The sequence below is a fragment of the Aedes albopictus genome, chromosome 2, assembly GCF_035046485.1.
Source record: "Aedes albopictus strain Foshan chromosome 2, AalbF5, whole genome shotgun sequence".
NCBI classification, from domain to species: domain Eukaryota; kingdom Metazoa; phylum Arthropoda; class Insecta; order Diptera; family Culicidae; genus Aedes; species Aedes albopictus.
Genome location: NC_085137.1, coordinates 481,831,169 through 481,956,827, shown reverse-complemented (window position 1 = coordinate 481,956,827; position 125,659 = coordinate 481,831,169). Strand labels below are relative to the sequence as shown.

The window sequence follows — 125,659 nt, the reverse complement described above, 5'->3', positions numbered from 1 at the left end:
CATCTAGATTTTCCACGGAATGCTTCCAGGATTTCATATAGACATTTCTGTGAGGATTGTTCGGTTTGTGGAATCCTTTATTTAAAACAATTTCAAGATAGGTATTAGTGCATTGAAGATATGATTATTTCTGGAAAGATTCCAGGAAGTATTCCCGAAAGAATCCTCGGAAGAAACATTGGCGAAGTTCGTGTTGGTATCAATATTATCAGAAGACTTACTGCAGGAACCCCCAGAGTAATTTTCGGAAAAATTTCTAGAAAAATCTTCCACTGAATTCCTACATAAGTTTCCGGCGAGCTCTTGTATTAAGAAGTGCTCTTAGAGAATTAGAATTTTTTGAAGGAATCATCAAAAGAATATTCAGGGGAGTAGTCAGAAAAAAATTAAAAAATTTCGGTAGGCTCCCCAGGACAATGCCTGGAAAAAAAATCTTTGGAGGAGCTTTTGGAGAATGTCTTAAAGACATTTCTGGAGGGTTCCTTGGAAGAAGTTTAGGAGAATTATTTGGAGGAAAAAATTAAGACGAAACCGCACAGTAATTTGTTCGTGGATAATATTATTGTTAATTTTTTTTTGTATTGACAACTCAATTTCAACGAAGTAGATTAAGAGTGCCTGATTGGATCTTGGAATGATAATATGTACGACACTCACACGTCACCTTCTTTTGGAGCTTTGTTAGTCACACCACACTGGCGTTAGTTAGAGCCTCAACAATTTTCGCGGATCCCTCGATTTTGTCAAATGTTGGCTCATTTGAACAGTTACAACTCGAAAGTTCCTTATAAAACTTCCTCCAAATGAAAAGTTTTTGAAAAAAATAAAGATAGAGCTACTATTTACAGTTATAAAAAGTTGGGTCGGCCATATTGATTTTGGTCGCCATCTTGGATTTTTATACCAAAACTTTTTTTTCACCATGTTCGCAACCACCGATGTTCAAAATTTTTGCATCAATTGAAAGCTGAGACATTTATACATAACATATCAAATAATTAGAGATGTCTTTTTTTCCTATCAAAAGATATCTGCAGTTTTGTAAATCAAGCCACGTTTTCTCCATACATTTCCATGCGCACCGGCAACGGCATGCACCCACAGGCAGCAAAATCTGGGAAAATCGGAGGTTCGTTTCCGTTTTTGACTGTTTCTCAATGATGCTGACATTGCTTTTATAACTTTTTTAGTGTTTTGAAAAGCCTAAACCTTTAGCTTTCCATTAGTGAGTTCAAAATTTGAATTCATGTTCGTATACCCTGCGAAACAACGCTGCTTTTACGCAAACGACCGGCACATGGCACCTGGCGCAAAAGTGGCATGATTTACAAAACGGCAGATAGCTTTCGAAAGGAAAAAAATCTCTAATATTTTGATATGTTGTGTATAAATATCTCAGCTTTCAATTGAAAATTTTGAAAATCGGTGGTTGCCAACATGTTAAAAAAAATAGTTTTGGTATAAAAATCCAAGATGGCGGCCAAAATCAATATGGCCGACCCAAATTTTTATAAATGAAAATAGTAGCTCTATCTTTCCTCTTTTCAACAACATTTCTTCGTGGTTTTTGGAGAAATTTTCGAGTTATAACACGGAGACAAATTTCGTTCGTTTGAAACAAAAATGTTCATGTTTATTCGGTAAACTGATAAAATGTTTAAAACTAAAATTTTATTTTTTAAAACTATCGCAATTACATATTGATTTTGGCAATACCCATTGAGGAGCCCCCCGTTCCGCCGTCGAGAACATAAACAAAACTCACAAGTTCCAGCTGCAACATCAAACAAGATTTCCTCCTGCAAAAAATAGCAAGGTTCACCAAAAGTCACCACAAAATCCCGTTGTTTTCGGGGTCATATGTTATCTAATAGATGTACACGTGATTGTGGCATTGGAAGTATAACACGGGAGGTACTTTTTCCAGGGAAGGAAATGACTTAATAATTTTAATGGGAAAACAAATATTTCCGTAGGGCCGACCTGCCACAAAAAAAAACAAAAATATTTACATTTGTTTCTAACATAATCTTTCAGAAGATGCATTTTTGTTTCAAACATGGATTGCATTTGCTTCAAATGTGACGTTTGATTTGCTCCAAACAGTTTTATTTTTGTGGCCTGAACAAATTGACAATTTATTTGAATTTACCTCAAATATTTTTGAATTTAACATAGTTTTTTCTGCGTGAACGGTTTAAATGAGCCATAATTTGACCAAAATCGAGGGGTCTGTAAAATTATTGTGACTCTAACTAACGAGGGGTCCATCAGTTTGAGTAACCAAATGCATTTTCCTTACTTTTTTGGCAAGGACTTTCAGAAAATCGTTACCTTAAGCATTTTTAAAGACAAGGTGTAAATAGTGGGCCGGTCTCAGCGAGAATTACTGTTCCAATTATGCAAATATACTATATTAACAATATAGGTCACTCTTAAGTATTTTTGGCGACTTCTTTTTAGCGAATGTGTCGCCACCAAGCGTCAGAAGAGGTACTACTACATGCGCTATCCGAATGACGTTTATACTGTCGAACTGTCATTGCATGGTATGGATGCCCATTTCTTCTTAAATAATCGATTAAACAATGATCGATTTTTTTTCAACTACTCAAATTAGAACAAATTTTATTCTCTCTTCTGAAACATTTTCTGGTGTGATATACCAACTTTATCAGAACCTGAACCTCCTCTTATTCCTGTTCGCATTTGGCCTCTGCCCATTTGACCTTGAAAATCTTTTTTTTTTTACTAAAAGTCAGGTTTCTTACACACTTATATAAGATGAGCTCGGCAAACGACGGCACAGCCATGGCTCAGCAAAATTTATACTGAATCTCGGTAAAAAATCGCGTTTGTTAGCTGAATTTCGGCAAAAATTTTCCTGAAGCTCTTCAAACAAACAATGCAATTGCTGAAATCTCGTTGAAAATCAAGATTACTGAGCGCTTGGTGGTGCCAATCTCGGTAAAAATCAAAGCATCTTTTTAGTCTTTGTTTTATGTGATGTAAACTGTTTTAGAATCGAATTATTACTTATACTTGAATGTGTGCAAACAAACTTTTGTTTACGTTGCATGTCAGATTAACCACAATAAGTTGAACAAAAAGTGGACAAAATAAATATACGATTAAATTGAGGAGCTCTTGCTATGCCTCTGGCTGGTGATCGTCCGGATTTTTAGTAAGGTATCCAATCCGATGTATGTGGGCGTGGGCATCAAGAATGATGATTGTCAAAGGAAAATAGCAACCACCAGGGCAAAATATAAGTTCATTTTGTGGGTGAAAAATTAAAATTTCGATGTTAAACGATTTCGGTGACGTTACAATGTGAGAACATTCAAATTCTTCTATAGATGTATTTGTAGATGTCATCTAATGAAATATTATTTTGTTTGCGTATATTGTAAATCGATTATTTGAGAACAAAAAACTTCGACACCCCTAACATCTTTTTTTGAGAAATGTCGCATTGTACGGTAAACTAAAATTGATGAAAATACAATTATTGACTTTTTCTGACAACAGGTGGTGCTGTAATCATTCGCCAACGGTGTCTCCATGTTGTTGTATGTGAAAACGCAAAGTGACCTATATTGTTAATATAGTATATTTGAATTATGGCTATGGTACCAATTATTCCTCATAGTTGATTTTCACCCTTTAACGATGTAAATCAACAAGAAAAAATGTGTGAACAACAGATCACGTTCACAAAAGATAGTTGCACTCATTTAAATTCCACATTTTGCTCAAATTATGGTAGAAATAAATCATTTTCCTTAAAATGTCGGCTCCTTTGCACCCTTTTTCGCCATAGTGTACCAGTTATGGCTAATCCCATAAAGAATGCATAACTAATCCCATAAGGAATGCATAACTCTACTGCATTTCCTTCGTGTTTTTGAACTGAGAGCATGATTCCACACTAAAAATGATCAGCTTATCGAGTTCAAAAATGCTATAAACTAATGTTATTGGTCGGTGCTAACATAGACGGAAATTAGATTAAAACACTACTAATTGCCCGGATAAAAAATTACCATTTATTACATGGTAAATATTATTAACATATGACTGGTTTTATTGTTCACAATAAAACACACAGTAGATATATTGTTACTTTTTACAATAGAAACCAAGCTCATGTAGTTCGTACAATAAGTGAACATTAGCTTTATTAGTGACCAATTGATTCGATTGTTTTTCAATAGTTCTCTAATCATTCAAAGTTACTATAAGTAAAAATTAATTTAAGTTGTTTTTATACAGTTGGAAAAGTGCCTGTAACGTTCTCATGGACTTTTTATAAAAAAAAGAGTTTATTTCTCAATTACACTTGAAAACAATTCGTGACAAATAAATAACAATAAATATTATTGTTGCTTGGATCATGCTGATTCTGTATAATCAAATACAAAATCACTTGACATATTTTTTTTAGTTTTCGTTTTTAATTTGAGTACAGTAGATGTTTCGGTTTTCGAATGTTATTCGCTAACTGCAACAACTGACAGACGTCAAACCGTGTTGGCAGAGGAAGCTCTCAATTAATAATTGTGGAAGTACTTATAGAAAACTAGCTGAAAAGCAAGTTTTATCCAAGTGAGGACGTTACGACAAGAAAAAGATGAACAATGATTTTTGTATTGTTTTCCAATAAGTTAAAGGAATCTAGTAAATAGTGAACTACCATTGATAACAATACAAATACAATAAGTTTAATGGGGTTAATTGAACCGATGTTAAAATAAACATGCAATAATATTTGTTGTTATGTCAACAGATTTCGCCTTTGAAAAACCATAGCATTCATATTTCTCGGTAACATTTTTCTCCAACATTTACAGGTACTAACGGCCACATGAATTGTGAACGATTTATGGTATGGATCATATGACCTGAGGTCTGACTTATGATATTTGGCAGTTATTTGAAAAGATTGATGATAGATCTTATCAACAGCTGCCAAGCAATACATACCAGACAGACATCAGAGTGTTTGATTCTTATCATATAATGTACATATCATTCTGGCAGCCGTTAGTTCTCGTAAATGCTGGATATAAATATTAACGGGAAATATAAATTCTATGGATTTTCAAAAGCGAAAACTGCTTACAAATAACAACAAATATTATTGTATTTTTATTGTAACAACGATTCTTTTGACGTCATTCAATTAATTGTATTTGTATTGTAAGAACAATAAAAAACATTAGGATATATTGTTTTCTTTTGAAAAATGCCCTAAAAATGTCTCATAAAAACACAATACATTCTATTGTTTTTCGCGACAAAATGTATGAAAATTTTCTCAAAATTTTATGGTTAAGATACATAACGACCACCATTTTTTATTGTAAAAGTGCCATTTACCATTCGCCGAATGGTATAGCACAATAGCGGTGATGGTGAGTGTGCTGTGCAAATTACAAGACGTTTAATGGTAAATAATTTTCGAAAAAATGGTGTTGTAACAATAAAATTTATCGTATTTTTATGATATTTTTTATCAGGGTGTGCTCCAATTACCCTATTTGGTAGAATTTCTGCCAAAGTTCCAGGAAGTCTGGGACTGTGGCTACTAGCTATAGTATCATCAAGCATTTGATTATTGATACCCGGTTTGGTTACATTCTGCACGACAAATCAACGTTTGGTAACGTAACATTAATATATAATGAGTTTTAAAGGTATTTTCACCGGCGTATTTAACAAATTCTTTGGCAGTTTAGGACTTTTAATAATCTTATCATTAGCATTTACCACTGAAATCGAAGAAAGTAAGAATAATAAGAATCATTCAGGTCATCTTCCCAGCTAAAGGTGACTTTGCATCATATCACTTCGTTCCTTATGTATGAATGTATCCTCAGTAGCTGTTCAGAATCATATCGCATGTGCCATGACTAGAGCTAAAATTTCTTGCACTTCAACACTCACACATGCTTACACATCCCATCCTGCCTGCGCAACAGTTTTCCACCCAACACCGTGAAGCACGTGGTTGCTCACCACCCACCACCACCCCAAAATGTGTGTTAGTAAGTGAACGTGAACCTGCCTTCGTGCCACCCATCTGACACGCATCCCTACAGTCACGGCAGTGGCGGCGGCGGACGCGAGCAGCGTTCGCCGTTTGAAGAAGGATGCGAAATGGTGGTCTTGGGAAAGGAGTGGAAAATTCGTTGAAAGCAAAATTATTATGACACAGGCGCGGCCGTTGCTGGTCTGGTTTCTGGTCCTGCCTAGAGTATAGACGACGGGAGGGAAATTCTGAAGGATCAACTTCGGAGCCAGCCAGCATCCGGTGGTGGCCGATGCAGCTATAAAAGCCCGCGCGATTCGTCGATCCGTTGCCAGTTTTCCAAGGAACGTTGCCTAGTGCGGATCTCCAGGACCATTCTAGAGGAAATTACAGAAGTTGTTTGGTGTGTGTGTTTGTGGAAGTGGTACTTAGTCTAGGTTTTTGGAACCATTTAGCCGTTTGGATGTTGTACTCTTTAAAACAGTTTAGGAGTATTTTGCAGTGGATTAGACAAAGCTAGAGCTTCTCACGTGGTGACAGAAACAGTGCACTTCCGGAAGTCGGAAATAGAGCGTTTCCTATTCCCATCCCCTGTCCATGCTTTCGGTTGTTCTTCCCGTTTTCATGTGTTGTGCCAGAAATCAGTGCACTGGCATGCCCCATCGCCATCCAAGTGGATAATTGCGAACATCCGACGGCAAATCCTTTGAACTAGAACTATGGCGGCAATGCCCAGGGCTAATCAAGTGTAAATCCTACGGTTGCGACGTCGACGTCTAAGGCCGCCCAGCACAAAGGAAACCACTGAAGAACAAAATGCAGTTTTGGTGATTGGCTCCGAGTGTTAGAAGCAGAAAAAGATGTCCGTTTGGGTAACTCAGTCAACATTTATTCCTCCTCAACTGTAAAATTGTATTCGTCGGAAGAAAAATCTCGTTATCTGTGGAAGCAACAGGTGGTTTTCCCCCATATTATTTTTTGGAAAGGCGCGCGTTTGGCGACGTAACCGGTGCGGTTGGTAATTCCTTCGGCGTAGAGGTTTGTAACTTTTCGATTGTGTGCAACCGGGAACCGCGTCAACGCCATTTATGTTCGAACTGGATGACCCACGGGAAAAGCTGAGACTACTGGAGACCCCAGTCAAGCTGGTCGACAATCCAGGTTAGTGCGAGAGGTTCTTTGATTTTCTTGATGTGTCACTAGGATGTTGATCACTTAACTAAGCAGTTTCATTTTTCATGGATTGTTACATTGATGTATACTGATATCAGTATAAGCGCAAACTAAATCATTGAAATTAAATATTTTTAAAATAATTATCAATTCAAACAAAATTGAACGAAAATTGAAAAAAAAAATACTATAAAGCAATTTTCATGCCACTTTCCTGGGCTTCACTTGTTTAATTTTCTGTGCTTTTGAATCCAATGAATACAATTCTCAATATATTTTTATTTTTGCAGCTTACTCGTTCTTTCGTGTGAAAAAGTGGAACTGAATGTCCGTATTCGCTGAAATGTTGATCGATTGGTCACCAACCGCGGGTAACCAATCGATCAATATTTCAACGCAAACCGAAATTCGGTTTTCCAGATTTGTGATCTTGAAATTTGGTGATCTATAGGTATAGATCTCCATAAGGACAATTCACGAAAAGCTTCCTGGAGATATTATTGCGGAAATCCTTTGAATTCATTGATGATTTTTTTTCGCTTTTAATTACGTACCATGGAGGAGATAGAAAAATTGATTTTTAGCTCTTTTGTATTTCATATTCTGAAAGCATACTTTAGCTAGACAATACACACTTCGAATTTCATAAAGATTGAGGCACTAGAATAAAAGTTACAGCCCATTGTTGCATACAGCCTCCACGGGGACAAAAATTAGCGTGAAAGTTAAAACGCAACTTTTTTTTGACTGCACAAAGTGCCCATGATCGCATAACTGTCCCATATAAATAGGAAACCCAGCAAATATGGGACGGATATGCGATCATAGGCAGCATATCTATTGCAAATCCGTGATTGACCCGAGCCAATTACAGTTGCACAATGAATCATTACTGAATTGCTGCTTAATTGTTGCTAAATTGTATAGAAACTAGTTACCTTGATGCTAATGTTTACAGTATGCGGCAGGAAAAAATGCGAAAGTGTTTTTCAACTTCAAACCTCATTTTCGTCCATTTGACATTAACCAATCTATGTTTCAACGTTCCATGATCTATAATAGGCTAGTTTTCTGAAAAGTTTATTAAAAAAATTTCCCATTTTGGTCACTAACCTTTACAGGGCGGCGCCTGAAGATGAACACAACCAGAATTTTCAAACCGCAGAAAATCGCACAGGTCGCTAAATTTCGCATCTGATAAAACAAAATTTTTGATTTTCTCTACAATATCATCAAATATATGTACTTATTTCATCTGGTATGTGAAACTACATGGCTCTGGATCAGTGTGGTCTGGTTGTTCATCGAATTTGAGCTAATTTTGTTACTGTTATAGTCATTTTGTTTAATGACCATTGGGCGCGCAGTTTATTGATATCCGCTTATTAGGCCTACATTATCACATGTTAAACATCAAATGTGTTCATTTTTATTTTTCAGTGCTAGAATATAGATATTGACTGATACACTGTCATGAAAAAATAGTCATATATATACCATATTTAGCGTGTAATAGTGCCTTGAACTTTTCGCATTTTTTCCTGCCGCACCCTGTATATCTCATTTTGTTATAATTTTGATCTAACTGTAAAAAATAAGCTCTTTCACGCTAATTTCTCAAGTAGGGTAATTTTCCAATTGTTGCGCGGCTAAAAATTCGCCAATTGTTGCACACCTCATAAGAATAACATGGAGTGTGCAACAATTGGAAAATTACCCTACCGTTGTTGGGTGAGAACTGGTCAAAAATTCATATTTCCACATTCATTGTTGTTCGATAACTTTTGCTTCTTTGCATGAAAATGTCCTTTGAACACTGGAATGTGATCTTCGGTAGTGCATGTACAATTGATGAAAACATATTTGGAGTTCGTCAATTGTCCTTAAAACTACAAGTGTATGAAAATTGACCCATTCTCACCCCTTCGAGTGGGGGAAAACGGGTCAAGGGAACCGAATTTGTTCCGCATCAACAAGTTAAGCAAGCAAAGCAAGTTAAAAAAGTTCTGATCAATATTGATACTACATACTTGTCAATAATATATTACAAGTATCTATCCACCTAAAATAGTGATGTTTCATTAAAAGTGGTATTTGAAAAGGCCTTATTTTCAAGCTCTCAAGTTCCGTTATGCGGGGCTAATTTTGAAATGCGGGGCTACTTACACTTTTGAATATAGATTTTTTGAATTCAAAATATGGTTCAAATCTGTTTGATGTCTTCGGGATTATTATGAAGCAATATTTTCCTCTTCATTTGGTTGAAATTGTTTTTCACACAGACTCTTTATTACTTGTCAGGACGCGAAAAAACATCGAATAAATCAAAAAATCTATTTAACGTATCAGAACATTTGCCCTGTATGCATTGTTTCTACAGTCCATAAATTTCAAAGGGTGGATCAATTCATGCAAAATGTATCAACGTATGTATCAATGAATACTATCATTTCTATCATTTCATTATCCACTTTGATCTCTACTCCCTTATACTCTGAGTAGAAAAAGACCGCTATAGCCACAAAATCATCAAGTTTGATGAGATATTTCAGATAATGTTTCGACCCAATCTTGCCCCTCTGACCCATTGTCACCCCCAACGACGCGACACGGTACCGAAAGTGTGATTATAAAGTGAAAATGCTTTCAAATTCTGCGTCTCAAGTTCACTGCCCATAACCGCATAACAGTAACATTCGACAGAAGTAGGCATTGGAGAAAATGGGACCCAAAGTTGCAAATTTTAATAGTATGGGAATGAACCGAAATTGTAAACATTATTTATTAATTTGTTATAAATTGTTTGGCAATAAGATCTTCTACAGCACTTCTTGTATGCTGGACCTATTGTCAAAAAATAAATTGGACTTAAGTATGATTGATGACACGCATTAAAACCAGTATATTTTTCCAGTGTGACTGTTATGCGGTCACATCGGTTAATGATGGTCAATGAGACAAAACGACTTGGTGTTTATTTCACAAATCCTAGAACAAACTAGAAAATTGTATTCAGGTAGTCGAAAGTACTTGTAATTTGATGATGATCCCCGATATTAAGTCAATAACAGCAAAATATGCAAATGTTACAATTATGCGGTTATAGGCAGTTCAGTGGTGAAAAGTTCAGTGGTTGTCAAGCTGGGTTCACGGGTCATGCTGATTTCGTAAGAACTGACACTCCGAGAAAGTGTGAATGCTTTCTAGAATATAGATCTCATGGAGCAATTATTGTAATAAACTGTTGTGGTGAAGTTCAGAGCTTTCCAATCTAGAGTCACGGGCCATGCCAACCCAACCACATATCGTAAATCATTGTGTGGACAAAATCGTATATTTTCATATATTGAATCAGAATTGTATAATAATATGTATATTTGTTGACAGTGATTGCCTAAAGTCGCATTTTATGCCAAATGAAATTTCAATTACGATTTCGCTTCATATAGTCGTCTCCAATCATAAAAGGTGCTACTATCGGTAGGATCGCACAGAATCGGATAGAATCGTAAAAAATCATACGTTCTGAGTGTCAAGCTACAAGTTTGCTAGCATCCAATATGTGATTTCTATGAATCGTGGAAGTCGTAGCTATAAATCGTATATGAATCTGCTAAGTCGAGCTGCCTTCCTAGAGGTATGACCAAAATCGGTGCAATCGTATACAACTATAAGAATATTGTATATTGATCGTTTGCGTCATACTTGCGTCGTATACGAAATGAACGAAATCGTAGAAATCGTTTATTCATTTTACAGTCGCATATGACTGTTACTGCACTTTTAATAGTCGAATATTAATCTCGAAAATCGTAAATGGTTTTGTTTACATCTTTGAGGATGGAGAAAAGAGAAAAAATGTATTCATCACAAATTTGATTTTTTTTGTTGACACAGCAATATTTTCAACCATATATGTAGGTTTTCATACTACATATTTATATACACAAGATGACTTATGATAAGTGGTGTATATATTCCAACAACTATGTGAATTCCAAGCCTCTTGCACGGCCCCTCTTTTGGAGCAACTCAATGCACAACAACAACGCTCCCACCACAAGTCCCGCACCATCTAATGCTAATTTTTATTTGTTTCATTCCATTCGCTTTAAACTCTCAACTTCCAACTTGGCAATATAGCCAATAGAGATAACGCACAGTTCCCAATCAAAGGACCTAAGTTCGATTCCCACTGAATACCAATTGATTTTTTTTTAATTTGAAAATCTTGAGTTGTATATTGGTACACTCAATCGTAATAAGATCATGCATAATCGTATATTTAGGCGGAGAAAATCGGCGAAATCGTAGAAATTTTTCGAGAAATCGTAAATCATGTTAGATGAAATCCCAGTAATCGGATGTATGTTTCGATATGGCCTCCGCTTTAGTATGTATACATCTGTTTCGTGCATTGAATACGATTTCTTTGATGCTATATACGTGTGACTATTTCAGTTGCAATTTCGATAAAGTATCCAAATTGCTGGCTGGGAATTTCTCAAGAATCTAAAATGCGATGCGAAAGTGATTATGATATTCAAATTCTGCGTCTAAAAAATCAATTACTATTACTACAATAAAATGGCGTTGTATAATTCAGTGGTTCTCAAGCTGTGGTCTGGCCATGCTGATTTTACTACAACCGAAAGTCCAAGGAGAAGGTGTGAATGTTTTTGGATTATGAATTCTCCTGAGCTCTCCTTGAATAAAGTGGCATTTTACAGCTCGGAGGTTTCCAAACTACGGTCACGGGAAATAAAATTTTCTCAAGAATCTTAAGTGCGATGAGGAAGTGATAATGTTTTATTTAGATCATGCAACCAGTGATTCCCAATATGGGGTCACGGGCCATAACAATTTCACAAAACCCGAAAGTCCTAGGAGTCCTCAATGAAAAAGCGAGATTTTTTCGAAGTGTTGTACAAAATACAACAGCGCGATCGTAGGAGGGTTAATAAACCACGTAGACCAAATTTTGGTCATTCAGATGCCCCTCGTCCCCCTGGAACTTCCCATGGAACCCCCTGGAACTTCCCATGGAACCCCCTGAGAATCCCTGAAATGTCACTGTGACTCACCCTCAAATTTATGGTGTTTCAGAAATTCTTGTGGCCCGTGACTTCGTATTGGAAACCACTGGGCTATAATTGAGTAAATTGGTCCAAAGGTGTAGAACCTGAAAAATATTTTCATTTTGTCGTCACACTTTCGGTTCTTGAGATATTCACGTGGACCATGACCATAGATCGGAAACCAGAGATACTGATACTTGGGAGGATCAATCGAAAAAACAATTGCCCTTCTTGCTAGCACTTTTAGTTCTTGAGAAATGCTCTTGGCTCAAATTTTACAATTAGTGGTATGGTGTCTTAAAAAAATTCGCCCTACATACTAACCTATAGACCAACATGTGAAAAGGATGGAACAAGCATAATACGCATAAGGTTCTTTCGTCCCTTCCTTATCCCGTTATTAGATAGAGGGGGTTTGCTCTACCTGTTAGTGTTCAAAGATTACTTAAATGATGGGAAATACGGGAGAAGCTGAAATTCGTAATGGTTGTCACGCTTTTTTCAAATGTTAGTCAAAATTTATTTTTGAATTTTCACCTATGTGATTAATCACAAAGAGGTGACACCTTTTTTTCATAAATGGAGGTAGAGTTACAAAGTTGTAGAACTGTTGTACCTTATTTGCTCATTTTTAGAAGTTCTGTGTTTTTTTTTTGAAATAAGGTTGTGTTTCCCAAATTTGTTTTTTTTTGGTGAAATACACCTCTTTCTGTCTGAAGAAACCAATAGAACAATGCTCAAACTGGAACATTGCCTGCATCTAAAATTGAAAATTCCGGAATAAATGTGGATGAAATGATGAAATTCCTGGAGGAATCACAAAAGGAATCTTGGAGGAATTGCTGGAAGAATCACAGGATTCCTGCAGAAATTATTGGGACACCTCCAAAAGTTCCTGCTATGATTTCTTCAAAATTTGTTGACGCGATTTCTTTAGGGATTTCTTCAATTCAACTTTGAAATTTACCAGTTAGTCAAATACAAATTTCATTTTGACTTTTTGTTTCCCTCATTAATTTTTTTTCACTGCATTTAGGATTTTGAGGGGCAGGTAAAAAAAAAGGTTGTTTTTTTAAACCCGATGAATATTAAAAATATTTTTCAAATCAAATGTTTATTTATTTTTATACCTCACCTCGGCCAGCCAAAGTGAAATAAATATTTGTTACTGCCTAATTTCTGCTGAAAATCCATTTGAGATTACTTGCTGGGATTTATTGAGAAGGTTTTGCTTAGCTTCATTCAGGAATTTCTGGAGGAATCCACCAGGAAATTTTGCTGGCACTCCTCAAACAATTCTTGCTAGGCATTCTTGGATGATTCCAAAAAGTAATAACAAGAGAAATCCCAGAAAGCCCATGCTTAAGACATCGCTGCAAAAATTCTTGATGAAATCCAAGTAGGAATTATTAGAAAAAATCGTAACAAAAGTTTCTGCAGGTATTCCAAGAGAAAATTTCTAAATGAAATCACGGAGAAATCTCTGGAGGATTCCATGGAACAATAGTTAAAAGATTTGTATAGGAACCCTTGGAGAAATCTCTGGAGCAATCCCAGCAAGAATTTCTTGAGGAATCTCATTAGGCATTCCCGGAGAAAATCCAAATAAATTTCTACAAGAAATTCACACAGGGAGTCCCCTTGATATTCTTGCAGAAATTCCTCCTGCAATTCGTCCAGGAATTAATCAAAGTTGTAGAAGTTGCTGTTGGAATTCCTTCAGGGATTTCTGCTAGGATTCTACCAGAAATTGTTCTTGTGACACCTCAAGGGGGCTATCCATGGATTCCTCCAAGAGTTACTCTTGGCATTCCTACGGATTTCTCCAAGAATTCATTCAGGAATTCCTCTAGGAAAGTCTTCAGGAAATCGTCTAGGAATGCCCGTTGGGATTCCTGAAAAAGTTGCTTCTGTGATATCTATAGAGGTTTTTCAAAGAATTTCTCCAGAAATTGGTAGAATACTCCTCTTGGTATTCATCCAAGAATTTCTCTGGGATCACCTTTAGAAATTCTTGCTGGGATTGCTTTATGTATTCGTGATTTGATTCCTGCAGTAATTCCTTGCTGCTCTAGGACTGCTACTGAAATTTGTTCAGATATTCGTGGTAGGAATCCTCCAGGAAGTTTTGTTAGGTTTCCTCAAGGGATTCATGCTGGAAATCTTTCATGAATTTCTGGAAGACTCTCAAAATCAATAACTTTAGAAATACTATCTGAAAATGCTAGAAAAAATCCAGCGAGAATGCCTAGAAAAATCTTTGTAAGAATTCCTGTAGAAATCTCAGCTAATTATTTTGGAGGTACTCGAAGAGGAATTCCTTGAGGAATACTTAATGAAATCCTTAAAAGAATCAAGAGCAATTTCCAATGGAATCCTTTGAGATATCACTGGGGGAATTCCAGCAGAAATTCCTAGAAAAACCACATCAGGCACTTTTGGCGGATTTCCAAGAAGATTTTTCCAAAGATTTCTGCAGGAGGTCCTCTTGGAATTAATCCATAAATACTTGGTGGGATTCCTCCAAAAAATCCTCCTAGGATTCCAGCTTAATTTTCTCCTGGGATTCCAACGGGGAGTTCTAATGATGTTTTTCAGAGATTCCTCTAAGATTTTTTTGAAATACATCCAAAAAATCTACTTCCTGAATTCCTTCAGAAATTTCTACTTAAACATCTTCAGAAACTCTTGCAGAGGTTTCTCATGATTTCCACCAGGAATAGTTATTTTAGTATTTTTGGATGAGGAAATCCAAAACTCAGGAATTCTCTTAAACTCAGAAAAAAATCTTTGAATATTTGTACCAGAAATGTCTGGAGGAACCCCAGTAGCAGTACTGGACCAATCTCAAAAAGATTGCCAATAGGAATACTAAGAAGAATAATTATTTCTGAAAAAGAAACATGGAGAAATTTTAACGCGAATCCAAGAAATTATCTCTGGAAGAAAACTGATTATAATTTCTCGACTCTGGTAGTCTGAGTGGGTAGTAAAGGCTGTTTTGCTCTTACATCCGACGTTTTGGTTAGAGTCAAATCCGAACGGCGATTGATTACACCCGCAGTGTTGTGTTCCACTGATTTCTTGTCTCGAGTGTCTCCCTTTTATACCTCCCACCCAACCTCCTACTAGGGTGCTGGTGATGAACGAGAAAAGTGCCTTTTAGAACAAACATCCGAAAAATCGTGTGCAAAATACGATTATTACAAGTTGATTGAGATCGAAACCTGAGGAAGATCCCAACTCAAGGATCGAAACGTTGGCAATGATAGAGAAGTATCAACGCTTTTTCGGTCACTGAAAGGCGCAAAAAAACCCATAGTTTTGGATATATAACTATCAAGTAATGCACTGAGAAACCACGAATTATGTGGTTTCTGTACTAATTGGATTATGTATTACTGTTTTTACCCATTGCCCGAGTAGAGGAAAAGAGCTCAATAATAGCATAATTTGATATAGAGATCAAAAAGTGATATGGGTTTGATTGACATAAGAGATAAAAGATCTAAAAATAAAATCAAAAATTTACTCCTGGAACATCATCATCAAATCATATTTAGATTTTGTAAGATCTAACCAACAGCAGCGAGCTTGATCTTGAAATATCAAATTTTGATATTGTTCAGATGTTCCAGGAATATTTTTCAGATTTATTTTCAGATCTTTTATCTCTTATATCAATCAAACCAATATCATGTTTTGATCGTCAGTATTTTACCTCTACCCGGGTGGTCATTCTTCCCTGTTAAGAAACAGCAGCAAACCAACCCGTTGTGCTCTTCCAAAAGGGCGAGATAATCGGCGAAACTATTTCAATTGGTTCGGTGGTTTTTGTGTGGATTATCTCCCATTATGCTGCTGCTTTGCCGTTTGCATCAACTCCCACCAAGTTCTCAGCGCCTTGCCACCGAAGACCAAATGAGAACCACTATACTGCATTGCTGTTTGCAAGCAACAACTAACTACTGAAGAGCAAGCCCCTTGCAAGACCTTGTGGTTTGCAGTGTTTATTAGCTGATATAATTTATCGAGTGGACGAGTGGATTACGTGGTTGCCACTGGTTTCGGAATTCAGTTTAATTTGGATGGTTTTGCAGTCGGAAGTAAATTTGACTTTCGTTTTGGAGAATATGCGTGCGACCATCAATTACGATAAGGACCATTGGCATAAGTGGATGAAGTTATTTTTGTGGAACAGTATTGAATCAAAATTTGGTTTCAAATACTATGAGAGACGAACCAGCCAAGGGCTGAAAGTCTCTCTAATAAAGACAAATCAATCAATTCAAATACTATGTTAAACAATGATAAAATCCAAGAAGGATCCAACACATGAGCTGAATCTCTGCTTATGATTTGAAACGAACTAATTTTAAATATTCATTCATTTATATATTTGGTGTTAATGGATTTTGAGTTATTTTCAAGTGAGCAAATCTGAAACAAACTACACACTACTTCTTAGAATTGTGCCTTCGTAATGTATATGCAATTTTGAAATCAGATGCAAAACTCACCAATATTTGCAGCAGTCTAATCCACCATTGATAATAAATTGTTTACTGATCATAGTGATCCTTAACGTCTCGCTTTTACAACAACAACGCGAATATCTGAAAAACTTAAAAAAGAACTGGTTTCTCCGGCTTTTGAAATCAGGTTTATCCCAGAACATAACAGAGTGAATCATTTTTGAATGTTTTTTTTCTTATTTTTACATCTCGTTCTACGTTCTCGCTGACGCTATGACACCTGAACCGATTGAATCTCTTCCAGTCAGTAACAGATATTATGTGGTCAAGCGCCCACTCTACCTCATTCAATCGGTCACCACACAACACACATCTCATAGCGTCCATAACGGCAAGTATAGGCAAGTATGGGGGAAGTTGTTTATGTTTTCACTTTCAGGCAGCAACTAATCCGCTGAATGCCGACCAAAAATGCTGGATTGGGGAAGTTGGGGTAGGGTAGGTTTGTGCGCTTCGTGTCCTACAGCAGCACCAACCACCATCCCACATAGCATTGTATGAGCCATGCGACCATCAATTTTCCTCTTCACCATGGTCGATTGGTTTGTTATGCTCTTGTGACTCTTGAGCGTTGACCGGCCAGCTGCACGTGGTGGCTGTGGTGGTGGACCGCGCGTTTTTCGGGCTCGTCAAATTGTGCTGTAAAGAAAAGCTGGACCATTCGGGCACCTTGGTATGCTACCATCACCATATATACGTTGTGGCCGGGGTGAAGATTCTGTGTGTGTATGAAGGAGGCTCTTCTCGGTTACAAGGGGATTTCAACCGGATTATTTCGCTCCTCGAAGATGACGACGTCGTCGCCATTGCGTCCCGAGCAGAGGAGAATGACGACAAATTAAGGTGGAACATCTTTGTTCCTCTTTTCCAGTAGCTGATCTGTTTTCCAGATCCTGATAATCAGACGGTGCTCACAAAAAGTTTAAATTTCTGTGCCCAACTTGACGAATTCAGGTGCAATATCACTTTTTAGCGCAAGTTTCTTCCGGATTATTGAAACACATACTGAAAGCAGCATATTTCACGGCAGCTTCAATGCTATATTTAAAACAATACATTTCAACACTTTCACAATGTGTTTTAACTAAAAATACTTACATGATAATTGCTTCATCTCTAACGAACTCTTCAACACAACGCACAATAGGGTGGTCCACACTTATATGAAAAACAAAAATTAAAAAAAAAAATGCTAAGTCTTATCTCCTGAATCAGTTGTCTTGGACTTCCAGAATCTACGTTTAAAATTTGAGCAAAATCGATTAAGCCTAAGGGGGCGCTCAAAACGCTAGAAGTTTGTATGGGAAAACTTGGCCATATGTGTGCAACAATTTAAAGATTTCAAATTTTGCCGCTAGGTGGTGCTGTAAGCGTTCAATAAATAAACCCTTTGGTATTTTTGTAGGTGACTATATGCCAAAGAACTTTGTCAAAGATCGCGAAGTGATCCGACGGCTGTGAAAAAAGTTATACCCTAGGCAAAGTGAGGCGAAATACTGGTGTGTTCCGTTTTTGTCACTGTTCAGGACGGTGCCGTAGTACTCTGATTTCTCCCTAAAAGAGCGTTCGATAGATGGGAGAGAAAATATGAGTTTGAAGAACTTGTTTGAAAGCAAACTCAAACATAAAAAACGAGTTTCGCTAATTGGATCGTCCGAAACAACAGTTCCTGGCAAACAGTCACTATCCGTTATTATCACTATCCGTTTTTGATAGTGACAATTTTGTCAATATTTCATTCCTTTTTTGTCAACACTAAAGTTTTTGTCAAATTTGTTCCCTCGAACATGAGTTATTTACAGTTTAACATTAATCTTGAGGCAATGCATCCATGAGTGAATTTGAAGCAATCACCAATGATGACATAGAAGACGTATACGCTACAATAGCTTTGGACACATTTCAAATTCAGCTGTAGATAATGTTAATTCATGCTTTTTTTCATTTGTTTACATTTACATGTACTGGAAAAACAACAAGAATTTTTTGTCTCACTTTACCTAGGGTATATCTTTTTACACAGACCTTGGCTCACTTTGAGGTCTTCGACAAACTTGTTTGACATATAGTCACCAACAATACTAAAAAGAGTTTGATCATTGAACGCTTACAGCGCCACCTAGCGGCAAAATTCCAAAACTTAAAACTTCTGCATATGTACATTTGGCCAAGTTTTCCCATACAAACTTCAAGCGTTTTGAGCGCCCTCTTAGGCTTTATCCATTTTGCTCAAATTTTGAACGTAGCTTCTGGGAGTCAAAAACAACTGATTCGGGAGGTAAGACTTGGTATTTTTCAAAATTTTTGTTTTTCATGTAAGTTTGGGTCACCTTATCGGTTGTGCACTAAATCTTAAACAATCTTAGTACTTATTTTTTATTGGATAATATAGTTACCAGTTTCACCCAAATACATTGAGAGCCGTCGCAACAAGTTGCCTTATTGCTCTTAAGCTGTTGATTGGCATCCTTAACTTTACTGTGCACTACTAGTGCCTTGATCCTCCTCTACGATCTCTGCACCATTCAGGTGTTTGTTGAACTACTGCTTCCACTTTTCGATCATTTCAAGAGGCCCCCGTCCTTATCCTGACAGATTACGGCTCGTAGCACAGCAGAGAATGTAAAACTCCATATTGAAAAAAAAAAATAAAAAAAATTTCATATAGGAAAAAATAACCCCATATTGGAAATATGGCAATATTTTATGCCCACATAAAATATTGGAACAAAATGGCTCTGAAGAGCCAAAGTTAAGCTATTCGTATGGAGATTTTGCTTTTGTGCGCTCCGTCCCGAAATGGATATCTAATACATTGCTTGTCACACTTTCGAGAACCTCCCCCTCTCTTAATTCGCTTGTGTTTTCTTCTCCAGTTTTTTTTTCTCTGTTTTGTCCTCTTTGTGTTACCACTGCGGCTCCAAGTCCCACAACAAGTTGGTACCAACACCACAAGGCACCGAATACGCTAGCAAGATGCGATTCACCCCCGAATGAGCAGCAGTGAAAGCTTTGGCCCAATCCTTACCCTGTATATCCGTCAAAAGTGACCTTCTAACCTCGAGCTGCAACGAGTACCCTGGCTTCCACCCATTACTAACAGATATCATTAAAAAGTTATTACTCTGTATAATGTATACTATTAAGTACAAAGAAAGATCCTCGGCTCCGTAAAGCGTTATACGCGATTGAGCCCCAAATAAATGAACTTGATAAAAAAAACCCTCTCTCCTATGATCGTTATGTACTTTATGCACAGTGTTTGAAATGGAGTGTCTTCGGTGAAGTTTCTTGATATAAAGCGCATATTTTACCAAAATGAGTTTGATGATTAATTTCACCTTAAAATGAGATCGAAAAATTATTTTACCAAAAATTAAAATTAGACACTCAGTTTAGGTATTTGGAAAAGTTGTAGATAATTTTGTTTCAAGAAACCTTTCCAAACACGCCAATGCTTTATATACTCAAAATGTTCGAATCTAGAATGTTTTGCATGAACAACCTCCAAAATTAGTTTTTTTTTTCGAGTATTACTGTTGAATAGTTTTTCTATTTCTTTCATTCCTTCTACAAATATATTAGAAATGCAAAAACACATGTTTTTGCCGACGACGTCAAGTCCCTATCTCTCAGAGGAAAAAAGTTATTGTGAATTTTCTAAATATTGCAACTTTCACCCTAAATTGTTCAGCTCTACGCAAATTTTGGCAGCTGGAACTCACATGCTTCCGCTATCACGTGATGGCAATAACTGTTCACGTTTTTCAAACGGTATGCACATAACATAAGTGGAATTCTGGCTCGAAAAGTTGATGCCTTTCCGATTTCGTACGCTAGTATACAGGGCATCGAAATGTCAAATGTATTAAGGTACCCCGGGGCAAGTGAGAATCCGGGGCAAGTGAGACCTACAGCTATAATGTTTAAATTTTTTAAGTTTTAAGGCAAACATTCTTCACAGAAAACATAGGTATCACAAAAACGGATACTTTGAATTCAATTTTTTTTATTGTTCTCACTATAAAGAGACCATATATGTTATTGTTGATCATATGTAATTTGCAATTCACTAAGTGAGATTAACGCACTCTACTCCATTCGTCGTTTAAAACAGAATAACAAATAAAGTAAAACTTCTTCAGTTTCAGGATAATATTTGGAGTGCTTGCAAATTATTTTAAGCGAAAAAGCTGTAATTTATTTTCATTTATTACCCTTAGGTAACTGCTCTCACTTACCACAGTGCATTTCAGCATTTGGGGCAAGTGAGACCTATGAGAGTGAACAAACACATTTTCATAGTTTGATCTCGCTTTCTTTAGCCTAAGTCGAAATTTACACAAAAGTGAAGTAAAAATCGGCATCTTAAGTGAACAATCGCTGAATTACTTTTAATTACTTTTATTCTGATGATGAAGCTATTGTTTAAGATGGTAAAGTCTTGGATAGAACATTATTTTTTCAAAATCATCTATTTTTCATATTTTCGTTCAAGCAAATTCTATTATTTTTTTTTTCGTTTTTCGCTGCATAATGAGTTTTTTTCTGAATATTAAGGAACCGGCCATAAAGTATGAAAAAAATGAAAAACGACGTATTCAAAGTTCACGATTTAAAAACCTTTATTTAATGATCGTAAAATTATGTAAAGGAAAACATAACATCTGTAGATCTTGAAAAATCTTTTAGCAAGATTCATCAACTACGAAATATGAAAAGCAAGTTTGGAAATCTTTCGGCATTTAACCTTAGGGCCATTTTCGTATAAAAAAATGTTTTGCACGAGCTGCTAGAGTTAAATCTATTTTTCTCAGTGATTCGTTATTATGTGTTACGTAATTTATGGACGATACCACAAATCTTTTCCAACATAAATCGCCAAACATAGTTATTCACATAAGATATCTATAATTTATGCTGCCTAACATATATGCAGCAACTATATTAAGCCATTTGTACAAAAATTCCGAATAGGTCCCACTTGCCCCGTGAAACGGTGTAAATGAAGTTCTGCTCCACTTTTCATCATATGCACTTTCCCCGGGGTACCTTATAACATTTTTGCCCTACCATTTTTCATTGCTGCGAAGTAAAACAAAGACCTCAAAGATCTAGACTGGCAGCACGTGAAGATTTAAAATAGGACACAAATTGTGATGAAACTTTGTAACCTCAAGTCAAAAATACGTTTTCTAGCCCTAAATATAAAGGGAGGATAATATTGATAAGTGAAACATGGATGCGTTATTTCGTGGATTTCAATGAATTTATGACAAAATGAATAGGTGGATTTCCAGCAGTTAGTTTTGCACATGTCTCAGATGCCAATCTTCGTTCATGTATTCTTTGCCAAAACTGGAATACTGGTGTGCGGTATGGTTTTTGTAAAACTAACATCCTATTTTATTCCCCTTTTTACTTTTAATAGCTATTTTCTTCTACTTACCTCAACAACAATCATAAAATAGTCTTCTTATTTACGTAGTATTATTGCGTTCTGACGGTGAACATTGTTTTGTGTGATGTGAAGCTTCACCTACGAATCTCGAGGAGATTCCTCCTGGAGTTTCGTAGAGATTCCCCTTGTAACCTCGTGAAGATTCCTCCTGGAATCTCGTGGGAATTTCCCCTGGAATATCGTGGAATACCCCTGGTATTTCGTGGAGCTCACACTGAATCAGGAATCTCGTGGAGATTCTCCCTAGAATCTCGCCGAGTTGTTACTTGGAATCTCGTGGAGAATTCTCCTGGAACCTCGTGGAGATTCTTCTTAGAATCTTATGCAGAATGCGAAATGTAATGGAGATTTCACCTGGAATTTCGTAGAGATTTGTTCTGGAATCTCGTGGAGATTTTCTCATGAATCATGTAGAGATCCACCGTAAAATCTCATGGAGATTCCTCCTGGAATCTTGTGCAGACTCCTCTTATGAAGATTCCCCTGGAATTTTGTGCAGTTTCTCCTGGAATCTTGTGCAGATTACCCTAGAACCTTGTGGAGATTTTCCTGGAATTTCGCTGAGTTTCCCCCCTGGAATATCGTTTAGTTTTCCCCTGGTATCTCGTGAAATTTCCCTATTGAATCTTTTGGAGATTTCCCTTGTGCTGGTTGTCTTTGGAATCTCGTGAAGATTCCCCTTAATATTGCGTGGAGATGCCCCTTGAAATTTCGTGGAGAATCCCTTTGAAATCTAGTGGAGATTCACTATAAAATCACGTGTAGATTCCCTCTGAAATCTCGTGGGGATTTCTCCTGGAATGTCGTGGAGATTCCCCCTGTAACCTCGTAAAGATTCTCCCTGGAGTCTTGTACAGATTCCCACTGGGATCTAATTGAGATTCCTCCTGGAATCTTGTGGAGATCTACTCTAAAATTACGTGCAGATTCCCTCAAATATCTCGTGGGTATTCCTCCTGGAATGTCGTGGAGATTTTCCCTGGAATCGCGTTGAGGTTCCCACTGGAATCTCGTGAAGATTCTGCCTGAAATTTCATGGAGATCACACTGGAATCGCCAGGAGGTCCCCCCCTGGAATCTCTGGCAGATTCTCCTCCAATGGTGTAAAGATTCCCCTGGAATATCGGGCAGATCCGCTGCCGATGACTGCTACCCTCCACGATGTATATGACGTAAAATTATAACACTATCAATCTAAAGTACCTTGTCAAAGTCTGCCACCCTCTAGGATGCAAATCCAGAACATTATACCGACATGCAAAAAGAAAAAAACAAATGTCTGCGGCAGTTATAGTCCTGATCAAAATCGAAGGCTTGTAAATGTGGTACCAATAAATCCAAAACACTTATTTCAGAAGGATACATATTCAGAACATGAGATAATCATATCGAAAGAAACAATTGATCTAGATTAGTTAAAGCAGGACCAAAATCGAATACGTACGAATGTAATAGCCACCTCAACTAAAGCACTTTGCTGGAGGACTCCGACCCTCTAGGATGCATATCGAGAACACTAGAGTGTCGTATTGTGAGATAAAACATAACTAGATCAGTTTCAGCAGATCTAGATCAAAACTAAATACATTAAAATGTAGTATGTACCAATCAATCTAGATAACTTTTGCTGAAGACCTCAATTACCCAGCCTTAAGGCTCTAGGATGCTTGGCAAGAGCACTGGAGCGCTTGTTCGTCGAGAGCCGTAATGATCGTAGCTAGAGATGTTCATGATAGATTCGTATATTTTGTATTACCTCTGTAATGTGCCTTATTAACATAAATCCTTTTGTTCAGTTATTAAATGTTGTCACGACCTTAACTTTGGCATGCAAATAGAAGATTTGGAAATTTTTAAAAACGTTTCTCATTCACGCTATTTTAGAGGAAAAATGAGTATCCCTAAAAATACGAATTTTGTATAAAATAAAAGTAGAAAAGTTGGGCAAACAATGGGTCGGACATCGTCCCGTAGATGGGCAACTTCGAGCCCGAAACCGGTCGACCAAAAAGGTAATTTTTAAAGTTCCTTTTAATTAGTAAGAACGATAAGTGTTGTGTTCCGTCTCGTGTTCGCGTATTTTGTGATAGAAAAGTTGGGTTTAAGATTCCTGAAAGAAAATTGAAAATCTGTTCACAGGCGACTACGAGCTGCTCAAACACTTAATTCCCACTTGTTTCCAATGACGGTATTTAAGGACAAGGTATTTGGAGTACATAGCTCAAAATTTCTAGAGCACCGTTTTTTAGAACCGTTGAACGAATTTGGATGAAAATGCATCACGCTAATTGTTCAGTGGTTGTCAACAGCGTGATGCATTTTAATCCAAATCCGTTCAACGGTTCTAAAAAACGGTGCTCTTGAAATTTTGAGCAATGTACTCCAAATACCTTGTCCTTAAGTGCTTCACATCCCGGTAGAGGAAAAGAGCTCAATAACAGCATATTTTGATATGGAGACCAAAAAGTGATATTAGTTCGACTGATGTAAGAGATAAAAGATCTAAAAATAATATAAAAAATTACTCCTTGAACAACATTAATCATCATCATATCATATTTAGATTTTGTAAGATCTAACCAATAGCAGCGAGCTATTCGATTAAGCTTAAAATATCAAATTTTGATATTGTCCAGATGTTCCAGATGCATATTTTTGACATTATTTTCAAATCCTTTGTCTCTTATATCAATCAAACCAATATCACGTTTTGATCGTCAGTATTTCACCTCTACCCGTGATCACTTACCAGAGTGAACATTGATCTTACTACTTTTCACCCTTTTTACTAACAAAATCCCTTCCCATGACAATCGTGAGGGAGTAGATGTGATCTCGGTCTCTAGGAGCGAACCCACCCCATACTAACATTCCGTTCTATGACCGCTAGGACGTAGTCAACACCATATTGATTTTATAAAGTTTGAAATTCTCGTAGGTGTATATTGAGAACGGTAAACTAATCCCAAGCTCTTAAGCTCCCTGTATAATTTAGATTGTTCTGGCCAATCACGGAGTAACTACTACGAATTATATGGTCATCTAAGCTCATGCTCATATAACCTTTCCGTACCACCTTGGTGTACGAGAAAGGTAAGACGATGCTCAGGGGACGTGCAGTTGTATCAAAATTTTTTAAATAATACATAGTTGAAGTATATTCTTTGAGAACAATACCCGGGTAGAGGAAAAGAGCTCAATAATAGCCTAATTTGATATTGAGAACAAAATGTGATATTGGTTTGATTGATGTAAGAGATGAAAGATCTAAAAATAGTATCTAAAACTTACTCCTGGAATCATCATCAGATCATATTTAGATCTGGCAAAATCTAACCAATAACAGCAAGCAATTTGTTTGATCTTGAACAGCCAGGGGGTCTCTTAAATAAAGACAAATCAATCAATCAATTGATCTTGAAATATCAAATTTTGATATTGTTCAGATGTTTCAGGAACAATTTTCAGATATTCTATCTCTTATATCAATCAAACCAATATCACGTTTTGATCGTTTACGCCTCGTGTATACAACCAGAGAATTTAAACCAGAACCAGAGAATTTCATGTTTAACATGTTTAAAGTCTAGAACGAAAATGGTCCAGATTTGGGGCCCTCAAGGTGTGTAGCCCCTTATAATGGAGGTACCTAAATAGAATTCACCTAAATAAATTCTTCTTGAAAGGAGGTTCCAGTGTATAAAAGTAGCACATTTCTCCGTGAATTTCTAGAAATCTTAGATTCTACGAGATAGTTTACCAGAATTGATACGAAGCTGCGCGCGTCACACTTGCACATTTTTACTAAAATTGCATTGTTAAATTCCTTAGTAAATATATAGAACTTCTGCATAAGTATTTACATGAATTATTCTGGAATTCTGGAACTTCAGGGAACTCGTCTCCAAAGTCTTGACATCGCTCCAGGATTTCATTTTTTAGTTCGTTCGTGTTATTTCCTTTTACTTGGTATTGGTTGGAGAGAAATGTGCCGGTTGATTGAAGTTGGTCAGTTCGTTGAACATTTTGTTATATAGACAGGCTCAAAATTTTTGTTAGCTCACATTGTTGAATGTAGCGTAAATGTAGGGGTCTTATCAATGATGTTAAGATTATCTCAATTTGTCACACTCATTGATGACAAATCGCTTTTTACGAACAAGTTTGCTTCTAATAGAAGTATCAACACTTTTGTGAGAAATCGAGCATGCTGAAGCTCCTATGCCTGCGCTTGAAGGCGTTATTTGTTGGAATCAGTGAGCTTGCTTCAACCTCTAACCCTCACTTCTCACAACGAGAAAATCATTCACCCGCTCCTATTAAGGTGCCTCAAAACAGAAAAAAGCACATACCAAATCTGAAGAAAACATGAAAAAGCTACTTGGACGGACGACATCGTCGGTCCGATGGCAGTCCATTGGATATGCGAGGCGCACTTAATACCTGCCATCATCCTTGCCGTCGACGACGTCGTCGTCACCGTCTTAATAGTGTTACAATAGCGAGACGAGAGTGAGCCAACAAGGAGGAGGTTCGGTGGAGCTTAACGCCTCGCCGGGCCACTAGTTGAAATTCTGTTCTCGCGCGAATCGGTCGCCGGTCTTGCGGTTCCTCCACGGGCGCCGCGCATAAGTTTAGTTCGGCGGGTCTGCTGCGATCGCGACGAGTTCGCGCGCATATTTCAACGCACACGTTGCGTCTGGGTGGTGATTTTGGAAACGGCTTCAAATTTTGAACGTTGGGGTTGTTGGGTTGTGTATTTTTTTCTGAGGAGAAAAATCGGTGATTCGCAATCGGTTGCACATGGGTGGTTAGTTGACAAATGGTGTTTATGGTGCACTAGTGGCGCGTGTTTCAAACGACAAATGGGCAGATAGTGTGAGCCAAGTGTGGAACTTACTTCAGTTTGGGCACTTGAATGTGAACTGAGATACTTGTGTTACGTGTCGTTGGTTAGAGTATTAGTTTACTATCTTTTGCAGACTAGAAACGCTATTTCATGACAATTTTTACCTTTCATCAATCAAACTCTTTTGAAAACAAAATAATTCGCTCATCTTCATGACCGAGGTGGATTTTAACGATCATAAAATGGAAGCGCCATTTTTCGACAGGGATTTGCTATTTTACCTTCATCATTCTCCTTGGTGATTTATATAAATCATTGTAAATACATGCGATGTTTAAGGTAAATGTGCCCACAAGAAGCAGAAATGCACGAATCAAAATACTGAATATAATTGAGGGGCCCAGATGCAAAGGGGTGTAAGTGACCATTTTGTCGATTTTGAGCTGAGCATATCAAAAAAATCTTCAGATTTCAAGCTTTCAGGAACTTTTTTAAGATTGTTTTTACGATTTTTAGAAAAATTACAATAAATCGGAGAAAATTAGGTCGATTTTGAAACTCCATACATTTTCTATGGGATGAAAAGTTGGTGAAAAACTTTAAACCTCATTTACTCGAAAGTGGATTTTTGTCACTTACACCCCTTTGCTTCTAACACCCTCAAATCAAAAATCGTTTGATGGAGTAAAACCCGATCTGTCTTTGTATTATTCTACTTCTAACTAAGGCGCAATTCAAGACATTTACCCGCTAGTTTTCGAGAGCATACATGGCCATTATGTACTACAAAGGATCAGGAACAATCAAATCTTCTATATGCTCAGGTGTTTTCAATTGTTGACACATGTGTGAATAATTTAATGTGTTTAATTCGATGCTTCTGTTCGAAACAATACTATAGTGGAAAGAATTGTCCTAAAATCTCACAGTATTTAAAAGCGGATCATATGGTGAACGGAATCTTCATGAAGCGATTTGTTGGAAGTTTTGAAATAATTTGAGTAATCACACAGACGTACACTTTGTTTAGTAGGGTAGCGCACACTTATGTGATAAACAAAAATTCAAAAAAAAAAAATGCCGAGTTTATTACCTTCTGAATCAGTTGTTTCGGACTCCCAGAAACTATTTCAAAATACCAACGAGTTTGAAGTTTGTCGAATATTGATAAGCGATCTGACGCCTGTGAGAAAAGTTACCCAAGTAACAGAACTAGCTGAATAGCAGTCTCTTAAGGTAAAGCTTGTTTAAGAGTGGTTTGTTCCACTCTTATACAGCAAAAATGTTTGTTGGGTATACCCTAGGCAAAATGAAGTGAAACATTGGAATTTCATTTTTGATATTATTCCTTTACATGTACTGGAAAAACAACAATAGTGCTTCACCAGTGGCTCTTATAGAGAAGAGCAAAGGGAGGTTGCAGAGGCGTTTCTGGGTATCAAGAGATCTTCAAGGCGTTTCAAGAGGGTCACAAGGGAGTTCCAGGGGGTCCAGGATACTGAAGAGTAAGGGTGCCAAATGATTTTCTATGTCACGAGTTCAAAAATCTGTATCCCATACAAAGTTTGGATGAAAAATTTGAATCCTATACAAACAAAATCTGTATTTCATATAAGTTCAATCTGTACAGATGCTCAAAAAACTGTATAATAAGATAAATCTGTATATATGGCATCCCTGCTCCAGTGAACCCTAGGGGCAGTTCAGGAGGTCTTGGGGGAGTTCCAGAGGCCTCAGGTATGTTATAAAGGGTCTCAGTAACCTTTCAGGGAGCCCTACAGTATCCCATGGGGATTCATAGGAGTACCTGGAAGTCTCAAGGAGGAGCACAACACATGAAAAACCCTGAAAAATACCATCAGACTGAAAAAACTAGCGGATGTTGGGTCAAAGTCGGCTCAAATTTTACCCAATGTGTGGTCCACATCGAATTAGTTTGGGGTCTATATTATGTTTGGTGGCCAAAATAAAAACAGGTCAATGATAGGTTAAACGTCATTAATGACGAAAGCTTTAAACCTGTGAAACAACAATTTCTGCTTGCTCGTTAGAATCTCAAGACGGCCGCCACAATGATCGACTTTTGCAAATACAAATGCGTTTCAGCGCGTTTCAGGACGTTTGAGAGGTGTTTTAGGTAGCATCAAAGACGATTTCATGGGGGTTTGAAAAGCATTTCAAGGCGTTTCAGGGCGTTCCATGAGGTTTCCGGGGTATTTAAGGGGGCTTCAGAGGTTCGCAGATGAATTTCGCAAAAGGTTTCAGATGCGTTTTTAACCGTTTCAATTCGTTTCAGTAAGTTTCAGAAGGGTTTTAGGGGGCACAGGCCAGGTGCATTTCACTGAGGTTTCATTGGGGATTTAGAGGCGTTTCAAAGCGTTTCAAAGCGTTTCAAAGCGTTTCAAAGCATTTCAGGAGGTTTCAGGGGAGTTTAAGGGGGCTTCAGAGAAACGCATGTGAATTTCACGGAGGTTTCATGTGGGTTTTAGAGGCATTTTAAAGCACTTCAAGGCATTTCGAAGCGTTTCAATGCTTTTTATGGTGATTCATGAGGTTTCAGAGGGGTTTTAGGGGACTTCTGAGGTTTTCAAGTGAATATCACGAAGATTTAATGAGGATTTAAGAGGCGTTTCAAAACATTTCAATGGGTTTCACTGCGTTTCAGGGTGTTTTAAGATGTTTCCCGGAGTTTAAGGGGGCTTCAGAGGCTCACAGATGCATTTCACGGAGGTTTCACGGGGGCTTTAGAGGCGTTTAAAAGCGCTTCAAGGCGTTACACTTCGTTTCAGGGCGTTTCAGGAGGTTTCAGAGAAGTTGTATGGCATTTCAGAGGCTCGTAGGTGAATTTCACGGATGATTCATGGGGTTTCAGAGGTGTTTTAGTGCATCAAGGCGTTTCTGGGGGTTTCAGAGGGGTTTAGAGGGCTTTAGAGGCTCTCAGGTGAATTTCACGGAGTTTCATGGGAGTTTGAGAGACGTTCCAAAGCGTTTCAAGGCGTTTCAGTGCGTCTCAGCCTCAGGGCGTTTAATGAGGTTTCTGAGGTTCACAGGTGAACTTCACGGAAGTTTCATAGGGGTTATAAAGGTGTTTCAAAGCATTTTAAGGCGTTTCAAAGCGTTTCAGGGCGTTTTATAAGGTTTCAGATGAGAGTTCTTGGAGGTCCTCAAACAGAAAATAAACTCATCACTTCACAGCACATAAATGCATAGGGCTGTGCAAGCATGGTTTTTATTCATAAACCTCCAATAGATCACTGATTACGCTAGTAGATCAGATGACCTAAGCTCCAGGAAGTTCTCGAATGCTCTTAAACTGTTGAACCTTAAACGTGCTGGAAACGCTCCTTAACTCTTAATTCTGCTTTTTTTTCCATAAACCAACTTTATTCCTAACCTTTAGTATTCCAAATGCTCTGAACATAATCAAATTCCATTTCGGTAACGTTATCTTAATGGAGGGACCTAAACAGATTTTACCTAAATAGAGGTTCCAGTCTCCGGATCGCCAATCCGGTGACGGCGTATCCGATACCCGTTCTGGTCGGGAAAATTTTCTCGACTCCCTGGGCGTAATGTATCATTGTAATGTACTTGCCTCACAATATACAAATTCATGCAATGGCAGGCAAAGACAGCCCTTCAATTAATAACTGTGGAAGTGCTTAAAGAACAATAAGTTGAAGCGAGGCAGGCCAAGTCCCAGTGGGGACGTAGAGCCATAAAGAAGAAGAAGAAGAAGGTTTCAGTGTACAAAGTTTATCAGAAGTGATCCGTGGGGTTCATTAGACGAATTTCTAAACAACTTATTGAACTTAATACAGGTTTCCTATTAGCGCAGTATTAAATAATTGCGGCTCTTATTGGCAGAAATAAACTATAGTTGAAAATGTTGTAAGAATCATTGTAAAACCAATACGAAGTTGAGAACCTCCTTGAAACGATTTGACTAAAAAATGTTGTTTGGGTTCCTATCTGTGTATGTATCTGTATAGTTAGTATCTGTATAGTTAGATCGGCCATGGTGATCATGAAGTAGGAAGTGTGCTAGTCATAATTCACTACCACTGAGCGCTCACCTACAACTTCTTGTAATCTTGTGGATGCTATCGACTGGTAATTTTGTACTTGGGGGTTTTCGGCCTTGCAGTCTCCGGTGCAGTCAAAACGACATATATTTTCGATGCCCGACGTTTCGATGGACTATGCCATCTAACCCTTGAGAAAGATGGCATAGTCCATCGAAACGTCTGGCATCGAAAATATATGTCGTTTTGACTGCACCAGAGACTGCAAGGCCGAAAACACACAACTACAACTTCTTGTTGGCGAAAAGATCACATACAGTAATGCTCAGTGAAAACTAATTCCCATACATAATGTTCAATTTTGTATGGATTTCGGCTTTCAATGCTATTTTTATGAACACAGCTATACATGAAACACTAGTTTCAATTTATAAACACTTCACTATCACTTCACTTTTGCAAAAAAAAACCTAAAAAATGATTTTTTAAAGAAAAACTTGAAAGGACGAGCAAACTACTTTTAATTTCACTACTTTACTTATGTATCTTCGGATAGATAGGCCTATTTCGGCTGCAACTTACACACTTAGTGTCGAGTGCTGAATAAATCTACGCCACAATATGTAAAAGTGCTCACATTTCAAGTGAACGTAGTTCCAACACAACTTGTGCATTCATTCTTTTAAGAAGCAATATCCATGGCAAGATTTAGCAAAATCCATATCTTAATCGCCTACTAGTGTCGCTTACAAAGAAGTCAATGTGCGCCAATATCTTCAGGGTCATGTTCTCGGCTAAACCAGTTCTACCAACTAGAATTCCACAACTGATTGACTCAATATGTTCAGATTGAGAATGGTACAAGAAACCCAACCAGAATAATCCCTCCAAAGTTGATTTCCATTAGTTAGGCATGTGCCAGCAATGAATGCTTAACAAAAACAATCAATCATTTAGCAATAACAAAAGGAAATGCACTGAAACGACCAAGGAAGTTTTCAAAACGATGATTTTTCAAGGTCTTCCAGTGACAGGAACGGCATATTTTTTACGACTGCTCGAAGCAGTCATAATCTTATTTTTGGCAGACATCCACCTCTCCGAACCGGTACTACGCCCACTGAATCCAGTTCCGCCGCAGACAGATCAATAAATCACTGCTCAGTTGAAAAAAAAAAAAAACATCACCGGCAACAAACCAAGATCAAGTGGTGACCGGCCGACGGCGGGCGAAAAGCAAGTGCCACAATTGATCCGTGCGCGAGAAAACGTTAGGCCAAGGATAAGATTCGATGATCATTGCCAATAGCCATCATCCGCAGGAACTTGGTGTTGGAATGCATCGCTGCAGGGGGCGCCCAAACGAACATAATTGACTTCGACACGGTGTGCTGCGCACTGCACTTTATGCCATGCCATGTAGGCAGTCACTAGTCACTAGTGTGAACTGGATATATTTCGCGAATTGTTGTTCGTTACGCTGTTGACCGCGATTCTAATGCCAAATGGTGGTGGCGGTCCAGCGCCGATCGACAGTTGGACGGACAGTTCAAGTTGGCCGCCAAGGTTACATAGGTACCTAGGGTACTTGCAATTACACTTGAGCCCACCGCGCTGCAAGCGCTCAAGCGATCGTTGAAAACTAATCAACTGCTGGCTCTGTCTAGATGTTGGCTAGTGCGTTTCATTGAATGCTATGTGATCTTTCGATACTGGTATGAATGCTAATTCTAAGATAATCCCGTTTACTTGCCATTTGATTCGGAAGCTGAGGTGGGTGCATTAGGGTGGCCTGGGCTCGGTGGTAAAGCGTAGTAACACAGAAAGAGAATGTTTATCATGATTTTGTATCGTCAGAAAAACGCGTGCATAAATTAATTATTGCCTCTAGGATCAGGACAGAAAGAATTTCTAGAGGAATTCTAGGAATATTCCTGTAGTGTTTCTAGACAATTTATACACCCGGTAAAATTCTGTCCCAACCCCTTCCCGAGCAGAAAAAAGCTCAATAAAAGCAAATTTTGATATTTTGATCAGAAAGTGATATTTGTTTGTTTGAGATAAGAGGTAAAAGTACTGAAAATAATATCTCAATTTACTCCTGGAACATCGTTCCCATAGCATAGCATATTTAGCTCTTGGTAAGATCTAACCAATATCAGTGAGCTATTTGATTGATCTTCATATATCTTATTTTGTTAGAGTAAGGTGGGGCAAAAGTTCGACCCTAGTTGAAAATTCTATTTTTTTGAAAAAATCTAAGTAAATAAAAATAAATGAATACCGTGTGGTGATTCTACCATCTATGAGCTAAAATTTTGCTGAACAAAGTCACGTCAAATGTCTTTTTGATTTTGAGTTACAACACCTTTTTTATGTCTGCGTCTTATTCGAATTCTTGCCCCACCACTGGGGCAAAAGTTCGAATCTAGTGTTTGTGGGATTTCGCTAACCGTAGCACACTATTTTGACACTTTGGTAATAGAAATAATTGAAACCAATTAATATTTGATGTTGTAACTGGAATACACTTTAAAGTTCGATCTGGATTTTACCCAAATCACAGATTCACATAAAACAACAAAATAAAAGACCGAGATCGATTGCATCACAATTCCAATCCATGCGTTGGAAGGACCATCGCAAATTACATTTTTTTGATAAAAAATCAACATTTTGTCACAACTTTTCGAAACATTGACCAATTTTCATAATTTTTGGAGTGAAAGACTCTATTTTAAAAAGGTTTCGAACAACCTTGACACCCGAAAGAAATAATTTGAATTGCGCTCAAAAACTTCAAAAGAAACTCTTGCCCCACTCGAACTTTTGCCCCACTTTACTCTATTGATCAGAAGGTTCAAGATCAAATTTTTGATATTATTTTCAATACTTTTTCCTTTTATCTCAATCAAACCAATATCACGTTTTGATCGTCAGTACTTGACCTCTACCCAGGTTGCAAGAGTTTCTAAACAGAAGTTTTTGAGAAAACTCTTAGAGCATTTGCTTTTATAATCTATAGAGATGAACTAGAAACGGAAAAACTATTAGAGTAAGGTGGGGCAAAAGTTCGACCTTAGTTGAAAATTCAACTTTTTTCAAGAAATCGAAGCAGATAAAAATAAATGAATACCGTGTGGTGATTCTACCATCCATGAGCTAAAAATTTGCCGAACAAAGTTACGCCAAATGTCTCTTCAATTTTGAGTTACAACACTTTTTGTATGTGTATGTCTAATTCGAACTCTTGCCCTGGGGCAAAAGTTCGAATCTAGTGTTTGTGGAATTCTACTAACCGTAGCACACTATTTCGACACATTGGTAATCTGAATACCTAAAACCAATTAATATTTTATGTTGGAACTGAAATACACTTTAAAGTTCGATCTGGATTTTACCCAAATCAGGGTTAAATTTACTACACCAAAAATTAATAGTTTTTCGCCAAATTCAGATGAAACAACATTTTCTTTTCAACTTTGATCGAATTTTCTCACTAATTCCATCATTTTTAGAGATAAAATGTACATTTTGCAGAATTTCAGGTTTTTACCTAAAGTTGATACATGACTCGAACTCTTGCCCCACAATTCGAACTTTTGCCCCACTATGTGTAAAATACGATTTCCAAATCTTTTTTGCAAAAAGTTAGCCATGCTAAAGCATCTTCAAAATATACCTAGTTACGCCCCAAAATAAAATATCGAGTTCGATTTCATTACAATTCCATTCCATGCGTTGGAAGGACCATCGCATATTACAATTGTTTGATCAAAAACCAACATTTTGTCATAACTTTTCGAAATGTTGATCAATTTTCATAATTTTTGGAGTGAAAGACTCTTTTTCAAAAAGGCTTCGAACAACCTTGACACCCGAAAGAAATAATTTGAATTGAGCTCAAAAACTTCAAAAGAAACTCTTGCCCCACTCGAACTTTTGCCCCACTTTACTCTATATCCAGAAGATTTTTTTAATCTTCAAATATTTTTTTTGAAAATACTTCACAGAGAATCATTAAGTTGAAGGTTCTGATAAGAAAATAATCTTGTAATGAACTTTTTAGCTGAATCACTAGTGCACTTGCATGAGGAGTTGAGGAATGGACTTCAACGCGCACCACTACAAAGGTCAGAGGAATCAAACCCCACTCCGAAATAATTTCCCAAAAATTAAATTTCTTTGGGGTTGTAACTGTTATACACATTTTTTACAGACTAAAGAATTTGAGAATTATTTTTAAGGTTTTTGACCTGGTGGTCCAACTGTGTGATTGTTATGGTAAAAATAGATCGCATGGTGAAAATGGTGGGTAATGGGCGATAGATGATGGTAAAATGGACTAGTTGTTCAAATCTAATTAATAATAAAACAAAAAGTTCCTGAAAATTCGAAATCTGTAGAATTTTTTGATGTACTTCACATCTGGGCCCCTTATATAAAATACATTAAAATAGAACAATTCCTTTGGTAATTTCTCTGGCATGGTCTTTGGATAATTGTTCTGTAACAGGGATGCGATAAAAGAGTAACATGCACTTGCTACTGTCTCAGATCGGAATCATGCCATCAAGGAACAATTTATGGAGGACTTATACCTTATACTTATACCTAGCTTAAAGTTGTGGGAAAAATGACCGACTAATTGACAAAATTGTCCCTCCTTGGTTGACTTTTCGGTCATGAAAAATTATAATCGGAGTAATACTATTTCATCCGACGTTTCGACCCTTGGCTTGGGCCTTCTTCAGGGAGGTTATCCCGAGCAGAAACGAATAGCAACAGCATAAGAAGCTATGTTATTTGGGAAAAATAACTGAATAATTGAATCGATTATTATTAAGTTATTACCATAACATATTATGTTTTAAACTTGTCTTTAATAAGCGGCAAAATAAAAGATACCATAACAAAAAAATGTTCCTGGAAAACCATTTTAACAACTTGTTTTGTTAGTTTCAATAATAACCTAATAACAGTGAATTCAGAAAATATTTCAATAACACATTTTGATATTAATATGTTATTGATAATAATCGGAGAGCGGAATTTGTTATTTGATCTCAAATTCAGTTTTAAATTCATTCTGAGAGATTTGAAGTTGGTTCACTACCACGCAAGAGAATTGAAATTTAGTAATTTATATATTTTCAAATAATACGAGCTTCGCCTTACAGCTGTAATTTATGAACTGTTCTGCTTTAATTGTTTCGGAGCACGGCTTTGAAATCAACACGTAATTATTCTTGATTAAGTTTGGTCGTCGATAGCAATTTGAGAATACCGCTCGTTCCTCCTGAATACTACAAAGATTCCTTCAAAAAAAAAAAAATGCTCAAATTTCCCCTGAACTTCCTCTGGTGATTTTCAGGGCTTTCACCATCAATTTCTGCAATATTTTTCCTGAAATTCCTCCATCGATTTCTCTAAGGATTCAGTCAGATATTTCTTCTGTGTTTATCAAGGGACTTCTCTGAGATTTTTTTCTGGAATTTGTCCTATAATTCCAGAAATTCGTCGACAGTTTTCGTCATAAACTTTTCCATAAGTAGATCTAAAAAATCTCCCATATTTTTTTTCGGGATTTCTTCTACGGGATCTTTTACGGATTTTCAAACATTTCTCAATAGATTCTTCCAAGAATTCCAATAATTTCTCAGAACAATTACTTTTGGAATTTCTAAGGAAATTTCGCTAGGAGTTCTTTTGAGACTTCTCTAGGGATTCATTGAAGGGTTCCTCCAGAACTTTTAAGTGTTTTCCGAATATTATTTAAGGAATTCTTTAGGGGAGTCGTTCAGAAATCTTCTGAATACAAAAATGAAACAAAACAAAGGGACAGGTCATAATGAACTAATTGTTGTTTTGATTTCAAAACTTGTATAACAGTAACAAGTTTTTGTTACTGCTATTGTTGATAAGTTGATCAATAGAACAACAATAACAAAACATGTACTTCAACAAAACATATTATTGAAATGTAATTTAATGAATGTATATCAATAGCTTGACTATAACAAAATGAGATTGTCCAACAAAATTTGTTATGGAAAAGTTATGCCTTGGTAATTTAATAATAACAAAACAAGATATAAAAACAGGTTATGAGATTTCGTAGTTATTAATTTGATATTCTCCTCTGCTCGGGTATAGAGGTACCGCTATTTGTTTGTCGCCAAGCAGCCTTATGCAATTTCTATGGAAATTTACCTGATGGTAATTCCTTATGAAATTTATTAGGAAACTTTTTGAAATATCTTGGCCTTTTCTTTAAAATTTTGCAAATTGGTTTAAATTTTGCATTTATTACAAATTGGTTCGGTTAATCTATTTTCCAATTTCTTCGGATGTTTTTTCGGAAATCGAAATTTCAATGTGAATTCATTCTGCAAGTCCAATTGAGAATTTCAATTAAGTTTCCAAAATTTTTATTTGAGAAATTTCTAAAAAAAATGGCCGAAAAAATTCACAAAGAAATTGCCAATTGTGGAATTGTGGAATGAATTCCCGAAATGGTTGTTTGAAGCATTCCCTGCATTGCCCAAAAAGCTTCCTAGGAAATTTGCGAGGAAGACTTAAAAGGAACTTATGAGAAATTTTCCAAAAAATCTTCGAAGAAGTTCCCATAGGAAATGCTGAGCTCTGAAATTATTCACAAATGTATCGCCAAAGTAAAATATCGATGTAATAGGTAATGGAAATCTCAAAGAAATTTACGATTATGTTTACCAAAAACGCCGACAAAGTTTTAAACTATTTGTAATCTTTGGGGATCTGGGACTGCAACTTTGGGATTTTTTTTAAATATTTTTATTTATGTATATTTTAACTTTGGGAAATTATTTCACCTGTGATTGCTGATTTTTGGAAGTTTTATGCTCTTTCTTTCTTCTTAGCAGCTAAAAAGACTATTGGTTCGACAGTCCGACGTTTTGACGTGTATTTTGTCTTCTTCAAGTACGGGTATACCTCGATTTAGTGGACCCTTGATATAGAGTGTCTATATAACTGATTGGATATAAAAAAATTTACCATTTAAAAAAGTGTACATAAAACATTTTTTAAATGGTAAAATTTTTAATTTCCAATCAGTTTAAAACTTGCAGTTTGTGTTATAATGACTTAATGTAGGGGTTTTTAGCTTTCGACACGCGGAGCACTTCATACCAATAAATTGTTTTGTAGAGCACCCATGATAGCGCCAAAGCATACCTCATGAGATACATAGTTTTATATATTTACCCTAATCTCATGCTTCCCTATCTGACTTCCTTTTTTTTATAAATATATCTCGCTTTGTTGATGATAACAGTGAGCGGAGTATATGGGGTGATGCACAGGCGATTCTTTTTACAGATCACTTAGCAATGACAACATTTTTGGCAGATGCATGCAAGCTGCTCACTTGCCAGAATTTTTCACAAAGATGGAAAGGTGGATGGCTTTCTCAGTCTTCGAACCAAGAACGATTTTTATCTACATTCCCGACGTTTCGGCCTAGGAATTTGGCCATTTTGCAGGGTCCAAATCCCTAGGCCGAAACGTCGGGAATGTAGACAAAAATCGTTCTTGATTCGAAGACTGAGCAAGCCGTCCCCCTTTCCATGAAGTTTCCAGTCGTGGAACCCCGGGTAGACGTGAATATCATAATCATATCTCAAAACGATCAAATTTTGATGTCTAAGTTGTGACATCAAAATTTGATCGTTTTGAGATATGATTATGATATTCACGTCTACCCGGGGTTCCACGATATATTCCAGTGGATAACTGACACTGAGGAAAATTACAAGTGGTAGTCGAAATACGCGTTTCTGTCAAAGGATAAGCAACATAGGGCGGAATTAAAAGGTACGAAACTGATTACACTCATTCGAAGAGGGTATTCTGCTTAGAGGGTTCGAAAAGTCGGTACAAGATCGCCAAAAGTGGTCAAATATTTGTCATTGGTCAAAGAGTGTCACAGTTTGCAAGGGTCCATGAAAGGATTATCGAAAAATCTGTAGAAGTTTTTCCAAAGTAATCCTTAGAGAATTTGGTAAAGAAATCTCTGAAGGAAAATCTGGAGATATGTATTTCTTAAGAAATTAATAATGGAATTTATAATAAAAGTCATGCAAGATTTTCTGGAAGAATCCATCGAAAAATTTGTTAAGGAGTTCCTAGGGCAGTTTCTATGAAATCCCTGCAGAAAATTCCCGAATGGATCTCACATTTTTCATAGAGTCCCTGGAGGAAATTCTAAATAAATCTTAGGAAGATTGTCTGATAGAAATTCAGATTTTCAAAAAAAAAAAAAAAAATCCCTGCAGCAATTTTTAAAGCGAACACCGGAAAGTTTTGGAATAAATCCTTGAAAGTTCGTTTGAGAGAATGCTTAAAAGAAAAGTCTCGAAAAAATAAGATTTTCTAAAAAAAATCCCTGGAGAAATTTCTGAAGAAACTCTTACACAAATTTTGTACACAACTCTGAAACTTCTGGACGAATCTAAAAAATTCTGGACAAATTGGAAGTTGCTGTGAGAATTTCTGGTAAAATCCTTGGAAGAATTTACAAAGTAACCTTAGTACAAATTTTTGATGGAACATTTGGAAAAAAAATGAAACATTTGAAAAAAAAAAACCCTGGAACAGATTCTGAAGGCATCATTGAAAGTTTTATTTAATTAATCTCTGAAGAAGTTGTAGAATAAATGTCTGAAGAAATTTAGAACAGAATTTCTGAACGATTTAAAAAAAAACCCTTGAAGGAATTTATGCTAAAATTCATAAATTATTTTTTTGAAAAAAATAATAAAAAAAAACAAGTAAATTATGCTAGATGCATTGAAAGAATTCTTTATGGAATTTTTAGAATAGAGTAAAATTCTAAATAAATTCCTGGAGAAATCTTCCAAATAAGTCCAAGGAAGATTTTTTGAAAGAATCCATGAGGGGATTGTGGACTGAATACTTAAACTAATTTCGGAAATATTTCTTTTGAAATATTTTTTGGAAGAATTTCTAAAGACATTTTTGGTAGATTTTCTAAAGGAATCTCCAAAGAATACTACCAACCAATGCCTGAGCGTTTTTGAATAAAAATCCAGAGCAATTTCTGAAGAGACCCTCAAACAATCTGTGTAATGGTTTGTGAAGAATCATAGAAGAATTGGTGAAGCAATTTATGCCAGATTACGTAAAATAATTCTTCATGACACTTCTGGAGAAACACATGGAAGATTTTCTGAAATATTCTGTAAGATGATGATTTGATTTAGGAAGTTTACCGAGCAAATAGCGTAACAATCCAACACTACTCGTACAGAAAGATCGTTCGTCTAATACAGCATAACCAATTACCACGCTCTATAAAGTGCTTGTCTCGAATCTCTAAATTTTCGAAGGAACCCCATGAGGAATTTCAGAAGGGATCTCTAAAGGAATTTCTGAAGCAAGTCGTAAGGAAAAAAATTTGAATCAATTCGTAAATAAATTCCAGGGTAAATTCTCGGAGACATTTTCAATGGAATCCCTGAATGAATTTCTAAAGTTTTTGACACAATTATGCAAATAACGTTAATGTGTTTGCCCATTGGTTGAAAATATTGGCTTCTTAATCAACTAGGGTCTGGGACCATTTGGGCAGGAGCACCTATTTTGGGCACTTGCTGCAATAACTCAGTCAATTTCAAACCGATTGAGTTGAATTTTGAAACATGGCTAGCTACTGTGCCAAGCTGATCGTGCCTCAAAAATCAAGCCAATCGGTTCAAAATTGACTGAGTAATAGCAGCAAGTGCCCAAAATAGGTGCTCCTGCCCAAATGGTCCCATACCCTATACATGTTTTTGGAGAAAAGATTTCGACCGTAGCAAGCTAGCGAGATAGATGGTTTATTCGTCATTTAGAGAGAATTACTAATATTTGTCAAAAACTCCGAGCCTTTTATCGAAAATTCAGTTTAAATTCAGTGTTTATATGTTGTTATACATTTTGGTATACAATAAAAAAAAATGATTCAATTTTATGTAAAGATTGATTTTATAGACTTTTTGAAAATTCAAATTTCCACTAAATCGAGGTATGTATACCTGCCCGAGCAAAGGCGGATAACAAAGTGATATCACGATGATAATAAGCTGTGTTATCGGTGTTATTATTTTGTTATATTTGTTATCATCTGTTTCAATTGACGATACCCAAGTAACCACGGTGCTGAAGCCTTATTGCATGCAGATACATATCGAGTAAAGTGGGGCCCATATAGCCGAGGCGGTAAACGCACGGGTATTCAGCATGACCATGCTGAGGGTGACGGGTTCGATTCCCGGTCGGTCCAGGATCTTTCCGTAAAGGAAATTTCCTTGACTTCCTTGGGCATAGAGTATCTTCGTGCACACGATATACACATGCAAAATGGTCACACGATATACACATGCAAAATGGTCATTGGCAGAGGAAGCTCTCAGTTAAAAACTTTGGAAGTGCTCATTGAACACTAAGCTGAGAAGCAGGCTTTGTCCCAGTGAGGACGTTACGCCAAGAAGAGGAGAGGAGAGAGGAGGAGGGGCAAAAGTTCGAGTGGGGCAAGAGTTTCTTTTGAAGTTTTTGAGCTCAATTCAAATTATTTCTTTCGGGTGTCAAGGTTGTTCGAAGCCTTTTTGAAAAAGAGTCTTTCACTCCAAAAATTATGAAAATTAATCAATAATTCGAAAAGTTATGACAAAAATTATAATATGCGATGGTCCTTCCAACGCATGGAATGGAATTGTAATGAAATCGACTTCGATATTTTATTTTGGGGCGTAACTGGGTATATTTTGAAGATGCTTTAGCATGTATAACTTTTAGCAAAAAATATTTGGAAATCATATTTTACACATAGTGGGGCAAAAATTCGAATTGTGGGGCAAGAGTTCGAGTCATGTAGCAACTTTAGGTAAAAACCTAAAATTCCGCGAAATGTATACATTATCTCTAAAAACGATGGAATTAGTGAGAAAATTCGATCAAAGTTGAAAAAATATGTTGTTTCATCTGAATTTGGCGGGAAACTACTAATTTTTGGTGTAGTAAATTTAACCCTGATTTGGGTAAAATCCAGATCGAACTTTAAAGTGTATTTCAGTTCCAACATCAAATATTAATTGGTTTTCGGTATTCAGATTACCAAAATGTCGAAATAGTGTGCTACGGTTAGTGGAATTCCACAAACACTAGATTCGAACTTCTGCCCCAGTGGTGGGGCAAGAGTTCGAATTAGACACACACATACAAAAAGTGTTGTAACTCAAAATTGAAAAGACATTCGGCGTAACTTTGTTCAGTAAATTTTTAGCTCATGGATGGTAGAATCACCACACGGTATTCATTTATTTTTATCTGCTTCGATTTCTTGAAAAAAATTGAATTTTCAACTAAGGTCGAACTTTTGCCCCACCTTACTCTACGGTATATTTAGAGCTATCATTACTTTGCATGAACACTTACACGACTGAATTAAAATTATACCAGTATAATCGTAAGTTGATTCAATAATTGCCCATTCCCACTTGAAATCAACCTTAAGTAATGATTGCTCTAAATACATCCTATATTAGCATGCAATAAGGCTTCAACAACGTCGTTACTTGGGTAACCAGATGATAACAAATTTAGTATTCGATAATCTTATTCTATCACGATGACATAAACGTACTAAATGATAACAAAATATGTTATCAGCTTCCATCACATATTTCAAAGTTTTCCCGTAACTGAGAGTTCGATGAACCTTGAATCGAAAAATAGATTCCGCTTTCCACCTTCAATGTGACTGCAGTACGAAAGCGTAGCCTGCAACCACTCTCCCTCTCACTAAGTCCCGTTGGTAAAGGCTATCGGCTGCGACCTGCAATCACTCGATCAGGGTTCGAGACCTGCTGGGCGCAATTGTTGAAAACATGGGTTGTAAATTATAAGAAACTATTTTCAACTGCTGACGATGTCGGTAAAGTAGATTTTTACTATTTTGGTCGATAAAATAGCTCTGAATGATAATTATATGATAACAAAAAGCTGTATTTTTTTCTTGTTGATAACTAAATGTAAGTTGAACGAAATTCGTATAACACAATTAGTTATCAACTTGAGCTCAATGATAACTTAAGGCGCTGTCCATAAGCTACGTAGACTCAATTTTGGTCATCTCAGAACCCCCCCACCCCCCTCGTAGGCTTTCGTCTATATAAAATTTCGAAAAATTGTATGGACCGTAGACTTTGGCCAGACCCCCCTGTCCCCCCCTTCGAGTCTACGTAGTTTATGGACAGACCCTAACTACTTATCATTTTAGCCAGGGATGGGAACACTCACTTGCAAAGAGTTACACTCACATGCTTTTTTCTCAGCTCAGAAACGTGCAATCAAGAAACGATGTAGGGGAACTGCGGCCATAACGCTCATAGGGGGCAAGTTGCGCCACCCTTGTTTTAGGCAAACCACGTTATTTTCAGTACTTTTTTCAATTGCAATCGCTAAAATAAGAATAAAAATGCTTTTTTACATTTGAGTTTACATATTTTTACTAAAAAAATGTACAAAAACTTCGAAAAAAGATTTTGGTTACTTTTGATGTAATTTTAGCCTGTCAAATGTTTGCACTTTTTTACATCAACAAAAAAGATTTTTTTCTCGCTATCCCCACAAACTGTTTTGCACACTCCCATTGTTTGTGTACCAAGCGGAAAAAGTATCGAATTTAACCCTTACAACTTTTTTACAAGGGTCCAAACTTCTGAGGTATGTGTGGGGTAAAATGCCCACTCCTAGTTGTTTACATTAAAATAGCCATTTAAATCCAAATTCTGACACAAATTATGTAGAACACAAGTTGGAACCAAGCAACATCACATTTTTAGTATTAATAAGTTCACTAATCACACAGCCATGCGTCATTTTGTTGTAATTATTGATAAAACAACTCACTATGACGTTTTCATGGAATTGACCCATAATTACAGGTGATCCATAAATATGTAATGACTATATACCCATCACGAACAATAACAGTTGACAATAAACCAGGCGCACAAGTATATGTACACAATTTGGCATCCTGGCGTAAGCTGTGGCTAGTGGCGCGTTTTACCCCGCATTAAAACTAAAATACTGAAAATCAAACTTCTGTTCAAATTTGAGTTTTTCTGTAGTAAAACATAAAACTGGTTTATGGCTTCAGGTTAGTGCCAAAAAAATGTCTATTATAAAGTGTTTCGTGATTAAAATTGGACTCTTCCTTAACGTGGGCGACTTACCCCCAGTTCCCCTATGGACGACTTTTGCCTTGTGGTTTTGTCTAAAACTTTGCCGAATAGAGTAAGGGTCGCACACGAATCCCAAAGTCGTGACAGAGCTGTGAAAAGGGCCCGTCCATAAACTACGTAGACTCTTAGTGGGGGAAGGGGGGGGGGGGTTCTGGCCAAAGTCTACGCTCCATACAAATTTCGAAAATTTTGTATGAACAAAAGTCTACGAGGGGGGAGGGGGGGGGGTCTGAGATGACCGAAAAAAAAGTCTACGTAGTTTATGAACAGCGCCATTCACCTCGTGGAGAGTTGCTTTCGCAGCTCCCTCACGACTTCGGTATGCGTGTGCGACCCCTACTCTATTCGGCAAACTTTTAGACAAAATCACAAGGCAAAAGTCGTCCATACATCGTTATTTGATTGCACGCTTCTGAGCTAAGAAAATAGCAAAAGAGTGTAACTCTTTGCAAGTGAGTGTTCCCATCCTTGATTTTAGTATTCGAGGAGTAAATTTGAGTTATCATTTATTTGTTATGTTGGCTCTTAAGGACAAGGTATTTGGTGTACATAGCTCAAATTTTCTCGAAAACAAATCTAGAGAACTGTCAAACGGATCCTGCTGGAAATGTAACTCAATGTTTTCTGTGCGGAAGCAAGCATCAAGTTACATTTTCAGCCAGATACGTTTGATGGATCTCTAGATTTGTGCTCAAGAAAATTGGAGCTATGTACTCTTTATTTCAACCTTAATGATAACAAACTCAATTAACAAACGAATGATAACCAGGTAACAGAACTTGGTATCATTTTGCTATTCGCCTTTGCTCGGGGTACTCTGCCACTCTTGGAATAGCAATAATCTTGTGCGTGATCTTACGTCAAAACGACATTAAATTTCCTTGCCTTCAAAGCACGGTAAAAACTTCTAAAACTGAAGAAAAATGAGAATTACGATTCAGCGTTTATAAATTTTTCATTTCGTCAAATTCATGGTTTTGTTTAATTCTGGTAAAATATTTGTTAATAATATATTAAATAAAAAAAACACTGTATTCGGTTAATTGAATCTGTGTAAAAATGGCTATATTATAATTATGCATTTTACAACAATTAACTTAAAAATTTGAAAATCTTTGATGCAATTTACGGAAAATTACAGCTAATGGATCATTTTTTGAGCTAGTTAAGCCTATTCCCTGTAGTAGCTCTTCCATCCTGAAAGGGACAATTCTGGTCAACCCTAATACATATACATATTTGCTTAACACCTTGACGTATAGCTACAACTCTTGAAACTAGCGGAAATGTGCAAATAGTAACCGATTGCCGAAGCCGGTTAGTTGCTGTGGTGGGCGAAATACTAGGATGTGGAGAACTGAATGAGTGGATTTGTACAAATTTGCATTTCACTAAGTGATTAATAAGTGTCCCGTCTGAAGGGAGTGACTGTATTAAGTATCTTAATGAAGTTACAGGTGTATCGTTGCTAACGCAATAAAAATGATTTATTGACATTCTATTTATATCTGGTTGAAGTATCATTAAAAAACAGATTCGCTGCCTAAAAAATCGGAAAGTCTTGCGTTCAGATTGATCAATTGCACGGTTGATTTACGCACCCAAGAAGTGCAAACGTACAAGATAATTGATATCCATCAAACATTAAATACATATCGATTACGATTACTTTTTCTACTAATAACTCACCAACATCGATCGGCCCGTCTCAATTGAACTTTTATTTGTGCCGTAACAATATTTGATGAATCACTGAAGTAGGCCCTCTGGCCGTTCACCACCGCTCGCGGTTAAGAGACGCAGGCAGGCGGCTTCAGTCAGCCAGTCAGCCAGCCATCCAGCAGCAGTCATGCTTATTGATATTGCCTTATCCGCCGAAGCGTGACTCTAGCAAATTAATCTTTCAACCTCGATTGACAGCTAGAATCGCAGTGGAGGTGCAACACGTTAACCCTTTCCTTCTTTGGGTTGTGATAAGATGGCTGCGAAACTCATACTGTTATAATCTAATCAAAACCTGAGACATTCAAAGGGTTAACCGCTAGCAATCAGGTAAAGCACTGAGATCGATTACCATAAGTACCAATAACTAGATTCAATAATGAATCTTGCCAAAGAAATTACCGATCTTGTTTGCATCTACCTATTTTTACGACCGCATGAGTATCTCACACTTCAAAATGCCGCCAGCCCCCTTAGCAGGCACTTCTAGTGTGCGCGAGCCCTAATGATGCTTTATAACTGAATTGATATCGTATTCAGTGATCTACTCAACCAATCTACGGGAAGAAGACACACTTGGCACACGCAGGTCTTGATTTTCGGTTGACTGACTGACAAGTGACGACGACGACGACGATGATGACCGCTAACTAATCCCCGACGACTGACTAATCTGTGAAGCCGGAAGGAATGAGCTTAATTAGACCGAGCGGCAAGCGTCAGGAGGAGGCGTTGAATTAAGTGATTTCCTTCCACGGTCCACGGTCCCCACATGTGAACTGTGTAGTGTAGGGTTTGGGTCGGTTAGTGCTTAACAAAACCGTCGTCGCCACTTTAGTGAGAGAAGATGCGCATTATTGGCTGATGACGTGTTTTGTGCGGAGTTTGAAAAAGTATATTGTAAACAGGTTTTCGGTCAAGTGGAACAATTTAGTGCGATGATAATTTAGACGGTTGAATCGACGGAATTGGGATTTTTTTGTGAGATACAGTGAAGAAAGGGATTCCCAAGCTTTGTGCATCAGTTGAAAACTCGAATTCGTTGAATTCTCGAAAGCAACTTTCATCAAAATGGGGAAACCGAGCAATGGTAAGTAGTGATATAGAAATAAGTACAATGAAGGGATTTAAGCAAAGGATAAAGCATATAGCCGAGGCGGTAAACGCACGGGTATTCAGCATGACCATGCTGAGGGTGACGGGTTCGATTCCCGGTCGGTCCAGGATCTTTTCGTAAAGGAAATTTCCTTGACTTCCTTGGGCATAGAGTATCTTCCTGCCTGCCACACGATATACACATGCAAAACGGTCATTGGCAGAGGAAGCTCTCAGTTAATAACTGCGGAAGTGCTCATAGAACACTTAGCTGAGAAGCAGACTTTGTCCCAGTGAGGACGTAACGCCAAGAAGAGGAGGATAAAGCATGATTTCGGCAAGAAAGAAGTCATGTGTACTTGTCGAATGAAGCCTAACAATACAAAACATCGTTTGCAACAAAACAGCCATAAGCGGAGTAATCTATAGCAACTGATGTATTGAGTACTTAAGAAAGTTTTAGATCAAGATATTTTTGCAATTTTGACGTTGTGCTTCAGAAATCCGTTAGAAACGCACAAGTTATATTATCTTGTATCGGCTTTTCAAACCCTCTAAGCAGAATACCCTCTTTGAATGAGTGTAATCAGTTTTGTACCTTTTAATTTCGCCCTATTTTGCTTATCCTTTGACAGATACGTGTATTTCGACTACTACTTTTAATCTTCCTCAGTGTCAGTTATCCACTAATTGACTTAAGGACATCCCTCACAACATCCCTGGAAAACATCCTTGAGGAATTTCTTGAGGAGTTCTCGGATGGGTTTGGAAAACTTCTTGAAGCATCGCTTGGAGAAAAAACAAAGAATCTCAGAATATATTCTTGAAAGAATCATATGATGAATTTCCTAGGGAATACTTTTGCATGATCTGCATGTGGAATTCTCGACGAAATTGATGGATAGATTCCTAAATAAATCCGTAGATGAACTCCTAAAGGATCGCTTGGAGGAATTTGGGTAAATATCTCTGGATGGCTTCTTGAAGTATTTCCTGCCTCATGTAAGGATCCCTGTGAAATTGTCTGAGATTATTATAATTCAAATCGCTGGAGTAATTTCTCTACAAATCCTTGAAGTATTTAAAAAAAAAACTACTGGAGTTCTTGGATTCATCCCTGAAGAAATTCTTAGGTTCAGCTCCACAAATAGTTATGGAAATTTCTAATGTAATCCTTGAAAATTTTTTTGAAGAAATCTTGTAATTTCTGAAGCAATTACTGGAGGAATTCCTGGAGTAACCCTCAGAGTAATTTCAGCAGATTTCCCTGGAGGGATTGCTGGATGAATTCCTGGAGGAATTCCCGGAGGAATCCCTTGAGGAATCTCTGGAGGAATTCGCGGAGGAATCCCTGGAGAAATTCTTGGCGTAATCCTTGAAGGAATTCCTGGACGAATACCTGGATGAATCCCTGGCGGAAATTTTGAAAGAATACGTGGTGTAATTCAAAGAGGAATCCATGGAAGAATTCTTGTAGGAAACCTTGAAGGAATTCCTGGAGGAATCTCTGGAAGATTTCCTGGATGAATCCCTGGAGGAATTTCAGAAGGAATTTGTGATGGAATTGCTGAGTAATCCTTGAAGGAATCCATGGAAGAGTTCCTTCAGGAATCCCTAGAGGAATTTTCGATGAGTCCCCAGAGTATTCTGAAGTAATCCGTGGTGGAATTCTAAGAGGATGGATTCCTGGAGGAATTCCTCGAGAAATCCTTGGATATACTTCGGCAAACATCCCTGGAGATATTTCTGAAGGAATCTCTGAAGGAATCCCTGGTGGATTTTTTGCAGGAATATGTGGAAGAATTCCTGGAGGAACTACTGGAAGAGCTACTGCAAGAACTACGGGATAAAATCTTGGAGGAATTCCTGGAGTTATCCCTAGAGAAATTTGTTGGATGAATCCCTGGAGGAATTTCTGCACTCACATGAATACATTTATTTGTTCAACATCACATTTAAGGACAGACTTGTTGGAATCCCAAAATGGCCGCCACAATGGTCGACTCTGGCACCTACTCACGATTTCGAGGGCACAAATCTCTTCGTAAACAAAACCAGCGCACTTGAGCTTTTTATTTTAAGCTTATTACAAGTGAGCAAGAACAGAATAATAAAATGCACTGCTGTTTGAAGCTTGCTTCTTCAGATTTGTGCGTTTGAAGTTCTGATGCACTGTTGAAGCGGGATTTCAAGACGTTTGTCCTTAAGATAAGACATAACCAACACACAATAGTACGCCACAATACTCGGTTTGTGGCTGTCGCTCTCCATCCTCGGTCGCGCCCAATGCTCGCCAGGTCACGCTCTACCTGGGTCCGTCCATCGTGCTCTCTGCGCTCCACGCCTTCTTGTGCCAACCGGATCAGTTGCAAACACCAGCTTTGTAGGGTTGTTGTCCGGCATTCTTGCAACATGCCCTGCCCACCGTATCCTTCCGGCTTTGGCCACCTTCTGGATGCTGGGTTCGCCGTAAAGTGCAGCGAGCTCGTGATTCATCCTTCTCCGCCACACATCGTTCTCCTGCACACCGTCGAAGATCGTCGCTCGAAAACTCCGAGTGCTTACAGGTCCTCCTCGAGCATGGTCCATGTCTCGTGTCCGTAGAGGCGTCCGTTATTAGCGTTTTGTACATGGTGCATTTGGTGCGTGGGTGAATCTTTTTCGACCGCAGTTTTGTTCTGGAGCCCGTAGTAGGCCCGACTTCCACTGATGATGCGCCTCCGAATTTCACGGCTCACGTTGTTGTCAGCCGTCAGTAAGGATCCGAGGTAGACGAATTCCTGCACCACCTCGAAAGTATCCCCGTCTATCGAAACATTACTACCCAGACAGATCCTGTCGTGTTCGGTTCCGCCTACCAGCATGTACTTTGTTTTTGAGGCATTCACCACCAGTCCCGACCTTTGCTGCTTTGCGTTTCAGGCGGGTGTATAGCTCTGCCACCGTTTCAAATGTTCTGGCAATAATGTCCATGTCGTCCGCAAAGCACACAAGGTGGCCGGATTTTGTGAAAATCGTTCCCCGGCTGTTGAGCCCGGCTCGTCGCATCACACCTTCCAGAGCGATGTTGAAGTTCATCACCTTGTCTCAGTCCCCGGCGAGATTCGAATGAACTGGATAGTTCACCCGAAACCCTTACGCAGTTTTGCACACCGTCCATCGTTGCTTTAATCAGTCTAGTCAGCTTCCCAGGAAAGCCGCTTTCGTCCACGGTAAAGGCTGGGTATGCTGAACAATTCAGATCCCACTGTGATCCACTAGCCTCTGCCCAGCAACTCCTATCCCTACCTCCACGTGGTACCGGCCGGAAACTATGAGCAACCTTAGGGAAGATCGGGTAACCAGCCCCGGTGGGAACTTTGGTCGTTGGCTGACAGGGAAGGGGAGGGGGGGGGGGTTTGGTTTGCTTCGGTAAACTTGAGCGTCTGTTCTCCATGAGGAGCGGCTCACAACAGCGTCTGATCTCCATGTTAGGGGCAGCTGATCTACGTCCGAGTGCCAGGGAAGGACTCTAAGCTCAACTGTGCACTATGGTCCTCCGGAAAGTAAGAGGTTGGTGTCAGGCCCTACGAGCCAGCCGTTAAAAAACCATTGTAACGGAAAATCAGCAACAGAATTTCTGCAGAAATCTATGGTAAAATTCCAAGAGGAATCCATGGAAAATTCCGCCGCTTTCAACATAATTCTTCATCGAATTGTAAAATTACAGGTTGCATACAACTTTGCAAGCAAGAAATGTATGTAAAATCGAATGAATGGAAGTTTTGGAACGTTTAAATATTTATGTCACGTGTATCTTTCAAAATTTCATTCTGTGCATTTTTTTGCATAGTTCGTTTTTTATAACTCAGCCAATTTTGAAACAATTGACTTATTTTTATGTTCATGGATAGTACTAATCGTGCCTACATGTGTACAACATTTCATCGGTTCATGATTGACAGAGTTATAGCAAAAATTTGACCCGTGCCAAAAAATAATCTGGTTTACAGCTCATTTATGAACAGGGATGCCATATGTACAAATTTTACTGTATTATACAAAAATTTTTGAACATTCAATCTGTACGGATGCATTTTATATGAAATACAGTTTTTTGAGCTAGTGGGGTTATTTTCTTGTATAGAATACAGATTTTTTACCCTCCTCTCTCTTCTTGGCGTAACGTCCTCACTGGGACAAAGCCTGCTTCTCAGCGATGTTCTATGAGCACTTCCACAGTTATTAACTGAGAGCTTCCTCTGCCAATGACCATTTTGCATGTGTATATCGTGTGGCAGGCACGAAGATACTCTATGCCCAAGGAAGTCAAGGAAATTTCCTTTACGAAAAGATCCTGGACCGACCGGGAATCGAACCCGTCACCGGCGTTTACCGCCTCGGCTATATGGGCCCTATAAGATTTTTTACCCGGATTTTGTATTAAATACAGTTTTTTTTAATAAAAAAAAAGATTTAAAAAAAATCATCTGGCATTCCTTTTTTTGAAGCTGAACTTAAAAAAATGTTATATGAAAAACTTGTGAGGCTCACAGAGGTTTAATTTTGGAAAAAAAAAAAGCTGGCAGGAACTAAATTTTTGAACATGTTTTAATGGGATACAAAATATCGAGCATTCATCTATAATACCAGAAGCACTGACTAGCCTTTAAAAAATCTGGAAAAACTGATTTTGTATCTTGTTGCAGCACTGAATAGCTGCTGATGGAAAATTTACTGATTTTTTGATAAAGAACACAAACAAGTGAAACCACTGCAAAAGTCTGTTGATATAAGTAATTCAATTCCTTCCAAAAGTTTATTTGTAAGTTCTTGTGTATGTCAGACATCGGCAATGGAGCAAGATATCAAAATAACACTTTTGGCTTCAAAATTGACATTACATGTCATTAGTACGAAAAGTTCTTACACTTCGACTTCAAAGTGTCTTACAAAACGCTCCCCGCTACTCCCCGCGGGGATATTCCTTTCAAATGCTCGTTTATGTATGCAGAATTGGTTTGGAAAAAAAAAGCAACTGCCAAGAGCTGCCAAAACCCAAGCAACACACTTTGTTACAACTGAATCACGGTAATTTCTACGCGACAAATTCAAAAATCGATTTAAAATGACTGCAACGTCGATTTCTACAGCTATGTCACCAAAAAGCGCAGGAGGTGGAGCCTTTGTGCAACATGTTGTTCATCGCATAAGAGATTATACATTAGGGTGGGTCATCGGAACATTTTTGTCAGATCAAGGTTTTTTCGACTCCATTTGGGGTCCTTAACAACTGGCCAAAATTTGAGAGCAGTGGCGTAGCCAGAAATTTGCTCTGGGAGGGGTTTTCGATGTTCAATATTAGCTTTTTTCATTTGACAGTCACACTTCATAAAAATATACACTGAATTTAAGCCATAGATTCAAAATTGCGGCGCAGCCGAAAAAATTTTTCATCACAAAGCGTTTTATACTGGAAATTTGTTCCAGAAATTTTGGCTCTGGGGGGGGTTTTAACCCTAAAACCCCCCCCGTGGCTACGCCAGTGTTTGAGAGGGATCGGTTACGCCTACGTTTTGCGCATCGCGATTGAAATTTGTATGGAAATTCGTATGGGAAAACGTGCTTTTTTGTATTTTTCCTATTTCATCTACTAATTTAACTAAAGTAATAATACTAAACCCGTTAAAGTATAGTTCATGATATACCTTACAACTTTGCCGAAGACAGCAGGGTGCTAAAGTGCTCACAAAAAAAGTTATTATGCTCCAAAGTGAGGTATATCGAAATATTTGCTGAAAATGACTTTTTCTGCCATCACTGCCCGCTGGGTCAATTACACTAGTTTACAGCATTTTTGAACTCGGTAAGCTGATGATCATTTTTAGTGTAGAATCATGCCCTGAGTTCGAAAACGCGAAAGAAAAAAATTACAGTAGAGCGGAAATTTTTTCGACTTTCCATACAAGGTTGATGATTTGAAATCGATTTTTGTTCTATTTTTAAGCAAAGTCGCTCACTTCAAACCAATGATGCAAATGATCACCTCACTAGTGCTCATCACAACTCATCAACTGTATATTTATCGCGTGCGATTGAACTGCGCACTGATCAGCGATGACCAGCAGCAAAGAGATGGCAAAACGAACATGATGTAAATCACAAACGATTTTGCACACATCTGACTGGGCCGTCACACGCTCGCCCGAACAGCCGAACCATACCGAATAGGTTGGTTTGCGAAACTACGGCATGAACGCTCGACACGCACACATAAGCAACATTCGCATGTACCGATACCATACTAATAAAGCTTCCAGCCAACGATGCTTCGCGATAAGCTGTCGAAAAGCATCGAAAGCGATGAAAAGAGATGCTTGGCTAGAACGCAACGGCTCAACGGCGAAAAGGAAGAGTCAACTATGCTGATTAGTGTTGAGTCCGTTCGTGTGCTACTCGTATGGGAGGTTGATTGAATAAAGCGAGGATGGGTGAAAACGTATTCGTTGTCGAAGCAAATCTCATCATTTCGCGAATGTTTTCATCAAATAGCAAGCTTGCTTCAAACATCTCATTCTCCGTAATCAATACTCCGATTGAGCTGAAATTTTTACTGTAACTCGCCTACATATGATATGTCAAATGAACGTCGAGAAAGAATTTTTAAGTAGGTTTTTCTTATTGAAAAAAATACATTTCTTCAAATTTTTTTGTGAATGTTGCTAAAATTTAAGAAGATCGCCCCTAAAACTCGCCAATATCTTGAATTTCATTAATCTGACGCAAAACCTGTATTCAGCTGATCGAATGGTATTGTATTCAGCTTTTAATTTATGGAATAAGATTTAAAATTGGTTGAACAAAACGCAATATATTTGAATTTTAGTAAATTACATATTTTGAAAAGTTGCAAAACTCGATATTGAGGAAAAACTCAAAAATCTGTCTACTTAAAATTTTTTGAAGGTCGGTTTCGAAATCAGCACTAAATTGTATTTCAAAAATTTTGGTCGTTGACAGAAGTTCACGACTTTCGTTTTATTTTGTAAACTTGTGTTATAAACTGCTATAGCACTTTGTGGATGCATTCTATCAATTTGGTGTCTTCAGCAAAGTTGTTTGGATTTACATGCTCTTTGAATTGCATTTGGACATTAGTTCGAAATTTCACCGCATAGGTGGCGCTGCGATACAAACTTTTTTATTTCGCATCCTAGAGCTTTGGCGTTTTCGGCAATGTTGTAGAACATGAAAAGTTATGAAAATTTGTCGAAGACACCAAAGCTCTAGCACTCAACCCAGCGAAGTTATAGCGAAAATAGTAAATCCTATCTCAAAGTTTACGTTTTTGTATACCGCATTTAGTTCACCACTGGACTGCGAACTGCGACTTCATAAGTGCGAAAACGCAAATAAAAGTGCGCGATTGCATCAAATCAGGTTGATGTCTTCGGCGCACTATTTCTTCAATCTATGGTGAACAAGTGCTCTGAAGACACCGAGTTGATTTGATGCTATCGCGCACTTTTATTAGCGTTTTCGCACTCGTAAAAACTAGTGCGATAGTCCAGTGGTGAACTAAATGCGCTATACTACGTGTGACATATGTACTACATTGCAGCTACCTTGAAAGTAGGTAATTGATTTGGGGGCTCCCGCACAGATAACTTTGCGGGAAACGTCCCTATGGAGCTGTATGTCAAAAAAACACAGTAGGCAGGCAGTACGACGTTTACCGGGACAGTTAGTAGAAGATAAACGATTCATGGCACTATAAGAAGTATATAAAAAAGTGCAAAAACGTAAACTTTGAGATAGGATTTACTATTTTCGCTATAACTTCGCTGGGTTGAGTGCTAGAGCTTTGGTGTCTTCGACAAATTTTCATAACTTTTCATGTTCTACAACAATGCCGAAAACGCCAAAGCTCTAGGATGCGAAATAAAAAAGTTTGTATCGCAGCGCCACCTATGCGGTGAAATTTCGAACTAATGTCCAAATGCAATTCAAAGAGCATGTAAATCCAAACAACTTTGCTGAAGACACCAAATTGATAGAATGCATCCACAAAGTGCTATAGCAGTTTATAATTGACCCAGCGGGCAGTGATGGCAGAAAAAGTCATTTTCAGCAAATATTTCAATATACCTCACTTTGGAGCATAATAACTTTTTTTGTGAGCACTTTAGCACCCTGCTGTCTTCGGCAAAGTTGTAAGGTATATCATGAACTATACTTTAACGGGTTTAGTATTATGACTTTAGTTAAATTAGTAGATGAAATAGGAAAAATACAAAAAAGCACGTTTTCCCATACGAATTTCCATACAAATTTCAATCGCGATGCGCAAAACGTAGGCGTAACCGATCCCTCTCAAATTTTGACCAGTTGTTAAGGACCCCAAATGGAATCGAAAAAACCTTGATCTGGCACTTTGCCCCCTCTTTTATCTCGCTCTTTTTTGAGTTCAACAAATGAACGAGCGAGAAAAAAGAAAAGGCTGCGCACGCAAGTGCTGCAAATATAGAGCAGTTACGAGTAGTCTGGGGTGAAACGGCTATGCAATCTTTATTATTTTTCCAATACATTTATTTAGGCTAAAACTAGCAGACTACTATGATTTGGCAATTTTTGCCAGGTATTTTCAAATTTGGACCACTGTGCGGCTGGATCAGTTCTACAACAAATTCACTATGAACCATATTACGAAGTGACAACAATGTTGATGATGATATTGGTTTTCACGGGTTATTGGACGCTACCTCCTGCCAAAATTCATTCATAAAATCGGCTCGTAAAATGGACTATTACCCCGAATAGCTCATTCCCCAGAATGTCATTTTCTCGAATAGATGTTTACCCCAAAAAACTATTTTAAAACAGTCATTATCAAAAAAAAAAAAAATCCGCCTGAAGAAAAATGGTTTAAGCTAGGGTTTAAGTTTTATCAAATATTTTGCCTTTGTGCGTTGACTATTATTTCTAAACTAATTGTTGGCGTCAATAATAACACTATGTGAGGTAAATATTTTTGTTAAAAATTCTTCCTTCTTTTATAAAAGATTTCCTTTCATCTTATATTGGTACAGTGATTAGCACTTAGTTTTCCCAGGCTGGAAAGAATTGCACTTGAAGTTTTGTACTTTTTACATTCAACATCAGTGCAGAGCTAGTTATAAATATTTTAGGAAAATTATTCCTGTTCATTTGAAATTATCAGTAATGTGTCATTCGGGGAAAAAGTTTTCGGTTTAATGTTTCATTAGTAAACATTATTATTTCGAGTAACGACTTTTGGGAAGTTGGATCTCGGGAATGTTTCGGGGTAATGATATACGGAGAATTGTTACAGGATGGTATCGAACGAGGACAAACGATAATAATACTATAATTTTTCGACAACTAGTCAGCTAGTCACCACAATAGTGGTTTCTGCTTTTAGTGGTGTTGCGTGTACGTACACGTTGTATTACACGAACACTACCTGAGTTACTGGTTGAAAATAGTAAACAAAAATCAGCTGTTCCCGGCAAAATCAAATGGGCATATTTTCAACCAGTAGATTTGCATTAGTGTTCGTGGCGCCGCGCTGCGAAACCACTATCGTCACTATGCATCCACAGTTTCGTTCATGTGGTCAATAATTGTGTGCAAAATATACCGCAAATAAGGCTGACCGAGAACGTCAATTTGTGTGCGGCTCCAGATTTATCGGTAAGTCACGCATTTTGGCTCCGTATTCTCTACGCGCCTCAGTCTACCTATCATTTTGCGAGTGAAAATTTAGGCATTTGTGTTAAAAATTAACTCGCCATATTGCTTTGACGGAGTACGGAGTGCATTTCAGCAGCTTATTTAACGCACCCGTAAAATGCTGTAAATTTATTTTAGAATTTAGAAAGCTACTATTTGCTAAATCATGTCTATGGAAATCCGTATTGACAAAGTACAATAATGCTGCACGCGGGACACGGAACCGCCAAACTACCCAAAATTGGATTCTTTTGACGCAATCCCACAGTTCGGCCCAACAAGTCAACATTTGAGTAAATCCAGCTAAAATATTCTCAAGAGTAGGTAAATTAAACCCAACACCACCTTCATTCAATTCAAATTTGAATAAATCTACATTTACCTAATGTTGGCTTATTGGCTTCAAGGATAGACTCATCTCTGTTTTTTACGACCACATCGGTGGGGGAGAGAGGAAAACCAACCTAATATTGGGTAAGTAATCATTTTGATATACAAATTTTAGGGTAAAGTCGACCCAAAATATGGTAGTTTAAATTTTCCGTGTAGGACATAAATAACCAAAAAAGCGGACTCTTGGACATGTACTTCCCATTTACGTCGACAAGAGTCTGTCCATTTATAACGTATGGATAATTTCACGTTTTTGTTTTATAAAAAAATGTAAACTCATTGTAAAAATTTTCGTGGGAAACTCCTAATATTTTTGTACGTTACGTTAGATTTCTCAAACCCCCATAGGGTCTGGGACCATTTGGGCAGGAGCACCTATTTTGGGCACTTGCTGCTATAACTCAGTCAATTTTGAACCGATTGACTAGATTTTTGAAACACGATTTGCAAGGCGCAGTATCTAGCTCTGTTCAAAAACTCAAGTCAATCGGTTTGAATTTGACTGAGCTATAGCAGCAAGTGCCCAAAATAGGTGCTCCTGCCCAAATGGTCCGAAACCCTATATTCAAATCTTCCCAGTGGTAGGTACCAGTCGATCAGTACTGCGAAAATGAGGCAGAGTTTATTTTATTGGATCAATATTAAACAGTGACCCCACACCAATGAATCACCTTAATTTTGTACACTATTTATGAATCACCATGTTGATCAAATGAGTGATCCATAAACTGTGGTCATATTTTCCGATTCATAAATTGTGGGGTCTGTACTTCCAATCAGATTTTTTTTATTTTACCACTTTAATTTTATAAAATTTGGAATATGTCAATTAATTTATGAAGAAACGGTTACATTTATTCGTACATGATTTCGTTATTTTTGAAAAAAAATGGTTTTTATAGTGCACTTTATATTTTTCATGTTCACAAAAACCTTTTGCCGCACATTTTGGAACTTCTACCACTCCTGTCAAAATTGTTCGTTATGTTTTAAATAAGTTCCAGGTGCAACATGTTTATAACAATCAGAATCAATGTTTTGGTTGATTTGGTTTGTAAACGGTTGTAACTAAGACTCGGTAAAACAATCAGATTATACTTCAGTTACAAATTGGTTCCGCAAGTTTCAACTAAAGATGACGTTTGTTTCCATTTTTCTAGTTGTTATAAAAATGTTATACCTCAGTTTGGCATTAACAACAGGATTTTAATAGGTTTTAATTTTGTTTGTTTCATGAAAACTCAGTTGCAACATGTTTGCAACGATGATCATTTCCATTTTAGTTGCAGGTGCTACTTAGGTAGTAGGTACTGTTTGACTGTCAAGCGATAGACTTGTAACGACCCATAATTTTTCTGTGATGATGACGTAGCGTGGCTCAAATTATCACTTGCCAAAAAGTTCGATGGGCACCCTATTCATTTCGTTCTATATGATACCATGATGCTCTATTTTTCAGCTCAAATTTTCAGCTCAATCCGTAAGCATTTGGGCGGTGAGGGACACTATTTTTTTCTTAAATCACTTAACCGATTATATAGAACTATATAGTCTTATGTATGCCCGAAAAACTTTGTCGAAGACTACACCATAATCCGAAGCTTGTAAGAAAAGATTTTTTTTTGAATTTTCTTTCTTTTTTTATTTTATTTTTATAATTTTTATTAGTATCTCAATCAATTTTTAACATTCTTCAACTTAATCTAGGTGTTCTGTGTTATAACACACTATCAACCTAATTTGGTAAAATAAATTGAAGCTATTATCAATACTAATTAATAACATATTACATTTCATTTGCTGTAGCAGTTAAGATTTTTTGCAGGCTTTATTTTTCACTTGCGTGTCAGAAATACATTTTTTAACTTATCCTTACCCTAACCTAACTTAAACTAATTATACAAAGAACTAATCGTAGCAATAGAAGACTGCAATGATTTTTAATGAAAGTTCGCAATGATTTTATTTGATTGCAATTTGATGCAACTCATTACTAGGGAGGCAACTTCAGAATCATTTTCAAAATTTTATTTTGAATCCTCTGAAGTTGCTTCTTTCTGGTATTGCAACAGCTTGACCATATTGGGACAGCGTACAACATGGCCGGTCTGAAAATTTGTTTTGCGACAAAGTTTTGATTTTCTATTAATAAGTGGGTATAAACAATTAACGTATTTATTGCACTTAGCTTGAATACTTTGTATGTGGTTTTTAAAGTTTAGTTTTTATCTAGTAAGAGCCTTAGATACTTAACCTCGTCCGACCAATTTGTTGGAGTTCCCCTCTTAGTGACAACATGTCTACTTGAGGGTTTCAAATAAAGAGCTCTTGGCTTGTGTGGGAATATGATAAGTTGAGTTTTAGAAGCATTTGGAGAAATCTTCCATTTTTGCAAATAAGAGGAAAAAATATCTAAACTGTTTTGCAATCTACTACAAATGACACGCAAACTTCGCCCCTTGGCTTGTAAGAAAAGATATTAGTTGGGTGGTGCTGAACATTTAACATGTAAAGGAATAACAATAGCAAAAAAATCTCATTGAATGGATACGTACTGTCAAGGATATAGCTTTTTTTCACAAGTGTCTGATCACGTTGCTGTCTTGGACAAAGTTTTTCGGCGTATCCTAGGCTATATTTCTATAGAATTGAATATGTGGTTCAAAAAAAAAAAAAATTGGAACCCCTCAAGAGGAAAATGTAAAAAACCAAGTTTTCCCATCACATCGATGTATTCACAATCTTCAAACGAGTTAAGCACCGCCCAAAATGTTAACTGATTGAGTTGAAAATTTAACCAGAGCATCGTTGCGTCCTATAGAACAAAATGATAAAGATGCCCAGAGGCCAACTTTTTGATATGTGTTTTTTTATATACAAGTTTGAGCCACTGATGGGTTGATACCAATTTTGCGGTTGCTCAGAGAAGGGTCAGAGCGTCAATCGTTAGTTCACGTTAGTTTGATGAATAATTTTCGGTGTTTGAGTTGTTTAGCCATTTCAATAGATTGATAACTGAATAACTAAATTGATTTGATTCCCGAAAGCCGAATAGGCTAGCTGTTTCCTCATCATTATGAAAATCAGGTAAATCTATCCAATTGCATCAATCCTCCCGAATGCTCCTGTTCAAGTTCGCTCTATTGGCCGACCGACCTATCTGCATTAGACTCATTATACAGACATTCGGATGTGCACAATACAGCGGAACAGAACTAACTACAACAGGATGCTAATAATAGAACCTACCACCACCACTCATCACACCCACGCATCACTTCGGACGGGTCCTGTCGTCAGAATGTTCTGCAAACGGGGGGTGCCAAAAGGTCGAGATCGTGTCCCGGTAATATGTGTAAGGCTGTGTGAGTGTGTTTGCCTCATCATATCGAAGAGCACATATCGGCATCCTCAAATTGATAAAGTGTTTGGTAATGTTTTTGATGTTTTATCCTACTTTAGAGACAGGCAGAGTATGTAGAGTCGGTATCGATTGACTGCCGGTATGTAGAAATTATGGTAAACCGTATATCAGGGTGAATTGGTGGACACCGCAACAGATTCTGTGGAAGTTCTGGATTCTGGATTCAGTTCAGAAAAAAATAGAATAATTTGTTCTCACCATCAAAAACTCAAAGTTGGCCGCAAAGCTTACTTAATTATACGGCCAAGTTTCAGGCAATTTAGTCGACAAATACACTTCATGACGAGGTAAAACTAATAACTGCTGAAAAAAAATCAGTCATCATGCAGAGTCTTGTACCATTTGGGCAGGTGTACCTATTTTGGGCACTTGCCGATATAACTAAGTCACCTTAAAACCGATTGATTTGAATTTTTGTACAGAGTTAGATACTGTGCATGCCCAACTCTGCACAAAAATCCACGTCAATCGGTTTGAAATTGACTTAGTTATAGCGGCAAGTGCCCAAAATAGGTACACCTGCCCAAATGGTACAAGACTGTTTCTCTTCGAATCGCGTGAAAATTATTATTTACGAAAATGACTCTGATCTATAATATCAATTTTCGAATAAAGCAAAAAAGCTCCCAAAGCTACCCTACATCACAGTGTCACCGGATGTGGCGGAAAGGTTAAAAGTGGTGATTGAATGACCTGGAAAGGATGGCATGCCAAGAGTCACTCTCGGTGCGGACTCATCGACACTTTTCACCTCTTCTGCACAGCAGGACCACCCCGCCCGCAGCATCGCGCACCGTTTTGGCCAACCGATATCTACGCAAATGACGGCCAACAACGATGACGGGGCGACGGCGGACGAGACGAAAAAAGTTCCCTGCTTGATGATGAGGCTGTGCAGTTTCCTCGTGTCGGCGATACCCTTAACTCAAAGCAAATTGCGAGGAAAATTGATTTTAAGCGGAAATTTGATTATTATTGCTCCGTTATTGTTGCTGGCTGGGTGTGTACGCAGACGAGTGATGATACCGGGGCGTCATTGTCGGTTGACTTGGGAAATATTATATTGATGAGTTAGATGAGGGATGGTCCTATAGAGTAGAGTAACTTTGTCAGCTGCTCGTCGTGAGTTTATACAAAATGTGTCAAATAATTATTCGCTGTCGGGTGGAGGACTCCCTATAGCCGTCAGGACGCTTAAAATATGTGTCTAGCAGTGACTAAATGCAAATATTATTCATCTTACCCTACTGCAATTTCTCGTTCAGTTGCACGCCCTCCAGAGAACGACTGATACTAGCCCTTATTTGATCCCATGACTCTAACCAACCCGGAGACTTGCTAACTTACCGGTCAGACTAAGGCCTGACAGTCCTCTGCTGTACGTAGGAATCGTCCCCATTCGACTCGTTCCAAGGCTGTGCGTCTCCAGTCAGTCCATCTGCGAGAGGGTCTGCAGATCATCTTCCTCTTGATCGATTCATCTCGCTCGGTGCGCTCCACATCGTCTAGTACTGGTTGGATTGCCCTCAAGAACCCTTTTTTATCGGGTTGTTAGCCGACATCCTGGTGACGTGTCCCGCCCACCGTAGCCTCTCGATTTTCGTAGTGTGGACGATGGTTGGTTCTCTCAGCAACTGATGCAGCTTGTGGTTCATTCGCCTTCTCCTAATCCAAAGCCTTCCATCTGCACTCCGCCGTAGATGGTACGCAGCTCCTGCCGTTCGAAAACTCCAAGGGCGCGTTGGTCCTCTGCACGTAGAGTCCATGTTTCGTGCCCATAGAGGACTACCGTTCTAATCAACGTTTCGTAGATGGCTAACTTCGTGCGACGGCAAGCTGTGTTGATCGTCCAGTTCTGCGGAGTTCAAAGTAAGCTCGATTTCCTGCCACAATGCTGTCTCTGAATTCCTCTGCTGATGTCGTTGTTGGCGGTAAGCCAAAGTACACGAATTCTTAAACCTTCTCGATATCATCAGTGTCGATAGAGATTCGAGGTGGCGGGCGCATTAAATCCTCCATTGAGCCCCCAGCCATCATGTACTTTGTCTTCGTGACATTAATGGCTAACCTTATTCGCCTTGATTCAATCTTTAGTCGGATGTATAATGTCAGTATCATCGGCAAAACCAAGCAGCTGAACGGATTTCGTGAAAATCGTACCCCGCTCTCTCTATTACACCCTCCACGGCGACGTTAAGCAGCAAGCATGAAAGACCATTACTTTGCCGTAACCCGCTGCGAGATTTGAAGAGACTCACCCTCAGCATGGTCATGCTGAATACCTACGCCTTTACACCTGGAGCTGAAGAAATTTATGGAAATATTTTTATACGAGTTCGATGATATCTATATTAAGGATTGTTAGGATGAATTCTAGAGAAGTTTCTTAAAAAGTCCTTAGAGGAATGTCCGTTGAAATTCTGTAAGTTCTTAGTTTTCAAGGAATTTCTAAAAAGGCCTTCAGAGAAATTTGAAAAAAATATAAAATAGATAAATTTCGTTGCCCAAACCTTAGATACATTTCTGAAGACATCCTCTTAAAAATTCCAGGGTGAATCTTAGAATGAATTTCTGGAAAAAATCTTGAAAAAAAAATCCAGAGGATTAAAAAAGATATTGTTGAAAGAATTCTCGAATATTTTAAGGGTCTTAAATGAATCGTGAGCAGAATCCTTACGAAACTCTATAGAAAGCTGGGGTTGTTACTTAAATCGCATCATAATATTTAATAAAAAATAAATAAATTCCCGAAAATGTTCCAACAATACTGCTTCTTAAAGAAAATAGCTAAATTTAAATTAAAGATTTCAAAGAGATTTCTCAGTTTTTATAAATCAATCATAATCGTAAAAGTTCATAGGTTTTTTTTCGACATTCTAACTACTAATTTGATCATAAGAAATATTTCCTTCTTTTAATCATAGGCTATTCTTTCTAGTTTCAACATTGAGGGGTTAGTTGGCATTGAAACTGCCAATATTTTATCAAAGATTATTTCTTCTTTGAATCATAGGCTGTTCTTCCGAGTTATACTGATGCGGGAAGCAGTGACATAATCACTTAAGTTCATCATTCATTTTTCGGCCATACGGCATTCGGCCAAATGGCGTTCGGCCAAATGACCCGGAACCGATAAAAACGTAATATTGGTTTGATTGATATAAGAGATAAAAGACCTAAAAAATACAATCCAAAATAATGATTCTTAAACATCTGATTAATACATATTAAAAATTGAAGATCATATAAATAGCTCGCAGCTATTGGTCTTATAAGATTAGAGCAAAATATGATATTTTCTTTTGCGTTTATTATAAAGGTTTTAAACCAGAAGGGTTCATTCACCTCTAAAGAAGATATGATATGATGATGGTGTTCCACGAGTAAATTTTAGATATTATTTTCAGTACTTTTATCTCTTATATAAATCAAACTAATATCACTTTTTGATCTCCACATCAAAATATGCTATTAATGAGTTTTTTCCTCTACTCGGGTATTCTTTCATATTCGTTTTCGAGATGAATCCCTTAAGCAATGAATCACATCAGGAATCCCGAAAGGAATCTTTGAAGTAATAGAGACAAACCATTCAAGGGTTCAGCCCTTGGTCTCTATAATAAAGATAAATCAATCAACTTGAAGTAATCCCGGAAGGAATTTCTTAAGGTACATACTGTAGGGAGAGTAATGGAAATGCGTGCGGTTCTGACTTGAACTGTCTTTATTCTGACATAACTCACTTAATTAACACACCGCGGCCTACTACAATACCTCGAGAAAATCTAATTTCATTTCTCTCTACTATTATTCCTCTACCCTCTATCCTTACACTCAACCCGTCTGCGCTACCCTAACCTTGTATCCTAATCCTTCACCTTATTCTCTATCATAACTCTCTATCATATCCTATACTTTAACCCTCTACCCTACCATCTACCCTACTCTCTACTTTAACCCTCTAACCTACCCTTTAACCTAATCCTCTACCCTACCATCTACCCCCTACTCTGATAAGGGGTCCGTGGTCTGGTAATTCATGGGGATCATGAAGGAAGATTAGGTAGTGGAGGTGAAGCAACCCGTCACATTCACAAGGCCTGAGAAACCTCACTAGATACCCCATGCGTACCAGTCTTCGTAGGCGCCCTCGACACGGGACGCATACGGGGGAGGGTTTTGGCCTAACGCTTCCCATTGGGCGACTCTAATGAGTTTAAAACATGCCCCGTGTCGAAACTAAATGGGTAACCATTGCAAGGCACGTTAATACGCTACCGAACTTCCGAACTACCATCTACCCCAACCCTCTTTACCCTCTATCCTAACCATCTGGTCTACCCTATCCTCTACCCTGACTCTTTACCTTATGTTCTACCCTACCCATCTTAAACCCTTACCCGTCACCCTACCATCTTCTTTACCTTCTCCCCTTTCCCCGAGCAGAGGAGAATAGCAAATTTATAACAACAGAATCACATAGCCTGTTTTTATATCATAATTTTTTATTGTTAACTTATCAAAATATATCATTATAATAACATGTTTTGTTGGACAATCTGATTGAGTTATTGAGATATATCCACAAGATAACATTTGAGTAATACATTTTGTTGTAGGACAAGTTTAGATATTATTTTACTATAGAGAATGTACAAATATGTGATAAATATAACACCACAATAACAAGTTCACAAATTTTCTGTAATTAAGTTGTAATTGATCTTACAAAACATGTTATTGAATAAGTCTTCCAGGAACATTTTTTTGTTATGATTTTTGTTATTTTGCCGCTTATGACAGACAAGTTTATAACATAATATGTTATGCTAATAACATAACAATTAACGATTCTATTATACAGTTATTAAGCCAAAATAACATATTTTATTATGCTGTTGATATTTTCTTCTGCTCGGGTCTCTTCACTATACCCACTACCATACTCACCATCATACCCTCTTCCCTACCGTCGACACTAGCTATAGGCTAGTATAGGCTAACCTTACATCCTACCCTTCGCACAAAACTCTACCCTACAGTATACCCTCCCATCTTTCCTACCGTCTGCCCTACAATCTACCCTACCCTCTACCGTACCTTGTACTCATAAACTCCGATCAATAGATACCCATCGCATGACATCATAGTTCAAACCACCATTCCGGGGCGCCGCAGAATTATGGTCCGCAATCTTGAATTTCAAAATCGCTTCAAATATAGATTTTTGACTTTACCCATCAAGCACGATCGATAGATACACATATTGCATGCTATCATAGCTCACGGTGTCAAAATTTCAATTATTATTGAATTTTTATTTACCTTGCAGTTTTCTTTTTAGAATGTTAAAATTTTGGCTACGGATAATTTAAAACCATTCTATCAGGAAAAAAAAAATATTAGGCTTAGTTTTTGGCCATTCCATGGCCGTCATCTTGGATTTTAAAATGATCTCGGATAACTGAGTTAGATACATCAAGACCGATCGATACATACCCATATTTATTGCATGGTATGCGAAGTATCATTGACGTTCAATAGCATACATCCTGAGTTTTGGCCACCATCTTTGAAACCGAGCCGCTATCTTGAATTCCAATCCACCTCCACCTCCACAATGTAAGGAATGTGTATGCCAAATTTAGTTTAAATTGTGTTAGGCATTCCAGAGTTATGCTGGAGCATGCATTGCATACATACATACTGGAGCATACATACAAGCATACATATGATTGCCTGTGTTACATGCATATTCAGTTTGATGATGGGTACAGTTTGAATTTCTTGAAAGGAACATTATCTAATCGGATTGGATTGTTTAGTAATAACCTTGGGGCTGTTCATAAACCACGTAGACCAAAATTTGATTGATTGATTTGTCTTTATTTAAGAGACTCTCAGCCCTTGGCTGGTTCGTCTCTAAAGACCAAAATTTGGCAATCTCATAACCCCCTCCCCCCTCGTAGACTTTTGCCCATACAAAAATTTTAAAATTTGTATGGAGCGTAGACTTTGGCCAGACGAAACCCCCCAACCCTCCCAATAAGTCTACGTGGTTTATGAAGGACCCCCTATGGATTGGGACTAGTATTAATCAACCGATCATTGATGATATAGTTTTTGTTGTTAAAAACTTTGACTACAGGGATTAATATATGATTGACGTTCTCATTCATCTGCCGGGCACGCGATTCAACAACTTTTCCATGACCTCACCATTTGTACTTGCGGTACTGAGCTAGGCTTGTGAAAATGTTCGTCGAACTTGACCTTCTGCTGCTATAATAATCAAAGTGGTTTATTGGAATATCTAAAAAAAATTAACCAAAAATAGTCCATCGTAAATCAAAAGTCCACTTATCGAATGGCATCAATGGACACTGTGATTCTATTAGCATGATCCATAATTAAAACATATCCCTAATGACGTCAATGGTCACTCAAAATTATCGCTTCTCTAGAAATAGAAACACGAGTTTCCATTCGACTCAGCGGCTTTTCCGCAAAAGAACAAAAGAAAACACTTTCCCAAGCGCAATGGTCCATTGTGGGGCACAAGTGGCTCAAAACCATATTCCCTCTCGAATGAACAACGTCGATGACAACGATGACGACAGTCGCTCCAAAATTCGTCCCAATAATTTGATTTAGTATTTATGGCCCCCCTCATATCGCTCGCTCACGACCTTACCTTCCTCCTGGAGGAGGTAAGTGAAAGGAAACTGAAGCAAGGGACCATCATATTTTACATTCCGGTTTGGCATCGATATTCTAAATGGGATTTTCGGTGACGTAATCAGAGCCACTTTACGTTCTTTGATTCTTTCGGTCTGGTATCGGTGAATGAATTGAGGGGTGGTCGTGCGTCACCCCCAATAGTGATGCAGGCAGAACATTTTCCCATCCTACTCGCAATTCCCACGAACGCCCAGAGAGATGAGCAAAGACGAAGGTTGTCGATGGATACTAACACCACCATTCACAGCAGGGATGTGCTTCATCGTAGTATTGTGGATATGGTGTGCCAACAAGGACAGTCGTAGTCGGATGGGTAAAAAAGTTGGATGAAATGAAAGCGGGGAACCGCAGATTTACTACGTAGGAGGAGCACCAGCTTACGACGACGTAAAGTGCAATAGAATTTCTTGCGATTGCGGTTTCTCGGGGGAATACTTCGAAGCGGATTAGAGTATTGCAATGATTACAGGGAATTGATTTATTGCGTAGGTAGAAAGCGATTGTCTTCGGAAGAAGGTAATTGGAAGTTGAAGGTTAATTTGTTGTGAAACTGTTATCGCATATCGCGCACAATTGTTATGAGTGATCTTTAACATGTTTGATGTAAGCTAATTGAACCCCATAGATTACGGGGCTTACAACAAAATTTTAAACTGCTGGCAAAGACGCAAACATAGTTGTTTTTCAATGAAACTTTATAGTTCACTTCATTTTTAGTTGTAGTTTGAATTATGCTGGGAGCCTCAAAAATTGGAGCCACGTGGACAGTTTTATTTCGGTGGACATCTGGATCAGGAAGGGTAAACATTGCATAACCTTGCTTTTAGCAAGACCCCATTAGTTGGAATTCAAATGAGTTCATTGAAAAGTGGTTAGTTCTAATGTATAGGAGATGGCCAAAATGTTTGGGATAGGCAACTTTTTTTTTCTCTCACAAAAAAGTTCAACATGCTATAACTTTTCATAAAGTGCAACAAAAAATCTCAAACTTTGACTGTTTGTCATTATATGTGCATCATTGGTACAAATTTGGGCTCGATTGATTAATGTTTCGCAAAGTTAGAACCGTTCGGGTAAACACTATTTTTTAGACAATTAATTTTTGAACAGTCATATCTCGGAAACCAGTAAACCGAATTGAAAGAAATTTTGAACGTACACTAACAATATGTAAATGCTTCACAAACTATTAAAACATAGGTACTTTTTAAACGTTGAAAAAAGTTATCATGGATTGACACTTTTTGTATTTTTCTCGAAAAAATGTAATTTTTTAACATCAATGTCAATAAATTTTAGTGTTGATATCCAAAGATTTTCCACTTCCGTTCTCAAGTTATCTCTAATCAGATATAGTAGAGCCTATTTAGATTGAAGAAAAAACACATTTAGTAATTTTTGTGTGGTATTGTAAGTTTGACTTATTTTCCTCTATATGGGTAAAAATTTCAACCCGGTATAACTTAATTCGCCGTGAGAAAATGTTATATTTTTTAACGTTGTATTGAGTATCAATATATGGTTGATAAACGTTAAAAAATTCATTCAATTTGGTTCACTGGTTTCCGAGATATGACAGTTCAAAAATTAGTTGTCTAAATAATAGTGTTTTACCCGAACGGTTCTAACTTTGCGAAACATTAATCAATCGAGCCCAAATTTGTACCAATGATGCACATATAATGACAAACAGTCAAAGTTTGAGATTTTTTGTTGCACTTTATGAAAAGTTATAGCATGTTGAACTTTTTTGTGAGAGAAAAAAAAAGTTACTTCGCAAAAAATTAATTAATCGAGCCCAAATTTGTACCAATGATGCACAAATAATAGGTTGACAAACAGTCAAAATTTGAGATTTTTTGATGCACTCTATGAAAAGTTACAGCATGTTGATTTTTTTTGTGGGAGAATAAAAAGTTGCCTATCCCAAACATTTTGGCCATCCCCTGTACTTTTGTAAATTCCGTCAGCCCAGGGGAACTTTTTAAGGCCCCCAAAACATTTTGATGTTTGAGCCTAATTTCTATGCGCATGTATTTTTTTTACAATTCGGCACTATAATTTCTATTTTATACTAGCGGTTGTAGTATTTTGACTGTTTGTCAGCCTATTATATGTGCATCATTGGTATAAATTTTTTGAACTATCATATCTTGGAGACCAGTGAACCGAATTGAATAAAAAAAAATCCTTTATATGGGTGAAAATGTCAAACCATCATAATTTCTTTCAACATTTAAAAAGTGCCTATGTAAAAAAAAAAGAAAAAAAAAAAAAAAATGTAAAATGATCAGCTAGTTGTGTATCAGTGGACAAAATTTGGAGAAGATCGGACTTTTCTGCACGAAGTTATACAGATTCTTGAATAAGGTATAATTATGCGATAGCCAACTTTGAGCTGTTATATCTCCGGATTTAATGAACCGAATGCAATGAAATTTTGACCATTTATGACTTATATAATGAGCTTTGAAAAACTTTTGACTTAACTTAAAAATCTTTACATGGAAGAAAATTATAACGATTAGATTATTTTTCTAATAAAACATAAAATTTTCTTAAATTTCAACATCGTTTCAAAAATCATGATGCTAATTATAGTTCATTTTAATTCCCTCGAATTGTTTTGAATACAGATATGTTTTGAAAGAAAGTACCAACATAGCCGGAAATTCATTGAAAAAGTAATGGGATGCATGTTAAAAATATACCAATTTACTAAAAAATCATAAAAATAATGTAATTTCATAACTTTTTTTTCTTGTTAATAATTTTGAGTTAAGTCAAACGTTTTTCAGAGCTCATTATATAAATGAACAAAATTTCATTCCATCCGGATCATTGAATCCGGAGATATAACAGCTCAAAGGTAGCTTTCGGTTAATTTTACCTTTTTCTGAAATGCTTATAACTTCGTGCAGAATAGCCCGATCTTTTCCAAATTTTGTCCACTGATACACAACTAGCTGATCATTTTACAGTGAAAATTTGAGAATATTTGATGCACTTTTCGAAAATTTACAACTAATTAGATTTTTTTTTAAAAGTGAAAATTTTGCCTGTCCCGATCATTTTGTCTATCCCCTGTATTACATAATTTTCAAGCATTAATAAATTGTTGATGAACGTTCAAAATTTCATTCAATTCGGTTCACTGGTCTCCGGTAGGTAGAAAAACAGTCATACTTTGAGAATTTGATGCACTCTATGAAAAGTTACAGAATGTTGAACTTTTTTGTGAGAGAAAAAAAAATTTCCTATTCCAAACATTTAGGTCAATCCCTGTACTGCCCATGATCGCATAGTCGACGCAACCACCATTGGCAGTGTCAGCATTCACAAGCTAATATTTATCACATATGCATAATTGTGACCAATATTATTCTACAGAGCACAAGATCTAATTACTAGCTAAATGTCAACGTGAACAAATATCTTAAACTTTCCATTATTCATTATTAAAATTTCAAATGTGTGTTAAAAACTGCAGTGGTGCTTACGTCAACTATGCGATTATGGGTAGTGTATGTCTTATCATTGCAAAAAATGTTGTATGCAACACGATGCAAAGCTCACAGCATTCGTTGTATTTATGTACGACTCGTGCTGTAAAAATCATCATTTTGCAACTCATTGCATAATTAACTGTTAAGGCACGCTAGGAGTACATTTTTTGTCTTAAGCTAGGTCTTAAGCATATTGAATTTAACTTTAAGTAAAAATTGAGGGTAACAGACTGTTTTAGTATGAAAATTCATGTTTTTCACGAAAGTTAGACGATTTAAAAAAAAAATGCCTGCCTTAAGGACGTTTAATGTATTACAGAAGGACCCGCACAAAAGCAAGTACCTACTGCCTGTTGAAGCTCCGCAAGTCGATGGCTCCGGCCAAGAAGGAGTATTATCTCCTGGTCGAAGAGCGGAGTGCGGCTGATGCGAGCAGGAAGGAGCTTCCTCTTTGCTGGCAACACAACGATGCAGCATGAAACCATGCAGCTCGCCGGAATCATAGCGGAGAGGTCAAACCGCCCTACAGCTCGAGCTGCATGGTCGAAACCTGCCGAAGAAACGCGGTCCATGAAGCGTCCGGCAGAGGCGGGTGAAAAGCCAAAGCGAAGAATGGGACGACCAGCGTGAGTAACCAGCATTCGGCGCACCCCTACTGGAGAGATGATCCTAGTGATGAAAAAGAAGGCGGCCATGAAAACCACCTCCTACAAGGTACTAGCTCAGCATTAATTATTCGGAAAAGTGCAAGTCAGAGCCCTAACGGCAGAGGCGACTTCAGTGTACAAACCTGGACGAGATCACCGTTGCAGAGGAGCTCGCAGCCGCACTTAAGCAGCAGTGCAAGGTAGATGCACCAAGTGCATCGATTCGCCTGCGAAAGGGTCCAGCAGGCACGCAGATCGCCACGATCAAGTTGAACAAGGCGACAGCAGTCGGCAAGATCAAAGTAGACTGGACATAGTTTGCTCGCTCAGCATGTACGCACTGCCAGAGGCGTATTTCAGTGGTGGAAGGCCACATTGCCAGGGAGTGCAACTCAGCAACAAAATGTCTGATGTCGGTAACTAAGGGTCACATGACGGGCAGGCCTAAATGTCCAGACACACGAGGAGTTCGAAGCAACCGACGTTTATGTAGGTTACACAGCTAAACATGACTCATTGTGAAGCCGCACAGCAGTTGCTGTGTCAGTCAGTCTGGGAGTCAAGTCAGGCATCGTCCTACTATCAGACCAATACCGCATCCCTCCCGATACGGAACTGGGTAGCGCATAAGGTCAAGCTAGCGATCTGTACAACCGCTAGTTTTTCTGTCCAGGAAGTTCGCACGAGGGCTTCGCAATAGCGAAGATCAACGAGGTTTACTACTGTAGTTGTTATGCTCCCCCAGGTGGTCGAAAGACTAGTCATCGTCTATGCTGGATTCGCTATCAAGCACACTAGTGGGATTGAGTCCCGTGGTCATCGGTGGAGACTTCAAAGCCTGGGTGATTTTGTGGGGTAGCCGCTTGACTAACGCGAGAGGCTGGGCTCTACTCGAAGCTATGCCTAGACTAAACGTGGATGTCGCGAGCATTGGCAACTTAAAACCTACAGTAGGAACGGTGCATCCATCATTGATGTGACATATGGCGATTCGAACACGGAGGAAGACGTTCACAGCCGAAGGCCATCGACCGTCATGGGGGATAGCTGACCTCGCGTTTCGATAAGCCGGCATTTGTGGAGCGATTGCTTATGGAGGGTTACACCGATGATCTATCCAGCGATGATCTATTCGGAACCCTAATCCGTGCAAGTGACGCTGCAATGCAAAGGCGATCCCTACCCAGAAATGGACCCAAATCGGTATACTGGTGGTGTCAAGAAATCGCAGTACTTCGCGCATCCTGCCTAAGAGCTAGAAGGAGGATTAAAAGAGCTCGCACCAATGAGGGTAGAATGGAACGAAGTGAGGCCTACAAGGCGGCTAAACTGGCACTGAATAAAGAGATTAAGGCAAGTAAACCAGCGTGCTTCGAAAATCTCTGTCAGGTAGCCAACACGACGCTGTTTCCGCGCCACGATACAAGACCATGTGCCCCCGTCACCTATGGTCAAACTGGCCATAGCGAGGTAGCCCCGGTGACGAATGACGAACTCATTTTAATGACGAAATCGCTTAAGTTGAACAAGCATCCAGGTGCGGACGGTATCCCGACAGTAGCCACCTAGACGGCCATCGAGGTTAACCCTGACATGTTCAGAATGGCTATGCAGAAGTGCAAAGACAGAGGCAAACTTCCGGAGAGGTGGAAAAGGCAAAGATTGCTTCTACTGCCCAAACTCGGGAAGCCATCTGGTGACCCGTCGGTCGACATACAGATCCATCTGCCTTCTGGACATCGCCGAAGAACTGTTGGAACGGATCATTCTGTCGAGGCTGATGGTCTATGCCGCAAAACCCAATGACTCTGGCCTCTCGAATAACCAGTTCGGATAAGGGATCGACGGTGGACGCTTTTAGGGTTGTCTCCAAAACGGCTAAGATAGCGCTCCAAAAGAAGCGAACAGAAATCCGCTATTGTGCGGTCGTCACGCTAGACGAAAGGAATGCGTTCATCAGCATCAGCTGAGTCCCGGTTGGCCTACGCCGGAGTTTTTTCATCATCTGTAGAGCCTTTTAACCACTGCGTCCATTATTTAGGTATATTATGGTATGACCCATATTTAATTTGGTGTCAAATATCCTGTCACAATTGAGCTGTGATGGACAATGGTTGATGTAACCATTGATCCCAACTAGGCATAACTCGTTTTATAAAGTTTACTAGCTGACCCGGCAAACCTTGTATTGCCCATTTTAATTTTTGCTCATGCACTACGTCTCAGTTTTTTGTTAATTTTCTGAACTTGTTCTACATATATGGTGGCTATCATGAGGACAAATTGAATTGTTCAAAAATCGTGTTGATCATTTCATTCATGAATTAGTTGTATGGTATCAAAGGGTATGTAAATTAATTTGTATATACATTGGAATGCCGGTCCCAGAGGCACGTTATCTTCCATTTGCTACATTTTTCCCCATCCGTTTTAGCTGATTTTTTATGTGAAGTCACATTCTTTCATAACAGTGCAAAAGAACAGTCTATTTTAAAAGTAGGCAAAAATCTCAGAATAAGAATGCCGTTTGGTGGTTTGATTGCTAATCAATTCTTTATCAATGTGACTTAAACGGACAAATCTTATATGACCGTAACAGTTCAACTGCCATAAACTTACTCAACAGTGCCACTCGAAAGAAAAACCTTCGATAAAAAGAAGGAAACATTTGAATATGCAGTTTATTTTAGCAGTTGGTCCGTAAAGAAAGCGGGACTTGAAAGAACAGCCTATTACTAAAAGAAGGAAAAACCTGTGATGGAGTGAGCATTATATGCAGCAGGAAGTCCAACCTGTGTGACAAAAATGGCATGGTGATCATTATGCCTGTAGATTCAATGAACATTCGGCCTGATTTCCATTCGAGCTATTCTTCATTCTACTCTATGAACTTCGGCTTAATAACCGTCGGCCATACACTTTTTCCTAGTTATGCAAAAATTTATATTTCATTGTATGAGAATCTCCTCCACCCTCTGGAATGACTTACAATATCACAGACATTTCATGCCTTCAAAAATGTCCACATGCCAAATTTAGTTCGTTTTGCACATGTAATGCAGACAATTTTGTTTCATTAGGGTGGTGAGGTGCTGCTCCCAGATAAAGGAGGGGTCGCAGATCCTCAACTTTCGAAACGTTCCATATCTTCAAAATCATATACATGCCAAATTTTATTTTATTTGCTTGATTATTTTTTGAGTTATGAGTCATATTTTATCTGTAAGAAAGCCTTTACCTTTACCCGCCACCATAGAAACATTTATTTATTTATTTTATTGGTATTCCTGTTAAATTCCTCGAGGAATTGCTGGTAAATTACTGTTAAATCCTGGTGGAATTGATGGAGGAATCCCTTGAACCAATTCCTGGAGAAATTTCTGCAGGAATCCTTGGAGGAATCCATGTATTCTTGGAATAATGCGTTTATAATTTTCTTGAGGACGATTTCCTAGAGAAATTCCTGGTTATATTACCGTGGCAATTCCTGAATGAATTACTGGATTAATTTCTGCAAGAACTTATGAGGAATTTTTTGCAGGAGTTCCTGGGATAATTCCTGGTGTAATTCTTAAAGGAATTCCTGAGGAGTCCAAGAATCAAATTCTGAAGAAATACCTGGATGAATCCCTGGAGAAATCACTGTGAAAATCCCTGGAGGAACTCCTGAAGGAATGCCCGAAGTTATTCCCAAAAGAGTTCCTTGAGAAAACTTCAGAGGAACTCCTGGAGGAATTTCTGGAGGATTTTCTTGAAGAATCGCTAGAAAACTTTCAGGTAGAATCCCTGGTGTAATCCTTTAATGAATTTCTGGGGAAATTCCTCGAGGATTCTCTAGTGGATTTTCTACAGTAATTTCATGAGGTATCTCTAGAGAAATATCTGAGGGAATCATTGGCGGAATTCCTCGAGGAATCCTTAAGATATCTCCATGGGAACTTCTTAAGGAATCCCTGCAGAAATTCCATTGGGAATTCCCAGGGGAATTTCTGGAGGAATTCCTGGAAAAAATCTTGGAGGAATATCTGGATGAACTATTAGAGGAATCATCGGAGGAATTCCTGGAGGAATCTCTGGAAGAATCTTGAGAGGAATTTCCGGTAAATACCTGGACTAATTCCTGAAGGAATTCCTGGAGAAAATGCTGGTGGGATTACTGGAGGGATCCCTTGAACCAATTCATTGAGAAATCTCTGGAGGAATCCTTGGAGGAATACCTGGAGGAATTTCTTGAAAAATTCTTCAAGGAAACTCTGGAAGAATTCCCGGATGAATCCCTTGAAAAAATCCTGGAGGTATTACTGAAGAAATTCTTGAAAGAATTTCAAAAAGGAATCCCTGGAGGATTTTGTGGAACAATTCTTGGGGTAATTCTTAGAGGTGTTCTTGGTGGCAATCCTGGAGGAAATGCCTGGATGAAATCCAGCATTCCTGAGGTAAATTCTGCAGGAATTCCTGAGTTAATATCTGCAGGAATTCCTGGTGGAATTTTTAATAGTATTTCTGGAGGAGTCTTTGGAGGAATCCCTACAAAAATCCCTGGAGGTATTTCTAAAAGAATTCCTGGAGAAATTCCTAAAAGAATTCGTGGAGGAATTCCTAGAGCAATTTCTAGAGGCACTTCTGAAGGAATGTCTGGAGGAACTTCTGAAGGAATTCTAGTAGACATACCTGAGAGAATTTCTGGGGAAATCTCTAGAGAAATTCCTTGAGCTATCTTCTAAGGAACTCCTGGAGGGATCTCTAGAGCAATCCCTAGAGCAATTTCTGGAAGATTTTCTTGAAGAATCACTGGAGAACTTTCAGGTACAATCCCTGGAGGAATTCTTGGACAAATCCCTGAAAGATCTCCTGGAGAAGTTCCTTGATGAAACCCTGGTGGAATCTCTAGAGGAATTGCTTGAGGTTTATCTAGAGGAATATCTGTTAAGCAAAAATTTCTATTTAATTTGCATGAGAACCCCCTACAGTCTCTGGAAGCACTCACAATATCATAGATATTTCATGCCTTCAAAAATGTCCACATGCCAAATTTAGTTTGTTCTGAAAATATTATGCAGATATTCTCTACATTCTGTTTCGTTGCTCTCAGATGAAGGAAGGGTCGTTGACCCTCAACTTTTGAAGCATTTCTTGCCTTCAAAACCCTCCACATGCCAAATTTTGTTTTATTTGCTTGATTAATTTTTGGGTGATGAGTCATGTTTTACCTGTATGAGAGCATTTACCTTTACCCACCACCATAGAAACATTTCTGGTCTTCACAAACCTCCACATTTTTGACTGAGAATAAATTGAAACTTTTATCAGTACATTCTTATTACCTGGGAAACACACAGTTTGTGTTCATTTATCTGAATAAATTTTATCTTTTGTCGATCTTTTCTTTCTAGAAGGTCCCGCAGTGTAATGCGAAAGAATTACTTATTTTTAAAAGAAGGAACAATCTCAAATCAACTATTTAGCAGCGTGACTTAAAAAACAGCATATTATTAAAAGAAGGAAAATTCTCAGATGGAGTGAGAAGCATAAATATCGGAAAGTACATTCTGTGTTACAATGCTGGATTGATGTATATGTTGCCTGGTGGCATTATGGTTAAATAATCATGCTGCCTAATGTCCGTTCGGGATATTGTTCATTCGGCTGTATAACGTTCAGCATAATGGTTATTTCGCTTTTCATAGAAGGAACTCACAATATTATCGACATTTCCAGCCTTAAAAACCTCCATATTCCAAATTTATTTCCTTTTACTTTTTTCACTGTTTTGTTACCGACGTTTTATTGTTGGTTTTTGTTTTGTATTTTATGTTGAGTGTCGGACCCATCTCTTTTCTTGTTTAAAAACAGTAGGAAAATATTACAGAAGTGAATGGGTAAAGTACCGTTGTAACTGTGTTGTAGCCAAAAATGTAAGTAACATGAATATAGAGATGACATCATAAACCTCTACATGCCAAATTTGATTCCCTTTGCTTGATTGATTCTCGAGTAATGAAGAAATGTCTGTTGTATGAGAGCTCCCCTTTCCAGGAAAGGCAGGGTTTTCACATAGACTTAACTTCAATATACTTTTGTCAGGAATAAATCAGTTCTGTTTTATGAAACAGTTGCTCCAACAGTTTATTTGCCTGTGTTTCATAAAATGGCTCATTCTTCAGCATGCCAACTAACATAACCTCATAATGTTTGACAGTTCTCATGTCACTTTGAGAGATCTTAAATGAGCAAGGTAAAGACAAAAAAAATCTTCACTTTGCCGACCTTATTGCCGTTCTCTTTTTGCTCATGTTACATCCTTCAAATTACCTGGAACTGTCAAAGATTTTTTAGCTTATGTTTCGAGGTGTAATAAAGAATATCGTAATCAAGATTGAGATATTTGCTTATTAATATATTTGAAAATGTCCTTCTCTGCACCAGACCGGGTCCCGGACATCAATTTAGTTCCTAAGGATTTATGACGTGTGACCGCTGTCCGTTGGCAACATGGTGATGGTGTTATGATTGTAGTCGTTAGTCTCCCAGGTTCGGTTTAGATCATGTTGGTCCTTTCAACCTACCTTGCTTTTGTATTATTTAAAGGAATATATCTGGCGTTTAATTTGTATAGGTCGTATGTTTGTTGTGATTCCTATGTTGTTTAATTTTTTTCTGATATGCACCATTCTAACGAAGTTATTTTCTATGAAGCTCAAAACATGCGAAAGAAAATGCCTCATGTCGTTCCTTAACAAATTTATTAAATGATATCATTTTTTCATTGCTCTTTGAGTTCTCAATGATATCCTACAAAGGTTCTGCAGGAATTTTTCTAGAAATATTTCATTCAGGTTTTTTCTGAGAGTATACATTAGGTTTTTAGTCTTGAAGAAACCCATATATGAGTGCGGAAAAGTAGGGAAATATTTGTCCAGATAGCGTAATTTTCCAATGGTCTATACTAAGGTGACCGTGAAGCGGTGAAGCGCATCGCTCATGAATGGCAAAATGGGTACCCGAGTATGGTACATAGCTACCTCCACTGAACTCCTACTGAGTGTGGGCGGAAATAGAGGCACGATCGGCACATGATTTCGGTTAGGGGAGATGCCCGACCGTGCAAGTTGATTGAGATACAACTACAAATTAGAGAAGTTCCAATTGCCTGAAATTATCGACCCTTTTATACACGATTGCGTCACTGATCGGTTTTGCCACCGTTTGCAACCGACAGTGCACCCTCTGGAAGTGCCTCGGAAGATTAGTTGTATCGTGCGAATCCAAATAGCCATTGCAAGGCTCCAGCGTCTGGCCCGTACGTGGCCTGTTCGCCGGTTAGCATTCGCAGGGATGGTTGTTGCCCTGCTAAAGCAGACCGGCGCGAGTAAGCTAACGTCCGGCCACCAGAGCTGGTTTGCCGGGTTGTAACCTTCATCCCGCGGGGGTCAGAAACCTGCCGGTTGGTGGCAGCCCTCTCAAGCCAGTTGCGCAGCCTCCGGTCCTCCCAGGCATGTTTCCTCGGGGCGAAGTCGGCACACACGGGAGTTAGATACCACGGTCTTTCCTCGGTGGCTATCGACGACAACCTTGCCAGCCACCACCGTTGTCGCCCCGCCGTTGTTCACCACCCGCCGTATTTGCCTCAACATTGATATTGGCAATTCAAATTTGTCAAATGTCACTGGACTGCGGTCACTGGAACACCGCACTCTAGATTGGTGTTGTTGCTTTTGACTGTTGAGCTTTTCTCTCAGCACATTTCTGTTTCATTTGTATGTGAGCCCCCCTTTCCAGTGGGGGGAGGGTTCTCACACTATGCTAAGAACCTTCCCCGGCCCCAAACTCACCTTCATACAAAATTTCACGCCGATCGGTTCAGTAGTTTCCGAATCCATAGCGGTCAGACAGACAGACAGACAGACAGACAGACAGACAGACAGACAGACCGACAGACAGACAGACAGACAGACAGAAATTCATTTTTATATATATAGATATATATAGATAGATAGATAGATATATATAGATTACCCTGTTGGGATTACTTCTCCAAATTTCCAAGGGCTCTAGAAACCCTTTACCAAATATCGCCAATCTGCAGTTGCAGAGTAAATGTTCGGCAGTTTCGTTTTCCGTTCGACAGAAACGACACTCGGAGGATTGGATTTTTCCAATCTTACTTAGATGATATTTACTCAGTAATTGCACTGGGTTTTATGAACCTTTTAGCTTGCTTGGATGTATCCGTGGCATTCCAATTATATTCTACCGTGGGCATTTCCCAAGTTTTGAGTTTCATCCGAAGAGCACACTCAGGAACTTCACAGAAAGGTTCAGGGCCTACAAAGCTTGATTGCACACCCTGTCTGGGTAAATTGTCGGCGCTTTTTTATTTCCCAGAATTCCACAATGACCGGGCACCCAGTATAAAGTTACCTACGCCGGATACTGAAGAGCTACTACCACAATATGACAACAAAGAAGGCGAGAAGAGCTAGAAGTGTATGATGGCGTATTGAGGCTCAAACTTCCAACGGGAGTTAAGCTGGTCAGCTTTGCTTATGATATTACCCTCGTGGTATACGGCGAGTCAATAGAGGAAGTGGAACTGACAGCAACGCACGCTATTGGAATAGTGGAGGAATGGATGAGGTCGAGACATTTGGCACTTGCGCACCACTAAGCGGAGGTGGTGGTAGTAAACAGCCGCAAGTCTGAACAACAGGCAGTCAGTGGTCAGGCGGAGGCACGATCAACTCTAAGCGCTCACTGAAGCATATACACTACCCGTCAAAAGTACGGACTCACAAAAAGTATTGCAACAATATTGCATCACCCTGACTCACCTCGATATCTCTAAAACCAAAACACCTACAAAAATGCCGCCTTCAGAAAAGTTGTTGCTTTTGGGCTTCTGAATAACTTTGCTGAATACAGCATCTTTGTAAGTCCTCAGGTTTTGGAGGTATTGAGGTGAGTCAGGGTGATGCAATATTGTTGCAATACTTTTTGTGAGTCCGTACTTTTGACGGGTAGTGTATACGATATATACGATAAGCTGAAATTCGGAAGCCACATGGAATACGCCCGCAAAAGGGCAAGCCTGGCGATAATGGCATTGTCAAAGATAATGTCAAATAGCTCGGCAATAGTCTCGAGTAAGCGTAAGCTGCTCGCGGCAGTGGCGGTCTCCATATTATGGTATGGCGCCGCTGTATGGCCGACTGCGCTAGTGATGCACGGAAACGTGAAAGTGACTCGGTAATACCCACTGGCTGATGTGCCTTAGGTGATCAGCGCATACCATACGGTCTCAAAGGACGCGGTATGTGCGGTAGCGGGAATGATGTTCATAGCACTCGTGGTGGCAGAGGACAAAGAGTGCTTCGTCGTAGTATATGAGGTGCGAGGCGGATCGCCAGAACATAGTCTATGCTGAAGTGGCAAAGGGAATAGGATTCCTCCAGCAAGGGTAGATGAACACACAGGCTCATATCGAGCGTGTCTAAATGGGCGAGCAGCTCCATGGCGAGGTGAATTTTGACTTGACACACTTTTCAGGCCATGGGTGCTTTAGGTGGCAGACTACCCTGCATGTCCGAAATGCGCGAACTGCAACGAGGCCGCGGAGATATTCGGTAGAAATGGCACTCCGGACAACATTGTTGAAAAGATATGTACAGAGAAAATGGCTGACCGACCAACAGAAAGTTGAGTTGGCCCCTTTCCATCCGGGAACTTGAGTCCAATAGGACCCAAGCTTTCAGGGGAGAGAGGACAACTTAAGGCGGTACCTGGTGAAAACGCTTATCAATAGAGAGTACTCACTCATGTACGGTCATGTCGATCCCCACATAACCTCTTGGGTATCTGATTAACAGATTTTCTCATTCTATAAAAAATACATCTCTGGTAGTTACGATTTGCACTTATGGGAAAATATTCGACTGGGATTTTTAATAGCTACGGAGTTTTTCGGCTTTCAGTCACGGGAATTTCTCCCGATTCATACCACCCACCCAATATCCTACTGGGGTGCTGGTGATGAACGGAAAAGGTGCAGTGTTTTATGGAATAAAAACCGTTTGTCTGGTGCAAAGTACGATCTTTACAAGTTGATTAAGATCGAGCCCTGAGGAAGATCCAACCCAAGGATCGAAACGTTGGCAATGATATAAAATTATCAACGCTTTTTCCCGTGACTGAAAGCCGAAAAACTCCGTAGATTTGCACTTACGTACAGAGATTACATGATTTTCTAATGAACTCAACATATACATGAAAAGATGGATAAATTATTAGCACAATTCCGAAAAAATCTACAGCTCATGTGAGATTTGAACTCCACGATGCTTATTCGCTAAACAAGTGTTTCGGAATTTGTCTAAGAATTTATCCAAATTTTCATGTATATGTTGAGTTCATTAAAAATCATTAATTCACGGATTGGCATACCGAAGATTTTTCCCTTAAGGCGAAACTGGAAGCATTTTCTCACTTTTTGGTTTTTGATTTTTTATTAAATAACGAAACAATATTTTCAAAATCGGTTTTCGTGCACATGTAGAGTATGGATCAAGGTATCTTCTGAATATTTTTTGTAGTGGAAAATGTTTTTCGTTTTAGCAGAAACCATTTTTGAACAAAATTTCACAAAAAAAATGGTTTCTGCAAAAATGAAAAACATTTTTCACCACAAAAAAAAATCAGAAGATAGCTTGATCCATACTCTACATGTGTATGAAAACCGATTTTTAATATATTGCTTCGTTATTTATTAAACAATCAAAAACTGAAAAAAAAATGAAAAAATGCTTCCAGTTTCGCCTTGAGTCAAGATATTACATATTGATTATTAGCCTCTGAAGTATTATGATACACACCAAAGAAATAACCCAATTTCATTATTGCAGTATAAAGAGTATAAAACCGTGCACAAAAGACGGATGCTATATAACCAATTATCGATTCTTTACCTCTACAGTATGGGTGGAGAGGAACAATCGCCTCTTAACATTTGACCAATTGTCAAAATGAAAATTGAATTATGCCATTAGAAACGCCAATAACTAAGCCTCCATGACCTTTAAAGCAATACAATAGAATTCACCTTCAGTAACAACTTGAAGAATAATTACTTTATAAGTACCATTCCGACAATATTGGCCCCTATCCTGATTGACATTTCACCCATCATCATCTCCATCTCGGGACGGTGGCGCATCGTTCGCCACTCAATCTGATTACATTGTTCTCACGTTTCCCATTTTTTTCCACTCTCCACACCCCCACCAGGCAACATCGAAACTGGCAAACTAACCAAGGATCCGCTGGTGGACGGCGACTGCAAAAACGGCGTCGACGGTGGCGTTGGGACCAACGGGGAGGAAGTCGCCCTGGCGATGACCACCCTCGGGCAGATCAAGGCCGCCTCGAGGAAACCGGGCCACTGCTTGGACCTGGCCGAGTCCGACCAGCGGGAAACATGGTCCGGCAAGGTGGACTTTCTGCTCTCGGTCATCGGGTTCGCCGTGGATCTGGCCAACGTGTGGCGCTTTCCGTACCTGTGCTACAAGAATGGTGGCGGTAAGTTATTCGGGGATTTTTTCTTCTTCTGTGGAATCCTAAGAATTCTAAATGGGTTTCTTGCTTCAGCAGCCATTGTCAAAGCGGTGTGTAATGACGTGTGAAAATTGTGAGCAATCGTAGAATGAATGTTGACGAAGGGCTGTAGAGGAACAATCCGGTATGAATGCAGCCGTCAAGTGGTACAGATGGAAAAAAATACTGGCAGCAATGAGAATCGAACAAGTTTTTCCTCGTCTTGCTTAATACAGACGTGTTATAGGTACGCCGAATCAATTGGGCTTATGGAATTGAGTAATATCGAACATATTTAAATTTATGGAACTAAATCTGTGGATTTAAAATATTGCAGGTTTTCTCTTCAATACAATTGTAACAAACTTGAGACTTTCACATAATCTGATCATTATTTTTTAAACACTTCTCGCAACCGCACTTTCCATTCCCATGGGAAAATCACTCAACCATTTACAATCGAATATTACTTAAAAGCATTACCGATTTCTGCCTTTTCCTTCCTCTATTGTTAGTCGACGCAACCAATATTGTACATGAATAGCGACAAAAGTGCTCCCCTCTGCCATCATTGACGCTTTCCACCACTTGTAGCTAAGATGACGACTGGCGCAGGCGGACGCTTCTAAGATGACACCGAAGGAGCAGCAGGGCAGAGTTCTTTCCTATGAACCATATTTTCCGCTTCAAGGGACGAAGAATGGCAACATCTTACATTGACGGTCTCAATCTGGCTTCGCGTTGCGTTGGGTTGCGTTAAAAGCCAAGTGGGAAAATGTGGAAATGACCCCATTTCAGAATCATTGCACGAATCGTGATATGACTGAGGTTCGTCCGAATGGCATTTTTTGGCAGTTTTAAAGTCCATTCATTTGCAAATTTAACACTTGGATAAAATATTGTGCGTTCGATATTGTGCACGTTGGTAATCCATTTGATCATCGGTTCTTTAAAATATTGAAATTACGAGGCCGTGTTTAAAGAGATAACTCGAGTATTTGAGATCCACTAACCTTTTACTTAAGCCAACCAATAGTTGTAACACAATAACCTGTCATATACAGTAAAAAACCTTTACGTAATGCAGTGGACGAGCGATTGCATTATCATGTATCCCATTTTCTTTGATTTTCCATCCACTATTACACGCAATTTTGGCCCTTCCGGGTAATAACATCATCGATTTTGTTAGAATCGGATGGTTTTTTTTTCGTTTAGATAAATCATGTTTTAAGTATCGTCATACAGCTTTTGAGAAATTTAGATCCCTAACTTTAGACACGTTACTAGAGAACCAAGATAACAAATTAAAATAGTCTACAACTTGAAATTTTTCACCACCTAGCACCACTTCGTCACCACTGACTGACGGCCGGACTGACGTTGATCACCAGCAATCATGTTCTTGGTCTTTGTGGTGTTAATCGTAAGTCCAATCCTCAAAGTCTTTCTCTTGAATATCGATATTTAACTGAAATAGTAGCATGATACGTGCTCACCAATTTGTACTCATCGCTCTGACGCTGGACGTGTAACCTGTGTCCAGAATATCACTCAACAGTGCAAGATAGTGGATAACTGACACTGAGGAAGATTACAAGTGGTAGTCGAAATACGCGTATCTGTCAAAGGATAAGCAACATAGGACGGAATTAAAAGGTACGAAACTGATTACACTCTTTCGAAGAGGGTATTCTACTTAGAGGGTTCGAAAAGTCGGTACAAGTATTCTCATGTTTTTTTTTGTTCAACTACCGTCGTGAGACTTTGACCAAGCAGAGATAATATAAAGTACTGAGTTGCTTAGCCCATTTACATCCAAGGTGACTCATAGTTCAAATGTTTATAGTCATGTTTCAATAACATAAACGCGATTTTGTGAAACAAAAACATGAAGTCTGAGTTGTAGTTCCGAAAATTCTTTAATGTAGGTCCCTAATATTTGATAATTTGCTCATGCTCTATTTCAGCACAACTTCTATACTATTGTTACATCATTTCGATCCACATAAATACAAATCAACTTTGAACGAGTGATAAAGATGATAACCACTTAAAAACGAAAAAAGAAAAAGGACTGTCAGATTACACTATGACATTCTACTGATCAATCTTTCTAGTTAAAAAAATACTCTTATTTTTATGTTACGCCCCTACTTTTATTTGATCTAATCCAATCTTTTCGTTAGGGAGAATTTACAAATGACGTTGTATTTTTAATCATTGTTTGACATTTTCGTGCCCCTTTTAACATATTTCCTATACTTAATACATGGCTCGTGACACAATCGAAGAATACTCATGTGTCCATTCTCGTCCTCCAATTGAAGTAATCATCACAAAAACAAAGGAAAACTATCTAGAGTTATCTTGTTTAAGGAAAATCCCCGGAAGAAATCCTGGAAGAAATATCGAAAGAAATAACGGGAAGAATCTCTCAAAGAAGGAATTCCTAAAAGAATCCAGAAGGAATCTCAAGAGAAATCCCTAGAGGAAATCAGGGAAGAATCAATGAAGGAATCGCGGCAGATATGTCTGCATCTCTGAAAGAATTCACGAGGAATCCCTGAAGGAATCTATAAATGAATCTTGGGAGGAATTCCTGAAAGAGTGCCAGAAGGAATCTCGAGAGAAATCCCTGATGCAATCCCCGGGGGAATCCTCAAAAGAATAGTTGACAGAATCTCGGGAGTAAATCCTGAAGTAAAGTCGGGAGTAACCAAAAGAAATCCTGGGAGCAATTCCTGATGGAATCCATGAAGAAACCACGGGAGTAATCCCCGAATGGATCCCAGCAGAAATCTCTGAAAACCCAACCAATCTTTGAGTAATCCCTGTATACCTTTGAATATTCTGGAGAAACCCTTAAAAATCTCGGGAGGATTCTCTGGAAAAAATTGGCAGTCTCAGTCTTGAAAATCAAACGATAGATCAATTTTTCCCTTGAAAAAGGCCACATCCCATGGCCGAAACGTCGGGCAGAATAAAATAAATCTCCGATCAACATAATTTCAGTCGTTTGATAAGAACACATATCTGAAAGAATTCTGGAGGAAACGCCCTCGTAGAAATTATAGAAGGAATCCAAGGAGGAACTAATGTAGGAGTCCCGGGTAAAATCTCTTAAGGAATCCTAGAAAAAAAACAGAAATAATTCTAGAGGAATCCCTGATACAACCTTGGGAATAATCCATAAGGGAATACCGGTAGGAATCTATCAAGGAATCTCGGGGACGATGTCGTCAAAGAAAACCGAGAAACCCCAATGAAGGAATACCAGAAAATATCCTGGAAGGAATCCCTGATGGAATCCGTAAAAATCCCCAATTTATTGCAGGAATCTTGACACAATCCCTGAAAGAACGTTGCAGAAATCCTTGAAATATTCTTGTAAGAAATCCCTTTGGGAATGCTGAGAGGAATCTCTGAATGATTTCAAAAAGAAATTCCGTAGAATAATACTTCAAATGATTCCAGAAAGAAATCCTAGTTATCAGAAGGGGATTCCAGCAGAAATCATGGAAAAAATTCCTTAAAGGATTCTTGGGTAGGAATCCAAGAAATATCGGGAGGAATTACTGAATATTGTTATCGATATACTTACTGTAGGACGCCACACTGTATCAGTAATGTGACAACAAACCAATGATAACGCTTGTAGATCTTTTGTAACGGAAAATCAGCTTGTAGATCTTCAGGTCTTTGCTCATGGAAGTTCTTGGAGGACCTAAAACATCTATGGAAATTAGTTCTTTACAGAAAAATGGTTGATGGACCTGTCGCATGTTACAACGTATTAGAAATGTAACAACAATCCATTGATTACGCTTGTAGATCTTCAGGACTTTACTCGTGGAAGTTCATGGAGGACCTTGAACATCCTTGGAAATTAGTTCCTTTCAGAAAAATGGTTCATGGATCTGTAGGATGTTACAACGTATCAGTAATATAACAACAAACCATTGATTACGCTTATAGATCTTAAGGCATTTTCTCGTGGAAGTTCTTGGAGGACGTAGATCATCTTTGGAAAGTAGTTCTAGAACTATGCTCCATGGGCCTATAGAATGATACACCGTATCAGTAATGTATGCACAATCCATTGATTACGCTTCTACAAGACCTACGTCTTAAAGCCTTAATTATCAGAAGTTCAAGAAAGACCAAGCATATCTTTGGAAATGAATTCTCTTCAGCAGAATCCTCAATGGACCTGTAGGATGTTACACTGCATCAGTCATGTGACAACAAACCATTGATAACGCTGGTAGATCTTCAGGTCTTAACTCGTGGAAGTTCTTGGAGGACTTAGAACATCTTTGGAAATTTGTTGCTTACTGAAAAATGGATCTGTAGGATGTTGCAACGTATCAGTAATGTAACAACAAACCATTGATTACGCTTATAGATCTTATGGCCTTTACTCGTGAGAGTTCTTGGGAGGATCTAGATCATCTTAAGTAAGTAGTTCTCTACAGAACCACGCTCCATGGAGAGTAATCCATTGAGTACGCTTGTCGATCTTAAGCCCTTAACTCGCGGAAGTTTATGGAAGACTTAGCATATCTTTAGAAATGAATACTCTAGTACAATGCTCAATGGACCTCTGGAATGTTACAACGCATCGGTAATATAGCAAGAAACCATTGGCTATGTTTGTAGATCTTCTGGCCTTTACCGCGGAAGTTCTTGGAAATCAAAATTGGAAGTCATGTTTGAAAATTATTTATTCACAGAACAATGCCCCGTTGACCTGTAGGATGTTGCATAGTATCAGTAATGTAACAACAATCAATCGATTACGCTCGCCTTTACTCGCGAAAGTTCTTGGGTGTCCTGGAACATCTTTCTCTACACCACCTTGCTCCGCGGACCTATGGGGTGTTGATAGTCTCCTTGATCCTTCGCTACGTCCGTCTAAACTTTCCCACTAACTCCTAGATTCAACCCTTACTACTACCCCCTCCCTTTCCTTGTTAACTCTCTAAAACAATCCTCGGATATCTGAAGGTGAGGACATTTAAAATATTTTCAGATTTCCCTCAGTTTTTTTACACGGGTTCCCGAATCAGCACGGAATTTTTTTACACGGTTTCGCGAATTAACACGGTTTTTTTTCACGGTACGTATCCCTTGTGTAAAAAAGACCTTAGGGTATCCCTGCGAAAAGACTTGTATGTAGACCAGTTTATGTATATCCGTGATATTAATTACATTAGTAATTTTAAACTAGAAATTTTTTCAACTTATGGCTCTTATACATTTTCTCTGTTTTGTTTAAAATGTAATCTTCATATTTCTTCACTGAATCAATATATTAGTAACTATAGGCTGTTTGATCTCAGAGTAACCAGTTGGAAGAATTCCTAACTAATTATTGCATACGATAGTACATCGTATAAAGTATTATATTATTTTTTATTTTCATCGCACATGATGCTATATTTTGGACTTATTGCGATATATCTGCAAAAGCCGTATAACAATGCAAATCATCTTTTATAAGGTATCACCACATCGTAGTAAACAATATTTTAAGGTTTTATTGAGATGAATTTTACTCGGGGATTCTCAAACTATTTCAGATTGCTACTCACTTTTCATTGTAATCAATTTGACGATACATCAGTACGTTTTTCCATAACATAAGCAGTGTTTGGAAATTTGGACTCAATTTAAGTATTTTCATATCTAGTATTCTTGTACTTCAATACCATGGCCATCTCAATTTTTTTTTGATTTATAAAAAAAACAAAATCCTATAATGAAAGCGTTCATCATAGGTTTTTTTTTAATAAATCAAAAACATTTAAGGTGCCCTAAGGACCAACTTCCGCAAACTCTCTATCTCAAGAATTTGAGATGAATTGGTAAGTTTTTAATTCATTTTCACGTGTCTGACCCTATGTATTATTTTTGAACTCTACAGATTTTAGGAATTATAACACACTTTGGAAATAAAGGAAACTTGGAATTTAGGAAGTCTTTGGAGGTATTTGAAAATTTTATGATTCTGCAGAATTTTAAGAATATCCTTTCAAATGTGTGTTTCAAAAAATCATGTTATGATTTTTCGTTTTCTATCGTTCATAAATGTTTTGATCCATCGAACAAATCTGACTGATGCGGTTCATTATATATATGTTGAGTGGGTGAACATCAAGTAACATTTTTAGAATTGTAGTACCCTGGATGGCCAAATTTTTAACACAATCCTTCATAGACACTTATTTTACTTCTATTGTACTGGAGTGATTTTTTCAGCTGTTGTGATTACTAAAAGTTCCGATTACCGAAATTCAGGAGAAACCCAGACAACCAGAAATCGCATAAGGATGTACGCTGTACATCGTATAAAGTACTATTTTTACTCACTATCGCATACATATACGGCTGAGGGACAATTTTCATCGCAAATGATGTTATTTTTTGAACTTATTGCGATGTATCTGGTAAAATCATATAAAAGTGCAAATTAACTTTTATAATGTATAACTACATCGTAGTAGACGATACTCTGATGTTTTATTATGACGAACTTTACTTATTCGCAAAAGAGTTCGAGCGGACTCGCAAAGTGTCAATTGAATTCGCATAATTGCGTACTGCGATGATTATACGACTTCGCTTGGTACTTTTATTATTATGTCAGTTTAACTCGCATTAGTGTACAATCTAAATAGCATAGAAGTAAAAATAAACTCGTTAAAATGTGCATACAAACTCGCATAAGCTAGAATTGTTAACGTTGGTATATTGCGATGTGATATGTGATAACAATGAAAGAGGTGCTGTTTGAGTGCCAAAAAGCTACAAGAAAGTTAGCAGTCAGCATTATGGTTACAAAACAAGTTAAAAAGTCATAATTTTTGACTTGTTGACCTAATAATTAACAGAGGTGATAACTGTGTGGGAAATCACGCTTCGTCATTTGAGCTCCAGATAGCTTGTTCGGTACATCCCAGGGAAACCAAGTGCATTCCAACAAACACTGAGGTGAGTTAGAATGTAATGACAATTAATCAGTGTGTTACATAAGTGATGTTTGGTGTTAAGTGTGAAGTGTGGCTCGATAATCCAAAGGTTCTTAGCTCGATACTGAGGTGACAAGAATTGTTTTTTTTTTTCGATTATTACTAAGTCGCATAAGATGCTATATTACGTCGCAATAGTGCACACCGTCCATCGCATAAGATATCGCCTGAAGTCATATAGCGTTATTATTTTTCCGTCAATGCACGTATAGCGCCTCCACTTTTGTACGCATAAGGCACTTTCACTGCATCTTATGCGATGTAACTTTACCGCATAAAAGTACGTATAACATGAACATAAACTTCATTATACGTGCAAATTGGTTGTCTGGGAATTTAACCGAAGTTAAGCATTACAGAAGTTTGGTTCGGCGGTTTCTTGTAATTTTATTGTAATTTTTATTGATTCTGGGTACTTAAAATAAAAAAAAATAGAAATTTAACTGTCAAACTAAAAATACAAACTGCAAGGAACAATTTGGGTTTATTTTCTTTCCAGAACACAAGGAAAAACTATAACTTCACCAGAATCCTCATTCATTTGAATGAAAACTTGTTGTTTTCAGAATTGATTCTGAACTATAGCTTCAGAACTCAATATAGGGATCAAGAGATTTGGGCGCAGGATCCTATTTTGGGATTTTTTGATTATAATTCAATCAGTCAAGCCTGGTTACTAGAAATTAATGCCGGTTCTCCAAGAGAGCGTTTATGAATTTCCTAAATATAATTTGGAATAAAGTAAGCAAGACATTAAGTACAACATCCCTCAAACTTTCGAGACCTACCAAAAATCATCTCGCACTTTCCGAAACACTGACTTTACTTAGGCAGCATCCATTTATTACGTAACCCTAAATCGACATTTTTTGACTTACCTCCTCCCTCCGTAGAGCTTTTTTTGTATGAAAAACCAAAAAATGGAAGGGCCTTAACGCTCCCCTAGAGCGTTACATAATTTGTGGAAAACTGTCAAATGAATCTGCAAAATTGTATACCGCGATTATTATGCAACTTCACTTGATACTTTTCGTATTATGGAAGTTCAACTCGCATTGCTGTACGAAAAAACCGCATGAATGTAGAAATAAACTCGTTAAAGGGTGCCGACAAACTCGCATAAGGTAGAATCGTTTACGTTGTCATAATGCGATTCGATATGTGATAACAATGAAAGAGGTGCTGTTTGGCTGATGCATTGTCAAAGAGCTACAATAAAGTGAACAGCCATTAGGGTACTTGTACAAAAATAACGGGAAGACCAACGAATGTCATCTATATGTATAAAGATTAGTTTCCATACTTTACAGGCAAAATATGGAAACGGAGCCAAAACGAATTTTAATGTGTATTACAGCGTGTGCCAATGATAGGAACCCTGTATCAGTTATGGATACATTTTTAACTTCGGTTCCTTTTCGCACTATTTGCATACATTCCTTATGAGTTTACTGGTACATAACTGGTACACTATGGCGAAATTTTAAGGAAAATGATTTATTTCTATCATAATTTAAACAAAATGTGGAGTTTAAATGAGTGCTACCATCTTTTGTGAATGTGATCTGTTGTTCACAACTTTTTTCTTTTTGATTTACATCGTTAAAAGGCGAAAATCAACTATGGCGAATAATTGGTACTAGAGCCATAATTGAAACACTTACCATATTATGATTACAAAGCCATCGTTTTCGTCTCGTGGTCCTGTTAATCAACAATAGATGACGATAGCCAGAGAGGAGTGTTTTTTTCCTCTTCGCTTTTCGGGGAATTAAGCCATTGCGTCCAATAGGCTGAACTTTGAAGGCATTGAGGGATAGTGGAAACAGTGCGTGAAACCACACCTTGTCGTTTTTAGCTCTAGAGAGTCTGCCGAACACGCGCAGCGCAGGTAAATCTGATACATTTTAACAACCACTGAGGGTCATATGTAAATAATTAGTTTGTTTCACAAGTAGTGTTTGGTGTAAAGTGTAAAGTGGGGCCCGATAATCCAAAGGTCGTTAGCTCGACAATGAGATGACAAGAATTGTTTTTTTCTTATTTTTTTTTAATTCGAATAAGATGCTATATTAGTCGCATTTTTTATATTCCTTGTCGGGTATTTTCATCATTGCGACCATTATTGTATTGATCTATTGTGATAGCATTGTGACGTCGCAGTAGTGCACACTGTACATCGCATAACATATCGCTTCAAGTCATATGGTGTTATTATTGACCCGCCCATACACGTATAAAAGTACGTATAGCACGGTCATAAACGTTGGTATACGTGCAAATTAGTCTGGGATACCGTCATCTGAGGGAAATTGATCAGCGAGGTAAAGTTGAGGACACTGTAACTCTGTATCAACGGGATACCTTTTGACTTAAATAAATCAATGATGTGATTTTTGTTGATGATTTTATGATAATTTTCTAGATGTTCTAGAACTTGATGAAAGAGTTCCTTTCAAAACATTGCATTGTCTTATATCAACGCCTTATATACCAGATGACTCACATTTTATTCATTCATTCATCGTAGGCCTAATAAACTTAGTTAAGATCAAATAACAACATAAATTGCAAAATAAAAGTTGGCCGATTTCCAAGTAAATTGCCTATCTTTTGGCGTTTAATGCGGGTAATTGTATTACTATGTATACATGAAATACACCAGTTGTACATATTTTAAATCCTTAATGAGATTCATCATCATCAAATTAAGTTTGCTCAATAATTTTCCAATCAAAGAATATTATATTGATTGTTCAATTTCTTCCCAGATTCAATGTTTTGAATTTGACTATTTGAACATTTTTTTACAAATTGTTGAAGTTTCTTGTAAGAATTTAAAGAAAAGGTAGATTAAAAGTGATTAACTTCCCTGCACATTACGATACGCAGAAAACACCAATATTTTGCCACTTTGAAGGGCTGAGAAATTATCAAATCAAAACAATTTTATTTGCAACACCATCTTGTGAGAAGGTTTCTAACTAAAAATCGTTTGAATATAGGTCTCATGTCCGTATGAACAACTTCGCCAAAGATACCAACTTCCGAGATGAACCAGCCCTGGGCTGAAAATCTCGTTAATAAAGATAATAAAAAAAGATACCAACTTCAAATTTTAAACCATGGTTGAGATGTCAGGAAAAAAATACTTAAGGGGCCCAGATACAAAGGGGTATAAGTGACCATTTTGACGATTTTGAGCTGAGCGTATCAAAACAATCTTCAGATTTCAAGTTTTCAGGAACTTTTGCAAGATTATTTTTGAGATGGTTATAAATCGAAGAAAATTAGGTCGATTTTGAAATGATTTAATTTGTGTGGTATGAACAATTGCTGATAAACTTTGAACCTCATTTACTCAAAGTCAGTTTTTGTCACTTACACCTCTTTGCCCCCTCACTTCACATTCAAAATTGGACTCATTGAACGCGGTCATATATAATGTTTGTAACAACGTTTGCGCCACTTAGTAAACCAAATCTTAAGTGAAAACTAGCCTGAAACTTGGCCGTATCTCTGGCGTGCGCGGGTTTTTTTTTCTCATTCACTCTTGTAAACCAACACGAGAAAGAGAAAGATGATAGAAGGGACACTTGCCCCCTCTTTTATCACGCTCTTTCTTGTGTTTATCGAAGAGAATGAGCGAAAAGAAAGAAAAAGCTGCGCATCCTGAGTGGGCCATTAAAGTTCAACCTTGAGTTCAACAGGTTTAGAAAAAAAAACCCTATGGTAAAGAGAATAAAGCTGCTGTTAATAACACAAGTTTTCTTATACACAATTAATATGAACTGGCACAAAATAAACCTCTCTAATTCAAGTTAGTCCTCATCCAATCACTGGGCATTTGATCTGCCTTAGCAAGCTGCTGTGTTACGATTGAATCCCCACCACAAGAACGCTCTTTAAGTGAAATTTCTTTACTTGGTGATGAGCGGCTTCGTCACCAATGAGAAGGGGTTCCGCAAAAAAAGACTAAAGATGATCCATTACCACTTGTTGAAAGCCATCATAATTTATAATACCTCCCATAGCACAAGGATCAAGTGGATTTCACCCCTCCCCATCATCGTTGGCTTGGCTCGGCTCAGTGCCACTCATCATCGCACGACGACGACAGCGCTTCTTTGATATAATAGAATCCAAGAAATCTCACCAACGACGGACTTCTTGCCTATAGTTTCTCATCGCTTCGCCGTCCTTGTTGCAGCAGATCCGCGAAGCGGTTAAAGTGAAATCACACATAATCCTCCACAGCGCACCGAGAAGAGCCACTCCCCCAGCAGCGGATGCGGAAAGCATCAAACTATATAGCGAGCCACAAGGACGACGTGGAAACGATGACGACCAGATTTGCACGGTTGACTAAGCATAGAGAATGAAGACATACAGGGGATAGACAAAATGATCGGGACAGGCAAAATTTTCACTTTCAAAAAATGTTCAATTAGCTGTAACTTTTCGAAAAGTGCATCAAATATTCTCAAATTTTTACTGTAGGTTGATCAACTATAATTGTGTATCAGTGGACAAAGTTTGAAAAAGATCGGGCTATTCTGCATGAAGTGATAAAGATTCTAGAAAAAGATATATTTATCCGATAGTCAACTTCGAGCTGTTGTATCTCTGGATTCGATGAACCGAATGCAATGAAATTTTGAACACTTATGACTTATATAATGAGCTTTGAAAAACGTTTGACTTAACTTGAAATTCTTAACACGGAAGAAAATTATAACGATTAGATTATTTTTCTAATAAAACAACAAATTTTCTTAAATTTCAGTAACGTTTCAAAATTCAAGATGCCAATTACAGTTCTATTAAATTCCCTCTAATTGTCTTGAATATAAATATGTTTTAATAGACAGTAACAACATAGCCGGAAATTAATCGAAAAAGTAATGGGATGCACATTAAAAATATACCAATTTACTAAAAAATCATAAAATAAATTAAATCGCTACAACTTTTTCTGTTGGAAATAATTTTAAGTTGAGTCAAACGTTTTAAGGAGCTTATTATAGAAGTCATAAATGGTCAAAATTTCATTGCATTCGGTTCATGGAATCCGAAGATATAACAGCTCAAAGTTGGCTATCGGATAATTATATCTTTTTTCTAAAATCTTTATCACTTCGTGCAGAATAGCCCGATCTTTTCCAAACTTTGTCCACTGATACACAACTAGTTGATCAACTTACAGTAAAAATTTGAGAATATTTGATGCACTTTTCGAAAAGTTACAGCTAATTATACATTTTATGAAAAGTAAAATTTTTGCCTGTCCCGATCATTTTGTCTATCCCCTGTATACATACATCGCCTCGCAGGACGTGCGTCAGGGGGTTCGTCTTGACCGCTTTGAAGCAAAATGCACCCGTCATGGAACAAAGGTTCGAAAAAAGTTTCAACCGAACACAGCAAATTGCCCGACTTGAAGACTTGTTTAAGGTGCAGGATTATTTTATCACAATAGGGCATTTTATACCGATTTCCCCTTACCGCTTTAGGAAGAGGTGTGACGATGCGTGTGAAAATCAAGACCAAAAGTCGTCATCCACACACACCCCGATTTCCTTCGACGACGACGACGACGTTTCAGATTGAACACTCTACTACTGTGGTGGGGGTGGGGGAAAGGTCGTCCACGTTGCATTCAACCAACAGAAAAAAAAATGGGACCTCGATTAGACCTCCACCGAGGGTGACAAGGGCGACGAAAAGAAAAGAGGAAATTTCCGCTTTTCCTAAGTCGAGCCACTTAACGTTGGCTTTGCACGGTGTGGTTGTTCTCAAAGACAGACGGTGACGACGACGACGATCAAAGCCGGGTGGAAGGGAGTTGAGGATGTCGAGGTCGAGGGAGGAAATGAATCGTACAGAATCTGTCACATTCATTCGTGGCGGCTCTCAACCGGCAAAAATCGGCGAAAGATGCTAGTTGTGACCAAGATCGTACAGTGTGATTCACTGAAATATACGAAAAAAATCGCTTTTGAGAAAAAGGAATTAATCGGTTCCCAATTATGCTCAATAAAGCTAAATCTTAAGAAGAATATATTAGAAGGAAGATTCTTGAAGGAATTTCTAGGAATGATTTCAGAACGATTTTTCCAAAGATTCTACCCTGTATCTTTTCAGAATGCATTCATGTATGTATGTAATGCATTTCTTTGAAAATTTTCCAGGTATTCCTCCACAGATTATTTCAGGACATGCTCCGGGAACTTTCCTTGGGCCTTCTTCAGGAGTTTCTCAAGTGTTTTTTTTTTAAGAATCAACTTGAAACTAGTCCAGGAAATTCTTTAGAAACTCATTCAAATATTTCTCCTGGCATTCATTCAGGAATACTTTTGGAAATTCCTTCAAGGATTGCCTTAGAAGTGTATTGTATCATGTATTTCTTTATTTTTGAATGAAGTCCTTCAGAAATATGATAAGAGTTTCGTCCCGGATTTCTGCAGAGGCTTCTCATCCTAGAATTCCTTCATTTTTTCCACAGAAATTTGGGATATTTAGTCAGACATTTTTTCAGTAATTCTTTCAGAATTTTTCGTGGATCTTCCTCCAGAAATTCTTAATATTTTTCCTGGAGCTCTTCTAAGATTTTTCCTCCTATTTCTTAAGAAATCACTCCAGTACCTATTCCTTGGCATTTTTCTAGATTTTTTTTTATAGAAATAATTCAAAGAATAACCCAAGAGAGTTTTCTAGTTCTTCCAGGTATTAAGTCCTTAAAAAATCATTCAGAATTTTTTAGTGTTTCAATAAGCATTCCTTGAGACGTACTCCCAGTTGATTTTCCAAATTTCTTCAGAAAATCCTACCAGGATCCGGCAGAAATTTGTTGAGGGATTTTTACAAGATTTCGGTGAAACGTTTCTTTGTCTCCAATTTCCGTAGACATATTTCAAAGAGATTTGCTAAAAAAAATCCTCTACGAATTTCTCTAGGAATCCCTACAGGAAAATTTTAAGTACACTCTTAAAACTGAATGCCGAGATCGGCTGTGCAAATCTCGGTTACAGTTCATTTGCTGAATCTCGGCTAAACACTTGACGATTGAAGTTTAACGCCTGCGGCACCCATAGGTGCTGCTAGAAATAAAATTTATTTATTTTTGCCAATTTTTCAGTTAAATTTAGGTTGCCGAGCACTTGGCTGTGCGGATCTCGGAAAAAGAAAGAAAATTAGCCAAGCTCAACTGAGTGTGTAATGCTGTTGGAAATAACTTCCAGAGTTCCTCCAAGAGATTTCATGATTTTTTTTTCTAGGAATGTGTAAGGTATCTTAAGAAGTTTCTTAAAAAAATCTCCCAGACATTAATGCAGGAATTGTTCAGAATTTTCAAGCATTTCTTCAATTTGGGTATCACACCTTACTTGTGCAATTTCTGGAAGAATTTCTGAAAAAATCCCTTAAGGAATCTGCAGCAGTTCTTGCAAGAATCTGTTAAGGAATTCCAAGTTATGTTTCTGACGGAAACGTTAGAGCAATTTCGAAACAAAATCCTTGAGAGTATTTCTGCAGGAATTTCGGAAATTCTCAAGGAGCTCTTGGAGAAACCCTTGGAAGAATATCCAAAGGAGTGAATTCTTTTGGAGGTATTTCGGAAAAACCTCATTTTTTTAAAGGAATCCCTTACTGAAATTTGTAAAGAAACTTCTTAAATTCTGAAGAAGCCTTCGAAGATATTTTTGAAAAAAAAATCCCTGAAGGAATTTCAGAAGCAAGAATTCCTGAAGGAATCCAGGCTAGAGTTTCAGAAAGTATCTCTGAAGGCATTTTTGCAAAAATCTCCTGTAGAATCCCTGTAGAAATCTCAAGAAGAATTCTTGAAAGAGTTCTTAGAGGTAAACCCTAAGAAATCCCAGTGTGATTGTTTGAAATTTATTGTAATATTTTCAAAATAACTCCTAGGAAATATTTCTGAATAAATTCCTTGAAGAATTCAGGAAAAAATAATTACCGTACGAATTTTTGAAAAAAAAACTATGAAGGAATTTCTGAGAAAACGCATGGAAGCTTTTCTAAATGAATCCTTTCATAATTTTCTTGAGGAATCAGGGATCTTAAAGAATTTTGAAGGAATTGTAAAGGATTTCTGAAAAAAAATTAAAAAAAAAATCTGGGAGATTTTATTGAAATATCTTTGGAGATATTTAGGGGGATTAAAAAAAATGCAAATTTATCTATGGTAGGTTTTTTAAAAGAGCCCGAAGAAAAATTCGTCATGGAGAAAAATACCACTCGCGTGATATGAAACGACTGTCATTTGCAACGCCAACAAATTCAATTAAAGATTAACTAGAAAGAAGAGCTTATGTTTGAAAGATAGATGCATATCTGATAATTACATTAGCAGTAAGTTCCTTAGTAGTTAAGCTAGAAAAAACAACATATGCTCAAAGTAGGAAAATCTTTGTTGAAAATATGGTCCGCTTGGTGCACCGTTAATTGCCCAAAGCAGATCTCCATATAGGCTTGTGGATAACCCATTTGGGGTAATAGGTCATATGGGGAAACGGAATTCGGGGTAATAAAATTCGGGGAAATGTCCTAAAGCCGTTAGAAACAATAATTCGACAGCAGTACCTAAATGAAGCTGACGTTTCCTTAGATAAAGTTCAACAAAAATTCAAGAATCTTTCTAAAGATTCCATACGATTTTTTCAGGGATATTTCATGGAATTCTATCAATGCACAGTGGTGCGTTGCTGAACAAAAGCCAGCCAAAACCTCTTACCCAAAACCCTCAAAAACATATGAAAATCATGAAATCTATCGCAAGTTTTCGCAAAATAAATCATACACCAATCGAAAGCACTGGTCTTAGGCTTACAAAATCGCACAACCACATCGCGGGCGCGCACGTCCTACTATAGTTTTAGATCAATTTTGACTCAAAAATGGGTAATTTTCAAAAATATCGAAGGATAACTCATTTTTAGGCAGCTTTTTCACAACTTAAATGCCATACAGATGATCTTCACATATCTACGAACAAAGCCTTCAAAGCCACTATTATAGTTCATGCGTTTATTAAAGCACGGGACACTGGCATAGCTGTGAATAAACAATATAGATTTTGTATGAAGGCCATAAACCACAGTCCGTTCAGGAGGCTGTCAAAAATTCAAATTTCAATGAATCGATCTGAAATTTTGGATTTCCACAGTTGAAATATTTAGAAATCTGACAAAAATATTATATCTACGTGAAAAGCATTTTCATATTTTAGGTTTCGACCGCCCTCGCACCACTGTGCAATGGTTCCCTCTGGAATTCCTCCACGTAACGTCTTTGGGAATTTCTTCAGAGATTTTTTTTGGGATTTCCTCTAGAAATTCTTTCTGGAATTTTTCTAAGCAGTCCTTTGAAAGCTCCTCCAACGTCCCGATCGGGCATTCTGTTGAGGTTTCCTTATGAAATTGCTTTGGACAATAATTTAGATTTTCTCCAAGTCAATTTATTAAGGTATTTTTTTGAGAAATTTCTCCAGCACATTTTTTTGGAAATATGTAGCCATTCCTTGTAGTATTTTTTTAGATTAACGCTAGATTTTTTTTCCCAAGATGCTTGGAGATTTCGTTTAGGGATTTTCTCAAGGTAGTTTTATAAAAATTTCCCCAATGGTCTTTGGAGAATTACTCCAGGATTTTCTTTCGGGAATTCCTCCAAGAGTTTTATATGGAACTTCTTCTGAGATTCTGTAAGGATTTTTTTACAGGAATCATTGGGTAATACTTGAAGCGAGTATTGCTTCAGTAATTTGTTCAACATTTCATTTAGGGAATATTGATTAGGCCTTGCATTAGACATTTTAATGAGAATTTCTCCAGGAACTTTAATGAAAATTTCTGGCATTTCTGATGAATTTCCACAGCATGAGCTCCAGATATTCAAATGGTAATTTCTTTAAGAGTTCTTTCGGAAATTTATGACAGGCATTCTATCGTATTTTTTTATTCTGAAAATCATAGGCAAATCCTTCAATATCCATAGGAAGTTTCTCAACAAAAATTTCTCCAAAACATCCAGCTTTTTGCGGAATTCCTGCAAGAACTGCTAGGGGATCTTTGGAGAACTTGGATTTCTTGAAGAACTTCTCAAAAGAACCGTTGGATTTTTTTTTTCGAAGATTACCTCTTGCAATTATAATTATCTAAGGATTCGATTTGCAATTTCTTTAGATAAATTAACGAGAATTTCTCCTGTAATTCGTTGAGAAATAATTCAAGATGAAATTTCATCGTCAATTTTCTTAGGAATTCTTTGTGAAATTTCTATATCGATCCCTGGAGCAATTCTTGAGTAATTTGTAGAATTATTCTACTTGGGATTTCTTCTGAAATTCATGCTGAGGTTCTTTTGCAAACTTCTTCAGGTAATTCATCGATATTTTTCTTTAAGTATTATTGCGGAATTTCACAGCGATACCTTGTTTAATTTTTTAGTGATTCGATGGAGATTTTCTCCAGATTTGTTTTTAAGGATTTTTTCATTCATTTTTTCGATAACCTATTTGGAAAATCATTAGAAATTTCTAAAAGAATTCTTCAGGGATTTTCTTTTATTTTTTTAAGGAAGAAATTCATCTATACATTTTTTATAGACTTCATTTAATAATTTAGACATTTTTCTTACAATAATTTTTGCAGGGATTTGTTAAAGTATTTATTAGAGATACTTTCCTGGGAATTTTTCAGGAATCTTTGGAGAATTTCTCCAGGGATTTCACTGGAAAATCCCTTTTGTTATTCTTTGGGGTGCTTCTCAAGAGATTCGTTGCAGAGCTCCTGCAGAAGCAGAGATTCCTTGAGGACTATGTACAATCCAGCAGGAATTACCCCAGGAATTTCATTGTGAATTTCATCAAAGATTCGTCGAGAAATTTCTTCATACATCCTTAAGTATTTTTTTCAAATGATTCGGTAATAGGATAAGAAAAAGACAATAAGAAATGAAGAGTATTTAAGAACCGATTTTTTATTCGTTTGAATTGGCAGACTATGATTTGAAACGTTAAAAAATGCAGTAGGCAAGACACAGTTTGTCGGGGACAGCTAGTTTTATCCTGTTTTACCAAATGTTTCTGCAGAGGTCAGTTGATATTTTTTCATAGAATTTCTTCGTAATTCTCGAATCCCTAACGTTTGGGTATACCAGCAAAGACGCCTTGAGTAATTCTATATTCTAGATTCTGTAGAGAATTCTCTATTTTGTGTTTTGTTCTCCTGCTGTTGGGGAAATTAAGCCACTGCGTCTAAATAAGCTGAACTTATGGGGCGGGATTGTAACACAAGGCTTAATTTCAAAAGGCTGAATGCACAAAAAGCTGAATACGAAAGGCTGAAATAAAGAAAGTGTAATATAAGGCTGAAATTACAGAAGGCTGAAAATTGAAAAGGCTGAAAATTCGAGAATGCATTTGTAAGTTATAGCACGTCTTCCTTTTCTTGGAGTAACGCCCGAACTGAGATCGAGCCTGCTTCTCAGCTTTGTCATATCGTGTAACAGGCACGAAGATACACAATGCCAGAGGGAATCAAGAAAATTTTCATAATGAAAAGTCCTTGGTCCGAACCCGAATCGTACGCGTAGCCCTCAGCATGGGCCCTAGATTTGAAACTGAGCTTTTAGTGAAAAGGCTAATGGTGCATACCAATGAACACAAAAAGGAACTGATAATATTTATATTTTAAATTTATCCTTCTTTAAACATAAGCTATTCTTTTGAATTATATTGTTTTGGAGATGGTTGCCATTACGGCTACTAAAACAATATTATCAGAGATTTTCCGTTCTTTGAAATATATGCTCTTCTTTTGAAAAATACTGTCTTAGTATTATACGTAAAACTTTCCGATTCAAAACATAGTAACCGCAGCTTGTTCCCACAAAATGGTTAGTTTGGCCAACCATGAACTAGGGACGGTAGGACGGTCAATCGTTAAACTCAAGCAAAACCAATACGAGTGCCACGGCTGGGAAATCGACCAACAAGCAAATTTTCAAATAGATCGTAAAATCAATGAGTGTATGTAATTATTCGCAATTGGCGTGATCTGTTTGTCTGAGTTGTTAGTGTTGATGTTAGCCTTTAGGCTGGTGCTTTTAAAAACTAGTCCAATCACTGTTTCAGCCTTATGTTATTTCAGCTTTTCGTTTTTCAGCCTTTCGTAATTCAGCCTTTTGTACGTAACCCCTTGGCTGGATATTTTTTTCAGTGATTTCTTTAGGAAATTATCCACGGATTTCATGGGCTGTTTATTCCAAAACAATCGCCAATCACCGCTCATTTTTTTGTCTATCGATCAAAACGATCAACGATCAAATCTGACTATACATGTCAATGGTTGCTCCTCCTTGATTGATCTGAACTGGTACCAATTGCACTGAGATCCAAATGAATAAGGGCTGGGACACTCCACTTATTCTCAAAGTGCAATTTTCGCAGCTCATACATTTTGGATCAAAAACGGCGCCGGCCACGTCCTTATAGTCAGTTGGGAAGGGAAAGGAATGTTAGAGTGTGCTGCTTGTTGCTACTAAAGACCGAGATCACCTCTGCATCCTCACAACCAGCACGGACTTGGGTATTTGTTAGACGGAAAGGATGGGAGATCTGGGAGTCACTGTTGGGTCGGTGATGCGATCCATGGATAGGGGTTATTTATAGTGTTCGTGATAGATTGTATGGTGAATAAGGTGAATAAGGTCAAGTGGCACAGCACGCTTTGGTTGCATAACTTGTAGGCGTTATACATACACTGTGCTTTGAGTGGAAGTTGGAAGGGAGGGAAACGACTTGTTTTCCCAAATCGTTTCTGGTTCTAGCGATGGCTATGAACATATGAATATACATGAGTTGTATATGTAGAGAAGAGAGAGAAAGAGAGAGAAAGTGGATAGAAAGATACAAAGTAGGATGAAAGAGACGGGCCAGGGATTGAACCCATGACCTTCTGCATACGAATCAGAAGCGGTAGCCACTAGACCACCAAGCCCGTTCTGAGATTGTTACACATTTCTTACACACTCAGTCAAATAACCTTAAGATTTCCATATGGTCCAACTTATGAAACGGCCTTTAAATAATTCATAATGATTCGGATGAATTTCATAAGGTCACTGTATGACGTAAAATCGTCTCACAGCTTGGCTTTTATACATGTTTAGCAACTTGGTATTCTCAAGCGTCGGTAGCCGCGTGGATAAAACACGGGCTCGGTGATCCCGACGTTCATGGATCGAATCCAGTCTGCTTCATTTTAAGATTTTTTTGTTCTTTTCATAAGTCTATCTTATAAAATTTGTCATTGCAAGCACGATCAATTTTTATAAGGTTTTCTTATGTCATCCATAAGAATTAGTTATAGCAAATTTTCATAAGGCATTTCGATGAATTTCGCTAGTTTTTTTCGCTGAGTGCAATACAAAACAAAAATAAAAACTTTGGTGATTCCGCAGTAATACCCTTAAAAACCCTTGCAGGAGTTCTACAAACCGAAGACTTCAAAAAATATCTGTGAAGAAAAGAAATTTCATTAAGAGGTTTTTTTTTGAAAAATTTCCCAGGTAATTACCAAATAATTTCAGCAGTTTTGTTTTAACTTCTCTAGAGTTTCCTCAAGACCATACACATACCATAAAAATTCACTCCAAGAATGAGCTTGGAATTTTTTCCAATTATTCAAATAAAAAAATACTTTACTTAATAAATGTGGTAGTTTCTGAGATTGCTCGATAAATTACTACATGAATTTTATTATTTCGATTGATATTAGAATCCTCTACGAATTCAAGAGTTTTAGGTTTCCCCTCGACAAGAGTATCAGCCTCACAGGGATACCAAAAATAATAAAAATTATCAAAAGCTATTGAACTATCGTAACAAAAGTGAATGTAACTTGTTCAACATGTTCCACGTTCAAAAACTATCATTTCACCAAAATTTTATTTATATGGGTGCGACAAGTACTTTGGTTAAAAAAGTTATTTTGGTTTTTTAAATCAATAGTTTGTGTTTTACCATGCAAAAAAAGTAAAATAAGAGTGAGCGGTGAATGGATACATGAGCGGTAATAGGAGCCAAGAAGAAGAACTTTCAAAATTTAATTTTTAGATTTGTAAACATGTGTTACGATTATTTCACATTTTTCCTATAATAATAAAACAATTATTGTGTTTTTGACGTAAATTAATATGCAATATTTCTACGTCGATTTCTAATGTCATAAACTTCATAAAAATGCCGTTCAATGAGCGGTGAATGGCAACCTCACGGCATTTAGAAATTTCTTGGAGAATCAAGAATTTCTTAGGGAATGCAGCATTTCATCGGTTATTGCGGGAAGTTTCACGAGATGTTTGTTGGAGAGTACATCTAAAGTTTCCATTGTGAGCTTTTAAAATATTTTGAACAAGATTTTTCTCATGTATTTTTTGGGGGATTTTTCAGGGATTCCTAGGGAACTCGTCACTGCCATTGGAACATCTTCCAGGATTTTTTCGAAAATTCATCCAGAAATTTTATCGAGAATCCCTTTGGAGATTTTCTCCAGGAAATCCTTGAAAAATTACTCCAGGAATTCCATTGGGGATTCCTCTAGAAATGATGTCGGAAAGTCAGCTGGCCATATCAACTGAGATTTTTTAAGGTTTTGCTTTGGAAAGCTTTCAACATTTTCTGGGATGCCCTCGGAAACGTTTCACCAAGGTTTCATTCTCAAATTCTACTAAAATTTCCTCTTAAAATTTCTCCTTATACTGCTACCTAGATTGCTGCGGAAACTTTCTGAGGGATCCATTCAAGGGTTTCAGCAAGATTTTTTAAAATTATTTTACGGAAACTGTTTAGGATTCGCTTTGAATATTCTCCTGAGACATCTAGAATTACTATTTTTTTTTTCTCTAAGAAATCTTCAAAGTAGTTCCGAAAACAAAGCCTAAAGAATTCACAGTTTTCGTGCGAACTCGAACAAATATTGGCAGCACCCTCTCACCCTCTTCTGAAATGGGCTAAACTTTTTTTACCGGTTATTTTCAAATGTTTTTAATAAAAAACTACTCCTGCTACAAAAAAGTGTTGTATGGGAATTTTTTACAAAATAAGTCAAGTTTCAAGAAAACAAAATTATTGAAAACAAATCCAAATTAAGCCCTTCATTATAAATGTATTCTCTTACAAAATGACGACTTTCACCCCAAATCGTTTTCCAAGTTGTCAGCACCCTCTCAGATTACATTAATACTTTCTGGGTGTATGGACCTTTGCATACCTTCTTAGCTTCCTCAAAAATATCTGGACTGTCTTTAGCTTGGTCTTTTTAAAACGGCCATACTTTTTTAATCGATTTTTATTCAAATATTTTCAAAAAACAACTATTCCTACAATAAAGCGTTTTTGGATGATTGTCACAAAATATATCAAGTGTAGACATGATAGTAGCTCAAAACTGGTTCAAAAGTTTTATTTTTTTTTTGTTTTTGAAAAACTTTTATTTTTTATATAACCTAATTACAAAATTGTTTTATTATTTTCGATGAACTACAACGAACTATTATCACCACATTTCGAGTTGCTCCATATAGATTTTCTATGAAATGCTATATACACGAATGGAACAGTACATCTGTAATAACAGGTTGGACTCGATTATCCGGAATCATATTTTGAAGCTTCAGAAACATAGATCTGGCAAACAGCATTCCGTACGAAGCTGAAATTATGACTGAATATTAAGCAAAGTTGGGGCTTGACAAAATATCAAAAATTCACCTCCAAAAAATATTCCTTTTCCTATATACTCCTAATTTTTGGAAAGGGAGTATGGAAAAACCTATCTTTCTCTTGCAACACAATTATAACATCAAACGTTTAAGGATAATTGAAGAATTTTTAGAAAAAATACACTGAGAGTAATATTCAAAGCGGGTCCATGTAATTTGTCATATAATTTAAGTTTTCCAACAACCTTACCTTTTGATTTTTTATTATTTTTCTGTAGAAACTTGACTTCCAGCCTCGAAATTCGAATGGTGAAATGCTTTTACCCATTTTTTCTCGAATTTTTATTTTTCATTGATTATAACCCTTTCAAGATGTTATGATTTTTGCATCACGATGGCGTAGTACACGCTAAGATATTTTTTTTTAGAATTTTTGTATCAATTTTTTTTTTCTTACAATTTTCCATTGAAATCTAGACATAATTGTTTCCCATACAACTTTACTTAATTTACAGCGAATTAAAAAAAAAATAAACGTAAAAATGGATGCTATCACCCTATTGTCGCATTTTTATTATTAAGGTTTCTATATTTTTCACAGCTATGGAAGGCAGCAGCTACAGTGCCGTTCGTTGGATCACTGATCGGTAATAAATCAATCACTTTTTCCGCAAACTTCCAATCGATTTGCGGTCTTCGAAGGAAAGTTTCATAAATGATTTTTCTACAAGAAGCGTTGATCGATTTGAATTCAGGAGACAAGACGCGACCTCTGGGATTTTTTATCTGAAAGTGTAACTTTTCCCATAGTAAATCCTATGAAAACTTTGAACTGCTTGCGCTAAATTATAGTTTCTCCGATTGCGCTGAAATTTTGCACAGTTCATATGGGACCTAAATGGAATCAAAAAAGTCGACTGGAGCGAGAATTTGATGTCTGTCCCATACTAGTGAGCAACCATGATACAAAATAGAACAAAAATCGATTTAAATACGCCATTCTAAAAAAAAAACTCTGTTCTACTCATTGGCGTAACTAGAGGGGGGGCCAGGGGGGCCAGGCCCCCCCCAGAAATTTTTCATGACTTTATATATGGAAATTAGAAAAAAATCTGAAAACCACTGTCGTGGTGACAAACATAGATCTATATTCTCAATTTAGTTGAAAATCGGAGTTTTCGACTAGCGAAGTTGGATTTTTCTCCAAATCCGTGCGTCGGACCTAACTTCGGAAGTGGTGCGCTGTATAGCAAACAGCTATACAGCGCACCACTTCCGAAGTTAGGTCCGACGCACGGATTTGGAGAAAAATCCAACTTCGCTAGTCGAAAATTCCGGGTTTCAACTGCACGTACAGTAATAGAAATTTATTTGGCATAATATGTGTTTAAATTGACAGTTATTGGAGACAATTCTCAACTTGGCACTCTCTACAAGATCATTGTCCAAAATGGTCTATGTGATTAGTTAGTTTTGTTTGGAAATATTATATAATCAGAATTATATAAAAAGCAATACTTTGTACATCTTCTTTTTTTAAATCGCTGAGAAATTAAATCTAAATGATAATTTCCAGGAATTCCTGGATGGGTATCTTTAAAAATCTTTGAATTTTCTAGCAGCATTACTGCAAAATATGGTGCTTCTTTATGGAAATCAAGTTTCATGTGGGAAAAAACTCTGGTTGAATTTGCAATGGAATTCCAGCAAAAGTTTGTGAATTCCTAGTGAGAATAGGTGTACGTAGCTGAAGCGTAAACGCGAGTGTATTCATTAAAACCATGCTGGAGGTGATTTCTAGTCGGTCACTATTAATTTCTTATATTTCGTGGGCCAGGGGTATTTTTGCGTCTATCAAACAACGCACAAATTCAAATGGTTATTGAGGAAGTTTTAATATATTTAAAAACTGGTGCTGCAAGATGTAATCGTAAGTTTGAAGGTATTCATGATTGGACTTGTAAAAGACTTGGTATTCATGAGATAATTGTGAAAGAATTCCTGGATGACTTCTTGGAGAATTTCTTGGCTTCTATGTCCCTCTAAAATTATCTAAAAGAATTTCAATACAAATCGCTGGAGGAACTCCTCTAGAAATCCTTCAAATTATTCAAAAAGTCTACAAGTAATCCTGAAAAAGCCCTGGGGTGAAGCCCTGAAAAACATTATGAACGGAGTACTGAAATTTTTTAACTAACCGCTGAATAATTTTTAAAAAAAAATCCCGAGAGAAATTTCGGAAGAAATCATTACAAGAATTCTCGGAGCAATACCTGCAGGAATCCCTGGAGTAATTTGTGAAAGTATACCTGGAGGCATCCCTGAATGAATTCCTGGAGGAATCCGAAGAGCAATTATGCTAGGAATTTCAGGTAAAAAAAATCTGAAGAATCCACATCAGAAATCCCTGTAGAAATTACTAGAATTTTTTTTTAGATTAATCCTTGGAGGAATTTCTGGATGCATTCCTGGAGGAATCCTTAGAGGAATTATTCAAGAAATCACATGAGGAGTTCCTAGATGTATTTCTGGAGGATATCCGGGAGAACCTTCTGGAAAAATTCCATGCGGAATCTCTGGAAAAGTATGAAGTTTCTGAAGGTTAATGAAATTAGGTAGGGATCATGTATGTATATTTGAAAAACTAAATTGAAAGAAATCAGGGTCGCCTAATTTTCCGGAAAACTCCAGTGAAAATCATACATTTTCCACAGACACCATCTACTTTGAAAAATCATAGAACGAAGCATCATAGGCACATTTTTTTTGTGAAATCATAAGAAAATTTTCTCACCAATTCCAAGATGGATTTCTGGAGGAAATCCTAGAAAATTTTTTGGACAAATTCCTGGCGGATTCCCTGGAAAAGTTAATGGATTGATTGATTGATTTGTCTTTTTTAAAGAGACTTTCAGCCCTTGGCTCCAAAGTTAATGGATAAATTTATGAAGGAGGCATCCCTGGAGAAGTTCCTGGAGTAATGCCTGGAGCATTAGAGAAATTTCTGATGAAATTCCAAGATAAATTTCTAGAAGAATTCCCAGAGGAATTTCTGGAGGAATTCCAGGAGGAATTCTTGGAGGAATCTCACGGAAGAATCCTTAGAAGAATCCCTGCAGGAATTTTTGGTATATTCTTGGAGGAATTCCTGGTGGAATTTCTAGAAGAACCCGTGAAAAACCTCCTGGACGGATTTCTAGAGGAATCCCTGGAGTTGAAATTCATGGATTAATTCTTAGAGGAAACCTGAAAGAATTTCCGGAGGAATCCCTTGAAAAAATTCCTATAGAATTTCCTAAAGAATCTCCTGAAAGAATATCGGAAGCAATCTCTAAAGGATTTCCTGCAGAAATTCCTGAAGGAATGCTGTAGGAATTTCCGAAGAAATTCCTGGAGGGATTCCTGGATCAATTTCTGAAGAAATTCCTGTAGGAATTTCTGAAGAAATACCTACGGTAAATCTTGATGGAATTTTTTGAGGAGCCCCTGGAGACACTGCGGTAGTAATTTCTGAGGAATTCCCAGAGAAATTCCTGAAGGAATTCCTATATGAATTCCTGAAGGACTTTCTGAAGGAATTCCTGGGGTATTTCTGAAGAAACCTCATAAGGAAATCCCGTAAAATTTCTACAAAAATTCTTGAAAGAATCCCTGGAGATATTCTTGGAAAGAACTCTGGAAAAATCCCTGAAACAAATTTCTGGAGGAACCTTAGGAGGGATTCCTGGAGGAACTTCCGGACAAGTTCCAGGTGGAATTTCAGGAAGAATTTCTGGACAAATCTTTATAGGAAATCTTGAGGAAATTCCATGGAACTATTCATGGATGAATTCTAGGAGGAATCCCTTAATCAATTCTTTGAGGAATCCTTCAATGAATTGCTGGAAGAATCTCTAGAGGAATTCTGGAAGGAATCCATGGAGAAATTTCTGAATATATTCATAGAGAAATTACTAAAGAAATTTCTAGAGAAATTCCTAGAGGGATTCTGAGAGGAATTTATAATGAAGTTCCAGGAGAAATTTAAGAGGAATTTCTGGAGGACTTACAGGAGCAATTTCAGAAGGAATTTCTGGAAGAATTACTGGAGAAATCATCGGAGGAATTTCTGGAGGAATCCATGAAATAATTCCTGGAGGAATGTGTAGAGGAAACCGCGGAGAAGAAATTCCTGGATTAATTCTTGGGGGAAACCCTGGAAGGATTTCTGGAGAAATTCCTGGAACAATTCCTGAAGGAATTGCCGTACGAATTTCCGAAGAAATTCCTGGAGGAATTCCTGGATCCATTCCTGAATAAATTACCGAAAGTATTCCTGAAGAAATACCTGGGGTAATTTTTGGTGAAATTCGTGGTGGAGCTCCTGGAGAAGTCCCTGGAGAAATGCCTGGATGAAATCCTGGAAGAATGTCAGGAGGAAAACCTGGAATAATTCTTGAATAAATTCCAGAAAGAATTTGTGGGAAAATGTTTAAAAGAATCCCTTGAGGATTTCCTGGAGGATTCCTGAAAAAATATTTGAAGGAATTCCTAGAGATATCTCAGGATGAAATCATTCAGGAATCCCAGGAAGAATTATTGGAATATTTCTTGGATAAACTCCGGGAGGAATTCTTGGGGTAATTTCTAAATGAATCCCTGGAGGATTTTCAAGATAAATTCTTGCAGAAATTGCGGTAGTAATTTCTGAAGGAATCCTGGATTAATGCCTGGAGGAATCCCTATAGAAATCTCTGGAGGAGCTTCTGGAGGAATGCCTGGAGTAACCCCTGGATAAATTCCTGGAGACATGCCTGTATCAATTCCTGGAGGAATCTCGCGAGAAATTCCTTAAGAAATCCCTGGAGGAAACCCTGGAGAATTTCCTTGAAAAATCCCTGGAGAAATTCCTGGACTAATGCCTGGAGTAATCTCTGGATACATTTCTAGATGAGTTCCTGGTGGAGTTTTAAGAAGAATTCTGGGAGCAATCTAGTGGAGTTTGGAGTTTTTAGAAGAACTCCCGAAGCAATCTCTAGATATATTGCTGGAGAAATCCCGGGATGAGTCCTAGAGAAACTCTCAGGAGAAATTTCTAAAGAAACCTCTTGAAAAATTCCTAGAGGGATCCTTAGAGAAATTTCTAGAGAAATTCTTGGAAGAATGCCTGGGAAAATTCTTTGAAAAATCCCTGGAGGAATCCCTGAAGCAATTTCTGGAGAAACCTCAGGAGGAATGCCTGGAAAGTTCTGGACAAATTCCTGCAGGAAGTTCTGGATAAATTCCTTGCGGAATCCCAGGAAGAATTCCTGGATTAATCTGTAAGGGAATTTTTGTGGAAATTCCTTGGAACTATCCCTGGAAGAATTTTTGAATGAATTCCTGGAGTAATCTCGAGAGAAATTCAGGAAGCAGTTAACTGAGGAATTCCTGAAGAAATTCCAAATGAAATTTCTGAAGAAATTCCAAGAGAAATTTCTGAAGAAACTCCAATAGAAATTTCTGAAGAAAATCCAAGAGAAATTTCTAGAGGAATTCCCAGAGGAATTTTTGGAGGAATTCCAGGAGGAATTCCTGAAGGAATTGCGGTAGTAATTTCTGAAGGAATTCCTATGGGAAGGAATTGCGGTAGTAATTTCTGAATGAATTCCTGGAAGAATCTCTAGAGAAATTCTGGAAGGAATCCATGCAGAAATTTTTGAAGGAATTCCTGGTGAAATTTTTAGAGGAATTCAGAAAGGAATTTCTGGTGGAGTTCCAGGAGGATTTTCTGGAGGAATTACTGCAGGAATCATCGGTGGAATTCCTGGAGGGATCCATGAAATAAATCCTGGAGGAATGTGCAGAGGAAACCCTAGAGAAGAAATTCCTGGAAGAATTTTCGGAGGAATTCATGGAAGAATTCCTGGATCCAAACTTGAATAAATTCCTGGAGTAATTCCTGAGGAAATACCTGGGGTAATACCTGGAGAAATTCTTGGTAGAACTCTTGCAGAAGTCTCTGGACAAATGCCTGAATGAAATCCTAGAGGCATGCCAGGAGGAATACCTGAAATTATTCTTGAAAAAAAAAATCCGGGAGGAATTTCCGAAGGAGTTCCTGGAGGAATCTCAAGATTCATTTCTGATGAAATACAAAGTTCGATTTCTGAGGGAATTCCAGGAGGATTTTCTGAAGAATTCTCAGGGGAAATACTGAAGAAACCGCTGAAATTCCTGAGGAAATCCTGAAATCCTGGATTAATTCCTGCGGGAGTTTCTGAAGGAATCCCAATAAGAGTTCTTCTAGAAATGTTTAAAATAATCTCGGAATTCGTTTTTGTAAGAATAACAGAAGAAATTTCCGGTAATTCCCTGGAGGAACTCTTGAAGTAATTTCTGAAGAAACCCGATGAGGAATCTCGGAAGCAAGCCCCATTAGACACTCTTTATGGAATCTCAGGAGAGCTTTTTTAGCGAATACCTGGAAGAATTTTTGTAGGAATATTCCTGGATAAAAAAAAATGAAGAGATCAATGTCTGCAGTAATTGTTGAAGGAATACTAGGATCCCTAGTGGAGCGGACCTGGTGGGATGGTTAGAATACTTGACTATCACGCCGAGGACCTGGGATCGAATCCCACTCTCGACAAACTCGCAAAATGTGAGTTCTTCCTTCGGAAGGGAAGTAAAGCGTGGGTCCCAAGATGAACTAGCCTAGGGCTAAAAATCTCGTTAAAACAGATAAAAAAAACTAGGATCCCTAAAGGTTTTTTGTACAAATTTTTCAAGCAATTCTTGGAGTGTTTTTTAAGAATCTCTTAGTAAAATTTTCTAAAAGAATTTCTGGAATACATTCCTGCAGAAATACTTCGAATCATTCCAGATGTAATTATTGGAGCAATCTCTAGTGGAATTTTGGAAGGCATATATGGAGATATCCCTGTAGAAATCTCTGAATACCTGCAGAAATACCTTAAAGGATCTCTGGAGAGATTCCTGAAGGAAACTTTGAAAAAAGCACTGGAACAATTACTGGAGGAACCTCTAAAGATATCCCAGGACAAATCTCCGAAAAAAATGTCTAGTGGAATCCCTAGATGAATGGAAGAAGCCAAGATGGAATCACTGAATTAAGCTATGGAAATAAATCTTGGAGGAATGGCTCGTACTCATATAGTTTATAAAACTTTGAGCAAATCTGAAACAGTCATTTTGATTACTCAAAACTACAATACTGATTTGCATATTCACATATCGGGCGCCCATCCCGCTTAAAATTCATCTCAGCCCAGGCCCCCCCTGGGCCCCCTCCAGGAAAAAATCCTAGTTACGCCAATGGTTCTACTATATTTTGTCTCGACGCGTTTTCAAACTCAGAGCATGAGTTAAAAAATGCTGTTAAATAATGTTAGTATTTAACGATTTTTCGTAGATCATTTTTTACGTTTAACTGCCTTTTGAGGAATATGCCTTGAATATTTTTTTGTATTCCAAATATTTCTTCAATCGATTTCATTTATATCGGCGCTTATTGTACCCCTATAGTAGCTGTAGCACTGGGGCGCAACAAATCATACCGGATTGAGTGTGTGTAGAGAATAGCGTACGAGAGTAAATGAGCGACCGTGGTGGAGTACGACGACGACGGGATGATCTATGAGTATAATAAGTAGGATAAAGTGGATGTTGACTGAGACTGACTGTGGCAAGGGGTAGGGGGTAACAGTTTCCGGTAGCAACAGGTTGCTCGTAAACTTGTGGGAGATGGCCCTTTAAGAGTCTTCGCTTGGTGACTTGGGGTAAAAATGGAAGATTATAATCGTTCGTTGATTGCAGCAGTAATGAAGGCACGTCTATTAATTAGGATATTCTTTTCAGGCGCTTTCCTTGTTCCTTACTGTGTGATGCTGTTGGTCGGCGGGATTCCTCTCTTCTACATGGAACTGGCGCTGGGTCAGTTCAACCGGAAAGGTGCCATCACCTGCTGGGGTCGTCTAGTTCCTCTTTTCAAAGGTTTGTGAAGGTTTTGATCAACATTTACCTATGAAGAACCTCTAATGAAAACTCTACTCCTCCAGGTATCGGCTACGCGGTCGTCCTGATCGCATTCTACGTCGACTTCTACTACAACGTGATCATCGCTTGGTCGCTGAGGTTCTTCTTCGCCTCGTTCACCAGTCACCTGCCTTGGACGTTGTGTGACAACGCGTGGAACACGATCCTTTGCAAACCGTTCGAGTTCGGTGGTCCCAACAAGACCGCCGCAGCGACGGTGGCGTCGACGGTGGCCTCGATGAATGGAACCGTGGTCAACACAACCATCGCGTTGTCCAACGAAACGGTTAAGTTTGCCTCGGCGGCGTCGGAGTACTTCAAGTAAGGCCTTTTGCTGTTCAGGACTTCTATGAACGTGGTAGTCTAACATCAACCTTCATTTCAGTCGTTACATCCTGGAGCTGGACAAAAGCGCCGGTATCCACGACTTGGGCACCATCAAGTGGGACATGGCACTGTGTCTACTGGCCGTTTACCTTATCTGTTACTTCTCGTTGTGGAAGGGAATCAGTACTTCCGGAAAAGTGGTATGGTTCACTGCCCTCTTTCCATACGCGGTGCTGTTGATCCTGCTGGTTCGTGGTATTACTTTGCCGGGGTCGGCAGATGGCATCAAGTACTATCTGAGCCCCCGGTTCGATATGATTGAGAAACCGGAAGTGTGGGTTGATGCTGCTACCCAAGTATTTTTCTCGTTGGGACCGGGTTTTGGTGTTCTGCTGGCATATGCTTCCTACAACAAATACCACAATAACGTTTACAAGTGAGTCGTTTTCCTTGAATGCTTGGAATCGAATAACAATTTCAACTCCCGCATTTCAGAGATGCCATATTGACCAGTTTTATCAACTCAGCCACTAGCTTCGTAGCAGGATTTGTGATCTTTTCGGTGCTGGGTTACATGGCGCACGCCAGTGGGCAGGACATCGAGGACGTTGCCACGGAAGGACCCGGATTGGTGTTTGTGGTGTATCCCGCTGCGATCGCCACCATGCCCGGTAGCACCTTTTGGGCGTTGATTTTCTTTATGATGTTGTTGACACTAGGATTGGATAGTTCTGTAAGTTTTAAAACTAATCTGACGAGATTTGATCTCATTTCTAAATCCACGGTATACTTCAGTTTGGTGGATCGGAAGCAATCATCACTGCGCTGAGTGATGAGTTCCCGAAGATTGGACGCAATCGGGAGATCTTTGTGGCCGGTCTGTTTACGCTGTACTTCTTTGTGGGCCTGGCTAGCTGTACGCAGGGAGGTTTCTATTTCTTCCAGCTGTTGGATCGGTATGCAGCGGGATATTCGATACTGATTGCAGTGCTCTTTGAGGCGATTGCGGTTTCGTGGATATATGGTAAGTTATCCAAATATAGTTTTTATATCTAATGTAGAGTTAAACCCTTGGCCTGGAATACAAAAGTTAGAAACTAGTTAAATTTAGTATTATCATAATTCTAGAGTTACGTTAAAATATAATTGAAGTTTGAAGATACTCGTTAGAACAATTTCTGAAATAATAAGGATTTTTTTCTTTCGTGCATTATTTTGCTCTGATTTGATTTGATGATGTCTAAAAAACATTCATAAAAAATTATAGCTGAACTCTTTTGGAAAATACGAACTCTTTTGAGTACTTACCAAGAATTTCCTGGCTCCTGTATAAATTCTTTAAAATTATCTTCCAATATTATTCGCTGGAGGAATTCTTCCAGAAATTTGTGAAATAATTTGAAGAAATCATCAGGTAATCCTAGAGAAGTTCTTGAGTACATTCTTGAAAAGATGATTGAAGGAGTAATGAAATTTCCAAAAGAACTCCTGAATGAATTTTTGAAGAGACCCTGTGAGGAATTTCAGAAAAAAATACATTTGAGGAATTCCTGGAGCAATCCCTTCAAGAATTCCCGGAGCATTTCCGGAAGATTTCCTGGATAAATCCCTAAAGGAACACCTGGATGAATCTCTGGAGCAATTCCTACAGGAATGCCTGATGTAAGCCCTGTAGAATCCCCGATGGAATTCCCGGAGCAATCCCTGGAAGAATTTCTGAAAGTCTACCTGGAGGAATTCCTGTATTAATTATGGGAGGAATACCTAGAGAAATATCTGAAGACATCTCATGAGGAAATCCTAGGTAAATTTCTGGAGGATTCCTTGGAGAATATTCTGGAGAAATTCCAGGCGGAATTCTGATAGGAATCCCTAGAAAAAATTTCAGAAGAAATCATTTGAGGAAATATTAGAGAAATTTCAGAAGGAATTCTTGGAGGAATTCTTGGAGAAATCCATGAAGGAATTGCTGGAGGGATCCCTGAAGCAATTCCTGGGAAAATCTTCAGAGAGAATCCTGGAGAAACTTTTGAACAAATTCCTAGCGTAATTCCTGGAAGAATTCTTGGATGACACCCAGCACGAATTCTTGGAGAAATTTCTTGGATGAATTCTTGAAGCAATCCCTGAAAAAGTACCTGGAGGAATTTCTGGAGAAATCTCCAGAGGAATTCTGGGAGGAATTGCTGGAGAAACATCTGAAAAAATCCCTAGTGAAATATCAGGAAGAATTCCTGCATGAACCCTTGGAGAAATTTCTGGTGGATTCCCTGGAAGAATCTCTGGGAATATCCCTTGAGAAATTCGTGGAGAATTTCCTGGAAGAATCTTTTTACAAAACACTTCACCGTCTTCAATGAGAGGTTGCACAGACTGAACAGTCACAAACATGAGACAACGGACAACACAGGAAACACCCAGTGGTCCAATGGAGAAATTTCCGTTTGACGAAAAGTTTTCACCGACTGGAGCGGGAATCGAATCCACACTCCGAGGCTTACGAAACGGTTAGACGACTGACGCCCCTACCCGCACGGCCACAAAGCCCACCAAGTTGTTCAATCTCCGAAAAAAAAGTCCTAGAGGATTTCCTGAAGATACTTCTGGAGGAATTGCTGACATAGTTTCTGGAAGATGTCCAGGAGCAATTTCTGGAGAAATTCCTGGAAGAATTACTGAAAAACAAATTTCTGTGGTATTTTCTGAAGGAATTCCTGTAAAAGTTCCTGGAGAAATCCGTGGATAAAATCCTGGAGGAATGCCTGGAGGAACCTCTAGAGGAATTCTTGAAAGAACTACTGGATGTACTTCTAAAGGAATAGAATCTCCAGAGGAATTCTATTTCTATTTCTATTATTTTTATTTTTCTGAGAATATCCCTTGAGAAATTCCTGGAAGAATTTCTTGTGGAATTTATGGAGGAATTCATGAAGAAATTCGTGGAGAAATTCCTGGATCAAATCTTGGAGGAATGCCTGGAGGAATTCCTAGAGGTATTCCTGTGGGAATTACTGGAGAAAGCCATGATGAAATTCCTGGAGGAATTCTTGAAATAATTACTGGATACATTCCTAGAGAAATCTCTAGAGGAATTCTATTATTTTTCTTTTTCTATTATTTTTCTATTTCCCTTGAGTTAATCCTGAAGAAATTTGTAGCGGAATTTCTGGAGGAATTCTTGAAGGAATCTTCGAAGGAATTTCTGAAGGAACCACTGGGGTAATCCTTGAACAAATTTGTGAAGAAATCCCTGGAGGAATCTCTAGAGGAATACCTGGATGCACCGCTGAAAAATTGATGAATGTTTTCCTGTTGAATTTCCTGGAAGAATTCCTTAGAGAATTTGCTGGAAGAATCCTTAGATGAGCAGATGAGCTTCTGTAGGAATTCCTAGGAAAATCGCTGGAGAAATTTGTGGAGAAATCCCTGGAGGAATTCTTGAAGCAATTCATGAAGGAATCTCTGGTAAAATTCCTGCAGAAATGCCTGGAGGATTCCCAGAAATATCTGGAGGAAAAATTCCTGCAGAAATTGCTGACATAATTTCTGAAGGATGTCCAGGAGCAATTCCTGGATAAATTTCTACCGAAACTGCTGGAGGAATTCCTGAAGAAATTCTTGGGGTAAATACTGGAGAATTTCTTGGAGGAGTTTCTTTGGGAGTTGCTGGAGGAATCCTTGAAAGAATTCCTGGAGGAATCTTTGGAGGAATGCTTGTAACATTTACTGGATAAATTTCCGGGGAAATCTCTAGAGAAACTCTGCGAGAAATTTCGGAAAAATCCCCTGGGAAATTGCTGGAGGAATTTCTTGAGAATTTCCTAGAGAAATCCTCCAAGGAATTTCTGAAGGAATCCCTGGGGGAATTCTTGGAAAAATTCTTGGAGAAATCCCTGGAAAAATCTCTGAAGAAGCTCCTTGAAGAATTTTTAGCGGGATTCCTAGAGGAATCCCTGCAGCAGTTCCTGGAGGAAAATCTGGAAGAATTTTTGGAGGAATTCTTGAAAAAAATCTAGAAGGTATTCCTAGAGATAATCCTGGAAGAAATTTTGTAAAGTTTCCTGGAGAAATTCCTGGATGAATTGCTGACATAATTTATGATGGATTTTTTTTGAATAATTCTTGGTGAAATTCCTTGAGAAATCCCTGAGGAATATCCTGGAGGAATTCCTCGACGAGATCCTGGAGAAATTCCTGGATGAAATCTTATAGGAATGCCTGCATGAATTTCTGTAGATATGCCTGGAAGAATTCCTGATGCAATCCCAGGAGAAACTCCTGGAGAAGTCCCTGGAGCAATTCCTGGAGGAATCTATGCAAGAATCCAAAGAGGAATCCCTGGAAGAATGCCTGAAATTTCCTGGAAGAATGCCTAGAAGAATTCCTGGTGGAAGTTTTGGAGGATTCCCAAAAGTAATTCCTGAAGAAATCTTTAGAGGAATTCATGTAGGAGCCTCTGGAAAAAAAATCCCTTGAAGATTTCCTGGATGAATTTCTGTAGGAACTTCTAGTGAAATTCTTGGAAGAATTCTGGAAGCAATTACTGGAGGAATCTCTGGTGGAAGTCCTGAAGGAATACATTAAGGAAACCCTGGAGGATATCTTGGAGGAATCTCTGAAACAATTCTTGTAGGAATTTTTGGAGGGATCCCTGGTAGATATACTAGAGGAATGCCTGTAGGAATTACTAAAGGAATCTCTAGAGGAACTCATGCAGAAATCTCTAGAGGAATTTTTGGCGGTATTTCTAAGGGAATCTCTAGATGAGTTCCTGGAGGAACTTTCAGAGAAATCCTTGGAAAAAATCCTAGAGGAATTAACAGCCCATGGAGGGAGTACTGAATTAATTCTTGAAGGAGTTCCTTAAAGAATACAAGGAGGAATTGCTGAAGGAATCCTGAGAAGCGTTCCTGGGAGGATCTTTGGAGGAATTTTTAAAATAAGTTGTTCAAGAAAGATACACAGAAGAAATTCCAGTGTTATGCCCTGCAGAAATTCTTGGAGGATATCCTAGAGGAATGCCTGTAGGGATTAACGGGGGAATATCTAGAAATACTCCTGGAGGTGTCTCTAGAATAATTCCTGGAGGAATATCTGGAGGATTCTCTAGAGGCATTTCTGAAGGAATTCCTGGATTAATTCCTGGAGCAATCTCAGAAGAAATTCGTGGAGGAATCCCTTGAGAAATTCCTGAAGGAATCCCAGGAATAATTTCACAGGAAATTGCAAATTGAATTCTTGGAAAAATCCTGAAGGAATTCTAAGAAGAGTTCCTGGAGGAACTCTTTGAGGAATCCCTGTAGCAGTTCCTGATGGAATCCCGGAAACAGTTCCAAGAGGCACTCCTAAGGAAATCCCTAAACAGTCCCTGGAGGAAGAACTGGATTAATTTCTGGAGGAATTCCTGATAGAATTCCAAAAGGAACTCTTGAAGGAAGTCTAAGAAGTGTTCCTGGGGGAATCCTTGGAGGAATTATTAAAATAATCCCTAGAGTTGTTCCTGAAAGAAACACAGAAGAAGTTCCCGGGTGAAACCCTGGAGGAATTCCTAAAGAAATCCTATGAGGAATCCCGGAAGCAACCGCATCAGGATTTCTTTTTTGGAAATCACATGAAAGCGTTCTTAACAAACTACCCCTACCTACCTGTAAAAAAAATCATTTGATTCTGAGAACCTTCGTACCAATTTGTACGATAATAAAAAAAGTAGGTAGGGTAAGTGTGCCCATCGTTGTGGTATTAAGGTAAATTCATTTTAAAAACAATGATCGTACCATCTAATGAAGGGTTGCAAAACGTTAGTTGGTAGTTTTCTATCCAAATTTGCTTGGAAAAATATAAAAACTATCGTTTCTCTCTGTTTTCGATCCTAAATCGCTTACCACAACATTAGGCACACTGTTCCTATTATGGAGGTAAAATTTAATTTTGGTTCCTATTGTTGCGGTATCCCATTGAACTCATATGGGATACCGCAACATTAGGAACACTACTGCAACAATAGGAACACAGCAGCAAAAAATTTAAGGAAAATATTTTTTCAAAATAGGTTTTTGGGCAAATCTTAAGCACACAAATGGTGCAATCTCATAATTTAAGCATAATACATCTATTAAAAATGCCTTTTGGTAACATTTCAGTCGAAAAAGTGCTCAATTGCCACTACCGCAACATTAGGTACTACCACAACGAAGGGAACAATTACCCTAGTTAACCATTTACTCCATTGTTGGTATGAATGTACCTGTGGGCTTTACTTCTGAGTATTCCCGGTTTTGCAGATAATATTCACTCTGATATTCTGGATCTCTAAAAAACCTCGAAAATGTCTGACATTATTGAAAGTTATCTTCCAAAGACTTAAAGAAATCATAACAAAAAAATCTCGTAACTATTGCTCGTAACACCTTTCCTCCATCATATTTCAGGCACGAAACGCTTCTGCGACGACATCCGGGACATGATCGGTTTCGCCCCGGGCATCTACTGGCGCGTGTGCTGGAAGTTCGTCGCCCCGCTGTTCCTCCTGTTCATCATCATCTACGGTCTGATCGGATACGAACCGCTGAGCTACGAGGACTACATCTACCCGACGTGGGCCAACGTTTTGGGGTGGTGCATAGCCGGCTCCTCCATGATCATGATCCCACTGATGGCGTTCTACAAACTGCTCGTCACACCGGGGTCATTCCGACAGGTGAGTGCTTTCTCTGCGGAAGTTCAGGAAGGACTTTGGTATTGAAGGTTTTTTTTTCGGTAATCTTTTCAGCGATTAGTGATCCTGACGACGCCGTGGCGCGACCAGCAGATGTCGGTCAACGGGGTGATGGTCGAACCTGCGCAGGTTCGGCTGACCAACTCGGACGAAGGCGAAGAGGTTTGAGTGTGATCGTTCTCGCTCAAGTTCGACATCTATTTCGTTTGATTCGGTGGGAGAGGAGATTTTTCTCGAATTTGTTTTTGTGACAACTTAGGATATGTATGAAAATTTGCACGCCTCCAGTTTGTGTGGGCTATAATTCACAGAATTTTTACTTAGGATTGTATGACAATTTCTCGTTAGGTAAAAAGTAAGATAATTCAAAAAACAGGTAAACATGTCCATAAGCACTCGTAGAGTGCGACATTCGGGATCAGCGAAACGCTATTAAAACATATTTTGTTTTTCGGTGGTAGGTTTTAAGGGCAATCATCGAAATCAAAAACACACACTCAAAATGCTGTATAGATAATATGTAGATCCACGTGATTTCACAGACCGCACGCGGGAGGTAAACAACAAGCGAATCGATTCATATTTGTGAGCGGGGTCCCTCGTCTAACCGGGGGGCTTGCTTCTTGGCGGGATGTCTACACAATTGTACATAAATCCGCGCTGTAGCCCGCCGAAAAGCGACTAAAGTTAGGAGATTTTTATATTTTGATTGATTTATAGTTTGGCTTCCCGTTGAGAATGGGGAAGCGTGTCGTAACACATTGTTACCAGTTTTTAAACTGTGGCCGTTGATGATAGAAATATTATTGATTAGGAAAAATAATCGCCGCAACGAGCGAGTAATGTTGAAACATAACCTTAGACCAAAATGGCGAGGTTTGTGTCCAGGATATAACTGTTATAAAGTGTGAAAGCATTCGCTGCTTTCGTTATGGCTTCTGCTGTCGCTCTCTATCTGTATAGCTTTCTTTATGGTTTGAGCATGTTTTCTTTTGTCTCGTTGCAAGCAAAGCGTTCGAATGGAGAGCAAGTCGCTATTTGTGAGGAAAGCTCCCAGGCCCGGGCGAAGCTGAACAGCCATGAAGCTCTGTTCGGGATAAGGCGCGACCATATGAAGGTGAATTGTACCTCGTTCGAATTTGCTCAATGCATCGGGTGCTTGATTTCCACATGTCTAGGAGAGCTGTTTTTGCAAGAATACAGTTAAAAGTTAACTAAATTGAATAGAAATAGGATACGCCAGAACACGCTGAAAGATATTTATTAGAAAATAGCGATTTACTCTAGGAAAAAGCTTTTCATGGACATTTTAGGTAAAACAAATAAACAAAATGATTTCAAGTAGTAAAAATCCAGAGCGATTAAGAAAATTAAAAACTAGCAACGGAAAATCTGCAAGAAAGTGGAATTCTCATGTGAAACCGGTGTTTGATAATTAAGCTGCAATGTTATTCACACTTCTATAGGGCTCGTTGTTGTGAAATAAACTATAGAAAAACTGTACTTTCCACAGTGGAAAGCTTTAAAACAATTGTAACACCAACAACTTTATTAAGGAGGGATATGGATTGGATTTTACGAACTTTTGATTGGATAAGATATTTGGGTTGGATTTGTGGTACAAATAAGCCGTAATATGTTGCACGATATCAAAATGTCTTCCATACAGCCATTGGAAGTCATTAAAAAAAACAAGATGTGATTTCTTAAATTTGATTCACGATCAATGTTTAGATAAAATCAAGTTAAATTAAATTGAAACACAATATTATCGTTCTTTGAGTTTAACCAAGCAACCAAGGTCACTAGAGAAATCATCAATATTAGTTATGATGATATCGTTCTAAAACATGCAGTCTTTCTGATTCCATGCTTTTATCAATTATTATTCATCACCAATCCTGTTTGTGACAGCCACTAGAACTCACGTTAATCTTTTATAAAGTCTTCCGACATATGCTTTTTTTTATTTATTTTTTTATGTTTCTTCGGGTTTACATTTGTTATTTTGTTGTATTTACCGGCTTGTCCTTTGTTTTTGTTCCTGTCCCTTTACTAGCATTATGATTGATTATTATGTTAGGATATGCATTTGCAATCCTTCTCGTCAGCCATTGAGAAGGCTTGCAAAAACTATCGCATTCACTTTTTCATGGTACGTGTAGTCAATTACAATTCTTTTTCAGCTCATTCTATACACAAATCACAAGTTTTTTGTTTCGATTGTTTTGATTATTACTTGGGCAGTCATGATATGTATATAGTTTATGCCACGTTTTCTAGATAATTCTGTAGTAAATTTTTGATCACATTTTCAAGTTTGACCAAATGACATTCCCATGTTTTTGAATAATTACTAGAAGTTCTGAATTGAATTGAAAATATGGAAGACGAAAAAATGCGCTTGATGACTATTCTGGAGACGCTGAGGGTCTGGGATCGAATCCCAATAAACTCACAAAATATGAATCCTTCCTTCGGAAGGGAAGTAAAGCGTGAGCTTCGGGGATGAACTAGCCTAGGGCTAAACATCTCGTTAATACAGATAAAAACAGTTATTCTGAAAAAAAAAAAATCTCGGAGTCCTCAAAAAGTGCTTTCCTTCAATTTTGGTTGGACGATCGATAAGTTTTGTTCCAAGCACGGCAATAACCAAGGATAAATGTTTCGTATTTTTATTGTATTTCATGAATTATGATAAGTACCTTATCAACCTTTAAGCTTTCCACTATCTTGTGCTCCAAATCAGGAATGCATTATCCATTTTATTTTTTTATTTTTTTTATTTTTTTTTGTCTGTAATAACGAGATTTTTAGCCCTATGCTAGTTCATCTCGGGACCCACGCTTTACTTCCCTTTCGAAGGAAGAACTCACTTTTTGCGAGTTTGTCGGAAGTGGGATTCGATCCCAGGTCCTCGGCGTGATAGTCAAGGGTTCTAACCATCACACCAGGTCCGCTCCACATTATCCAATTAAGTTCTACATAAATCTGGATATTTTCAATTTTTAAACGTTAATGCACAAAACTAAATAAAAACAAAATAAAAAAGAAAATTTTTCTGGTTCAATAATTAATCCTTGGGTATTGTAAAAAAGTCATTTTCAAGAATTTATTCGGGAAAAACTCTGAAAGTGTTTGTGGATTTTTCCTCTAAAATCTCTAGAAATATTTTTTTAAATTAAAAAAAAACGCTCTATGAATATTACTTAAAATCTGTAGATATGATTTTACTCAATGTTTCAATCAATTTCGTTGAGATTTATTTTCTAGAAAATTTATTAGCAATTCCATCAGAATTTTCTGAAGAACTTCCTCCGTGTTTGTTTTTCCAAAGATTCTCGTGGAATTGCTTCTGGAAGACATGGCATCCCTTCTGGTAGTAATTGTCATTTTTCTGAAATTATCGTATGCTTCATCGTAATATTTTTGATTTTTTTTCCTGGATATTGAATGAATATCATTTTCAATAATTTCTTTGGGAAAAACGCTGAGAATTCTTGTGCATTTATCCCCGAGAAATTTTTAAAAAGTGTTTGCTCTGACATTCTTTCTGAATGTTATAAAAATAATTCTATAAGCTCCCATGAATATTACTAATTATCTCTGCATAAGATCTTCCAAATATTTTATTTTTATTTTTATCGAATTCTTTGAGATTTTAATTAGAAATAAATTCCATTAATAATTTTTTCGGGAAATTTTAAGTTGCTCTAATGAAATATTATCTGTAATGAATTTGAGACGCAAGGACAAAAGGCACCTGCATAAATCCGTCATACATTGATGAGTGATTCCCGGAAGAGTTATCCAACATCCACAACACAATGTCTGCATGAAATTCTCGAATGAATTCCTTGTGCTATTCTCAGAATCTCCTGCAAATTTTACAAAATTTGATTATAAGATGGAAAATCTCCAATAATATTTATCGAATTTCTGGTAATACACAATTTACTAAATTTCCGATCCCCTCTACGAATAATTTTGGAAAATAGATTATCTATAATCATTACTAGCGGACCCAGGATCCTGATATTAGGGGGCAGGGGGAGGCAGTTATAATTATAAAGTAAAAAAATATATCATGTATGATACATTCTCTAGGGATTCTATCAGAAATTCCTCCGAATAATATAAATTTTCCAGGGGTTCTTTCAGATAATCGAATGAGATCTTCTGAAAGTCTCCTTAATATTTTGTTTTGAAATTCCTCCTTCGAAAACTTCTGTAAGGATTCCTCCAGGAATTCCTTCACACGTACTATTTAAAAAAAATGTATCAATGAACCATTTAGAGATTTTCTTCGGGATTTCCATTAGATATTCGTGCAAACAATTCTCAAAGGTTTATTTTAGAAAATCTTGCAGGATTACTTCAGAAATTGCTCCATGAATTTCATCAGAAATCCTTCAGGAATTCCTTCAGAAATTCTTCGAGAGATTCCTCCAAAAATTTCACGAAAGATTCATTCAGAAAACCATTCACGGATTGCTTCAACAATTCCTCCATTGATTTCTTCAGGAAATGTTCCAGTGA

General features: G+C 37.8%; 1 protein-coding gene across 5 annotated transcripts; it reads left to right on the top strand.

Annotated features, from left to right (window-relative positions):
- The first annotated feature begins 6,979 nt into the window (after nt 1-6,979).
- On the top strand, nt 6,980-124,288 carry LOC109429040 (sodium-dependent dopamine transporter). 5 transcript variants are annotated; one of them, XM_062854122.1, is made up of 10 exons: nt 26,700-26,987; nt 47,075-47,256; nt 82,985-83,275; nt 113,902-114,036; nt 114,102-114,399; nt 114,464-114,841; nt 114,901-115,138; nt 115,201-115,429; nt 120,834-121,102; nt 121,175-124,288. In XM_062854122.1, exons 2-10 carry the CDS (start codon nt 47,238-47,240, stop codon nt 121,286-121,288), a joined length of 1,971 nt encoding a protein of 656 aa, XP_062710106.1. In that variant the 5' UTR covers nt 26,700-26,987; nt 47,075-47,237; the 3' UTR covers nt 121,289-124,288. The 5 variants fall into 5 exon arrangements, with proteins under 5 accessions (XP_029726543.2, XP_062710106.1, XP_029726545.2 ...); XM_029870685.2 differs by having other exon boundaries at nt 26,700-27,024; XM_019704874.3 differs by having other exon boundaries at nt 26,700-27,091.
- The last annotated feature ends 1,371 nt before the right edge of the window (nt 124,289-125,659 follow it).

Coding starts and splice junctions, on each gene's coding strand:
- LOC109429040 (XM_029870683.2), top strand. CDS start 7,123: ATGTTCGAACTGGATGACCCACGGGAAAAGCTGAGACTACTGGAGACC. Junction 114,037..114,101: donor TCTAGTTCCTCTTTTCAAAG/GTTTGTGAAGGT, acceptor CTACTCCTCCAG/GTATCGGCTACGCGGTCGTC. Junction 115,430..120,833: donor TGCGGTTTCGTGGATATATG/GTAAGTTATCCA, acceptor ATCATATTTCAG/GCACGAAACGCTTCTGCGAC.